Genomic DNA, 122,377 nt, shown 5'->3' with positions numbered 1-122,377 from the left:
CGCTCCGTCTTCCTGTCACCAATCAGTGGATTATTCAGCGGCGCTCTGACGCGTCCGCGATCGCTCGGGCGCGGACAGCCGCTCCCGTGGTGACCTGGGGCGGTCCTGGCCGGAAGGGACGGGTTAGAGGGGAGGTTAGTGGTTGAGCTGTGGGAACCTCGGTAGGAGCAACGAACGGGAGGGGACAGTGAATTCGTATAGGTGTGGAACTTCAATCGAGACAGGATGGAGAGAAGAGAATGTTTGGTGGTACCGCCCGGCCGCCCACGTCGTGCGCTGAACGCTATGGAAACCACATCGGAAGGCCGTTTCACATCCGGTCTCGGTAGCCAATGTCGGTTTATTGCCGGGGTCACCAGGCGGGGCCACCGCCGGGTCACGCTTCGGGTCACCTCTGGGTCAGCGCCTCGGGGAACCTGTCGTTACTGGGCGGGCGTGGCGCGTGAGTGAGAGTGCTATCAAAGGCTGGGCGGGGTTGAACCCGCGTTCGCTCCTCTGTGCTACAAACAGTGGGGAGGAATGCAGGGAGAGTTTTCTGTGTGCTACAGTTTAGAGGAACACAAGAATAGACTGAAGGTTGTAAAACGATCGACGAGAAGAGACCTCTTTTGGCGTTCGGCGCTGGGAAGCTGCCTGTTTTCCGGATAACGGCCGCGTTTCGTCTGTGTCCGTGGCGGAGTCGATTGGTGGCGGCGCGGCGAGCCGCTCCAGTTCCCAGCCGCGGGTCGGCGCTCTCCTGGGAGCTACCCCACGCCGGAACGATGTCCGCCAGGAGCGCGACCCACTCTCCGAGTCTGCCCGACTCTCCCGGGCCGCACGGAAATGAAGAATTCAATGAGACCGGCGGCGGCGCGGCTGGTTTATGACGTCTACCCGGCCGGAGTCGCGCCGCCGTGCCGTTTCGGCATGAGAGGTCGCAGATTGGCGGCGCGCCCCGGCGACATATGACAGAGTTCCGCTGACGGCTCGGGTGCTGCTGCACAAGCGGCCCACTGGCGCTCAGTTGAATTACGAGCTATGCAGCAGATGGATCTAACTGCCTCAGTCATCTCGAGCAAGTTATGAACTAGATATGACGCGTCAGCCGGCCGCGCCCGCCACATTCTGCTGTGCTGCCGGCCGCCCACCGCGCGCGCGACAAAAAGCGAGCCGGCGGGGGACAACAGATGGACGGCGCGTCATCAGCCGAATGAAAGTGGGCCCGCTGCGGCTGCTGTGTGCGAGCCGTGCCAGACCGGAACGAACGCGGCGCGCCTGTTCCGCCGGAGGACGCCGCCAAGGCAGCCGCCGCGCCGTCTCTCCTGGACGCGCCAGCAGCGGTGCGGACTGGGTCGTACAAATAAATCACCATTACTGTCACTTGGCGTCTTGCGGCGGCCAGGAAATGGGAGGAAGTGTATGTATTCTGGGCATGTGCCGCAATCATGAACAGAGCATTGTCCTGGCCTTTCTGCCGCCTGATTGTGTGCGCCGAAATCACCGACCAGTTGGCGGCCGACCACCGGTACCGAGCAAGCGTCTGTGAAACCAAAGCAGCCCGTGGAGATAGGCAGACACCATCTCATCGGAGCCTCCTGATCGGGGTGCGGGCATTCCCCCGCTCAGGTTACCCTCTCGGTGTTTCGTTTCATCCGAGCTGTCTGCACTTGTCAGACGTTGTGCTTACGGCGGGGCGGCGGGCCGGAGCTCTTTATGGGCAGTGGACCGGAGCCCCTGCGAGGGCGGCTGATGGGGGCGATCGGGCCACCGCTCCTTTTACTTTTCACTCGGCCTCCCCTCGGCTGGCTGCGGGCACTTCTGCAGCGGAGCGTGCACGGCGGCCGGCACGGTCTCGCGAAAATCGTGGCCCGCTACGGACGGACGACGGACGGCCGCGCTGCCGGGCTGGGCTGGCGCAGCTTTCGCCGCCAGCTGCGACAGCGCAGCGCCCGCGGACAGACGGCCTGTGGAGTGTGGACGGAGGAACAGAAGGCCTGCGGACAGACGCCTGTGGGCAGACGGAGGGCAGACGACCTGTGGTGTGGGCAGAGGAGGGACAGACGCCTGTGGGCAGTTGGAGGGACAGAAGGCCTGTGGAGTGTGGACCAAGTGTGGACAGCGGCTGGATGCATGCCACCGGGCCGCGAGCTCACGGCAGACGGCTTTATGTCTGGAGGAGGATGTGGTCTTCTTGACCAAGACCGATGGCTAGGGATGTGTATACTTTTGACAGGTCTCTGTATTGTAGATGTCTTCCTTCTCAGCAAATATGGGCCAGTTGTTATCCACATAAGGAACCTGCCTTTGAAGTGAGGGCCTTCCGTTTGGCTTGTGGACATAAAGCTCCATTCACGTTCGTGCTCTAAAGCGCACTCAGTCATGATTGATTCGATGCGGCTTTTCACTGCATGACAATCGATTCAAGCAAGTCAAGGCTACTCTTTTATCCACCGGACATACCGAACGGGAAAACCCAGCGAAACCAGCCTCAGCTACTCGAACCAAAACATTCTGCCGTTTCTTCATCACACTCTCTCCCTCGCACTCAAGTTGTCGTGCGTCTGGCCGCGCTGGAGGAGTTTCATTTCGTGAACCGTCGAGCCTGTGTCGCGCGCTGACAGGTGTGAGACCGCGGAGTTGGGAGCGGCTCCTCCATCCGGTGATGGCTAAGATACCGACACGTCGAGGCTTTCTGCAGCGCTATCGGCAGCTGCGGCATCGATTTCCATTGGGACTGGATGACGGCGGAGATTCGCACAGTGCGCGGTTGGATAGCTAGATGATCAGTCTGTCTTTCTGCAGATGACGACTGGTCTTATGGTCTTTCATTTCCGCTTAGATTGCTGGAGATCAGGGCTACTGTAAACCACTTGCGATTGATAGGCTATTTTTGAGCGTGTTTCATGTGACTCGGTGTGCGGTTTGTTTCTGTATATTGCGTTACTCTCCTTCCGTCTAGCGTGTCTATTGTCTTATGTGTGTGCCATTACGGCGACATTCTCGCCGACTAACCCGTTGTCGTATCTGCCTTTCCAGTACATTAACGGCGGCAGTCTGGAGCAGCTAGTGCAGTCGCCGGAGCCACTGACGTGGTGTGCGCGCACCCGACTGGGCCTGGACATGGCGCAGGCGCTCAGCTACCTTCACAGCCAGCAGGTCTTCCACCGAGACCTCACCAGCAAGGTGAGGAGTGGAGACCTTAACAGCAGGATGGGGGTTAGAGACCTCTCTGCCAAGTAAGGAATGGGTGCTTAGCAGGCGCCTTTATCAACAAGGGAAGGGCTTAGTAGGCGGCTTATCAGGAAGGTATGACCTGACATCCTGGTAGAACTTGACAAGGTGACAAATGTAGGTAGGATTCCAGCTACCGATTTGACAAGCGGCGCAAAACCTGACGTATCGCCCTGCCAACCGAGTACAGACATCCGAGAAAGATCACATCACCTGAACGGAAGGAGCCCTGACACCTCCCTGGCACGAGGAGCGTGGAACCTGACATGGCGACCTAGCGTTACCTGACTGTCGAGTCACCACCTCTGACCCTTACCCCGTCGTCGGCTGACATCTGTCGGAGCTCTCGGTCGTCGCGGCGACCTCACAAATACACAGGGCTGTGACGCAACCGGCGCCATCCCCGGCCCTCCCCACGGTTTCTGGTTTCTCCTCGGGGTTTACCGGCGATATCGAACGGTTCAGTGCACACGGTCCGTTATACATAGAACAGTTTGGAATTCATGACATGTCGCCAGCGCAGGTCAAACCTATTTCGTAATTTAGCGGCATTCGTTCAATGCCGACACCATTGGGCTGCTCAGTTCGGTCGCCCTCATGAAAGCAATGTAAAAATAGACCCAATCAGCGACTGGTTCAAAATGTGAAAGTGAACGCACCCCTCGTTGAGAAATGGTGTCGTTTTTAATGGCGGACCACTTTGTCCCTCGCCCGTTAGGTGCCCTGGTGACGATAATGTAACGCCGGCCCGCTGTGTCGGCGCCGAGATGGTGCTATCTTCGGTGCTCTGTGACCGGTCGATGGGCCGATAAGGCGGCCTCGCCAATCGGGAAGGTCGAGATTAGTGGTGCCAGACTCGGGCAATATCGGCCCAGTTCCATCCCAACTGTGATATGAATGTTCGTTAGAAATCGTCCGAACTCCGAAGCCATCGGTTTGCCCCGTTTGCCGAAATTGTTCTAGAATAACTCTGCTTGACGATTTTTTGACGATTGATTACGCCGAAGGTATGAAATTGGCTAGGACGTGGTAACTTAATTCTAATTTTACATGGCATCATTCGACACATACTGCATCAAGACGGATATTTGTTCGACTTTGTTCCTGACGCTTATTAATTATTGCTTACGATCCCCGGTTCAAAACTAACATGAGCTGTGGGTAAACTACCTATAATAGGTACCCATAGTCGGGACGTCGAGCTGCCACAGAGGGAGCTCCGGACCCGTCTGTGACGTGTACGTCCCGTTACTTCCGCCGCGTGACGTCAGAGGTCGTCGCGTCACGTTACGTCTCCGGGAGTCACGTCGTGTGGTCCGCCGACCGCGACGCTCGGGGGCGGCGGGTTGGCGGAGCGCCCGGCTGGGTACGCCGTTGGCCGGGTGCTGAGTGTGAGCTGGCGTTGGCAGCGCCGCCGCCTCCTCCGCCTCCGCGCCGGTCTCAGAACTGGAGGAGCTCCCGGAGACCGGGCGGGGGGAGGGCGCTGGTCAGCGCTGAGGCTGAGCTGAGCTGCTGACGCGGAATGCTGACTGCGCTGAGGTGGTGTGAGGCCTGAGGAGGATTACGACGGCGGAGATTGCCCCGATCAATGGAAGATGGCGGGATAAGGGATGGAAGTAATATGGAGAGAGGCGTTAGCTTTCTCACCGACAGATGGGGAGATGATTGGAGAATGCTGATATGGGTTTCACCATTCTGCGTTAGCTGGTGTCCAGAATACGACAGCTGTGGAAGAGCAAGGATGAATAACTGCAAAACACATTCCAACGTCTTGGCTATCGTCCTTTCTGTGATATGCGTCCAGTCAACGTACCATGTCGCCGTCGTCATGAGGATAATGTCCTGGGTATCGCACTTCGCGTCCTAGCCTGCGCCACTATCTATCGGCCGGCCGCGTCAGTGCACGTGCGTGGGTGTTGCCCAATGCGGCGGACAATGAGAGCGGGCGCCGGTCGCTCACCTCGCTCTGACCGTGCCACTCGAAAGGAGGAGGCTCGCGTGCGGCGCCCATTGTGTCTGATGCGGCCAATGCGGCGCTGGGCGCGTGCCGTTATTGTCGCACTGCTCCGTGACGGAGACGAGCAGCGGCGCAGCCCGCGGTGAGGATGGCCTGGCGGATGGAGAGAGGAGACATAGACGGAGACTGGGGCGGGCTAGGTGCTATGAAGGGTGTGATGGATCGGTGAACGCCGACCGACAGCCGGCGAACGAAAATGGCGCCGACGGCTGGCGCCAAAATAGCTCTCGGGCCGCTCAAAATAGCCAGCGGTATACGGATTCCGCTGATGTTAAGTAAATTTTGACACAGCTGTTATTTACGATCTCGTTGATGGTTCTGAATTTAGGTCACAATTATTTTAGGCATGCCGCCTGCATATTCGCTCCGCCTGACCGGCCGGCTCGGCCAGTATCCGGTTCGGTCCTGTTCTAATCACGAGGTGCGGCCACTTCGGTCGGATTACACGGCTGTCCAGCCATAAACGTCGCCTCCGTACACCGACCGGCGCGCCCGGTCGGAACGGAGTGCGCTGGCGCCCGCAGTTAGCCTGGATGACCGGCATTAGCACTGATCCGGCGCCGCGCCCACCGCCCGCAGCGCTGGCCGCTTATCGTCCCATCAGCCGTCAGATACTGTCCCATCAGCCGTCCCGGACTGTCCCGTTGGCCATCTCGCTGTCCCATCAGTCCTCCCACATTGTCCCACCACATGTTAATCCAGAAGTTCCCACCCAGTAACGAACCATACAGTCCCACCGGCCGACCCACTATGTCTACCTGCCATCGTCACACGGTCCCAACAGTTGTGACTGGAAGACCGTGTTCACTCTATTCAGGACGTGCGCTGTTTACAGTCCGTGAAAAGTTGGTCATTCCCACCCACTCCTCCTTTTCATTTGTCCTGAGTGCTTCTAAGTCTTACCAGTGTGTACAACTACTTTCATGTTGGTCTTTGAATGGTTGGCTAATTGTTCTTCGGCCGTGACCGGGTACCCGTCTCGCCTTGTTTCAGAACGTGCTGGTACGGCGGAACGACGACCTGACGCTGACTGCCGTGGTGGGCGACTTTGGCTTGGCCGCGCGCATCCCCGACCCACGGTAAGGGAGCCCCGCCGTCCCACAGCACAGCATAGTTAGAGCATAATCTTAATCAGACCCGCCGCCAACAGGCGTGGTTTTGAATACGGACCGAGCCATATGTAAAGTGCCGGTAGTTCACCAGCTGTGAGCAGTTTTCTGAGCGAATTACATCCAGTTCTGGTTGTGAAATGAAAATAGGGCTGAGTATAGCGGCGGCCAATTTAATTAAAACACATATGTTGCGCTCCAAATGACTCCTATCGGCGGAGTTCACGATAATCTAGCTCCTCATAAATTGTACCGGCCATGACACCTAACATATCGGGCGCATTTCATCAGCGCATATCTCACCCGTCACGCAGCGTACCATCGAGCCGGCGAACCCGGAGCCGAGTTTGGTCCGCTCTCTTCGGGCCGCCCTCCTCCCTCCCTTAGAGTATAGAGTCAGTGAAACCAGCGCCGAGTTTTGTTCGTTCCCTGACCAGCCTGTCTCGGCCCCTGCTCTCCTCTCCCTCACAGCGCCCCGAGACTGGCTTCCTTTCTGTCCAGCCGTCCTCTCCCCCCACAGTTTATCGAACCGTCTGCCTGGTATCTATGTGGTACGAGTATGGCCCTCATTCTGACTACCCTCTACTCTTTCCGCAGCGTACCGAGCCGTCTGGGCACGGCATCTAATCTCACTCCCTTCTGACCACCCCACAGCGTACCGAGCCGTCTCAGCACGGTTGGCTCGTTCTGGTGGATGGCGCCCGAGTGTATCTCCAACCTGCCGTACGACCAGCGAGCGGACGTGTTCAGCTTCGGCGTCATCCTGCTGGAGATGGTGGGACGCGTCTCGGCCGACCCGGACGTCCTGCTGCGCACACCCTCGTTCGGGGTCGACTACGTGGCGTTCGCGTCTCTGTGTCCACCCGACTGCGACCTGGAGCTGCTGCTGCTCGCCTTTACCTGCTGCCTGGTCAGTGGAGACACATGTACTCTGATGTCTGATGTGAACAGTTGTCTGTGTCTGCCTGGTCAGTGGAGGGGTATACGAGCTGTCTGTATCTGCCTGGTCAGTGGAGGGAGATGCAATGTGTCTGTGTCTGGCTAGTCACTGAAAGGTTATGTCCTGTCCAATCGGCGTGCCTCGCTGTGCCTGCAAGCATAATATTTATGCGCTGTCTGGTCAGCGGGAGAAATATGTGTGTATTCTTTCTGTCTCTGTATGTGCGCCTGCCAGCATATTCACCTGTTGTATGATCCGTAGAGGCTGGTGTGCTGTTTCGTATCTGGCGAGTCAGTGTAGGGCGATGTGCAGTATGCCAGTCTCTGTACGTTTGTCGATCGGCGTGCGAGCTGTCTGCTACGCCTGTCCGTCTGTCAACCTGTCTATGCTCATTGTGCAATCTATCTGCCTTTGTATGTTTGTAGTTGTATGTCGGTCTGTCTGTCCGCCCGCCTGTTTGTGTCTGTATGTCTCAGTGGATGACAATGTGAAGGATTTCATTATTTATTGGACGCCACAGCATCTGCACCTAATGCCCTTCGCTTCTATTTATATCCGATAAAGCTGGTGCCTAGCCTTGTCCTCATAAGCCTCAGTGAAGATAATACGGCGTGCCCTGAGCATGGCAATAATGTTCTTATGACAAATACCGCCCAGTGTCTCTATGGTGCCCACTTCAGATAAAAAAATACGGCGCAGTTTCTCTGCCTGAACACAAGGCCCACGCTCTCCCGTTCAAGTGACAGCTCGTGACCGTTGTAACTAGTCAACAGCCTTGCATCTCTCATCTCTCTTCGACAATGAAGTTTCAGATAGTCTGCTGCACTCAGCGAGTAGTTTATATCAGCCAGAGCACTATCTGGATGGCTGGATTAGTCGTCTCAGGCCCAGTGACTCACCCCTCTCGTCTCAGTGTGTTAGTCAGAGGGAGGGCTTGTTGTTGCCTTGCCAGGCGTCTTTCGGCGCCCGCTGGCGCCCCAGCCCGGCGCCCCAACCCGGCGCCCCAGCCCGGCGCCCCAGCTCGGCGCCCCCGCCCGGCGCCCCGCCCGGCGCCCCCGCCTGGCGCCTCTGCCAGCGAGCGGCTCACACTGTTTGGTCTGTGAGGAAAATAAGCGGGAATCGCGGTGATAGGAAGGCGGATCGCGGCTGTGCAGCGGGTTGATGCTGGTCCAAGGCAAACAAGCCGGCCGGGGCGGCGGCCGGGGGCCCTCCGGGAAGTAGACGTCACTGGTGTGATAGGTACAGACCAACGCGCGATAGTCAGGCGCAGGCGGGGTGTCGGCTACACGGGGGGGGGGGAGGTGACTGACCGATCAGCGGGGTGGGGTAGGCTCGTGTTACAGAGCAATGTGGGACGGTCCCCGGGTTTTATGACATGCATCATAGCGTCATGCTAAGTCACGCATAGATAGTGATCGTGACAAAATCAGTTATGATTGGGGGGTATTGGTAATGATTTCGTGATTGGTCAGTATTATGGCGATTTTACAGTCTTATTTATGGATCCAGCAAGAAAAGTGGTCCAGTTTCCTCATTGCACTTATGATTGTTATGGATCACGTTTTATTGAATGGGTGTGCCAAGGAAGTCACGAAGGACAGCAATTAAATCCAATAATGGTTTTACTTGTAGATAACGAAGCATGTCTTTCGGTTCCTCGCCATGCCTCACCTACATTCCCTTTGTCCGTTCTGCGTGCCCCCACGATCGCCTCGTCTGGACCTGTCTCTGTACACCTGTGTAATTCCCTGACCCACTGTGACGCAGCTGTGCGGCGCGACCCCCTGTGTCCGTGTGGTGTGTCCGCCGTCTGCTGACTGTGTCTGCCCCTCTCTGTCCACAGCACGCCGCCAGCAGCCGGCCGTCCTTTGCCGAGCTGGTGCGGAGGCTGGAGGTGCTACTGGCGATACTGAGACCCCAGGCGGACGCAGCACGCCGGCCCATCCCCGCAGCCGCACCCACTACCCGTACGTTCTCAAATGGTTTCACACTGTCACCTATCGTAGAGAGGATTAGGCACTACGAGAGTTTGAGTTGGGATTTTCTGCAGTACTGTGTGCTGACATTGTTGGATCTCGGAGTCGGAGTAGTCGGTAAATGCTGAATGATCCTGCAGATCTCGGTGTCATGCTCCGCGAAGTGTTTGTTCGATGCTCAGAGCGCTCACTCACGGTTATCTAACGAGTGGGACGATACGTGAGACGACCCTGGGTCGTGTTTTTGCACTCTGATGATCACTGTGACACTCAGAAAACGCTGACCTATCGTTTCTTATACCTATCGCTCATCGATAAGCTCATTAAGGTGCTGGTTCTTTCTCCTTGTCTTTTTATGCGATTTTGAACGAGCATATCACGCATCACGGAACAACAAACGTTGGCCAATCCCCGAATGGGTAGCGTTAATTTCTGGCCAGAAATATTTACAATGATTTTCGGCATTACCTGACGGTGCAGTCTTCTTTGTTGTTGCTTTTGTAACCGCAGCTCGAAGAATATCAAGCCTCGTGTGCTATCGTGATCTTGAGCATTGAGCAACCCACTATTGCTTTATTACCCCTGAACCCACTAGCTCACCACGCCATAAGTGTCGTTTTGCACCACCCTCATGTGCCACGGGTCCATGAACCACTAGTTCCCCGTGTCCCCGCTGACGGCTGGTGGCGCTGCTGTCTCCGCAGACTGGCGCTGCTCGCGGGAGGACCGGCTGGCTCACCAGCTGCTGAGCGAGGCCTGCTCTCCGAGTGACAAGGCGCGCCTCCACCGGCGGCCGTGGCGGCGCCAGGAGACCCTGCGGCGCCGGCCGGCCACCGGTCCGCTGGCCGTCGCCCGGAAGATGGCGGCACGCGACCCCGCCTACCGGCCCGGCGACACCACCAGTCCGTTCGCCACGCTGCAGCGTTACCGGCAGAGCCGCCGCGCGCCGCCGCCCGTCTGCGCCGACATCTACAGCTCGTGTCTGGAGCTGGCGTGGCCCGGTGGCGCGGCGGCGGCCCCGGAGCCGGTCCTGGCGCCCCGCGTCGGCTGCCACAGCCTGCCGGCCAGTCCGGTGTGCGGCCGCCGGGCCGACTGCGACCGGCCGCCGCCCGCCCTCACCCTCACCGAGGCGCCGGCGCTGCGCCGACTGGCCTCCTGCGAGTCGGGCTTCTACAGCAGCGTCGGCGAGGGCGAGCGGGCGTCAGTGTCCGACCTGTCTCCGGCCTCGCTGCGGTCGGCCTGTAGCCACGACGACGCCTCGCTGGCCACGCTGGCCTCCTCCGTGTACACGGGCTCCTCGGACGACGTCAGCAGTCTGGGCTGCGACTCCGAGGGCCGCCCGGAGCGCTCCAGCGAGCGCTCCGCCACCGACTTCCGCCGCATCCTGGCCTACTTCGAGCGCAGCGGCGCCAGCGGCCGGACGCTGCGGCTGAGTTTGGGCTGCCGGCAGCGGACCGCCGATCGGCTGAGCCTGGAGCGGGCCCGGCTGCGGCTGCAGCGTGCCGAGCGCGCCCTGGTGCCCGACCGGCTGGTGGCCGACTGCCGGCGCCTCTTCGACAGCAGCGCCGAGGACCCCGCGCCGGCCGCAGGACAGAGGGCCAGGCCGCTGCCGCGCGTCCCCGTCTCCGAGGGGATCGTGCGCGACAAGCGGACGGTTTTTGAGAAGAGCACGGGCGCGCCGCGGGCGCCCGTGTGAGCCGGCCGGGGCGAGGTGGTGTGGTACTGGTGACTCCCGTTTGGTCTGTGATGGTACGAGTGAGTACAAACGGCGCCGGGAAACCGTCAGTCCGGCGGTGTGTGCTCTGCAAGTTACCAATGGTGAGCTTTTTGGTCGCCCAAGACAGGAATGTGACTTAATTAATCGTATTGTAAGTTGTGCACGATAACCCGAGCTTACTTATCGTGTGAGACTATTGTGGCCATGATAGACGTCCGTCCCTTGTTATTTATCTCCGGGTTTGGCGCTGTTCATCAGTGAGGTGTCAGTTCTTCCTGCCAGTGTCGTGCTGTTAGTGCTTGTAACCTTTGTCTGACCCACTATCAGCTAGTCTAATGTCGGCAGTAGCCTTGAGACCGGCCTCGATGGCCTCTGAAAGGCCGTCGTGGTGAAGGGGGCGACACCTATAGGAACGTTTGGCCGGCCAGCAGCGCCATCTGTTCCGAGTAGTGAGCCAGTTTCGCGTTGGCAAGGCTGTCTGTTCCGCGGTAATCGTTATTTGAACGGACAGAGTAAGTAGATGGGCTTTCATGTGACTTAGTGCTCAACGAACGCGGGGTTTGCGCCCCCCCCTTCAGGTGCCTCGATTGACGACCTATCGGAGCGGGTGTTCGGTCCGATCGCAGGTCCGGATAATATCAGTACTTATAAGTGCTCGGTCCCCATGCCAAAGCTGCGATTAATATTGTGTGAGAGTTGTGTGAGTGATGTCCTCGAGCATAAGAGATGCTTGTTTTGATCTTCCTGACAGAATGCGAGTATGTTAACCGATTGAGTCACCCAAGAGTGTAAACGTGGCTAATATGTAGTTACCATGTTGTGATAGAAGCAAATGAACTACATGAAATAGAAGATGGGATATTATTTTTGCGTGGTCAGTTGTTGATGACTCGATTTATAAAGACTGTGTTGATGGTGGTTTTGTGTTTACTTTGAAGATGCATCGTAAATACACGTGAAAACTTCGCTATGGTTTTAAGGGATTTTAAGGACGGCTCAGCTATAGGGATGATCTGCCGCAGTTATTTAATTCGTTCTATTTCGATTGTATCTGACCGAATGCCACACATACCTGGCACTTGCCGAAGATACATGAACAAAGAAAACAAGCATTTTAAACAGATGACAACACAAAACACTACAAAATTCATTAGTGACGCTAAATTGTTTGCTTACGGAAGTGCGGTAAAGACCGGGGTGATTGTGCGAAATGGTAGTTTGGTCGTTATCCTGTTTACGATGCTTGGCGCTAAGGCACCACACAAGCGTTCTGGAAAGGACGTTACATCATACTATGGACATGAGCCAAGGTTTACAACCTCAATGCGCTATATTAATTTCACTGACCCTCTATTCCTTTGCATTAAGTATACTTGGCCTATAGAATAGTAACCAACTGTGAGACTGGCAGACGAGCGGAAGGAACCAACAAAGTGTATAAGTTTCATTTATTTACCAACAGACCACAAGCGACATAAATATAATCTGATGAATAAACGTGCAAGTAGTTAATAAACACGGGCCTGTTGCTAACGAGCATGTCCTCAAATGATAACGCTAACAGTTCGAAATCCGGGCTTATTGTATACCGTTTCTCGGTTGTTACTGAATGCATCGTCAACACCTGTAAACATGAACACCATTCTCACTTTTTCTTCGGCGGCAGTGAAGTTTCCACGCTTGAGGCCTGAGGGGCAGTGTGGACGTGGATATCGGGCCGAGGTCAGATCCTTCTGCCGTTCATCTCCGCGCCACCTCTCGATACCTATGCGAGTATGCGGCGGTCGCCGATGAGGGGACGGGCCGTGTCGATGCGCCGTGGTCACTGACCGCTCTCATCAGGTGGACGGACCGTCGTCGCCAGAGGCGGCGGCGGCGGCGGCGGCGCGCGAGCGGCCGGTGCGTCGACATGTTTTTATTGACGCCACGACAAAAACGCGACCGGGCACAAAACACGGCCGACGCGGCGCACAGACAAAAACGGCGCAGCTGACGGCGCGCGGCGGCGGCGGCGCAGTATGTTCATCTACTGACAGGTCAGGTCTGGTTGCAGTCGGACCGGGCCCGAGGAAAAGTAGGTCTCGGTGTGACGGACAAAAAGACACGGCCGTCAGCGGTGAGCCGCGCCGGATGACCTCGATTGCCAACGGCCCAGTTGCAATCGGTGACTGCGTTGCACGGAGCAAACAAAAACAACAGAAAATGGTTTTGATGAGCATCGAAAGAATATGACCGATAAAATAAGTTCTGGAAATCAAGCTACTGATGCTCGAAGTTATCCAGGTAACTATAAATAGCAACTAACGAAAATCACTGAAGCAGTGATGAATCAAATCAGAGAAGCACCTACAAGCGCACCAGATGATAATCTTTCCTAATGAGCATGCGGACGGTGATGGCCTCGCTATAAGAAAGCAATCGATGATAGAACACACGGCATCTCGTATTTATTGATGCGAGCGAGTGGGCTTCTGAGACCGAGCAAATCGAAACGGAACAAACAGAAGTAGGCATACGGAGTCGCACCACGGCTGATGACACGGTAGGCATTCGACAATAACTGAGGATATTTACTGGCAAATGGCAATGTCATCATTCTTCTTTCTGGAGACCTATGGCAGACGTAAGATACCGAGTAATAACCCCATCGATCTTATGGACCGTGCGAGCGAGGGAGAGGGTGCCTGAGAGGGCGAGAAAGAGGGAGTAAGAAAGAGAGACACTGAGACAGAGATGCAAGTCTAGCAGGAAGGTATGTTTTTTGTAAGGGTTGGGGGTTGGGGGGTGAAGAGGATAACTGTACCCACCTCAAGACATGGCTACCGGTCGGCCGGTCGGTGTCCGCCCGCGGTCACCGGCCGGTGACCTGCAGAGATCGGTCGGAGCGGTAGGAGCTGTCCCTAGCCCGGGGGCACTGACCGGGCGGGCCGCCAGAGGAGCAGGAACGGGACGGCCGCAGACCGGCCTTGACCCGCGCGGGGTGTGTGTCGCGGCGATGCGTTGTGAATTGCAAGTGTTCGGTGCCGTATAATTGCTTTAGATTCATGTTATTTATCAATCCTTGCATCATATTCATTTATGTCTAAATTTCTGTCTGCATAAAGGAATCTGAAATCATCCCAGTGTGTATAACAATAATACCTATATCAGTTAAATGTCGATCAAGACGTTTATTTAAACGTCTGCGTAAGTGTCCGTTGTAAACGTCTATTGAACCGATTGAACCGTATATTGAACCGTATGTTGAACCGTCTATTGAACCTCTATTGAAGAGGCTATTAAACGGGCTATTGAACATGTTATTGAACCGTCTATTTGACCGTCTACTTAACGTCTATTAACTGGCGATTAACATGCCTATAGAAACGGTCAATTAAATCACCTATTGAACCGCCTATTAAGAGGTCTATTATAACGTTTATTAGAACGCTTATAAGAGCGTTTATGAGGACGTCCATAAGAACGCCTATAGAAACGTCCATAAGAACATTTATTAGAACGTTTATTAAAACGTTTATTAAAACGTTTATTAAAACGTTTATTAAAACGTTTATTAAAACGTTTATTAAAACGTTTATTAAAACGTTTATTAAAACGTTTATTAAAACGTTTATTAAAACGTTTATTAAAACGTTTATTAAAACGTTTATTAAAACGTTTATTAAAACGTTTATTGAAACGTTTATTGAAACGTTTATTGAAACGTTTATTAAAACGTTTATTGAAACGTTTGGTAGGACGGTTATTAGAACGCTTATTTCGACGCTTATTAATGAGTGTACTGTCACATCAATGAAAGCTTGATTAGCCATAATGACTATCAAAAATATTCAAACGTCCTGCTTAGGCGTTGAGCCTGTTTATGCGCTAGTACGAAACATTTTTTAAACGTCTGTTTAAAGGGACCCTCCCACCTTCAAAAAAGTTAATGAATTGGCATGAAAGTGATGTCGCTCGGTTCAGAAAGAGCAAAAACGAATATCTACCAAATTTCATCGAAAAATATTCACCGGTTTTCAAGATATTAGACTTTTACTTTTGTTTACTTTTTGGGATCTCCGCTGTTCCTAGCGACTTTATTTGAAAGTGCGGCATTTGTTGCGCGCAAAGCAGCATATACCACCGCGTGCTACAAAACGTTTTAGTCAAACATTTAACGGACGTTCGAAAGCCTGATGACGTCATCAGATTCCCGTAATGGTTAAGAGATAGGGACCACGCTGGTCCCACCCTGCAAGTAAAGGGAAGAAATTTCTTGAACACCATGAAGCTGCGGGGGTTGCGACCAGGATAAATGGTGGTTTCTGAGCCTGGCCGCAAACTTGGCTATCTCAACTCAAAACTAATGTTAAGGTGGGAGGGTCCCTTTAAGCACTTATCAAAACATCTTAAACGTCTATTGAAAGTTATCGAAACACTTCTATCAAAGCACGATATCAAAGTAAATCGATAGTCTTGTATAACTCATTACGTCAGGTAAATGCGTAACCGTTCATTGCGCTACAATGCCAATGCGTTCTTCCGTTACAACTTTTTCCGTTTCACTGCTTCCCTTTTACTGTAACATTTGTTTTGCCGTCCGGGGCGTGTTAATAAGTTGAATCCCCAGACACTGCTTAGGTAGTGACTAGCAAATAACAATAACAGATTGAGATTATCGGTTTCTCCTCCAAGAGTTTATCCGAAGTCCGAACAACCCCTCTCTTATGCGATATCACCGGCCTACTGTCATGCAAGGTTGGCGGTTCACCCCGCTTGCTACAGGGAACGGCACTCGTTCCAGCCCTCGTCCCAGAGAGGACCACACCGCGCCCTACCCTCGTTCTGTCCGCTGTCCTGTCACTTCCCGTCCGTGTCCCAGCCCGCCGGTCTCCGCGCTCCATCCCGCTGCTCCCATGTCTCATCCCGTTGGCCCCTCATTCCAGTCCGCCGTCCCAAGATTCGCCGGGCCCCGTCCCAGCCTCCCGTTCCAGCTGCTTGGTGACTTGCTGAAGACATCAAAAGTCAAAACCACATTCGGCGCCCACCGAGACAGGTCATTCCTTGATAGGATTAGTTGAAGGATCGCTGTCTCGGTATATCTAGTTGGGTTGGCCCGCTATCTCAACCGTTTGGTGTGGGAAAGGCATTTTAGAGAATTACGGAAAAAATACCTTCAAGAAATAACTTCATATGGCAGCACTCTCATTGATTGTGCTGCCACCTGTATGTTGTCTTCCGGGCTCATTTACAACACGAACAGCGGTGGTGGAGGTTGTGTTGGGTTCGTGCTTGCTTTTGAGGAATTGTGCGGGTTCTGTGCCTGTGTTTGGTGTCTCATAGTCAGTTACCTAATTCGAGGAGTGAACTATCAGAGGTAACGTATTCCAGAGTGAGAAACGCAATTTGAATTAGAGGAATGTTTGAATGGGTCAGGTTCAGTTTTAGTTTCCTGAATTCAGAAATTCCCTGAGTATCTTTTTTCTGTTGATCAATGTAAGGACGGTAAGGACTTTTGTACCGATCATCATTTGAAAAATGTCTTCAATTCTTAACCCTTAAGCTGACTCACAATTTGAGTTAAGAGATACCACAGTTTGAGTTCCATTCACATTTTGTTTTTTTCATGTTTTTACATTAAATGTTTTCTTGAATATTTGTGTGTTTCAGGAAGATGATAACTCTAATTAACTAATGCACATTGTTTTATGATTTTCAGACATCTCAACTTCACGCAATGGCAATGGAGAGTCCGGAGCGGCAGAAGATCAAAGCAATTCTTCCTCCTGCAAAGGAATGCACACACACCTTACACTATTGGTAAGATTGCAATCAGGCACCCATGTCCTTCCATGTTTCAATGCCAATTATTGGATGAGCATTTTATTTTGAAGTTAACTGTAAGTCATACTTGACGTTAGCTTCAAGCTTGGTGACATTAGGTATATGACAGAACCTTTAAGCTTGTGACTATTCTGGATGCTTGCAAAAAAGTACTATACTAATTTGGTGTGAGTATCAGCCATACTGTATTTGTATTTCCAGATTGAAACTCTGGGCATGTTTTTACTCCCCCAAATGAATGATTGCCAGCCTTGTCTCTGGGCCTCTGAGGTGTCTACTAATTATCTGTAAGGTTCATCACAAGCATATTTAATCATGGTGATGTTTCGTAATTTCCTACTTTTAATCAACTGTGCCATGGGCAGACCATGGTGTCTGATGTGTATGAACTACGACACAATTAGATTTAACACGCCGGACACCGTCGGTGACAGGCACACACAGCAACCTCTGACCCCCCACCCCTTTCCTGTTTCCCGCACAGTGAGGAGAACGTGTGGCTGCTGTGCCAACACGTGCAGGACAAGTACCCGCAGGAGCTGCCCTACTGCTACGCGGTGTTCATCTCCAACCAGAACCAGACGGTGCCGCTGTGGAGGCAGCGCGCCGGACGCACAGAGGACCGCGTCGTCATCTGGGTAGGTCACGACGATAACATCACGGGACGGGTCGCCACGGGTCGTCATCGGGGGAGGTCACGAGACTACACCGACAGCATCACGGGTCGCCACCTGGGTAGGTCGCTGCCGGTAGCGACAGCACCACGGGTCGGGCCGTCTTTTGTCGTAATTGAGAGAGGTTTTGGTGAATTTTTGGAAACTGCTGAACACCGTATGCATACTACTGTTCGCCTCCTTGCTTAGGCCGCAGCAATACACATTCCTAATAGGTATCTGGGATATTATCTGTGTAGGTGTTGGTGGCCACCGAACACCACAGTTAGGGTCGCGGCCGTTTGGGTAGGTCATGGCCGTTCGTCCAGACGATCCATTATACAAACGGAGGAGGAAAACGGAGGGGAATGAGGATTTGTGAATAGAAAACGGTACTCATTGATTTACAAATTCGCGGATGTCTGGTATCTTGGTGGGATGCTATTTATGTTGATTTCCCAGAACCGCTGAGAACAGGCTCACCAAGCTCTTGTTCCCGGTTCTTTAGGGTCTAGTAGGGCCGGTGGTTATCGCTTATACACTACCACGGTTGACAGTGGCACCGAATGGTGTCCGTTTTATTCAAAATTCGGCCATGGACTTTGCCTTCGTTCTGAGCCAGCATAAAAAATTCGCAGAGAATTGAGAAGATTTTGCTCATTTTCTGTCCTTGTTCCTGTCGCCCCGGTTTTGTGATCAGTGAGACCCTCTCTAATCATCGCCAGGTAATATTTTCCGCCAGGTTCTGGCATATTTTCTTTGTTTATTTTGCTATTTTGTATCATCATCATCATCATCATCATTTATTCTTATGTCCATCCATGGTAAATGGCTTTTCGGGACAAGTGTCAAAGTACATACAAAGATAAAATACACATACGAAAGCTAAAAGTAACACTAAAATGCACAACACCCATACGGAAGCACAAAGTATATGTTTGAAGACACATTAGTGACACATTCATATCAGTCGCGTTCCCTCAGCCAGTCTCTCGCTCTTTTGCGACACAGCGCTGCTGAGCGAGCCCCTGTCACACCGGCAGGGGCGCGATTCCATTGGGCGGGCGCGCGGGAAAAGAAAAACTTCCGCGCATGTTCACTGTTTACCCTGGGAATCTGCAGGGCACCAGCCACAGCGGCTCTGGTGTCCCGGGTGGAGACATCGGATCGGTGCACAATGCCCTGGGTTACGTTGGACGGCGCTTGAGGGTGATAAAGCAAATAATGCACCTGTGCAACATCACGCTCAGTGATCATTGAGTCAATGGATGGCCAGTTCAGGTCTGCCATCAGTGGTGATACATGGGCAGACCGTCTGGTGCCCTTCACCACCTGCGCACAGTGGTTGATAACCTTTTGTAAACGGTGGCGCTGGATCTTGGTACACCCGGCCCACACCGTGGAACAATACGAAATGTGTGGAAAGATCAGCGTTTCTACTATCATTTTTTTCACCATCTCGGGCAATTTGCCGGTCATTTTTGAGAGACCACCGAGTGTGGCATAGCAGCGCCGCACCACGCTTGAGACGTGAGCTTCGAATGTGAGTCCTCCGTCTACTGTCATCCCCAACACTTTGACTGTTGGAGAAGGTTTGATAGTTGCATTGCCAAAACGAACAGATAATTGAGACGGAGATCGTCTTCTGGTAGATTTGATAAGAGTTAGATCAGTTTTGTTGGGATTGATTTTCAAACAATTTTCATCAAACCAACTATGCGCAGTGGCCACGGTGCTCTCAACAGTCGCTTGGAGTTCCGTCAAATTATTGGACAATCCCTGGTGCAAGAACTGCACATCATCGGCGTACATCACAATTTTTGAGCCATCCATATAAGACACCAAGTCATTTGTAAATACTAAAAATAAAATTGGTCCTAACAATGACCCCTGAACCACCCCATGAGTAATGGGTAGCGTACCTCCAGTTCCACCTCTCACAGACTGCCTGCGACCGCCCAGCCAATTTTCAAACCAATGAGTGTCAATCCCGTACCAGCCGAGCTTCTCCAGGAGCCGGCGATGCTGGACGCTGTCGAAGGCCTTGGATGTGTACACAGCTAATGTCATTCTTGCTGACTCATAATGTTCTCTGCGATGAACAGCATGGTTTCCGGCCGGGACGATCCACGGAGTCGGCGATGCTGGATGCTGTTGGCTATCTAATGGATGGTATGGACCGTGGGTTCATTGGTTGCCTTACCACAGCTGATACATCCATGTACATGTACAGACCTGATGTACATACATTGTAGTATTTGTCATACGAAATGCTCCTAGGTGTTTCTTGTTTGTGCCTGCTGGTGCTGAGTGCTTTTCATTGTGAACTTCGTTATTATTTTTATTGCTCATTGCTTTCCATTGCGAGCCATTGACTACCGTATAGGAAGCGTTTCATTCGCCGTATCACTTTATTTACGGTAGTTGTGCGAACCTTCCGTACTTTCTCGAACCGCCTGGGACCCATTGCCGGTGTTTACCTCCATTGCACTCCACTCCGGTGCCCCCGCGGTGTCCGGTCGCTGGCGCGGGGTCAGCTGCGGCGGCGGTGCGTCGTTCGTCCGTCGGCGGGTCGATGGCTCGGTGCGCGGCACTGGCCCACCTCCCCACCGCCGCCGCCGCCGTTGGCGAGTGGAGGGAGCGGAGTGACCTCCGGCTGTGGTGGTTCCCGGAAGCGGCCACCGCGGGTCACCGGCTACCTGTCGGCCACTGCGGCTCCGCGGCGTGGCGTGCCGTCGCCAGCTGGCAGTGCCGCGGCGCTGATGAGCGGGGAGGGGGCAATCAGGCTGCCTGCTTGCCGCCGTCTGCGGCCGGACGGCCGATCGGCCATGGCCGGCGCTGGGGCGGGCCGGACGGCGGCGGAGGGTGTTGACCGAGAGAGGCGGAGGTGCGGCCGCGCCTGTATCGACCCGTGTCATCCATGACATTGTTGACAGAGGCCTGATAGGGGCGCGGGTGGCGGGCGCTCGCGGCGACCAGCGCTGCCTGCCCATTGCTGTAAGTGCCAGTTGTCAACGTAATCGACTGTGGACATAATGGCTCACCCGAGGATGGCTTTATGGCTCAACTTCGCTGCCAAACACGCTTAATGCGAACTCAACGATCAAAAAACTACCGGCTCTATAAACTAGGGATTTGTGTCGTCCGCTGAAATAAGTGCAACAAGACGCCTACGAACCACTTCCAGTAATTTGTAGCGACAGTGATTGGTGAATGAGCTTTTAGCGATCGATTACTCATGGAATATCTTTAAGGAAAATCTGAGTTCCATTGAAGGTCGCCATTTTTGGTTGAATATTGTCGCAGGTACAGGAAGAGCTTTGAACTTTCTGACATCAGTCTCTCTGTGCTCTACGACCATTACCCCGAACTCCTCGACTGACCGACTTTCCTATTCCGAGTCAATCTGCGAACTGTTCGGTCTCCTGAGATAATTTCCGCCTTCCGCGTCCCAGACGGTCTGGAGTACTCTGTGGAGTGCGCCCACTGAAACCGGCGGAGGACGGTGCGAATACCTTCCCGATGCCGCGCTGTGGTGGCGTGAATAACAGCCGCCGGTCCATTTTCTAGACGTTTTCAAAAGATTGATTGTTGAACGCTCCTTCTCCCATCTATACTTCAGTGCGCCGTCCGCCTCACTGACGGTTTGAAAGGTATGGGCGAACTGAGTGATAAATTACGTCTTAGTGTAGGTACAGCTTTGAGTTCGGAGTTATGGGGTAATGCCAGACATACAACCAAGGAAGCCTGTAGTATCGACGTAGGCACGTAAAGTGGAGTGACTCGTCCAGTTTGATTCAGATCAGCGTTTGGGTGTGTGTTCGAGGGGGGGGGGGGGGGCATGCTAAGTCAGAGAGCTTCTTTGAGGAGGGACGAGTGCAGCGGACACGCAGAGCCAGTTTGACTGCATGTCAGGCCAGTCATGGGCGGACGCTGGTCGGGGTCAAGGACGGGTCAAGCTGGCTGGCTCCATTTCGCTCATCCATGTCGAGTAAAGGGCGAAGTAATATAGCATGAATTTTTGGCCGGGTTTGGGTTGGGCCATGGGTTGGGCTAGTGGGAGTCTCAGTCCCAGTCCCTGGTCAGTTCTGGAGCGGGTAGGTGCGGTGCGGTGTCGGTGGCCGCGCCGGTATCCTCCAGCCGTCTGTTCGTTGTCCCAGTGACCGAGCGGCCGACGCGCCATGGCCGATGCAGCTCCCGTTTACGGCCGTGCACCGCCGTTCCCGCAGCGCCGTTTACGACGTTGCACCGTCGTTCGCACACAGCCTGTTTATGTGTCTGTGCAAACGGCCCCCGTCGGCGCCGGCCGCGGCGAGTTGCAGCGAATAAATCAGCCCGGCCGGGCCGGCGGGACGCGCGCGGCCGGCCGGACACTGTGCCCCCGGGGAGGGCGGGGCCGGGGGAGGTACGGCACTCGACGGTAAACGGCCGACGACGCCTCCTGCCGCTGTGGATTGTCCAAGACGTGTTTGTACTGGGACGGTCGACAGAGGCGGCTGTTAGAGCAAATTTCGATGTTTTTGACCTGCGAATCGATAGGTAAAGATATGACTGACAGGGGGAACAGGGCTAAGCAGCATGAGCTGGCTCAGAGCCCTATACTGTAAATAAAAGCAGGAGCTAGAGGCATCAGAGAATGCATTTTTGGGTGGAATGTAGAATTCATAAGTGTAACCGATATTGCTCGTCACATGTTGGGTAGGTGTGGTGCTGTAGGCCGCAGGCACGCGGTCGCATCGTGATGGGACAAAGTTCACGAACAGACACGTCCTGGGCCGCCCCCCAGCGCCGGGGCGGGGTAGCGACGTCACAAGTTGGCGCGCGAATCGGTCTGCGCCGGGAACTCCCGTGCCGGCCGGCGACACACGTGGTTACCACATAGGTACTGGCGTGCAGAAACTACCGACTTTGTTTACACTCTCTTATTTACACTTCCTATACATTTGCCTTCACCCCTACACATCTTTGCATCGCACAACACTCAGTCGTGTGATTTTTGGACACATACTTGTTGTGTCTTCACTGCGCTGTGGGATTTACCGTGACCTGCCTCTCATAACAGGACTACCACGTGATCGTCGTCTGACTGTCTTATGGAACTGACCGCGGTCTATATGTCGTTACAGGACTACCACGTGATCTTCATGTACCAGCCGGACTCTCGGTGTCTGGTGTACGACATGGACTCTGAACTGCCGTTCCCCACCTACTTCCACAAATACGTCACGGAGACTTTCCGCACCGACCAGATCCTACATCCGGAACACCACAGGTGGGTCACCGACCGGCGCGGTGGATCACTGCTGGTGACCAGGGGAGGTCAGGTCACAGGTCACAGATCGGAGGTCACGGGCACGACTGGTCACGGGCACGACGATGGGTTGTGGGGGCAGGTCACGGATCATAGATCGGAGGTCACGGTTACGACAGGTAGCCGGCGGTGAGATGGCCGAGGTCAGGTCAAGGGTCCTCAGGTCACTTATATTTCACAACGAAGGCTATTTGTGGAAGAGACCACAATATCAAGCTGCCATATAGTTTCATTACCCGCGACCTGAGGCTGAAGGTCGTGGATGCTACAGGTTAGCGGTAGTGATGGGTCAAATACACGTAATGGTGTTTGCTATTGGTCAGGTCATTGGTTTGGATCACTGAGATCATGTTTCTGGGGTGTTACCACCCACCACTGATTAGGTCGTCAGGAACCCCTCCGATAGGCGGTATTACCAGAGCAATTGGAAGTCAAACAACAGCTATGTTTGGATAAGTATTGCAGGTGACGGCTGTGCTGTGGAATGAGAGGCGTAGATGATGAAGGCAAGCCAGGATGTAATATATGTGGGGTTCAACCATTGATTTTTGTTAAATCCGGACTCTTCTTCACAAAGCGCTCGTGAGTTTTGTGCTGTTTGTCAGGGGCTTCGTGTTCCACGTCATTTGCTTTCCGATTTCCTTTGTTCCACTTTCTGGCTAAATGAGCGGCTTTTCAAGGAACCTCTGTCGTGCCGTACCGTCGTGTTCCAAAGGCCCTGTCTATATTCCGGCGGCCGCACGTTTTTATGCTGCAGTTAAGATAAACGGCATAGATAGCTGCCGTCATTAGCCGGACGGCGATAGAGTCGCTGGTGATGCACTTTGCATGAAGTGGACCGTAGTATGCAAACAGGGCAGCATTAACCCGATAGCTTGATCCAGCCAGCAGGCCAGGCAGCGGGGCTCTGCACTATGTTCGGACACACGTCTGCCACAACCTACTTAACTTACGAGTATACCTACTGCCGCGCTTCTGGTCGACTCATCCGCAGGAGGGGTTGCGTAAAACAGTATATTTTTAGCGAGAACATCTCTCTTCAGTCACAGATGGGTATGCACGGATGTATGTATAATGCAAACGCTCAGAGTGACGTGCTTTCTGGATCCTTGCGAATTATGATCTAGCCTTGTCTACATGCAGACTGCAGAGTATTCCAGCTTCCAGATTCAAAGGAGCTTTATGCATGCTGACCTAGTACGACTCGTAAAACAAAGACCAGATTGGAATCGGCAGTGGTTGCCAGCCGCGGGTTTTCGATAGACCATGGGTCGTAGCGGTACTGAGAATCCGACAGATTTCGTCGATTTAGTAATATCCTCAGCTGGGCTGTCAAGCTTCGTAGCGCTCGGAAGCTCTGGTGATTTTATGCATTGTTTGGGACGTCTATTGGGGCGTTCGGAGGCTTTTCTGAAGAATCCGCCACAGTGCCGGCGCTGGCCGACCGCCCAGCGGCCTGCAAATCGCTCTGCCAGTGTGACTGCAGTGCAGATACATCGCACAGTGGGCAGCCTGCAAGAGAACTGGGCTACTGGACGTGGATGAAATGGGTCAGGATACGGCTGTGAATAGTTTGCAGAATACAGAAAACGTTGCGATTCTCGCACGGTTCTATAATCAAAGCGTTCTTAGCGATTTGCCATCTTGATGCTATTCGCTGACAACTGTAATGTCTTTTTCGGTTCTCCGCTTCTTCGGCCCTATTTTTGCCTTTCGAACCACTCCTCCCGTAGGTGGGCTACCTATTAATTAGCTGGTTTCCGTGCCCGCTGACCGGTTGGCTTCCATTTGCCGCTCGGACGGTGGCCGGCCTCGGGGGGCCGCGCTGCCGCAGGTGAGCTGCTGCGGCCGACCGGCCACCGACTACCGGGTGGCTGGGACAGCCGCCGAGCGCCACTGACGTATTGCGGCCGCCGACCCGATGTTGTTTTGCCTGCAGCAGTGCCCCCCCCCCCCCTCCTCCGTGCCCCCTCGGCGGATGGTGCCCCGCGGAGAGTGCCGCCGGCAGAGGCCCTGTGATGACTTCCTCACTGCAGCGTATGGTGCCTCAGGAAACGACAACAAACCGACTGCCGAGCTTGTTATTTGGAGAGAATAGACACACGAATTTCCGGCACGGTATAATTCAAGCCGTTCAAGCTGAAGCTCAAAACATCGCCGTTGGTCGGTATTTACTGCCGAGTTGGTTGTTTTGTTCATGTGTGTCCTGCGACGTTGGCTGTTTCCCGTGTCTAACGACCGCTGCGCCATGGCCGCGCCCCCCCCCCCGTCCCCCTCCCGGCGCCCCCTCCTGAGGTCATTAGCAGTGCGGCGTGGCGAGTGGGGCCGGCGCCTTCAGGGACGGCTGGGTCGACATGACCGGCTGCAGGACCGCAGGCTACCGCCTACCGGTTCCGCTGCGGTGGGCGCAGGCGATCGCCATTCGCTGGTTTTATTATCGATTCCTTATTCTGAAATATATTACCAAACTTATCTTCACTGTAGCGCTATTTTATCGGCCATTTACTAATCTCACTTCCAGTGCTGAGATGAATACGCGATATCGTCTTTAATGTGGAGGAAAAATATCGTCTTTAATGTGGAGGAAATTTATTTAGGTTTGAGCCTGGAGGCGTGTAGGTATGGATTGGATATGCTGTATTCATATATACTTATTACCTACCGCATACTGACGTCTTTGATTATGCATGAATCACTTCGTACAACTGTCGCCTGCCCATTCCTTTGACAACGGTCCTAAATGCGTGTACTCCGCACCAGCACCCCAGAACAATCCACTGGGACTGGGACACTGACTGAACCAGAGCTGCGGAGTCGATGGATATTAGGGTGACTCCGAGACTCCGACTCCGACTCCGGCTTCCATAGGTGGAGAATTGTGACCAGCTGGGGGTGCTCGGGCGCAGCAAATCCGCCGCCGCCTAGCGGTGACCTTGACCCGCGCCGCCCGGCCGCGGCTCCAAAGCCAAGCCGGCGTGGCCGGCGTGGAATTGGGAGAGCTCGAGCACCCCCAGTCCAGCACAATTCTCCACCCGTGCCGGCTTCAAAAATTGACTCCGACTCAGACTCTAACTCCGACTCCGACTCCGGACGGTTCTATTGATACCCTTATCATGATATTGAAGTTCATAATGGAGATGTTTTTATCTTGCCTGAAACGATTCCTTGTGCGTTCCAAAGGCGTTGCGTTGCGTTGCAAATATGCATTAAAAATAACATGCAGATTTAAAAAGCAGGTTCTGGGACATTCACCCTCTTCTGCTTCTTTCTCTGAAAACGTTCCTCAAAACAGAATTTTTTTTTCGACAAAATTCAATTTCGAGTGCAGTATCGTCAAGTAAACAGATGCAGTGCATGACGTTGAGCCATGCAGCGTTAACTGCGACTCCGGAATCGGAGTCAGTAAGATTTTGGCCGGGCAGAACTGTCGACCCCGACCGACTCCGACTCCGACTCCGACTCAGACTCCGCAGCCCTGGACTGAATAGCTGTTCGCTTGTTTCCTGGTCACCTGACTGCGCGGTCCGCTCGCATTCACACGGGTCTCGGCGACCAACAAACAGCCAGCGGCTATTTCTTGCCGGCGGCGGCCAGGCAGTGGGCCATTCAATGAGCCATTAGTAGTAGTCATACGCCACGCGTGCTGATGATCATCTTAATAATCCACAAACATTGAGTGAGGGAAACGGTACTGTCGCCCTCGGCGTGCAAACTCGGTTAGTGATGCATAGCTGGTCTTGTCGCATGACCTAGTGGGCGCTGTATCTTCTGTTGTTTCTTGAAATCCTATGTTATGATAGACGATTTACGTGTAACTGGAATTCGCGTTGCAAGGATTGTGGCGCCATTCACTGGCCAAATATTTAGACAGCAATGCTTGTTGGTATTTTGTTAGTGTAGGTAGTGGTCGAGATTCCTAGAAAGCTGGATGACATCCACTCTCGACAGTTTTTTTTCGTTCTATTTTTCTTACATTTTAGGCAGAAGTACCTAAGATATTTGTCACGGTAGCGATCAGTGTATCAGTGTATAATTCACCGATTAAGTTATAGGCTCGTGCCAAAGAGCGATCTGGCGCATGATACCGCTACCATTGAATTCGCACTTCACAGTCCGTGTACTTGCGTCCTATATATAATGTTTATGTATATATGTAGTTAATATGTATGTGTTACAGGGAGTTTGAGAAATCTGTGAGTTTGCAAACTCCCTAGGGAGTTTGCAAACTCCCTGACCCATCAGTGAGTTTGCAAATTTACTAGGGAGTTTGCAAACTCACTGACCCGTCAGGGAGTTTGAGAAATTCCAGAGCGATTGGGACGAATAAAAACAAGTGTGCAGCATGTGGGTGTCATACGTGCCGTCCGTGAGGTTAAAACAAAGGTTGCTAGTTGTAAGGCCTATTTAACAGTCACACGCTAACAAAAAGCCTGCAGATCATATGCACTTCATAAATACCTGCTTAACATTTTAAACTGTTCAGTGATCTAGCCCAAACATGTACCGCCGCTTCATTTAGTCATACTTAGTTCACGTCCCAATTATAGATCCGTTCCACACAAGTATTCCACACGTATGCCTTATATGCTTTAGCATAAATGACCAACTGAGCTGTTTCTACTTTGATATATTGAGCCTGACTCTTGAATAGCCACACTTTTGTGGAACGGATACAATTGGGCCGTGAACTAAATAAATGTATGACTAAATAAAGCGGCGCTGCATGTTTGGGCTAGATCACTGAACAATTTAAAATCAAAAGTATGGTGTGCATATGATCTGTAGGCTTTTTGTCAGCGTGCGACTGTTAAATAGGCCATACAACTAGCCGCCTTTGTTTTAACATCACGAACGGCACGTGTGCCACCCACATTCTGCACACTTGTTTTTATTTGTCCCAATCGCTCTAGAATTTCTCAAACTCCCTGACCGGTCAGTGAGTTTGCAAACTCCCTAGTGAATTTGCAAACTCACTGATGGGTCAGGGAGTTTGCAAACTCCCTAGGGAGTTTGCAAACTCACAGATTTCTCAAACTCCCTGTAACATATGAATGCATGCATGAGATGTGATTGTGGGGACAGTAGGTACTGCGCGCGCTCTAAGAGGAAAATCTCTCCGTGCCGTGCAGTGAGCGTGGTGTTTGCACGCCCAGTGTTTTGCACGTGCGCTTTGTCTGCGGTCGGCGTGTGCGCCCCGCACGTGTGCGCTGTCGGGTCCCCATGTGCTGTCCGTGTGTGCTCTGTGCGGTCCCTGTGTGCTGTCCGTGTGTGCGGTGGCTGTCGTGTGCTGTCGGTAGTGTGCGCCCCGCACGTGTACGCCGTCGGGTCGATGGGACGGACGGCCGCCGTGGGCGCCGTTTATGTCGACTCGGAATAATTACAAGTAGCCATACCACCACGCGATGCTGCCTGTGGCCGCCGCGGCGGGGCTGTGGCAGCGGGGGGGGGGGGGGGGGGCGTGACGGGGCTGCGGGTGGGGGCAGGGCTGGGTACCGTCAGGGGGCTGCGAGTCCCGGCGGGGTCCTGGATGTCGATAGGGAGAGGGCTGTTGTAGGCGTCAGCCTTGATCTCTAACCTTGCCGCAGGCGTGGGCTGGCGCTGAAGGCCATGGGTCGCATGAGCTTAGAGAATACCGATGACTTCCTCAGTAGCTCTGTCGGGATAACGTTGTATCTTTCACCTGGCAGACGGGAGAGCTGGTAGGAAGCTCTTGGCGTCCCTGCTGAATCCTGGCAGAGACTGATAGTGGCAGTGGTCGCATAGCAATAGCATGCTACGGACAAAAGGCTTTCAGCTGGGTGATCAATGATCAATAATCACGTTCAACGTTTGGAGGATTTTACTATGGCAGATGACTGTTCCTCAATGTGAATATTAAGAACTATCGCAAGGCAAAAAAAAAAATGAAAGGCCCTCTGAGACGCCAATGGATTTGTACGCTTAGTGCGTAGTTAAACTGCGCTATTTGCTGCAGCTGTATTATTGATCCTAGCTGATTTTCCCCACCATTAGCTGCTTCTCTGGTCTACCGCCGTGCACGAACGTTGTTATCCATTTAGCTGAGGTACTTAGCCAAAACTGCCACATTTTCGCCCTGGCTACCGTAAATTCAGCCATTAGCTCCAGAGTGACCGTGTATTTTGGTCCAGCGGTAAGTGAGTGTCGGCGGCACCCCGCTGGTCGTCGCTGGGCCGAGCGCGGCGGTGGCGTCATCGGACACAGGCTGGCGTCATCGCCTGCCGCTGCCGCCGGCGAATGACGCCCCGTCACGGCCTTCACTTGACAGGCATACTCGCTGCAAAGTCGCGTGGATTTGTGGCGTGGTAAGACAGCTTACTTACCGTTCCGTAAAGCTGTGGTCGTCACTGACACGCGCCATTTAGTGATTTGACCGGCGGCGACGTGCAGGGGAGCGGGGACGCGGGGGCGAGGTGCAGGTCTCTTGTCCGGCTTCAGTAGCTTATGTCGGTGGGATGATGCCTCTGTGGTACGAGAAGCAGTCGCGGAGGTGCAACTGCAAAAGCAAGCAGTAGCACCTCGTTCGTAGTTGCTGTATTAAACGGTAGCAATCATGGCAGTTGTTACATATTTAAAAGGCCTAAATGTGTGGTGGGTGACGCATTGTATAGGCGCCAACGAAACCAAGCGATGGTGGAAAGCCTATGAATCTTTGCGATGAACGTGTTTTGTTTCATGGACTAAAAGGTAGCTGAGCAGTGATCGTTGATAGGAGGCTGGTATCGTCAATTAATGATAACAAAAACCGGTACCGAACGAGCTCGCATACGGCAGGAGCGGATAGTCTTACTTTGCTATCACGACAGAACAAAGGGAGACTGAAACGGGTTAGACGGAAGGACCGACGTCTCTGGTAGCGCCGGGTGGCCTGTTTGCCAACCGGCGACGGCTGTTTTCGCTACGCCCCCGGAGTTTCAAAGACGGCTCGGTCTGTTGTTGGTACAAGTTGGCGCTGAACGCCCCAGCCGTGCTGAATGTTACATGATGAAAACATCACTCAATGGGAGACACCTTTGGCGTGCACAACCAACACAGGAGTTTGTGTGGAAGTTGAGTTGAATTCTGAGTAAAGTGAGGGAAGTGCTTGGACAGAAGAGCCCAGTAATTAGTGCTGTACAAGCGGAAAGGTAAACAAATGACTCAACCAAGTCACCGAGCGCTGCTTTAGCGTTAATGCTGGACAGACGTCAGTGCTAGGACTCCACGGAGACACCCTCAATGAAAAACGACACTTTTCCTACAGACGAAATACCCCTACTTCCAACAGCTCGAGCTCGGTGTCCAGGGCGCCAGCTGGGGCCGCTCAGTGTTATGCTGACCCAGTTTGTCGGGCGCCCCGCTGCACTGGCTGACCGGACTGTGCCCACCGGTCACCGGAGGGAGGCCGCCCCGCCGCCCGCTCTGTTTGGCCAGCGGCGTGCAAAATTGATGCGTCTGTTCCGGACGTCGCGGCCAGTCGCCTCGGACGGACGGGGCCGGGTGGACGGCTGAAGGGGGTACCGGGGGGGGGGGGGTGAAGGTCACGGACTGACCGCCGACGGCCGGCGAGAGTGGTCCACGTCGAAATGGCCGTCACCGCGGGGCGCCCCGCCGCACACTGGTCGGAAACGCTCCAGCGAGAGGCCAGCGGCCTTTCCGCAAAAGTCTTTTTGCTTGTTATTCCACAACTAGTGAAGCAAATTTCATAAAACTTTGCATACCTTCTCTGTCATATGTAAGCTATCATTTGGATGTCAAGCACTAAATATATGACGTGAATCTGTTAAGTTATGACGTCATAATTGAGTATAATACAGGATCTAGCACCACTTTAAGTCAACAAGGGAAATTGGGAGCTGCTATTCGGGCACCGGGAATGGTTTCATGCAGTCCTTGCAAGGTCCAGTGCTTCACTTAAGCATTGTTGACTTTGCGTGACGTCATTTATGACGTCACTAAGGCCATATAAGTTTTTCGTCAATAACTCCTGATCAGATGGAGCTAGAGAGTCGGGAAAACCACCATTGGACTCAAGAAGACCTGCCGAATCGAATGATATGCGATTTGACCTCCTTCAACCATTTTCGTGACCTGAGGGGCTCCGACCTGACCTTGACCCGAGGTTAACACCTTGACCCGGCCGGGCCCGGGGGGGGGGGGGTAATCCCAACCACCGCAGCCCGGGGGGGGGCGTTTTTCGCCCCCCCTGTCTAACTCCGTAAATAAGGGAGGTACGGAAACAAAAGCGATACCAAACGAAAGGTCCTTACGAGACGATTCTAAAGCACCTAAAATTTTTGACCTCAGGTCAATTTTCAAGGTCAGAGGTCAAGGTCAAAGGCAAAAACCGGCACATGTGAAGTGATCTTGAAGTAAGCCTTCTAGAGGACGGCAGGCTGCATCAAACGGGCAAAATTGGGTGTCAAACGAAAGAAGAGAATCTGAGGATTCCGAAACTGTGCTCAAAATCAAAGGTCAAGGTCAGGGTCACGCTCAAAATTGACCTCAAACTTGGCACTTTTTCGCACATCTTGCGTGCTAACTTCCAAGATGTTTTGAAATGTTTTGAGGCTTATCAGTTCCCTATTTGTGGTTCATCTAACGAAACAAGGCTGCTCAAAGGTCAAGGTCACAGAAGAGTATCCCTGCTAGAGGCTATTTCACTAATTCAAGTTAGTTATAATAAATAAGACAATTTTGCCATCCGGAAGCTCTAAATGAAGGCTGAGAGGAAAATAGATGCCAGATTCGTGATCAGCGGATACAAATCCATCATAAACGACCTTTCATGTGTCAAGGTCAACCAGAGGTCATTCGAGGTCACATGGGGTCAGCATAAAATTTGACCTTTTCCGAACAAAATATATATCATTCGACGCGGCTTGACAAGGCGAATGCGATGGTACCACTGCCGTAGCTCTAGGACCATTTTTGTCGAAGTTATTTGCGAAAAACTAAAACCACATTTCGGGGTCGTTGACCTGACCTCTGACCTCAGGTCACCAAAACTATTTTTCTATTTTTCTCTAGGTCAAACGCTATACACAACCGTGCTCGTAATTTGTCTTTATCTCTAAAACTCTATTTTTAGCAGCTATTTCAAGTTTGCGTCTGTGACGCCGAAGTTTGCCGTGCAGGGGTCTAAGAAAATGGACCTTGTGACGTCATCAAGGGGATAGGTCCAAATTTTTTTGCTTCAGAAGATGTCAAATTGATGGGAGAAAAGGTACTGAAAGTTTCGCTTTCCTATCCCTAAGCATTCGGGAGCTATCGCAAATATTCGCCAGGGGGGGGGGGGCGAAAAACGCCCCCCCCCCGGGCCCGCGAGGGTTAAGTTGACTTCACCCGAACACCAAGTATAGCATTCAACGCGCCTGAGCTAGACAAACACGATGATGCCAAAATCGCGGCAGTGCGGCCATTTTTGGCAAATTAATTAACCTAAAACTGAGCCCGTGCCTTGTGGCACTTACCTGACCTAAGATGTCACTGGCTAGTGGCTGACCTATAAAGACCTTAAAATCGGGGAGTACCTAATTGTTGCGTCTTATAACGGCACACAAGCTCTTTTTTCCGCGAGGCTCTAGCTCAATTAGAGGCGAAACGGCGAGGGAGTTGTACCAACCCTCCCCGGTCAATATAGAAAACCAATCGGTCCGGCCAGGGTTAAATACCGGAATTGTGATCTAATGTAAAAAGACGGCCCAAGGTAACCCGACGTCAGTGACAGGTGTCCTATATTTGCAGCGTCTTATATTCACGAAGGTTTCAATTTCCACTTTCTTCAGCCGAGTGATGGTTGCCAATAGCAAGGCTCTCTAAATGCAAGCCGTAATCGCCACGCAATACGTGGAAGGCTTTTGATGTCAATACATACATAAATGCATACATAAAACGCGCTTTTCACAAAATTCATAAACTCAAACGCATCTGCTCTTAATGACCAGTCAACTACGCATGGATGCGTGCCGGCCACACAGGTCAGCGTAAGCCGGGCGCGGCGGCCGAGCCGAAACTGGGGCGGGGCGGGCGGTAGTTGGGTAGGAATAGCGGCTCCTGCAAATTTTGCGCAAATATGCGCAGTTAGCTTTTATGTTGCCCTGGTGTAAATTTAAATCCTGCTTCATCTCACAAAAAATCAGAGTGGAACTAGATGGGACTACCTGTTGTTTCCTTACCTAAACTTTGCAGTTATATTCCAGAATCACTGTAGGAGAGCCTTCATAAAAAAGCTACAGTAAATCTTAGTTAGGGAAAAAGTATACAAAAAAATTTGCACTGACCAGTCGGCAGCTTCATAAGGAACATTTTGATGCATAATATGTCGGAATTCAATTTGGTATCTATCAGCAATAAGACTCTGAATATCCGGCTCAAGAAACCTCTTGCTCCGCGTCAGTTTCCGAGTTCTGGGATACCCCATCTTCGGGGGCTGATTACAGTTAATTTTGGTCACCCGGATTAGTTTTTTTGGCCGAAGTATAATAATTTGATCAATTTCAAATCGATCTATATAAAAAATAATCCGAAACTCCGGAATCGCCCGTGGCCTCTCGTGAGGGCGTTTCCGACCAGTGTGCGCCGGGACGACCGGACGCTGGGCCGTCGAGTCGCGACTCACTTTGGAACGGAAAACGAGGCCGGATAGTGACTGTGGACGAGGGACGAAACGAAAGACGAAAGACGACCCAGAAGACGGGCGAAAGACAACTCAGATGACGAACGAGCGATGACTGACAATTGACTACTGCCTCGACGGTTTTCTGCTTATGATGAACGGATGTTTACTGGTGACTGGTCTCTGAACTCGTTATGTGATTGGAGATCGTCATCGTTGGTGATAAACCTCATGTTTGTTTTACCTGTGTGACTGTTAGGTTTCGCGTGGGCAAAACAGTTTGGTTGTTACTTTATGTTTATGGCCCTTTCGTTTCCAATTCTTTTATAGTTGTTCGTCGCCACCCACATTTGTCATAGTGTAGTGCTGACATATAAACATGTCAAGGGTCACAAACATTACATGGCTGTATGCCCGTTAAACCAGTTATATGTGTGTCACGCTATTGCGCTTGTCACGTTACTTTCAGCGATTATGCGCCCTTCAGCACCCACACCTGTACCTCGCCTTCCAGCGTAACCCTACTGTGTCTCCGTGTGTCTGCTACCGTGTCATAAGTGCAGCCTCTGACCTTGCCGCGCTCTGTCCGACAACTTGGTATCCGTCAGTCCTCAGTGTGTGTGTGTGATATTGTGTCATGTGTGCAGCTCTGACCGCGCGACGCCCTGTCCGTGTCCCACAAGCCCTTCCGGGTGGTGCCGGTCAAGCACTGTGTGACTTATGCCCTGTCATATGTGCAATGTGCATAACTCTGACCGGCGCCCTCGCCCTGTCCGTCAGGTTCTTCCGGGTGGTGCCGGTGGCAGAGTTCCTCCGCCGTCAGTACTGTGTGCTCTCTGTGTCTACTCCTTATGTCTGCAGCTCTGACGGCGCCCCGCCCTGTCCGCAGGTTCTTCCGGGTGGTGCCGGCCACGGAGTTCCTCAGTACGTTCGCCTCGGACCGGTCACACATGAAGCGAGAGGGCGGCGTCTGGGCGTCGCCGCCGCCTCCGTACCCGCCCATCAGCACCCCCGGTGAGCACGTCAGTCAGCGTCAGTCAGCGTCAGTGAACGTCACCTGACGTTAGAGATTTTCAGCCAGCGCTGCTGTACAGCCTACATCACCAGACGGATCGTAACAACGGGTCATAACGCTTCTCAACATAAGCTACTATTTTCCATCGTCACTCGCATCACTCTACACCCTACAAAGTTCTACAGAGCCTTGCATCGCCCTGCAACACCCAAACCTCATCAAACTAAACATCACCCCACCATCACCTGCGTCACGTACATCATTCACCGTCATCAACTGCACCCCACATCACCCTGAACCGACGTTCACCTGACGTGTGGCGTCTAACAGCCCCGCCATGCACCGTAACACTTCCGCCGATATCGTGCCCGCTGACCCTGTCGATAGCAATAGCGTCGCCACACACCAGGGAGCCGCCGCCGCCGAACCCATTGACTCCGCTTCAGCCAGTCAGTCATGGCCACAGGGGTATGTTTCGTCATGGTTCGTCGGAGTCATAGTCACAGACATAACGATATTCATTATTTAGTGATTGCCCTGCCTTTGTTAAAGTTGAGGTCGCGGTTGCATTGTACCCGCAACTGTCGGTAACGTTGGTATGCTGTGTTGTGCTTCCCTGTCCCGTTTTCCCTGACCTGACCCTGGCCAAATTACGACCCACATGATTTACCAACCACGACCTCGGATCACCCGCAGGGGACACGGGGAGGGGGAGGGAGGGAGGAACTGATGAGCAAAGAAACACCGTGAACTTTAGAATTTGCGCCCTGATGCAAGCATCGAAAATAGCGCTTAATCGGAAGTCTGGGCGGAATTAGCAAAGTCTTCGGGGATCGCCGACGGGAATTTATTGCACTGCAATCCCCCGCTATAAAAGAACGTTCGAGTATCAGCTTCCTCTTAACGGCTCATGTGGGATGCACTTCACCTTTAGCTTGTGTTGGATATGCCGAAAATATTTAAATTGAACCTTTGAAAGCTAGGTCAACATTTCTGATAGGTCGTCCCTGGTGATCAACTAAATAAGCTGTGTTGATGTTCATTTAGACAGTACCAGTTGTTGCCAGCTACAGCAATATCTACCTAAAAAGTGACCTCTTCCATCACTGAAGCTGTCTGCGGGCTATGATGTATGCTGCGGAGCTCGGCATCCATTTCCCACCTGTTCCCGCACTGCCGCCAGGCTCGTCTGGCTCAGGGCGCGTACATACAGCGCTGCTGTTGCTACCCCGTGCAGTGTCGAACATGACGGATGGCTGTGGCACCGTGGCGTGTCGCCTGTTGCCTGACCTATGGCGTGAGGGCGGCGGGCGCGCCCGTCCGGGATGGCAGTGTATCAAACTGGACACACGGCCCGCTGCCGCCGGCCACCGGGTATTGACCGACTGGTGAGCGGGCGCACACCGACACCGACCGAGCCGGTGCGCGGGTGGAGCCACCGACACCGCGGCGGCGACACGTGACTGAGGCACGCGGCGCTTAATTGAATGATTAAGGACCTTGTAAAGGGCCGAGTGAAGTATGTGGAAGGCTGGATGTGAGCGGTCCGTGCCTGGTCTTGGCAGCGTGGCCCCACTTATCGCGTGAATGAAGGCTCGGGAACGTTCCAAGGAGTTTGACTTCAAAACTGATATGCGTTGAGCACTAATATTTAATATGATCAAAGTGGCAGTGCAAGTACGCGGATAATATACACCCGGGATCACTTCAAAGTCTAGCTCATTTCATACCATTGCTTCATTTCATAACACACCGGGCCTCTAGGGGCTGGCAGTGTGTTGCAATGCACTCCTCACTGTAACGATGGTTTGACTGCAGCATTGCTTCACAGTTGAGTTCAGTGAACGTGGGGAGAGAAACTCTGTCACAGCGGCAGGCAGCTCACCATCGAACCATGTCATTGTATATCAAGCTGTCAAACGGCTGACGCTCACCTCCCATAGCCCCTGTGAGCGGGTTCTGCCCCCCCCCCCCCATTCCCCCTTCGCGACGCCCCGCCTCAGTCCTTTCAGCTCGCCACCCGCCTCTTTGCGCGTCGCCGCCCGTGCGCGGGGCTCATCGGCAGGCCAGAAGGGCTGGCTCACATGACCGCCTAATGCCGGCTAATTAACGCCTATAACGCTGGCGCCGCGGACGGCACGCGGCGCGGTGAAGACGGCTGTTAGTGCCGTGTGCCGCTCTGCACGAGACGTTATGTAAAGCCGCCGCGCGCTACCCCGTTTGCGGTCCCGGAAAGAAGCTGTACCAGATTGTAATAGTTGGATAAACTAAACAAAGGATTGGCTGGGCATGACATCTTGTTCTTGCGTCAGCGTTCCTTTTTATTTTCTTTACAAGAAGCTGTATTAAATAATTTCATTCTGCAGCCTAAGGACATCCGCTCCTCGTTTTCGCCGCTAATGTGTCGTCAGCCGTGTGGGCCCGACTGCGCGGCGCCGGCCTGGCACTCATGTTGACGCGCGGGCTGCCACCGCAGCTCATGTTTAAATTGACGCCGTCACGACTCGCCAGCTTTGTTACGCTACCAATTGCCAAGACTTACGGCCAGTGGGAGCTCTAAATCAAAATGCCTTTGTGGCGTGCCGGACGTTCGGAATGAAATGTTTGCCGTCGTTGTCGCTCTATGCCGGGCGGTGGGCCGGTGGGGTCGGACGGGGGCCGCGGTGCCGGTCATCTAATCAGGGCAGGAGGCGGGACACGGCGCGGGGGCACGCCACCCCACGCAGACTGCTGGGCTGACGGTCACCGACGGAGACAGGATAGGACAGGGCAGCGGACAGGACACGACTGGACAGGGAATGAGGGCAGGTGGAGCAGGGCAGTAAGCGGGGAGGAGGGAAGGCAGGGCGGGACTAACGGAAATTGGTCGAAATGCGACACCTGATCAAGAACGCAGGACAGAGTTCTGGGAGTATGTGTTGAGTTGAGGCACAATAAGAATTGAAAGGTAGTCCTAGGTAGAATATTTTGGATACTTTAGCCGCTTCCGTGCCATCCTATGTCCTCAATCTCCTAAGCTGTCTGAGTGCTGCGGCCGTGACCTGAGCCGTCTGGCCGCCCGTCCCATCCGTTTGCTATGTTTTGTGGTATTTGTCGGCTCAGTCCGTGACTGCAGCGTGTCTTCCCGTGCTGTCTGGAGCTGCTGGCTATCCCCTGTCGGGACCGCCGGTCACGGCACGCCCCCCCCCCCCTGGAGACGGTGTGACACCCCTCCCCCCTTCTGACGGACCCGTGCCGCAGTGCGGCCTACTTGTGTGTCACGGTGGTGGTCCGGTCGGAGTCAGCCCTGCGGCTCACGGGCGGCACTGTAATGGTGTCTGAGTTCCGGACCGGGGACACACGGCGCGTCTGGGAGGCATGAATGCGTGTCAGGGGTCACAGACAACATGGTGATTTCTGATTTTCGTTTAAGGTTTAACTATCGAGGCATAAATCGCCTTCAGTGATCACTCGGGACCGATTTTAGAGTCCTTGGTACTGAATGATAGACATCGCGTCGCAGTTCAGTTTATCAGCAGAGCAATCGACTGTGGACTGGGTGAGAACTGTGCGATGTATGGATGCCGTATATCAGGACCGTTGCGCAGTCACCTCTTGTTGACCGCCACCTTCCATTTACAGGGTGACACAAAAAAAAAACGGTCATCACCAAAATTCGAATAACTTCGGAAGTTTTATTCAGATCATCACCAAACTTCGGCCACTTTAGGTCACACCTATGTAGCAGACATCCACCAAGTTTCAAGTTTTCACTACGAATACTTTTAGTACAGTGTGTGTTTTACGGACGCTCCACAATGTGCTCCAGGTGAGCGCCCCGGCGCTGCAGGGCGTAGGCACACCTGCATCCGGCGGGCAAAGTTGCCGATAACCCGATAAGAATAACGTTTCAGGGGTAGCACACCCCCTGAGCACTGTCTCCAGAGGCCATTGCATTCTGTAAAATGCACAGCCATCGGGTTATCGACAACTTTGCCAGCCGGATGCAAGTGTGCCTACGCCCTGCAGCGCCGTGGCGCTCACCTGGAGCACATTGTGGAACGTCAGTAAAACACACACTGTACTAAAAGTATTCGTAGTGAAGACTTGAAACTTGGTGGATGCATGCTACATAGGTGTGACCTTAAGTGGCCGAAGTTTGGTGATGATCTGAATAAAACTTCCGAAGTTATTCGAAATTTGGTGATGACCGTTTTTTTTTTGTGTCACCCTGTATCTGCCTGCTCCTGTCCAACTCCGCCTGCCAGACTTGCCTATCCGATTTTTCTGACATTTCGTCGAGTCCTGTCGCCACTGCGCTGCCGGCCGGCAGCTACCATGCAGTTCGGATGGTGCCCTTAGAGGCTAGAGCCGTGCCGGCCGTGTAACACCGCCGCCGATCGACAGCTCCACTGTCACTGGCGCCGAACGAGCCCGTGAATAGTTGATGTGCCGACTCTAACAGGTGTGCAGGTGTGCACTGGTGGCGTCCAACACGCGGACAGAATGGCACCGTAACGGCGGTCGGGGCCCGACGACAGGTGGCTGATGGCGCGGGAATGGCAGTTTGATGGTGTAATCAGGCTCAAGGATGGTTCATGATTACACTGCTTCAGTGGATCAGTGGATTGTGCAATGTGCATGCATGCACTTTGGACATTAAATCAGACATACCCAGCCAACTATAGACACGATAGCCTGACGTCGCGGTCGTGGTGGCGGTCGTTTTTACGAACACCCTATGGCGATGTGCTCGGTGTTGTCCCCGGGGCCCAACACTGTCACCGGGGGGGGGGGGGGGCAACACTGTCACCAACACTGTCACCGGCGGCGTCAAGTGTCCGATGTGACGGGGAGGTCACGGGTTGTTACAAATAGCTGTGAAATTTCGCTCATGACTGGTTCATAACTACGCAGCTGCAATGCAATAACATATTCAACACTAACATTAAATATTCAGACAAAATATGCCAGCAGTGGATACTGGATATACGAACCATGATGACCGGATGTCGCAGTCGCGGCTGCGGACCCCGATAGCGGTGACCGCAGTGCTGTCCCTGGGGAACGGTTGACCTGGTTCCTGATGTTGATCGACCGCGGTGACCCACCGGCTGGGCGCCAGGGCCCAGTGCGTGGTGGGACACATCAGCTATCTGTCCACCGCACCTGACCTTCCCCTATCTTAGTGACACAACGCTCGCATCGTACACGCTGATTGCTGTTTTCAGACGGTATTTTGGGTTCGGTGATAGTGGTTATGCGATAAGCTTTGTTTAAAATTTGAAGAGATGTTTTCTTGATTGTTGCGTTTTTTATCAACACGGTGGTGTTTTATGGCACCGTCATTCTTACTTCTTAGTGAAGCAGCTATTCCGCTGGCGAATAGGCTTTCATGCACCCATTGTCTACCATCTGATTTGTACCGACTCTCTTAGGCATCCCAAGGACTCCTCCAGGCTGCATATTCTGGCGATTAGCAAAGTTAGCCCCATCTGACCGCCTTACCCCTATTGTCCACGTGGGCTTTGTTTCAGTAGCTGACAGGCTAGTTTATGCTAATTCAAGGGGGTGTTCCTCGCCATCGCGACCCCGACATTTTGATGGTACCTACTGCGGACGACTGTTAATTGAGCGCTGACCTTTCGAGACGCTCGTCGCGAGGCATTCAAGTGGTGCCAGGTCACCCAGGTCGTCACCGTCAGCTGTTATTTTACGGTCCACTGTTTCCGTTACTGTTATTGTTTTTCCTGCTTTCCAGGTGGGTCGACGAACAACCTGCAGACCTTCATCTCGATGGACGGCCGGGTCGGTGTCGGCGAGGTGCTCAACCTGTCCGGCTTCGTCGACAAGTTCTACCGAAACCTGGTCAACATATGAACGCGCGCGTCATCTTTCGGCGGTGAGGTGAAGCTTAGCTTCTCTTCTGACCGCTAGGCGGCGCTGTGGTCGATGCGGCGTCGCCCCAGGACGCTCGGGCAGCCTCCCTGGCGGCACCTCTCTGCATACATATATTCATCGTTGATAAGCGCCTTACGGTTGGCCTTATTTTTGGTGCTAGGCTAGAGTGTTGGCGCTGGTCGGGCGCGGCGGCCGGACCGCCGCTGGACGGCGGACGGCGCCGGCCACTGATCTACTCTCCTGTGTGTCGCGTGTACGGCTTCAGTTATTCGGCGCACTTGGCGGTCTGCGGCGCGGCGCGGCGACGAGTCGGGTCGCCGACCGGCCCGGCCCGGCGTGCTGGGGACTCCGGTACCCTGGCGTCCCTGGCTGCTGGGAATCTGGGCCCGGTCAGCGGCGGCACGCGCTGGCGTCCCTCACCCAGCGGCATAGGTCTGGGCCGCTGGTCGCGTCCTCAGGAGGGCAGCACCCCTGAGGCGTCAGTCGGTATCTGCTCGCTGCGGGTGGCCTCAGTTCGCTCGAGGTACTTATTTGGCCAGTTTGTTTTGGAGTAAGTCTCGGCTCAATGACGATACATCGAAGGAAGCTAGTCGGCAGCTGTGGCTGTGCCGGGAGTCGGACTGTCTGTCGCAAAACAGGCGGAGTCCGGCTCAGCAGCGGAACTATCTGGCTAGTCGGGGAACACGGGGTTACGGCAGGTGCGCCAAAATCAGGCACGGCAGGGAGCAAGGAGCATTTTTAGTAGATATTAACAATCATAACTTTATGGCGATGCATGAAAATGTTCATTGTCAAGCTTTTATTTGCTCGTCGAGAATTTACTTGGTTTAACAATTCGATGATTCAACTTGATGACATTGTGCTCGCAGTGAACCATTGCTGATGTAATGGCTATATGCCGACAGGGGGTGGCGTTCTGTGCAGATATGTGAGAGGAGAAATGCCCCGAGCATAGCAGACTTACTTCGGGTTTATTGGGAGGTGTGCAATACATTGCACCGTGTGCTACTTGTGGGAACGGAGACCAAGCTAACGGCGATCATAACACGCGCTCGGTGCGGGGCGGCCCTCTGGTGCCCAGTCGGTGCGGTTGATTAGAGTTAGTTGGTTTGGTGTTGGGCCAGTGGAGTCGGTCGCCTTCTTTGCTAGTCTGGTGGTACCCTCGTGGTGAGTGTTTGGTCTTTGCTCCCGAGTCCTGGTGCGTGCTTCGTCATTGATCCCGAGTAGCTTTTCTAAACTGCCTCATCGGTGTTCACATTCAGTTTGTGTTCGTTTGGTGTATTTCGGTGTTTTATTGTTCCCGTTTGTATGTGCCGCGTAGTGGGTTCTAGGGTCAGCTTCGGGGCCGACTTTTCCGCTTTTCAACGAATTGGCGTGTACATACGGCGTGGTTACTCTTCTCCTTAGCTATGCGAGGGTCTGTGGCAGGGAGCCAGCTCGGCTGAGCTCGGCCTCGGCCTGTCTCCCTCACCAGTCCGCAGTGCTAGCGCTAGTCCGTGCTTATTTTGTTTCAAAGAACAGGGTTTCGATGTTGCTATGGCGGTCCCGCTGTGCCGTTCTATCAAGGAGTGTGAATCCGAGTGTTACCGAGTGCCGGAGGGTGTCATTTCTGAGGCGGTGTGATTTGTTACACGCGACAACGCGGTGCCGCAGAGCACTTTCTGGATGTGCGTTTCATTTCTAGTTCTCGATACGATGTGAAATTAGTTAGCTAAGCTCAATCGGTGGTATGTTTTGGTGTGTAGAAATTGCTACACTTTTACATCCTTCACTTTATCGTGGCGTAGGTAGCAATCATCAACAATTCTAAATATGCAATTGTGATAATTAAACTGTGCTGACAACGACTTGCCACAAAGTATGTTCAGTCAAGGCTATTGCTCCATCTTACATTTGGACCACTCACAAGTGTCCTGAATTCGATGTGGATTGTATACATTTTGCATCATTGATTGCCCTGACTTAGTTAGAGTTAGCCGTGGTTATGTGGGGTGGCGCGCTGTGCTGACCGGGTCTGTAGTTCATCAGATGGAAGGGGTGTGAGAGTGAGCGGCGGAACCTACCGTAGATCTCCCTAGTTCGGGTGAAATGGAACAGCACAGTCACGCTCGAGTGGTATGTGATGACGAGGCTTTGGCTGCATTTCACACGTATGTTGTGTTTGCAGCGTATATTGCTGCATACGCTGCAACTTTGATTTCATAGTACCTCCTAGCTGATATGGGTGCTTTCCTTTTCCTCTGTTTCTCATAGACCAATGCAATCATTACAATGTTGATCCAGTTGCATCCAATCATGACCCTGTAACGCTTTTTGCCAATCCAGCCACTCTATGCTTGTCCTTGGGCTGTGTAAGTAACTAATTTAATTACTAAGCCCATGATAGGTAAATAGACCAGGGATTCATTTTCTATTAGGTTTTCTTCAAAAGTTAAGCTCTTTATGCGCTGACTATCCCGCCCGGTCAGTGGGCCAATGGCCATCTGACACTGCCTTGTAGCTACTGCTTCTACCGTAAACCTGCATTCGGTAGTGATACACGAAGAATGGTAGCAGTCGGAACACAGCAATCCGATTGCTCAAAATTGGCGTTGCTGAGTTGATCACAAATACTGCAAACTCCCCTTAGTCCTTCCTGCAAATCTGAGCTTCAACATTAAATTAAAGTGATTTTTAGCTACTGCCTTACAGCAGCAAACCAAAAGCTACCCCGGTATGCGTCGGTTAGGACGCAGAGCCGCAGCACAAGCAGCCGGTTCAGCCCGCTCCACTCCAGTCCAGTTACCTCCTCTCCTGATCCCACACCATGGCGGAGACTATCCGTACGCACACATGACGTCTTTCCTATGTTTGTGTATGTACAAACGGCGTATACTGGTGGTGCGAGAGTCGCGGACATCAGCTCTAGTCCTGCGAAGAACAGACGAGACAGTGATGAGAAGGACGTACGGACGGACGGATAGACGGACGGGCGGACTTACAAACGGACAGACGGGCGGACTTACAAACGGACAGACGGGCGTACGTGCGAACGAGCAAACGTGCGAACGGACAGACGGGCGGACATATGAACGGACGGACGGGCATGCGAGCAAATGGTTGGAGAGGCGAACGGACAAACTGACTGGACATTCGGTGGAGCAGCTTTACTGGTGTGGTGCTCTCTCTTTGCATGTGGGCTATCCGGCCTTCTCGCTCGCGTCCTTCGTGGTATACGCTCGCGTCCTGCGTGGTATACGCTCGCGTCCTGCGTAGTATACGCTCGCGTCCTGCGTGGTATATCTGTGGGGCCGCTCTACCTTTCTACCGTCTACTCGGCCGCGGCCGTGACCGCGGCCGGTTTCACTTGGGATCGACGTGCTTGGTTAGCTCTTACGATATTCTTGGAGTGGTGATGATGTGCATTGTGCGATGGTGCTACGACCCATACATTTCAATATATCTACTGTATATGACACCGGCTGTGTGTTGATCCGTGGATGAGTCGAAGGGGATTAGAGGTGGGGATTTCCCTGTGTTATTGGTCAAACAAAATTCCATGAAGCCGATCAGCTTGGAAAAACAATCATTTCATTTTTAGAAACATGGAAGAGGCCTGCTGGGGAATCTTCAGCTGCAAATGACGTTTTGAACCTCTGGATTATATATAACTAATGCTCTTAAAATTCCTGTATACCTGGCACTATGTAACTTACGTGATCCTGTAACCCTTTCAATACCATAATCCACACAAGCCGCGCATCACCTGCTCGCTTTACGAGAACAAGGTTTTATTCCGTGCAATGTCGCATATCAATGTCTGTAGAGCAGCAATGAGGCCCTGTCTGTATGTACAGTGTCAAAACCGGTATGCCTGGGTGACGTATGGTTAACGTAATGGTTATTTGGGTGACGTATGGGTGACGTCGGCTGACAATACCTGCCGGCCGGGCGGTGAGCGGGGATTTCCAGCTACGATCTGAACTGGGCGACGTTTATGTCCGGTATGCACCGCCGGCGGCGTCTGGAAAGCCCCATTCGCTTGTACGCTACTGCTAAAGACGTTCAATGTGACGTTCATAAGTCGTCAGAGGGCAGTGGGGAGGATTTGAAGAGCCCCTGCTCTCTCGGCGGCGTCAGTCGTGCCACCGCGGCCGCCGCAGCAACATGGAGAACCGTGTCTTTCTTCTCGTGGCCTTTGCGACAGTGGCCGTACAGGTCGGGCCCACGGCGGCACAATCGTCTGCTGACGCATTGATAGTTGATCTCTCGGACGCCGATCTGTCCGCCCTTCTGTCGCCTGTGGAGCAGCCAGCGTCCTTCGTCAGACCGTCGGTGGGTCAACTTCCCAGTCTCGTCAGACCATCACCAGGCTTCTTTCCAGACCTCTTCAAGCCTTCAGTGGGCAACCTTCCTGACATTGCCCCCGGCCGTCGCCCGGCACCTGGTGTAGGATCATCATCATTCTTTCAGCCTTTCAACTTTGGTTCCCGATGCTCGGGAACTCAGCAGTGCGTCAGCATCCGTGACTGTGCCACCATCAGGACCCGGGAGGACATTCTGCGGAAGAGGCCGGCGCTCTGCGGTTTCTCCGGTAGGCTTCCGCTCATTTGCTGCGACGGTGAAGGTCAGGTCACCGAAAGGCCGCCCTCCGTGCTGCCGCAGCAATGCGGCGAACAAAGGACCAGACGGGAACCAGCCGAAAATCGCCGCGTGCGCCTGGCTAGCCGCAGAGGAACCGTGACAAAGTTTGAGGCGGAAGCAGTCCGACCTGGTCAGTCTCATACACTGGTGGTCGGCGGGGACCCGGTGGAGCTGATCGAACTGCAGCCGGGCGGCCGGCCGGTCCACCGCTGGCCCTGGATGGTGCTGTTCGGCCGCTGGACGGACGCCGGGCTGGGCGACTGGTTCTGCGGCGGCACCCTCATCACCGACCGGCACGTGCTCACGGCCGCCCACTGCCTGCAACCTGAGGAGGCCGGCACCGTGGGCGCGCGCATCGCCGACCACGACCTGACGCTGCCGGACGAGGTGCAGCACCAGCAGCGGAACGTCTCCCGCATCGTGCGCCACCCGCAGTACGCGGGCGCGCAGAACGACCTGGCCGTGGTGCGGCTGGCGGCGCCGGTGGAGCTGACGGACTCGGTGCAGCCCATCTGCCTGCCGCCGGCCGGCACCGACCACCTGGGACAGGACGCGGCCGTGGCCGGCTGGGGCCTGCTCGAGTTCAACGGCGACTCACCGGACGTGCTGCAGGAGGCGCCGCTGCGCGTCACCGACCCGGCCGTCTGTGAGACCGCCTACCGGCGCGTGCCGCAGTTCGAGCGCCGCTTCCCGGGCGGCTTCCAGGGCACCAAGGTGTGCGCCGAGAGCCGGGACGGTGAGCCGCGCGACGCGTGCCGCGGCGACTCGGGCGGCCCGCTGATGGTACTGAGCGCTCCGCAGGATGAGGGGAGCGGTACCTACCAGCTAGTGGGTGTGGTCTCCACCGGCGTGGGCTGTGGCAACCCCGAGTTTCCCGGCCTCTACACCAAGGTGTCGGCCTACATCGACTGGATCGTCAGTCAGCTCACCTGAATTATGGGTCACATACGCTTAGATATACTCTTACGCCTATACGAGGGTACGGTACGGCCTTGCTCTTACGTGAGTTACGGGTAATTGGCTACGGGCAGCGCGTGGAATTATTTTTGTGAATTGGCTTCTGTTGAAGAGGGTAATTGCCTTTGTTGTTTCAATTGAAAGCGTTCAAGAGCGTGTTTGGCTCTATGTGTTGGACACTTACCTACTTATTTTTGCGATTCATCTCTTGGCTGGTTTGCAACGGTGCGTTTTGTGCTTACTTGCTTGATGTGTGATGTGATTGCTTAGTGAGATGGGTTCCAACAAATGCATTAATAAATGCATGGAGACGGATGATGATTTTCATTGTGGAATGTGCACAATAAATGCAGCCCTGCTGAAGGATATTCTGAATTATCTTTTATGTATTTTGTTTTCTGCGAAGCCGAGGAGATTTGCATTAACTACTGAATGCTGTCAAACTATTACACATCACACAAAAACATAGAACTTTGCTCAGCAGTTTTTGATACCGGACCCCTACCCCATTGTGGAGCGAGACAATGCAATTCTCTGACCCGTGACTGAGCTCGTCACTCTGATTGGTCGGCGTCGGGCGAGGCCCCGCCCCCTCTGACACAGCTGCTCGTCAAAATACGGCTGCCGTGGCTTCCTGGGCGATTCGGTCGGACGCTCTGGTGACCTCTCGCTCGGTGTTCGTCGTTAGTCTGAGCACCGTAGCTGCCGGTGCCGATCCGGTGGACACCTGATCGACGGTGACCCGAGCGAGGCAATCGAGTTAGCACTCGGAACGACTGGCATCCCTAACATCGAGGGTAAGTGGATTCTTTGGAGACGATTTGTTCTTATTTCAGGCGTCGGCATGTTTGATGTTTCATCCATTCGATTATGGGTGGTTGATTTTCGCATACCGTTCTGTTCTACGTGATGCACCTGGGGCGGCTTCTTCGTTTTAACAATAATAAACATTACACACCACTTCGAAAGCTTGAAAAAACTTTTTACGTTCATTTTCTGCCGGCTTAACCCGCGCCCTGGTGGGGTCTGTTTATAACGCGACCTGGTGGGGGGGGGGGGGGCTATTTTTTGCCCCCCCTCGTATCTCCGAAACTACTGGACGGATCCGCAAAATTCAAACGGCGTTCGATAGCCCTGTCAAATTTGTCGAGGGAAACCAAATTTTATTGACCTCGGGGTCACCGATGACGTCACAGGTCAGGTCAAAGATAAAATGTTTCACCGTTCACGGGGCTTCTAGGGAAAGCGCTATAACACCGAGTAAAACGCATTTTGTCGAAAATCAGCGATAAGACGTCAGTTGTCTAGTACATATGTTGCTATTAGAGGTCACTGGTCATACCAGGTCAGGTCACAGGTCAGGTCACCAAAGGTCACCAAGGGTCACCACATGAACCCAACTTTACTAAGGTTGTGCGATGCATGTTTTATGGCCAGTTTTTCATTTCCAACCCAATGGTGTTGGTTATAAGACCATCAGGTACGGTTTAGGTCACTTTCTGGTGGAGGTCAGGTCAAGGTCAGGTCAAAAAAGGTCAAATTTCAAAGTTGATATTTTTGCATAAAATGGGTATCGATTCGATGCAGCTCGTCACGGGGAGTCTAATGGTGGTCTTTGTTTTGCACTACGAGTCCTAGAATTGCTAAAAATTGAGTTTGAAAATTTGACGTCATCAATTTTGAACAGTTTTTTTCGCTATAACTTCGCCAAAAAAAGAGGTATCAATCTAAAATTTGGTATGTGGATGGAAGGTGGTAAGGACTATCACATATATTCCGGTTTTTGCGAAATTCAAAAAACTTTTTGGATTTTTTGACTATTATATCCAAAAAATCTATTTTTTGATTTTTGGGGGTCAAAATCAAAAAAATTCAAAAATACGAGATAGCAGTTTTGTAGTTCTGTCAATTCTACAGCTTTTATGTCCTAAACATTTTTCTGTATTTGCAAAGCTATAGGCCTGACAGCTCTTCCCGCGAAACCCTTTTTTGGGTCGAAAACGGCAGAATATGACGTCACTCTGACGTCATTTCCGGCCAACCTATCATAGCTTTTGGAAAAATTTTGGTCACAATGTGTAAAATTGATGTCCAGGAGGGTACTGAAAGTTTGGTGACGATCGGCGCAGCGGTTCTGGAGATATATCGAAAAGTCTGGAGGGGGGGGGGGCAAAAAATAGCCCCCCCCCCCACCAGGTCGCGGGTTAATTTACATTGAGCTATATAAGCGACAAATTTTATTAATTTTGAATGTTTTGAATCTTTTACTGCGGAGAAATGTTTGTATTCCTACGCCTGTTATCCGGGTGGGACGATCGTTACTGGTCAGCGGCACTGGCGGATCTGGAAAGGTGGTCTTGGACGCTGCGGGGGGGGGGCATACCCCCAAAAGTCTCTCCAAATTTCCAAAACTCCTCGGATTTCTATTCCGCTCTGCAATTTAAAACAAACTTTCCCCAATAAAAGATGTTAAGTTTTCTTTTCAGGTTATCTCGAAAAAAAAACGTGAAATTTCGTCAATATCGGGCGCTGCGGGGGAGGGCAATTGCCTCAAAGACCCCCTCCCCTAGATCCGCCAGTGGTCAGTGGCCTGTGTACGGTAGGTGCCTACTGCCTACCGCTCAAAAGTCACATCACTAGTGACGAGACTTCATCAAGTCAGATTATCCCTTTTGCACTTTTTTAATCGGCCCAGAACTTGTGAGCTGAGGTAGAGGCTAGAGCAGTATGGTATCTCATCGTCAGAGAAATATTCGGGTTATCTTTTGAAACTATTTAGTATTCAGCCTTCTTGGTTACGGAGCGAGCGAAGCGAGCGGAGTCTTTCCTTAGATTAACGGAAATTTCTGAGTATGAGCGGCCGGCCGGCCGGCCGTGGTCACGATTTTGCAACGCTTATATCTCAGCAACCACTTGACCGATTTACACGCGGTAATTTTTGTAGGGTAGCTTCATTCCTTCTGCCAAGTATTGGACTATTCCCGATGCATGTGGGTGACCCCTTATGCACGTGCCACGTGCAAAACGAAGAGGTGTCACTTTTGTAATTGTTGCAATATCTCGGTAACTACTTGGCCGATTGCGCTGAAAGTTGGCATGTAGGTAGGCACCCACTAGGCAATGCACATCCATGTGCCAGAATTGGGGTGCTGCTGCACGTGCAGGGGTCGATTCCAGATCTCGAGAACGGCTGGACCGATGGCGCTCAAATTTGGCACATGGCTAGGGACTGGTTAGTAGGGTGCCGTGCAAAACTCAGTTGGGACCCATTTTGCACGTGCGCACGTGCAGGGTGCCGCTTCCAGATCTCGAGAACGGCTGGGCCGATTGTGCTCAAATTTGGCACATCGCTAGAGACCAGTTAGTAGGGTGCCGTGCACAAGTCAGCTGGAGGTACCTCGTCGAAATTTCGCACGTGCAAGGCTCACCCTCTCGCTCGCTCCGTTAGTCGCCCCAAAAGGCGTTATACTGGTAGTTTATCTACAGGCATCCAGAAAGCAAATAGGTGCAGTCAAAAATACACTTTATGAAACCGGTTATTTGCAGTGCTCGATGCTCAAAAGTCTTGTGTGATATTAACTCTACGTGTCAGTCGATTCGTATTGCCAAGAATGCATTCAGGGCGTGTTTGTCGCTGTAACATCTCTTGCGAAAGGCATTGCCGAATAACCTATTGGTGACCTGAGTCAGTGGCGGATCCAGGGGGGGGGGCTGCGGGGGCTGGCAGCCCCCACCCAAGGAAAACTGGCGCCACTGCGCCGAAGGCGCAGTGGCGCCAATTTTCAATTCGCAACTCATCGGAGTGCCGCATACTAGGACTAGGATGCAAAAATCAGTCGAATAACGTCGTTTCAGTACGCTCCGCACCGATATTTCCAATCGTGTGGTGTCACTGTACATACTGATCCTGGGCGCCTCTTGTCAGGGCCACTGGGCGCCAATATTTCAGCGCCAATACGATGCGACTATGGCGCCCATCCGGGGCGTGGCGCCCAATTATGACCTGCAGCCCCTCCCCAGTGAAAATCCTGGATCCGCCACTGACCTGAGTTTTGTTCAGCATTGACCGTGAAAGTGAAATAGCTTCTATCCTGCTTCTCCGTTCCTACCCGTATAACTAATCCCCAGGGGTCGGTCCTCGGACCCCTTTTAGCCCTTATTTACCTTAATGATCTATCTAATTTAACTGAAAACCAAATTTTATTCTTTGCTAACGACACCTCTCTTTATTCCTCTCACCCGCGAAATTCACTCGAACACCAGCAGTCTCTCCAGCGCGACCTCGATGTCATCAAACAGTTCGGCGATAAATGGGGAATTCATTTTAGCCCACAGAAGACACAGCAGCAGACATTCACCACAAGACAAGACACACAGACACTACAGCTGACTTTTGGAGGTGAACGGATCCCAACTTCATCTAGCCACACACATCTAGGACTGACGTTCTCGACTGACTTACGCTTCCACGAACATGTGAACAAAGTAGTAACTAAAGTAAATAGAGCACTTAGCCCTATCTATCCTGTCGCTAAATACTTGCCAAGACAAGTATTGAATGACATTTATTTTACTTACATTCGACCACTTTTCGACTACTGCGACATAGTGTACGACGGACACCTGACGACTTCAGACATCTTCAGACTCCAAAAACTACAGAACAGAGCGGCGAGACTAGTGACTGGTGCCCTTTACAGATCTCCAACTGACAAGTTGCATAAGGACCTGGGGTGGGAAACACTGACGACAAGACGACTGACTCACAGACTGACATTTTTCCATCAACTCCGCCATCCACCGCCATCAACTCCTGCCTATGTAACAGACCTAATCACGCCGACGCGCCAGGACTCGACTCAACGCAACCTCCGCACCTCATCACTGCTCACGCTCCCGAAAAACCGCCTATCCTGTTTCCAGCGATCCTTCATCCCTGAAACTACCAGATCCTGGAATTCCCTCCCCGAACATATCCGTCAGATCCGATCACGCTCTAAGTTTTCCAATGAAGTAAGACAGCACTTCTGTCCCCAGCCCAACCCTTTCTTCTCCTCAGGATCCAAGCTAGGCAACACTCTCCACACTAGACTTCGTTTGCACATGTCCACCCTAAAAGCACACCTCTTCACAGTTTTATCTAAGGACACCCAAGATGCGGCCTGTCAGTGCGGTCATCCTTGGGAGGACTCACGTCACTTTATGCTGCACTGCCCTCTTTACGCTGACGAACGGACGCTTCTTTTTAACTCTGTCTCCACTGTATTCCACGACTTTGACGCTTTTTCTTTTAGAAGACAACTCGAAATTCTCCTAGAGGGTCAAGGTATTGGCAGCGGCGGCGGCGGGGAGCTGGTCAGGGCCATTCAAAATTATATCATTGGCACTGGAAGGTTCATATAAAAAGCACGCTTTTGGAAGTAATTTCTCTAAGCATAAAATAGGCGGACTGGCGACGGGCGGCTCTGCTTCTGGTCTGCTGGCTGGGCGGTCGGGGGCGGTGGTCGTGCCTCCTACCTTGTAGGGAACTGGGAGAGGTGCTTAGAGATAAGCGCTTGTCGCTTCTGCACCAATCCGTGTAAATGTATGACTGTGAAAATGCTTCTATAAATAAAATATGAATCAATCAATCAATCAATCAAATCCATTTTATTTGACATTGTAGTGACAGAGCTATAGGTAGGTGATAAATCCTTTTCCTTGAGTTACAGTTTTCTAACTTCCGTAATACTTTATGCGACTAATACCTAACCTTAATTAATATATCTCCTACCAAACAGGAATGACGGTGTCGATAGAGTTCTGCCTGGTCAACGGGGATGATTTTCTTTTTGATAAAGAAACAGTTTCCTCCTTCCGTCAGCTCAGAAACACTTGCATATGCGATGAGATTGCTTTGATTGGCTAATGAGCTGCCATATAGGTAAACATTTACCGAGAGCATAGCGGCAGTACCGATAATACAAAGCTGTATGTAAACCGCCTTCGCATGGTGATCTAATTCACATCATGTTAGATGACAAATTCACTAATTGACAACTTTCGCAAGACTGAAACCCCTTGGCAACCGCTGAGGTTCCTCCTGTCATGTATGTAGGTACCAATCGGTAGCACGGTGGCTAAGTTCGTATGAAATTGTAATGAAGATTTTTAAAATTAATTGTTTTTTAATCTTTTTAGATGCGGCCTCGTATTTAACCCGCGCCCCGTTGGGCTCTGCCGAGCAACGCGCCCCGTTGGGGGGTGGGGGCCATTTTGGCCCCCCCCCTAAGATCTTGAGAACCACGCAACCTAGCGACAAGCGGCAAACGGTGTTGGATAGCCCTATCAGGGAACTACCTTGTGACCCAATTTTATTGACCTAGGTCAAACCGATGACGTCACAGGTCAGGTCAAAGGTCCAATTTTCACCGTTTACAGGCATTTCAAGAAATGCGTTGTAAAATCGAGTAAAATGCATTTCATTGAAAATCATCGATGGGGAAATGTTCTTCAAACATATATTTTGCTATTTGAGGTCACTGATACCAGGTCAGGTCACAGAGGTCAGGTCACGGGGGGTCACAATATGAATGTGTCGTGTGATACATGTTTTATTGTCCATTTTACATGACAAATGTGATTATGTGGGTCAGGCAGCCTTTGGGGCCAGCTTAGGTCACGTTTTAGTCAAGGTCAGGTCAAGGTCAGGTCAAGGTCAGGTCAAATTAGGTCAAATTTCAAAGTTAATATTTTTGCATAAAATGGGTATTGAATCAAATTGTCAAATGTCAAATTGATGCCCGGGAAGGTACTGAAAATTTGGCGGCGCTGCGCGCCGCCGTTTTCTTGCTATTCAGGAAAAACCACAGGGGGGGGGGGGCAATTTGGCCCCCCTGTGGTTTTTCCTCAATAGCAAGAAAACGGCGGCGCCAAATTTTCAGTACCTTCCCGGGCATCAATTTGACACCTTCACACCAAATTTGAAGTCTTAGGTCATCTTAGGTCAGGAGTTATTGAGGTCAAACTGAGGTCATGTTCGAGCAAAAATGAGCAAAAAACATGCAATCTTAAAACGCTCACCAAATCTACAGTTACGAAGCAATTTCAAAGTTCTTTATATGGTCTAGTAGACAAAAAGTGGCGCTACAAAACTGTTATCTCGGATTTTCAAAATTTTGGGTTTTGACCCCCAAAAATAAAAAAAATGTTTTTTTTAGAAAATAAAAAAAAATAAAAATAAAATCCGAATTTCGAAAAAACGGAATATATGTGATAGTCCCTGCGCTCTTCTATATACATACCAAATTTCAGATCGATATCTCGTTTTTTGGCCAAGTTATAGCGAAAAAAATTCAAAAATGATGACGTCAAATTTTTTAACTCAATTTTTAGCGATTCTAGACCACGTAGGGCAAAACAAAGACCACCATTGAACTCCCCGTGACGAGCTGCATCGAATCGATACCCATTTTATGCAAAAATATCAACTTTGAAATTTGACCTAATTTGACCTGACCTTGACCTGACCTTTGACCTGACCTTGACCAAAACGTGACCTTAGCTGGCCCCAAAGGCTGCCTGACCCACATAATCGCATTTGTCATGTAAAATGGACCATAAAACATGTATTACACGATACTTTCATATTGTGACCCCCCAGTGACCTGACCTCTGTGACCTGACCTGGTATCAGTTACCTCAAATAGCAAAATATGTGTTTGAAGAACATTTCCCCATCGATGATTTTCAATGAAATGCATTTTACTCGATTTTACAACGCATTTCTTGAAATGCCTGTAAACGGTGAAAATTCGACCTTTGACCTGACCTGTGACGTCATCGGTTTGACCTAGGCCAATAGAATTGGGTCACAAGGTAGTTCCCTGATAGGGCTATCCAACACCGTTTGCCACTTGTCGCTAGGTTGCGTGGTTCTCGAGATCTTAGGGGGGGGGGGGCAAATTGCCCCCCCCCCAACAGAGCGCGTTGCTCGGCAGAGCCCAACGGGGCGCGGGTTAAAAGGAATTATTTTGTTTAACTTGTTTTAAGAAAATTGTATGCATATTTTTTGTACTCAAGCCTTCGATCTTTCTGGCTTTTTTTTTGGCTCGAACTGGCTTTCTAGCTGAAAGTTAGCTGTAGATCTTTCTTTCAACCCTTAGGAAGTTGATTTCTTTCTCCTTGCTTATAGTGCTTGTAGTTGGGCTGGTGTAAACCGGATGCCCCAACCATGCCCCAACTACATATCTTGATTTCAATAATTATTGATAGGCGCATCGTGGAACGTGACTCCTTCCTTGTGGCGAGGGTTTTTACTGTGTAATGACTATTACCAAAGCCCCTCCATGCCTCCTATGTCTGTCCCTTTCCCGTGCCGCCGCCGCTGCCGTCTCGGTCGGTCACGGATAGTCCACCGTTCGGACGGCCGCAGTCTTGATACGCTAGTTCTGGATTCTGGAATGTTGTGGTAGTGCTGCAGCTGGGCACCTGTTCGGCTGAAAAGTTAAACGTCAAATGTGACACAAGTTTTTAGCCCTCGAAATCAAAGATTCAAATGTTTCTTACTAGGTTATCGAGAAGACGTTTTCAGACGAATTCGAGGAAGGCTAACTTTCAGAGGGATCGGTAAAAGCATTATAAAGTTACAGATCCCGAAATATAGGTCGGCCCAAGGCCCGGTGGGCCCACATGGCTACCATACTTGGTGAATAACTAAGTGCATCTTATTAAAATACGTGCAGCGTGCCGATTCTTGTTGAATATAGTCCAAGATTATAAAATATAAAGGTACCTATGCTTATTTCATTGAAACTCATTGCCTTTGCTAAATCCTGTTTTTTCCTATGAATGATGAATCCCTTTTATCGTCAACTTTCCGGTAACGAGAATTACCGGTTAAATTATAAACTGAGTCCTTGGCCCTTGCTATTATTCGCGAATAATAAATACCTGTATATCGATATATCTGGAATATCTTACTCTTATAAACTATGTTATTGCTTATATAATAATGCCTCCATGCGTTGCACTTACGTAATACCCTTTCCTGTTGCTGCCCCCTCATTTTTCCTTCTGCTCCGTCTGGGTCGGCTGTGGCGACTGACAAAGCCGCCCATCTGGGGAGTGTGTCGGCTGAATGGCCACCGCGGTCCTCGGAGACCCCACCGCCCTCGGGGGGAGCGCGGCCGGCGTCAACAGGGCGGCCCGATAGCCGGCCCCGCGCGAGGTGCGTCCCCCAGGGTCGGGGCTGCGCCGCCGCCCAATGCCGCCGGCAGCGGGCCATCAGCCGTCGGCGGCCAACTGGTGGCGATAGCACAATTACCAGCTGTGATGGATACACGGCGGCTCCGCTGTCCGGTCGGCTGTAGCTGTCTTCAGACAGGGCTGTCGGGACTGGTCTGTGGGGGGGGGGGGAGGCGGGACTGACGGCCGAGTGAATGAACGCCAGCGGATGTCAGACGCAGCGAGCTTTGACGATGGACCTGTGTGGGTATGCTGGAATATATGATGCATTAGTGCCGCATTCGATATTTCCTGACGTTAAAACCGACCTGCGTCAATGGTGAAGTTGAAATAATTCCGTCGCTGAATACAATTGCCTTACTCCTCTAAATCTTCTCGTTTGACCGAGAAATAAGTCCCTCTAAGAATGCTGCGCCGCCCAGCCTATGTGCGTTGCGGCACAGCATGTTTCAGGCGGTCGATGACTGGCATCTAGCGAGCGTTGTAGGAAGTGCTGAGCAATGCGGCACAGCATGTATCAGGCGGTATAAACTAGAGACATCTAGCGGCGATAATTTTGTAACTGCGTACGCCACCCACCTGGTTCACAGAACAAAACTTTGAAACAAGTGATCCTCTCCTCGCCTCATCTGTAGGTACGTATAAACACGGTCTATCCATATTTGGATTTAAGGTAGATCTATTTATTTCAGAAAATTAAGCACATTGAAATCGTCGCAGCTCCAGCCGAGTCGGGATCATCTAAAGGCCAGCGATATGGACTACGACGAATACCGCAAACGGGGTAAGTTTCCGTGTCGCTGCTAGACACCGATCAGTAACGGACCTGTCATTTTCATATTATTATAGCGTGTGCTACCTGCACAGTGCACATTATTAACTTTTTGGTCTGATTTTGTTAGTCTAGTTGCCTGTTTGTCAACACATTTCAATTCACTCCAGTTCCACATTTTCTTGCTGTTCAGTGAAGTACATTTTCTTATGGTGCAAACTGCAAACCGTCCTACACTTCAACAATCCATTCGCAGTCGCTCTCCCCTCCGCCGTCCACCTTTGGCCCTACTCGGCCATCACCCGGCCCCTGTTTCACAACCCTCTCTCTCGCTAGGCAAGGAGATGGTCGACTACATCGCCGACTACCTGGAGGGGATCCGCGACCGGCGCGTCTTCCCGGACGTCAAGCCCGGCTATATGTGTGACCTGGTGCCCAAGCAGGCGCCTCAGCAGGGCGAGCAGTGGGTCGACGTCATGGCGGACGTGGAGCGCGTCATCATGCCGGGGGTGAGACCGCCGAGCGGGGAACGGTGGCGGCATCGGGGAACAAGGCATCACTCTTAATTTTCTGTATAACTTTAGAAAATTCGAATAGTGCTGTATATTCCTGATTCATTTGTACAGTCTGTCTTAACCCTCGCCCCGTTGGGGGGGCCATTTTGGCCCCCCCCTGTGGTTTTTCCTGAATAGCAAGAAAACGGCGGCGCGCAGCGCCGCCAAATTTTCAGTACCTTCCCGGGCATCAATTTGACACCTTCACACCAAATTTCAAGTCTTAGGTCACCTTAGGTCAGGAGTTATTGAGGTCAAACTGAGGTCATGTTCGAGCAAAAATGAGCAAAAAACATGCAATCTTGAAACGCTCACCAAATCTACAGTTATCAAGCAATTTCAAAGTTCTTTATATGGTCTAGTAGACAAAAGGCGGCGCTACAAAACTGCTATCTCGAATTTTCAAAATTTTTGGTTTTTGACCCAAAAAAATCAAAAATTGATTTTTTTAGAAAAACTTTGAAAAAATCCAAAAATTTTCCGAATTTCGAAAAAACCGGAATATATGTGATAGTCCCAGCGCTCTTCTATATACATACCAAATTTCAGATCGATATCTCGTTTTTTGGCCAAGTTATAGCGAAAAAACTGTTCAAAAATGATGACGTCAAATTTTTGAACTCAATTTTTAGCAATTCTAGACCTCGTACGGCAAAACAAAGACCACCATTGAACTCCCCGTGACGAGCTGCATCGATTCGATACCCATTTTATGCAAAAATATTAACTTTGGAATTTGACCTAATTTGACCTGACCTTGACCTGACCTTGACCTGACCTTGACCAAAACGTGATCTAAGCTGGCCCCAAAGGCTGCCTGACCCATATAATCGCATTTGTCATGTAAAATGAACCATAAAACATGTATCACACGACACTTTCATATTGTGACCCCCCCGTGACCTGACCTCTGTGACCTGACCTGGTATCAGTGACCTCAAATAGCAAAATATGTGTTTGAAGAACATTTCCCCATCGATGATTTTCAATGAAATGCATTTTACTCGATTTTACAACGCATTTCTTGAAGTGCCTGTAAACGGTGAAAATTGGACCTTTGACCTGACCTGTGACGTCATCGGTTTGACCTAGGTCAATAAAATTGGGTCACAAGGTAGTTCCCCGTTGGGGCTATCCAACGCCGTTTACCGCTTGTCGCTATGTTGCGTGGTTCTCGAGATCTTAGGGGGGGGCCAAAATGGCCCCCCCCCCAACCGGGCGCGTTGCTCGGCAGAGCCCAACGGGGCGCGGGTTAAAAGTACCGCGCAAAGTGACGGTGGATCCATCGAGCCTGACTGAAGAAGGGCCTACTAAATTTGGGTCACCGAAGCAATTAACATCCTCGTCCATTTCCTAGGTCAATTGGTCGGTGACTTTCAAATTAAAGCAGGCCCTTTCTCCGTCAGGCTTGGTGGATCCACCGTCACTTTGCGCGGTACTTTTAAGACAGACTGTACAATTAGCAGAATCGAAATCATGGACGGAGGTGGTCTGAAAACACCTAAAAGCTTATCTTCTTGCATTTAGTTCAAAAACCTTAAGCTATGAGTACTCGATCAACTCGTGCGGTAAAATTAATTTCATCGACTTAAAATCTTAGTGGTTAAATATCATATGCTGATTTCTCTCCTCACGTATTGTAAGCATCTATATTTGAGATGCTCTGGTGGTGTTTTGCCCAGGTGACCCACTGGCAGAGTCCGCACATGCACGCGTACTTCCCTGCTTTGAGCTCTTTATGACATATATCCCGGCATTTTTTTTCGTCCAGGTTACCCATTGGCAGAGTCCACACATGCACGCCTACTTTCCGGCGCTGACGTCTCCGCCCTCTATGCTCGGCGATATGCTGGCCAACGCCATGGGTAAGGGCGGACTCTCGCTGTGTTATTTGGGGGCGTTATTTGTTAACTATAAGGGGCGTTGTTTGTTGACACCGAGATCAGTCATTTCTATCAGGAAACGTTAGATAATAATCGCTTTTGTAGGCTGCACTGTATCGATATGTGTAAACTGATGTTTTGTCATTAATATTTGCTTTTGTATGATTCCATTAACGCTGCTGAATGCCGAAATTCTCGAGCCATATTCTAGTGATTCGCCGGGTGACACTTGCTGGATGTTACAGGTTGCCTGGGCTTCACGTGGGTGAGTAATATGTCGATAAGCGAAAATAGGTACTTTTTAGGTCTTTGAATGTTTTACTCCGCTTTCATCCATTCTATATATTATTCCGCACGACCATCGCCGATATGCAGTGCGCAGTATTCGAGAAGTCGATCCGCAAACTTTACCATTACTCCTTGCATTTACGTTAAAAATGTTCTAATAATTCCATTACTCTGAGCTTTGGCCTGCTCTGATGAAAGCCAGCAAGTCTTTGGAGAAAGCTTTTAGCCGTCACGTAGCGTATATAAAGTAACCCTATGTCTGCGCTTCCGTCGGCAAAACACAATGACACGGACCGAGTCGAATAACGGCAGCGTCGTTCGGCCATAAAGGGAGGTTCATACGGCGGCGCACATCATCCGCGGGGATCAGCTGAGCCGTGATCGGCCGGCCAAACTCCCGTGTAAACACCGTCTGCGCGCTTTACGCGGCAATCTATCCTCCTACGCCGCAACTAAAACTGCCCGTCTCTGCCGACCACTGGCCACCCCCCCCCCTCCGGGGGGGGGGTCCGTCTGGTGGGGGTAGGGGTGGTGGAATGATCCGAAGCTGACGGCATGGTGGTGCACTGAGCAGTCAATGTTGAACGCAAGCCTTCCGACCTTCTTCCTGGTAATTTGCAGGGTTTCGTGATTAATTTTCAGCGCAGCTTCCCCATAGGTTTCACCATATCCTTGTAAACAGCCAGGTCCGTTGTCAAGGCACGCTCGCCGTTTGCAGACGAAAATGCTGTCCGATATGTGCCTTACATAACGCTCTTGCTCATGCATGCAATTTTTAAGTTCTTCAAGACGTAGAAACAACGACTTAGGTACCATTCTGCTTCAAGCATTGTAAAAAGTTTGGAATCAAATGTTTTTTTTCAGGGAATAGTTAGAAACCTTTACTTCCTTTATTAACTGTTGACACTCAACACTAAGCAGGCATTCATTTGCACATTTCCTGTGTGACCGGCCAGGCGTCGAGTCCGGCGTGTACCGAGCTGGAGATGATTGTCATGGACTGGCTGGGTCAGATGATCGGACTGCCGGCCGAGTTTCTGCACAGCTCCAAAGACAGCCACGGCGGCGGCGTCATACAGGTTAGTCCGTGTGTGCGTGCTTGCGGTTCTGCAGCCTAGAGAACGCGATGATCTATTCTAGATGGTATTGTTTAGTGGTGTCAATTTCAGAAAACCTATGTCTTAAGTCCGTCCAATGTCCAATGCTTACGTCGATTGTCCGTCCAAAAATGTCCAAGCCAGCCATTTGTCCAAAGTTGTCCGACACCTACGCAATAGTTAACACTCAACACTGTTATTTAATTTGCTTTTAATGTACCGTTACCAGCTCAAAAGTGTTAATCATATGGAAAGCTGAGCGTTTTATTAGCCAATCAATGTTAACCACGATTACTTTTTAAAAATGTTGAGGTGTAGCAAGCGATTGTCCAAAGTTGTCCAAAGCCTGCTGCCATTGTCCAACCGAATTCCGAATTGGACATCGGACAAAATCGGAATTCCGAAGATTTAAGTTCCGATTGACACCACTAGTATTGTTCGAGATAAGGCTAGTATTTTAAGGCTAGTACAGGTATCATATTTCCTTAAGAGTGTTGCACCAGTCGTCGAATAAATGCTACATACATTCCCCCTACTTTTATCCGATTCCTTTAGCCGACGCTCGAGCGATTGTCGACTCTTTTATGCCCTCCCTTAGACCACGGCGTCGGAGGCGACGTTTGTGTGCCTGCTGGCCGGCCGGACCGAGGCCATCAGCCGGTACAAGAAGACGTGTCCGGACCTAGACGACGCAGAGATCAACAGCCGACTGGTGGCCTACTGCTCCGACCAGGTGACATTCACCCAATCACTCACACCCTAAAAACATTACAAAGAACTGCAGGAGAGCTCTGATAGGAGACGGATGAGATTGGAAACTGAGAGTAGAATACGTGAACGCTGGCTTGTTTCAATGGATAACTCCACAGATAAAATACTGGCCAAAATATAGCGCTGAATCGTCATCGATCCGCGACATAGCCCAGCTATCGTAGACGTCATACACTACATGATATTCCGATCTGTCTGAGCAGCCTGACGTTACCGATTCCCCCCGCTAGGCTCACTCGTCTGTGGAGAAGGCCGGCCTGATCGGGCTGGTCAAGATGCGCTACATCGAGACGGACTCTCAGCTGAGTCTGCGGGGTGACAAACTGGTGGAGGCCATCCGACGCGACCGACAGAAGGGACTCATACCCTTCTTTGTGAGTTTGGAGAGTTGTGCTTACAAAGACGTCATTTACACATGCGAGAAGTCACACGGATTTTAAACGTTTGATTGAATACGAACTCAACGATCCCACACCGCTCTCACAGCAAGCGATCATGCTGTTTTTATACTAATTTATGAAAAGTTTGATAATAAACAAATCACCTTGTTCTTCATTTCAGTTATGTGCGACGCTTGGAACCACAGGAGCCTGCTCATTTGACAACTTGAGCGAGATCGGACCGATTTGTGAGTAAAACATCGATCTCAATCCTTATCGTTTTCTTGTATTAATTTTAGATATTTTTGCTGAAATTCAATATAACCGAAAAGGCATCTTTACACCCAGTCGTAATCAGATTTTCCGTTCCACCTCCACTCTCGCCCCCGTGTCCTCGTCACAGGTCGTGAGGAGGAGATCTGGATGCACGTGGATGCCGCGTACGCCGGCACCGCCTTCATTTGCCCAGAGTTCCGTCACTGGCTCAAGGGCGTCGAGTTCGCGGACTCGCTGGCCTTCAACCCCAGCAAGTGGATGATGGTGCACTTTGACTGCACGGCTATGTGGTGGGTGGACGAAAAGGAGAGGGGAGGGCAGGGAGGACATATCGGGAAAGAAAGGGCAGAGGGACTGGGTAAGTGGGGGGTAGATGAAACCTTGGAAAATAATGAGGATTTAACGGTTTTCTTTACGCCTTCACGACTTCTGTCATCGATTCGTCATATGTCGAATGATATCCGCTGTGAGAAGCGGATACTTGCAGTTCATCCAAAATATCACTTTCAAAATCGTCCATACGTATTGCTCGTGTGTCTAGCTCGTATTGCGCCGACCGTGATGGCCGCGCTGTGACCGTCCTGGGCTGTGAACGGGGGGGGGGGGCAGGAAGGAGAGGGAGAGGTGGTGATCCTGTTTACTCTACCGTCGGAGACAGTGGCAGACCGAGGGACCAATAACGACCGGGTCCTCTGATAGCCACCCGAGGACTCTTCACTGGTGATCCGAGCCGCGCCCGGCGGCCACCGGCGGCGCACAGACCGATAGACAGACACAGACAGTCAGGCGGACTGGCACAGCCAGCCAGACAGACAGACAGACAGACAGACAGACAGACAGACAGACAGACAGGCGCAGACAGACAGACAGACAGACAGACAGGCGCAGACAGACAGACACATTACACGTATGCTGAGGCGTTTCTATGTATGGATACTTTGACGAATATTCAGCGAAGGCTATTTTTGGCTGATTTCAGTTAAGCCTCCAGCTCAGCCCGCTTATGAATTGCGTTCGTTCACACGGCCGCTGTGTCTCCTTTCTCAGGGTGAAGAACAGTCAGACCCTACACCGCACCTTCAACGTGGACCCGCTGTACCTGCAGCACGAGAACTCGGGTCAGTCGGACCACGGGTCAAACCTTGCCAGCGAGGGCGGTAGTTACGGGGGAAACGGCGCGTACTTTATCTGATACGGTGTGAGGCAAAACGTACACAGTCATTGCAGGAAATTGTGGCATGTGATAGCGTCCTTATGACAGCGCAAGAACCTCATACGCTGGGTATGTCTGAAGTAGACTACCCCCGTGACCAGTGAAGCCTTATCTCAGCATCATATACTCAAATAAGAAATAAAATAATAAAAAGGCAATAATAAACAATAATTCCGAGGGAGAGCGATAAACACCCGATTTTACCGAAATTCATGTGTGATAGTACAAAGTTTATGAACCGGTGACAATTTATTGTTACCTTAGTGGCTGCATAAGCCATGGAAATTGGAAATCGATGAAAATTATTTTTGTCATGACCGCACATATCCAGCCGATGCTTTGCACCTATTTTTATCAGCCAATTCCTCCCAGACACCTGTGCTTGAGCACGCTCTGACCAGTCATGGTCGGTGTTTCAGGGTACGCCATCGATTTTATGGTGAGTGTCGCGGCGGGCCGATCGGCGACTTGTCCCTCCTGCTGTCCGACGGGCGCTGCTGCGGCTTCCCCGACAGGTTTTTGTGGCGTCAGCGGCCGCGAAGGGCAGACGAATCGGTCGACGGGGAAACGTCGCGACGTGCAGAGTCGGGGCCGACGAAACAGATGAATTAGTCATCCTATTATAGGGGGAGGGGTTTCTGGTGTCTGGTGGCGCGAAACGGTCACGTCACGGGATTTTTGCTTTACATTCCTGCGAAACTAGACAGTCTATCGACTGTCTTTGCAAAAGGTATAATTTTATAATTTCTTTAAGGCATAATTTTGGCAAATGTTTCAACGCCTCTTGGTCAAAAATCAAATATTACTGATAGTCAATATGCTTCATTCGCCTACGAGAATCATTGTGCTCTTTGCGATATAATGCTACACCGTACGGTATTGTTCTTTCAGCACTGGCAGATTCCGCTGAGTAAGCGGTTCCGGGCGCTGAAGCTGTGGTTTGTCCTGAGGAGTTACGGAGTGGAAGGGCTACAGGCCCACGTCAGAGAGGTGGGTCTGAAGCTCACAGAGACACGGTTATGTAACGTTATAGCGGCGTGGGCCACAACACGTTACGTAAGACTCAACATAGGATGCATGCCAACTGCCATCCATTATAAGGGCGTTAAAAGATGTCAATGTCTGTACCGAACGGAGTTCACATTTGTAGATATCGCTCTCGCCCAGCGTAGCCGTATACAGAGGTATACTTTTAAAACATGCGACATACAGGCAAAGTGGTTGATCGTTCCAATAAAGTCAATGATAATATTGTTTTCGTTGTTTTGTATTCAATTGGCACATTTTTTGTACAATCTTCGGATCAAGATTTCGCTGACGTCGCCTATCGTCCACGCCAGGGTGTGCGGCTGGCCTCCAAGTTCGAGGAGATGGTCCACTCGGACCCGCGGTTTGAGGTGGCCGCCCCCCGTCACCTGGGGCTCATCTGTTTCCGCCTGCGGGGCGACAATCAGCTGACCGAGAAACTGCTGAAGCGACTCAACTCCAATGGCAGGATACACTGCGTGCCGGCCTCGCTGAAGGTGGGTGATAGACATAGGACATATTTTACGGTTTGTAAAGTTTATCGGTGGTACAGAATGATGGGACCAGTCTGGCTCTGGTGGTTTGTTGTATAGAAAAGCCGTTATTTTAGTTTGATTTTCTTTACACAATGCTGGCCGCATGGTGAGAATATACCGGGAAGGACGTAAACCGTTTTCATTTTACCTCTTCCATATACAGCACGGTGTTCATCTTTCCATGTTTACATTATGCGAGCGGCTTACTCCGTCATGTTACTGACTCCCGCACCCCTTCATCACTCGATCGCTATATGTGATATAAACTTGATCTCGATGATACTTAGTTACCCTTGATCGCTATATCTCTTCATCCCGGCGTGTCCGGCCTTATCTCACCTACTGCCTCCTACCGCCAGGGCAACTACGTGATCCGCTTCACGGTGACGTCGACCCACACCCGTCTGGACGACCTGACGCGCGACTGGGCCGTCATCAAGGAGACTGCCTCGGAGGTGCTGGCGGAGAGCCACGCGCCCATCCAGCAGCAGCTCAAAAAGACCATGCTGGCCGGTAAGTCATCCAGCGGGTTGGCGAGGGCGAGGGGGTCGACCTGCTGGAAGGACGGTGTTTTGAAAAAAAAACTCTGCCTGTATTATACCTATGCATGAAGGTCAAACAAGCATGAAACCAAACTTTCAATGCCATCAGCTTCCGCCATTACATCCAAAGGTAACTGACACGACTTGCGCTTTATCCCCAATGGTTTATCCCCGTGACCCGTTGTCGTTTTCAGAGACGCGCCGTAACCCGGTGTTCGGCACCTCGCTGCTGCTGGCCAACAGCCCCATGTCGCCCAAAGTCGTGGACGGCAGCTACGTGGCCATATTCGACAACAAAGACATCATCACCGACTTTGCCAAGAAGCTGGCGCACTTCCGGGCCGATCTGGTCCGAAACAGTCCAGGTGAGCCCACCGGAGGATGATCTACTGTGATAGGGTAACACTCAACACCGATAGCTTTCCCAATCTCCGGTTCCCTTTCGTGTTTCAATGGAGTTAATAAGTGAAATGAATTTGGTAAATGATTCGATCAGCTGATGATCGATTTACATATGCAAGCCCACTATTGCTTTATATCGGGTCTAGTCATGATATTTGACCAAAAGGATACCGAAATATCGAAGCCTACAACCACTACAAAACAGGACTGAGCCTCATGCTCACCCAGTGATGGCCCTAAGGGAAAGCTAGCTCATTTCGCCAGCATATCACCGCACACTCTTATCTTGTCCAGAGATGGCGATAGCTGTCATTTACCTGAAGTTAGGCTGTACCGCCGAACACTGAAACTTCCCCCAGAGATGGCGCTAGTGGTATACGCCTGAAGTTAGGCTGTGCCGCTGGACACTTATATCTGTACCGTCTCTCCAGAGATGGCGCTAGTGGTACTCCGCCTGCGGGTAGGCTGCACCGCTGAACACTGCTCCTTGAATTGAGGTGGATAAGTGATACTCTGACGTAGCATGCTGCTTTTTAGGTATGGGACATGGTTTGACTTATCAGGCTGTGATAGCATGCTTTAAGCAGACAGTTTTATGGGCGATCTCTCCGTTCCGTCGCTTCCATCCTCAGGATACTGAAATTCTTCTCCTCCATGCCGCATCCCCCCCTCCGGGCTGGACAGGCAACTTTATCTCATGCGGGCTGCTCCCTTAGAGCGGCACCGCTGCTCCCGAGGGAGCGCACCCCGTAGCCGGGTGCAGAGAGTGCTTGGGGAGCTGGTCGGCCTGTCCAATCGGACGGGCTCAGCCCCGGCGACTCTCTAGGGTGCCTGCCCAGACCTATGTCTCCCCCTAATTCCTATCATCCTTCCGGTTCTGAAATGGTATTCTCAGACCGAAAGGGCCTAACCCAACAAAACAAAAACAAAAAGCAGTTTCATGGACGGTGGAAGAGCTCCCACCATTTCAGCCTTTTCTCAATGCCTAGCTCGGCGCTAGCTGGGATCCCATTCCCTGACCCACCAGTCAGACCACAGCGCCCCCAGCAGACTGACTTGTACTCTCACCCGCCGCCAGCGCTGCGTCGCCGTGTGCGCGGGATGCTGATGTCGGGGAAACAGTACTCGCTCGACTCCCGAATGGACATCGTCTCGACCATGGCCAACAGCGCTGAGGGAGAAGCCGAAGACCACGAGACCTCAGAGAACGGTGGGAAGGGTGGATGGGTGGGATGGGTGGATCGTGGATCTGGGCGTGGGATGAGAGTGGGAGAGAGATGACTTGGGAGAGGAAACCGAAACTACAGGGGGGGGGGGGGGGGAGGTGGAAGCGTTGGTGGCCGATGGGCATTTTGGTGGAATTGTAGACCATCAACCGTAGTGGTATTGACGTACGACGAGTAAATTGGCGACATAACAAATAGAAAGCTTGTATATGTATAATTGCCCGGAATTTTGAATAAAAACTTCACTGATTAAAGCCGTTCACAGCACTCCCGGATGCAGCATCAATAGAGTGAACATCAGCTTAAAACGTTTGAAATGACTTCTGAGAGGAACGGTTGCATTTAAACTATGAACAAAAGACAAACCATTCACAGCGATGCATATCACTGGCCTTTGACCTCCCCTCCTCTACACCACCCTCAGGCTGTCAGACGCCGAGCCGGTGGAAGCGCTCCGCCTCCATGGTTCCCACTGGGCCCGATGACGCCAACGTGGCCCACCTGATGATCGACGACGTCATCCAGGAGGACGACGACGAGAGCGACGGTACGTCATCAGCCGGCGGCGCGTAGCAGGGTAGCAAAAACTGTCCAGCTGGAGCTATTACAGGACAGAGGAGTGAAAGGAAGGTGGCCTCTCAATTTTCATATGATGTTTGAAAGGGTGAATAGCGACATTATGGCTAACAAGAGAATGAATTGAAAGCATTGCTTTTTCAACGTTTCTCAAGAGCTACCTGAGAGCCATAGATTTTTGAATCGCTAGTTATGCTTTATACTTTTCTTATGGATATTTACGCTGTTTTTATCCGTTATGTTGTTTGTTTTCAGACTCTGACGAGCGTTACCACCAGCGTATCCGTGAGACGGTGGCCCGAAACGCCTGCAGAAAGTGCGGCAACATCGTCTGGGTCAAATAGGCCGATCGACTCCCGCTACCATTTCCGACCAGACTCCACCACAGGCCAGCGAGAGGCTGAAGATGGGAGAGAAGACAGGGCGGAGATGGCTGGAATCCAGAGCTTCCTGGATCAGCGCGAGGCGCTTGATGTAGTAACATGAGTCCTGTTTTGTTCGGACTTGACCACCTCGCTAGGTTTCTACATCACTTGCTTATATATCAGTAGGTGGTACGCTGGTAGAATAAGGCTGATTTGCTCCTTATGCCTATGCTATGCGCTTATGATGTGAAACGCGTTACGAACTGACGTAGAGTCCTCATTTTTGGTCAATGTTGCGCTCTATTTAGCAGCACATTTGCCATTTTTGGCGTCCCTCGGTCACGTTTACCCCTTGCTTCTAGTACTCTCTGCCCTGATGACCAACTTCATCACCAGCATTACCCACAACATTGTCATTCTTTGCTTACGAGTGTAAGTGTGGCACTGTACATATTTGATGCAATTAATTAGCTATTTTGCGCTTTAATCAGCCACTTAACTTGGCACCAGTTTATTTAACCGTAGTCCTCCCATTGACGAGGCTCGGGGAGGGCCTGCTCCCTCGTTTTCTTCTGCATGGAAGGAACAATGCGTGTGAATATGCAATATGCAGTATATAGAATATGCAATTAGTATTAAAGTAAATAGTTCACTTTCACGAAATTATTTTTTTTGCAATGGATTTATGATTTTTTATGTTCAAAATGATCAGCAAAGAAAATAAAACCTATTTATAACAAAAGATTATTTTCTATATTTTGATAATAAGAAGAACTTTTCAGTTTCTGTAAGGCACAGGCGATCCAGTATGAAAAGAGCATGGGTCCCGAAAATTCTTCAGAAACTAGAGAAATGATCGCGGCCACCGGCATTTGGGCGATCTGCTGCTGCTGAATGTCCTTATTGATCAGTACGAGAATTTCTCTAGAGTTCTCGTAGATAATTTCTCTAGTTTCTGAAGAATTTTCGGTACCCATGCTCTTTTCATACTGGATGCGAATATATGCAAGGCACACATCCTCTACGCAAGACACCTTTTTCGGGACGAGAAATAGAATATCTTTGCCTAGGGTGATCGTTGGGCTGTAAAAGCTCCTGATTTATGCTCGTCTCAGCCCAGGCTACGGAACTGCTATTCCAGTTCAAAACCCATGTTAAAAAGTGAACTATTTCCTTTAAGACCTCGCGCGTGCATGGACACGCCTCCGTGTATATTCGTTTGAGGAAGGATAACCGCTTCATCGCGTTACGCGATATGCACACACAAATCTCATGGATACCCAGACACGTAGAAGGCGCTGATGCCATGAATGGTGTACAAATAACCGCTAAAATTGGTAGTGGCGTCACCAATCCCGTACATATTGCGGGCGTCATTGTGCTCTATGTAACCCTAGCCTTCTCGCTAAGCTCTGTAAATATTGCCACGATTCTCACGCAAGTTCCTCGCACACACCCGCTCCTAGTTCAGTGGCTCTCACCTTCAGCTTAACTTATGGGGACTTCGCTACGCTTCTGACCATGTTTAGCTGCTCTTGCTCTGTGCTTCCGGTGTCCACATACGGGCCCGGACCCCTGGTCGTGTCGACCCCGTGCGTGTCGCTTCTGCGCTCTCATCGATGTTGTCTTGTGGAGCTATCGATGGAAACATTTGCTTTCCAAGAGGTTTGGAAATCATAAGCGCTTTACATGTGCTTCGTGGAGAAAATAAACATCCGTACTCTGTAGGATTGCTTCAACCGCCGTCGTTGATCGTTGATTCGAAGTGCGGCGCAAATGCTAGAGGGCCGTAGATTCAGGGGGGGGGGGGATGAATATGCGTTTGACATGAACGGAGACCAGTGGTTGTGATAACACGACATACCTAATATTATGTCGTAACGGACTTTTATGCGGGCATTTAAAATCCTATTTAGAAATCTATCGGGCTATTGACGTAGAGATCCAGAACGCGATTTGTGCCTCGTCGTCTTGTCAGTCCCTCCCACGTGGAGACTAGACTGGTCTGGGGGTAAGGTCTTAGACCTCTAGATACAGCCATCCAGGTTCGATTCCTGGGCAATGCACGTGAAATTGCCGTACCTAGTCGATTGGAACAGCGTGAGAGTTGCGATTTACGGCCTATCGGCACAATGCTGATTTCAAATTACATTACTCCCTGATAAGATCTTTGTAACACAGGAAAACAAATCATTGTATTCGTACGAGCGAACAGACGACACGCACACAGACGGAAGCTAGCCATCAAGAACACCGCCACAGCTGCCGAGCTGGCCTGCTGAAAGTTCGCCTCTCGGCAGCGGAAAGAGCAGACACCACACTCGCTTCAAAGCTGCCACAGCGCTACACGGAGAGATTCAGCTGCACAGGAGAAACAAAACAGAACTGACTCCATCAACAATGCCCGAGCGCACAGAAGCTGCGCTTAGCTAACGCGGGGAAACATCTCCTTATCAAACGTACCAAACGCACGCACTTCCCGCAACCTTTCCATCCTGTGGGCACACCTGGCCATCATAGCATCTGAGGGACAGAGCTGACCGAACGGACAGGTTTCAGATCAGATCGCAACCATCACAATTCGTTTGTCAATGGGGTCGGATTCACTCCAATCACTGGATTCAAACCATCATCTTCTGTCTTCACAAGTAACATTGCTGCTAGTTTAGATGCATACGGTACCCCTCCCCCCTGTTCAGCACTCAGAATACAACCAAATCAGCACTGAGAACGAAGGTACGCTGACTGGGGTAGCGCTGTCAGCGGGGCCGCTGTCGGGCGGGGGAGCGGGCGGGTCGGACCGGGGGCCGCCGCAGTCCGGCGCCCGGCGGCAGCAGCAGGCCGGCGGGCACGCACAGGTCGGACAGCCAGTCTGCAGACACAGGCGGGCGCGACGGTCAGCCGGGGCTCTCAGTGACCGGCGGCGGACGACATTCAGCTGAGAACCAGCGCCAGCCAGACCTCCGAGCGGTCGTCCAGAAACCTCGGCCGGCCGGGAGGAGCACCTACACACCACCGAAACGGTATCAGATCGAGAGGAAAGCAGGGACGACGCTTCAGTAGCACGCCAGGGAAACGAGGGTTGCGGTTTGTTAGCAGCCACCAGCGTCGCGTTTTGGCAGCAGCGAGAAGCGAGGATCAGTCCGACTACCAGCGGGAAGGGCGGGCGTTAGAAAGCGTAGTCCACTGTGAGTCGGCAGTGTCGGAATCCTCCCACCAGCTCTGGAGCTCAACCCCAATCGGTTAGCCATTGCCGGGTTAGGCAGGCGCACACGCAGCCTTTCACCTTCAGCGGGCGCCGGCCGGCGTTAGACGTTCGGTTGCCATGGTTACCAGAAGCTGCCCGCCGACTTTCCGCCGGGCGGGGCGTGGACCTTAACCCCGGTTCGTTTGGGAGTCTTGTCGTCGATCTGGGCACCTGTAAGGGCAGACAGTGTTACAGCGCACGGAACAGGCCGGAGCACAGAGCCAGGAGACCCGAGAGCTCTGTACAAAGCAGTAGCACCGCGGCTCCGTTGCCATATTCCGAGTATTAAAAGTTCCCGTACATGAGCAGAGCATATTATAGCGTTAGTAGCATCACAGTGTTAGTAGGTTAGCATCGCAACAGTATCCCTTAGCCCAGTTTCATAAATATCGTAAGATGCCACCGACGTTAGTGCAGACTGTAGATGAAACAATGCACGATTCTCCCAGGTTTGCTGACCGCACAAAGCCAAGATAGAATAAGTCAAACCTTAGCACAGCCAGCCCCAAAGCACGAATTACTTGTCCACCCCGACAGCCAAAAGCTCTCTTTCCCTCTCCCTTCCTCTAACCCTGTCTGTTTCACCCACCTGAGACGGCGAATCCCGAGTTTTGCTGGTTGCGCACGCCCTCTGCCGGCTCGCTGCGGTTGTGGAACTCGTCCGAGGGCGGCGCCGGCGCCGGGCGCGGCGGCCGGCCCGCCATCGTCTCGCTGACGCGTTTGACGCCGTTCAGCTCACGCACCAGCACCGGCTCCTGGTCGGCCTCGTCGCCGCCGTCTCTATTGACGGGCGCCGGCAGGCCGGCCAGGTCGCGCTGCTGCACGCGCCGGTACAGGAACGGCGGGAAGGCGGCGCGGCTGAGCCGGCGGCCGGCGCCCTGCACCACCCGCAGCTGGCCCTCCTCCAAACACAGCCGGCCGCGGGAGAGCACCCAGGCCGGCGCGCCGCGGCACTGCAGGCCCTCGAACACGCTGAAGTCACAGCGCTGCTGGTGGGTCTTGGCCGAGAGCCGCTGCACCACGGTCGGGTCCCAGATGACAATGTCGGCGTCCGAACCGACCGCGATCACACCCTGACGGCGGGGAGAGGCAGATAATTAAGAGCGGCACCGATCTTCCTGGCGGTAGATCACGAGCGGGAGAGCGATTATTACACCGTATGGAAGCTGCCCAAATGAAACAAATGGGAAGTATAATACTTAATAGCAAAACTAAAACCTCTGTGAATGTAGGCTTCCAGCCATCCACAGCACGCTCAGTTACCTTCTGCGGGTAGATGTTGAACAGTTTGGCCGCGTTGGTGCTGGTGGCAGCCACGAACTGGCAGAGGTCCATCTTGCCGGAGGCGACCCCCTTCTCCCAAAGAACGGCCATGCGGTCCTCGACCCCGTTGACGCCCTGCGGGATCTTGGTGAAGTCGTCCTGGCCCGCCTCCTTCTGCTGCACCGTGAACGAGCAGTGGTTGCTGCTGGCGCACTGCAGGTCGTTACTGAAAACAGAAAAAGGAAGGGTAGAATGTAAGCAACACTTTATCCATGGTGAAGATAGTGTCATCATTGTTATCAGTATCCTTCTACCCCTCATCCCTGCCTCCCACAACGCACTCTAAGTTCCGTACTCACTTGGCCAGCATGCCGGCGAGGTGTTGGGGTGTGGCCGGGTCGGGCCGCAGCGGCGGACAGGTGACGTGGGCGGCCGCGTGCCGCCAGCACCGGTTCCACTGGTGCGTGCCGTCGGTGGCCAGCGCGGCGGCCGTGGCCTCGCCGCTGACCAACTGACCGCGCCGCCGGTGGGCGGCCACTACCTCTGCCGCCGAGCGCGACATGACCGGCGCGATGTGCAGCGGACAGCCCACCTGGTGGGCCAGCAGACAGGCGCGCTGGGTGGCCTCCGCCTCGACCTCCTCGGGCCGCGAGAGCTCGTGGCCCTCCGGTCCGGTGACGCCGACTGCCAGCAGACGCTGCGTCATCTGACGGAGAGAAGGGAGGACGGGGTTAGATCCCGGACGGCAGAGGGGTAAGACGAGACAAAATCGGCCAGACAAATGTCAGCACCTTCTCTGATGGGCACAGAAATGACGCTACGCAATTCATAGCATGTCAGACAACAACTTGACCCGCATCCCCATCCTCCCACATCGTTTTCCGCACCTCCTTGATGGCGTCTCCGTTCTCGGCGTGCACCTGCGCCACGGCACCCAGCTGCTTGCAGTGGTTGAAGGCCTTCAGCAGCTCTGCGTCGGACAGCTGGTACTGGTCCTTGAAGGCCATGAACATCTTGAACGAGTTGACGCCGTGCTCGCTGACCAGCTCGGCCATCTCCAGCTTCACCTGAGGACGGAGACGGTGGTGTAATGGTACTTCGCTTTCGGGTAACTTGAAGGTATACGCTCTCTTCGAGCATACATCCAGGCAATAAGATAAGACATATTTTCCGATCTGTAGACAAAACGAACTCTGATAGTCTACGATATCTGTAGACGAAGACAGGGGAGGCATGTGCGACTTGAAAGGTAAACACTGAATAATGTAACGTTTCATCACGCTGACTTTCGCTATGAACCACGAGAGTCAAGCGTATTCGCACCACCCCCATCTCTCCACTCTCCCAATTGCAGACGGCAGTACCTTTTCGGACCACCAAGTGACGCCGACATGCAGGCCGTAGTCGCAGCAGGCCTTCTGCTCGGCCCAGCCGGCCCACTTGTCGTGCGCGTCCACCAGCGACTCGCCTCGCTCGGGCATCACCACGTCGAGCACGGTGGTGGTGCCGCCGGCCAGCGCGGCGCGCGTGCCCGTGTAGAAGTCGTCACAGGACACGGTGCCGGCCACCGGCTGCTGGAAGTGCGTCTGCGTGTCCACACCGCCTGGGGACAGAAGGGGAGATGAATGAGTGAGGCACTCATGTGAGGACTGGGGAAGAGACGAGATGTGGCCAAAATAAACATGAGATGTGAGCTTCTATTATAATTATTGTGAAAACGCTTTGTTATCTTTTTTCTGCGCACACATTCAGCGCAATTAGTACTTTCCGTTGGCCATAGTGACCATAGCATACGGGCAAACTAAGTCCCGCCCAGTATGAATTTGAAGGCCGGAAATACTCAACTAACAAAAACGGCTAACGGTGTCCCTAACGAGGAACAGCGGAAATGATGACGTGCAAAGTGCAAATTGTGTCACATGTCGCACAGCCACCTGGCAAAACTCCACCTTTATCCAAGCTAAGGCTTTTGTTAAAATAACAGCAGCTTAGTAGGCCAGCTAAATAGCTTATTTAGGGTTTTTAGGTATAATGTAGAGGAAAGTTCAGAAAACTTTCACGGCTACCACAAGTTGTCTCATTTCTTAAAGTCGCACGTTCAATGACAAGGGTTAGTTGACATTCGCAAAGCATCTGTCGTTGACGTCGGAACTCATTATCCGTTATGGATGCTAAGGCGCCACAACAAAGCCCGAGTCAACGTCACGCCTCGCCGCCACAGCGGTAGAGCGCATATCTCCAGGGATCAGCTGTTGTCACTTATCACTGTAGCGGCACCTGGCGTCCGCCCCGGCCCCTCCTGTACCGACGGACAGAGCTGAGCACCTGCCGCCGTTCCACTCAGCAGTCGGCATCGCCTCCCCGCCCTCCGCTGCTCCACGAATCGCCGCAGCCCGACGGTTTGTGAAATGTGTACTCAGCATTTAGCTAACGCAGCTACTGTTCCTAGCCGGTGTACCAGCAACTGCCTCTACCAGCCGTACGCTTTGCAGCAGCCGCAGCCAGCCACACTAACTGCAGCCGTCAGTCGGCCGTGGCAGGCAGCAGCTGCTCTCCTGTCCGCAGCTGGACAGCATTTGTCGACAGAATGACGGAGCGGTGAGGGCATTTGGAGCGCCGCTGCTCCCGTTCACATTCCACCGTGACTTGACAATGCCATGTTCCAGCTTGTGAACACTTGATGGCATGAGGACGAACTGTACGTTGGAAGCTCAGAAATAGCCGACTCTCCACGTCAGCGAGGATTAATTATAAATGTAAAAAACCCAAGCTGAACCAAACAGCCCTACAGGATACAAAGCTCGTGCCTATACTCTGGACGACTAAGAAATCTCACGATCCTGTCATCAACACCTAGTGAAAGTCCTACCAGCCGATACGGATTGTTTATCGGTTCCTCCGGAAACTGACGACGCAATCCCCTCGGCACGCTACAGACGGGCGCGGCAAACAAATAATTCACGGCCTCGGGGCCGGGCGGCGCCGAACTCAATAACAGACGTTTGTTGATTCTGACGTGACTAAGGCGGGCTCAGGTTCGAGACAAGTCCAACTTTGGAGACATGCGATGCGGGCAAAGATAACGGAAAATGCAAAAAAAGGAAAGCAAAGCAAATAAAATAAGATGCCTTAGCATTAAGCATTTCACGGAAGTCTCGAAGCTGATGTGTAAGAGGTACTTTATACATTGTCACGAACCGTCGGGTGGTTCAAACGTTAGGGACTGCGTCGGTCCAATGCAGTGCCGAGGGAAGTCGGAGTCGTGTCTCTGCATTAATTGTTCCCCCAGTTGTGACCCTCCCTTTGACCGAACCACACCCTCCCCCAGTCACAAATAGAGGGGCGTCAACGCCCACACCCCTCGGGCCCAGCACGCTCCCTAAACGACTGCGTCGGGGGTCCCAACTAAGCCACGCCGCAGCTGGACAAGCCCTTTGTGTGGCGACAGGCACAAAAAGACCGTGAAATACGACGCCATAGAGCGAGGTGGTTCACTGCACGGTTAGCGAATAAATCATCGGAGTTATTGATCGGTCAGGGTTAATATTTTCAAATATGATTCAGACTACCTCCCTCGAGTAAATTACAATTTCAATATCGGAACATTTCCAGGAGATGATGAAGCGGATCTCAAAGTTTCATATTAATTCCATATATCAAAATGACTGTGAAGGCTGAACGATTTCGACCGCGATCCAATCCAGACAGCAGGCTGATGGCTCAGATAACTACGATTCTCACCTGGAATGACATATTTGCCCTTGGCTTCGATGATGCGAGCTCCGCCGGGTGTGATGAGGTTCAGTCCCACCTGCCTGGGAACAAAGCGAAATGGTATTACCGAACAGAAAACCAAGACGGTGCCACTCAGAAAGGAAGTCGGTGCCGGTAAGAACGGAAGACAGTGCACTAAATCAGGTATAAACGGCTCAAAACGAAACTCGATCGAGCTGTTTTAGAGGAAGTTGGAAGCAGCGAGCACAACTCGTAATCCAGATGATGAGAGATCTGTTTGGTTTGTAGGTTTGGTTTGTGTAAGTGAATCAGCTGTGATTTATTACCACCAACTCTTATCAAATCATAGCTTACGGATTGTTTATGGCTCCTCCATTCACCATAAACTGTGAAAAAGGTACTCAACTGGTCCAAAAGGGCGTCAACAGCGGACGATGAATATTTTGCTCAGCCTTCAGGTTGACAATACCTACATGCAGTAAAAGCAGGCAAATGCCCGAGCTGTGGTGAATAATAAAGTGCAAACTTCATATTTAAAGAAAACGGCTCTAAAGCGCCCGAACGAGCCAAAAGCAGTGTAAGAGTAAGTCTGAGTAACAGCACACTCACTTGATAATGCCCTCCTCAATGTAGACATCAGCGTGAATGACCTGGTCCTCATTCACCACCTGTCCTCCCTTGATGAGTAGTCGGTTCTGGGCGCTCTGAAACACAGACACATTCGCTCGTTACTGAGACGTGACAGTGCACTCTGGGTACGGTGTTACTGGAACCGCGGGTGTGACAGCACATCTCGCCACATTTGCGGGACGCTGAGCTCGTAAATAGAGACAGCGGAGACGGATAGAGACATCCTGTGAGCCCCTGTCCTGGCCGGCTTTACTGTGAGCTCCTGTCCCGGCGGGGATTTCGGCTGCTGGTGGATGGGCGCAATAAGACCGTGGGCTGAAAATATGAGTGCGGTAAAGGCGGCGCGGAAAGTTGTAAATGTGTAACAAAGCCCTGCGAGCCGATGCTAGCGGAATTCCTGGCTAAATTGCTCCAGCAGGAAGCTTTTGTCGACATTATTACAGTGCCTTCGGCACAAAAGAAGTATCAAGAATTAAGATCAGTATCGAAACGATATGAGCAACATTGGGCACAGAGAGACGTAACATCCTACATTTCTATCGCTCTCCAGACCTGACTAACAGCTCGCGCATTAGCGAGTGGAAGCAGTTTTCCATCCATCTTAATGCATCCAGCAGCCTCCCCCGGAACGGAAGCCAGGCGTCATGTCGCGTGCCGCGGGCATTCCATCTCTCCCCTCTGCTCGATCCCTCCCATCTCTCCCTCCACGCAGAGCTCACACTCTGCACGCGACGCGCCCCAGCCGCCGCCACCGCCAGAAACCGCTTCCCCATCGCCAGAAGTGGCGATCTGCATCTTCCATTCCGCCTCCCCGACACCCCAGTCCTCCCCTCGTACACCAGTCACAGGACCCTCTCTGTACGCCGCCCGCCTGTCCGTCCGTCCGACCCTCGTCTGCAGTCTGTACCGGGACGACACGCGCCTCCCTGTCTGTCTGTCTGTCTGCGCCCCGGGACACAAATAGGCCCCGCTCCACGCCAGTGCGGGATCCCCGGTGGGCGGCAGCAAAAAGCCCGGCGATGACGAGCCGGTGGAGCGGTTTGTCCCGGCCGCTGACGGCACAGCGCCGAAATAAAGCCGCCAAAAGACGGCCGGTGTTAGGAGAGATACTGGTTGGTACGGGGAGTTTAGGCTAGAACTCCTCCACAAAAAGGGAGAGTGGATTTAACAGGAAAACTTTGAAGACGAGGGGCTTCCTCTAGCAATTAGTAGACATAAAATGCCGTCATAAAAACGCTCGCTTCGCATTATCAGCACCAGCCAGGCTAACGACCTACGAAAAAAAGGCAGATAGCCATCTTCATCGGGCGCCATGCGTTCGGCGGTGATGGCCCGCTTCCGTTGTTTATTACATCTCGACCCGTATAAGCGTGGCCAAAGTTTGCACGCTAGTAAATGTCTTTATCGCGTGACGTGGCTGTCCCTGGCGTGACTCCCCAAACTAGCACAAAAGATGCGCTCACGAACCCCGATGACTGACACGCACACATCTTACGGCGCACGCACATAAACATCCGCCGACCCTAACCAGGAACAGCCCCTCGGTGTCAGGTGCCATCGTCTCTATCACGCAGAGATAGACGACGTCACAGACGCCGCCATCCGTCAAATACGCGGCATACCCCGGAAATATCTGGGCTCCTCAATGTTTTCCCACCGCGCTCTCTACCCCTGCCGTGCAGGTCGTTAGCAAATGCCAGGTGGTTCCGTTAGGTCGGGTCAGGTCAGACCAAGCTAGGATGTCAGGGGGTTACATAAAATCGGTCAAAAAAGAGTATCGTTTGATTAAGCCCGGTATGATCGGATTCTCAATTATGGTTGGTACACAGACTTCGATCGATACGTCGGGTTGAGTTGTATTGCTCCCCTTATTGCCGGGACATTGACGTAGCAGGGAGGGTCTGTCGACATAGGATCGACGACGTTCTATATTCTCTGGGATCGATCTCCACAGCTGCGACTACTGACAGGTCAATGGGCCCGCCGACCGATCCATCCCAGTAACACAAAAGTCGACCGCGCCGCCCGCCCCATGACCACAGACTGGCACTGTTCGGGTATTGATCGGACTGGGGTTCACACCTGAGTCTCAGAGGTCACGGAACGGTCGCAGAGGTGTAAGTAGGTGCTAGCCAGATGTTGTCCCGGTCAAACAAAGGCCTTGATGGCTCGGCAACGAGCCTAGTCCGAGCGGCTCCGAGATTGCTGAGTGTTTGGAGTAGAACCTTACTTCATGGACCATTTATTGGTTGTCTACGATGCTCCACAATGGATTTATATCCAATTTACCGTCATCGTCTTCAGATTAATGGAGGGGTAATTTTGATTAATGACTCCACTCCCAGCGCCACGAAAAGTTCCAATAAAGTCCTATTAAATCCCGGTATAGCAACAACGAACATGGGAGCCGGGACGTAAGATCTCATGTAGCCACTAGCCAAAGCCCCCAAGTCGTCACCAAGGGAAAGTGGCCAAACGCATGCGAGCAGTATACCCATTACCCACGCACCCATGCAGGCGGCAGGGACCGAGCCACAAAGGTCGCAGGAACAAACACCTAGCCGGAATATTGGGAAACCGCCGCCGGAGTCAACACACGCCACTCAAACGTCCCGGTCCTGGGGTCAGGTGGCGGTCCGTGTGTTCATGTGTTGTGTTATATGAGGGAGGGGCGGTGACCTTCACCAGCGGCCTGCGACACGGGCAGCACACGGGTCCGGGTCGTTGAACTCCATTGACCGGCGGTCATTATGTTGAAAACAGGGCTGCCATAAATCAGAACAATGGCGACTAAATGCCAAGGAAGTTCAGCGACGTATGACATGAATGCTAATAATAAAGGTGGAAGACAACGACCTGCCGCACAGGCCGTGTGCCTCTTTCAGGACCGAGACAGATCCACCGTCCACGGTTGTCACAACCCACAGGCATCGGCTAGGAAAGCTCGAATACATTTTACAGTGATTCCGATCGGTGAACGAAAAAAAGCAGATTCATCTAATTTTTGTAATCTGAGTACAGTGGGTCTATTTAAGATCTCCAGAGCCACCACGTGGCGCTACGGTCGGAGTAGGGCGAGTCCAAATCCCGAGGGAAGTGAGGTCACCGGTCATTGTGGGGGAAGGAGGGAGGGGGAGTGACGCGGTATTACGGCGCATGGGGCGTGCGTAGCGCCGGGAGTGGGCCGCCCAGGGCCGCCCGCCACTGCGCCGAGGCTGAGGGGAGGGGATGATGGTAGCGGGTGCGTTCACTACGGTATGGTGGTGTCCTGTTCATGTAGAACCAGCAAGAATGCGACTGAAGGGAATAATTATCTCAAACAAACGGGCAAGCCAGAGGCAGCGTCAGTTCCAGCCAAAATGTTGAACAATGATAGGTAATTGAAATCTAGGACGCATTCATAGCATGCAACTATTCAGTCGATAGTTGCATGATGCTTTTCATGATGCATGATGAGGCTATTCTAAACTGTTATTTGAGATAGATATTTTTCATTTGGCACGTTCAGTTTTGGTGGGTTTTATCGGGCCGAAAAGAATCAGAAAAGAAAAGAAAATTGAAATGGCTACTTTTCCTCATCTTCTCTTAGCGACTTGATTTGACCTTAAAGGCCCATCTTACCAGTAAAAAAATCACCTGCGTGATAATTATTTGCCAAAGGGCGCTCTACGCAAGAAACGCCAGCCGGTCAAAAAACTGGCGAACGATACGATCTTTCTATTGCTTAAATTATATTCAATGAAAATTTCAGGAGACATAAATAATATTAATGCTACTGGGCGCCCGGAGCATTCGCTAGCATTGCATTGCCAGCTGCATTACCAACATCACATTTGCATTACTTTGGGTTCATCATAGTTGACAGTAGATGAACCGGCCACAGCAAACCCATGCCTCATTATCCTTTCCTTCCAAGCAGCCAACTGCCAAGCTAACCGGCCACCCGGCCCACCACCGCGATATGGAACAACGCTGGACTGCGCCATTTGCCTGCGGCAGTGCCCCACCGCGCCGGGGCTGTTTGACAGGTCACCCGTACCGTGCCCTCGCCGCCCATCCCTCCCCGCCCCGCCCCCTCCCCACCTCCCCACCGGGCTCACTGCTCAGCTCGGTAGTGACCTCTCCTTGAATCTCACATGGACTCGACTAAGGCTCAACGCCATCTAGTTTCGTCTGGAGATCCTTACTAGATCCACTGTACATCTACTGCAGTCATTCCTTTAGCCCGTTCACATCAATCATCACCCCAATGTCTCCACCCTTCCCCCAAGAAATGACGTCACCACTGCATTGTCCCGTCTCCTCCAGACATGACTCATACTCCCAACCGCCCCTCAGCCCTCCCCTGTGGCAGACAGGGGAGGTCTGAGCTCCACCCCGCCCCGGTCTCCGCCCTACTGCAGCGGATGCAGTGGCCGTCCTAACTTGGTGTCGCTAACCCCGTCGCAGCGGATGCAGCCCAGCCGCCGGTCTTAACTCCGTGTCGCTAATGTCGGTCCCACTGCATGGCGGATGCAGCCTTCGCCCTAACTCTGTGTCGCTAGCCGTCGCAGCGGATGCAGCCCAGCCGCCGCTCTAACTCCGTGTCGCTAACGTCGGCTCCGACGGCGCTAACGTCGGCTCCGACGGGGCGTGTCCGGCGCCGAGCCGTCGGCCCCAACACCCGGGCGTGGTCGGTCGGTCGGGACTGCGGCTGCGGCAGCTCTCTAGGAATGGTGTCTGACCGAGCAGCTGTGCCACAGGCTGTGCTACAACAGACCGGCTGGGTTACCGCCGTATGTACGGGGTAGGGTCAATACGGCCACAGGGACTATCACCATATGGCGGTAACAAAACAACGGCTGGTTGCACCGTATGTTACCAGGCAATGACGCGCATTTACTCATGCCTTTGAAGTTTGACACAACTTTACTCATCGTTGCCGTTTAACAGCATCTTAAAAAGTTGAATTTCCTTCTCTTGAGTCTCAACCCCACAAAACTATTTTGGAAAGAGCCATAAACAATAAACGTCCCAATCGGACAATAACTGCCCATGACAGGATGACAGGCCCGCGTGCCACATATATCGCTCCGGGTGCCCGCGGTGGTCCGACCTAATGACCGGGTGACACGCAGCCCGCTGCCCGCCGACCCTCACTAACGTGTCGCTGTCGTGAGCGCACCCCGTCCCCATCAGAGGCTCCGTCCCGCTCATCAAACCCAGCCACACCTCTGAGGCTCCCGAGCGGCCGTTAGATTCAGCCGGCCTGTGGTTTGGGGCTGTTGGTTGAAAACGATGTGAGGGGGAGCGCATCGGATAGTGAGCTGTTGCGAGTGATCACGCATGGTGCATGCCATGATGGAATGGACTCGAAATGTAGAAGTGCGTTTTTCTTTGGATCTTAGGATGCTAACATTTGATTACCAGAAGTACCAGCAAGCACCGTAAGCAACTGCGCGCACTCACAACCTATACAGATGTGCCTTTTATAAAAAATCAACCATATATAGTGATTCGTAGCCGCAAATATCGCGTGGAGAATGAATGTGTCACATTGGCATTTGAATGTGAATCTAAATTCTAAACAAACCAACTACGATGCAGAGCAAAACAAGCGTGACAAAAGGCTGCATTAAAACCGTATTCCATACGTTGGCTTAGAATCCCTCAAAACGCTTATGCCAGTCCCAAAAATAGTCAGGAGTGCGAATAGTCAGTATCATTCAAAACCAAGCCAACGAAGAACAAACTATTCACATTTCAGACCGATCTACAAGAGCACTTCTAAATGAAATCAGAGCCGACGACTCACCATCGCGCCCAGCAGTTTCCGCCAGCGGGCCACCAGCACAAAGACCAGTCCCAGAGCCCATCCAGCGCACATCACCGGCGGCCGGCCTCCGGTACCGCAGTCCCAGCCCGTCAGTCAGTCCGGCCCCGCACTCCGTACCTGCAGGTGGATGGGCAGCCGCTTTCCGGGGGCGCCCTTCTCGGCCATGGTTGCCGCCGCTGCTCGGTCGCTGTCTCTGGCTAGACGGACACGGCTCCGCGGCTCTGCAGCTCCGGTCGATATGTCCGGCGGAGAGTGTCGGCCGCGCAGACTCCGCGTCCGCCGCCTCCGCCCTCTGTCCCGGGCTGAGGCTTCACTGGAGAGGGAGCCACCGCAGGGGAGGCCGCCGCAGCGCCGGACCGAGACGGCGGCGGGACGGGGAACTAGGCGTTCAGGGTCTGCCCGCCAGAGCCGCAGCGGCGGGCCATGGCAGGACGAGCGAGTGAGCTGCTTTATTGGTTGAATCAGCTGGGTCCGCTCACAGCATTGAGCTATGATCTCCCTTGAGACCCAAAGAACTCTTGCGTCCGTCTTCCAGCCCGGGCTTAAACAGCTTCACGTCATACGAAAATCGGCAATTCTCAACGGCTCAACACAGTCGTCCGCTGACGTCCTCTCGGGCATTCGTAATTCAGACCACTGTAGCCTTCCGGTTCGCAGCAATCCTCGGCCACCGGCGCCGTTCTGAGCAACGTCTTTATCCTCAGCTGCGCGGTCTTCAAAAGGCATGCCATTCTGGTCCTATATTTCTCCTCCTCCTGTTCTCTGACGCTGACGACATGGCTGGTGCTCTTTTGCTACCTGAGGCTGGTATCTGGCAAGAAGGTGACATGGTGCAGCCGGTACAGGAGCTCCCAGAGGAATAGGACTGTCCCTAGAAAGAAGCCGCTTGTCGGACGGAAACAAGGCTTTCTATGGATTCATCCTCCTCTGCACTAGCGCTGCACGGTGAAAGAGTGTCTCACACCGAGATAACAGAAGGCTCGCCTTTTCTATAGGCCCGCACACAGCACACAATATATTTTCAAACCACATTCACCAAGCCCGTACAGTATATGTTTGGGTGCTCCGCACACGCCGCCTTCAACAGCTGCAGCTCGGCCGGTCGGAGAAACTCCAGACGTACACGGGCTCACATTACCCAATAATAATCACCGGCCGTCGCGTCGGCGTGGTCGGTTTATTTACCGCGGTCCGCAGACGGCGGCGCTTCCGTCTGGCCCCTGACGAACGGCGGCGGCGACCTGTCATGTGTATGGTGTGTACGCCGCGGCTCGTGTGCTGGTTACGGACTGGAGTAAACTAGCTTGGCGGCAATGACTCAGACGGCAAAAGGAAACACTGAATAATCCGGAAGTAGGGAGAAAGTATGCTCTTGCGGGTGAACTTGTAGTACTCGTAGACGCAGAATTTAGATGGAGTGATGGAAAATGACAATAACGGCAATCATACCATTGCTCCTGAGGGATTACTCACAAGTCACTAGTCAGCGTTACGAATCAAGCCTCCACATGTTTGATTTCCGTCGTACTGCAGAGCTTTAGGAAGGTAGGTACTAACAACTAGTACATAAAAAGTAATGCGATAATAATAGCGAAAAGGAAATTCCATGCCACGAACAGGTCGGCAGGTGCATTGATTTAATCATTCGTCTGCAAAATGCCGTTATTCCTATCATCGACATTCGTGGTAAATCGTGCTTCTTTACCGAAAGGGCAAAGAAAATAGCTTATTACTCGGGCAATATCAGGTGTCGCACGCGTTGCACAGGCACCGTTTTAGGCAAATATCACGAGTAAGAATGTGTCAAAACATCCCAGCGAAACTTGTGCTAGCAAAGCTGGATGAAAACAGCCACGAATTATATAAAACTACGGATACATTTAGGAAATACAGTACAGTGAAACATTTACTGGGTATGCAATATGCCAATTATCGAGCCCTCCCCCCCATGATGCCCAGTCCGCCCCGATCGACGGGGAGCGGGCCGCGCCCACCCCACCGGAAGGCAGCGTCCGTCCGCCCCGCCGCTGAGCATCGATCGCGACGAGTCGGACCAAACCGGGGCGGACCGGCGAGCGTCCCCGTCCCGCGTGACGGCCATAGGGGAGCGAGGCCGCGACACAGACCAATAATCAGGATTCTGCAGGGCCATGCCGAGGGGAATATTTAAATAAAAGACTCTGCACAGCCCGAGTCCAAAGTTGGGTGATTTGGCAGAACAGAGCCATCACTGCCGACCCCGCTCGGTGGTAGATGATAGACGAAACGCGGATATTTTTTTTCTAATTGTTCAGAAGAGGAAGAACAACCTTTCAGCATAGAACGTAAGACTAACGGGCTAAAGAGACAACCTTTAGACGCATACGTCAGGCTGGGACTCCAAGGCACACATACGGACCGTTAGCTCACAATGAAGAAATTACGTCGGGGAATGTCACAGTTCTCACGCAGCCAGCGCGAAATTCCCGGCCCCGCTGCTTACAGCGCGTTCTAGCCAATAAACCTGTCTGATACGCAAAATTCCCCGGACTTTGGTGCGGACAGCAGCCAGCGCATCCTGGGCACTAAGCCCGTTCGTGACATGACCATAAAGACCACAGGGATCGACTTGCCGACTGTTAAATGCTGGAAGCCCTGAGACTCTCCAGTCCAGCCCGCCGGGCAGTAGCTGTGTTCAACTGAGCACTGCAGTGCGTATGTATGTCCGCCGGCGGGCGGCAGTGCCGTGAGACAAGTAGCCGAGGCTGGAGCCGCAGCTCGGTCACGGCCGCACGGCCACGAGCCCCGTGCCGTCTAATGACCACAATGAGTGGGTCGTACCGTCTAACGATCACAGCGAGTGGTCGAGCTGCGGCCGGAGAACGGTTACTGCCGCCGTCACCCGGCTGTACCGAGGCGCAGTCGTCACCGGTCACCGTGACGGGACGGACCGCCGTGACGTGACGTGACGGTACAGACGTCACGACTGTCACGGTCAAACGGCAGACCGGGTCCGGTTCAGAGCTTCTAACTCCAGACGCTGAAATGACCCTCTTAACGACCGGCGTGAGGCCTCATGACCAGGCGAATGTGACTCTCCTCTACAAACTCCTCATCACCACAGGGGCGGAGTCTGGTATCGTAGCCACTCCCTCTAGTCTCGCCACGCCCACTGTGCACTGACGTAGCCACCTCAGGCCACTACCACGTGACGTCGACGTCACACTCACCCCATCGTGCACCGTGGCGGGGGACCATCAAAGCGTCCAAAACCGCAGCATCCAAAGTACGCAACATCCAAAACCGCAGCGTCCAAGGTACGCAACGTCCAAAATACGTCCAAAATCCGGTATATAGGGAGCATTCACAACGTCCAAAACCGAAACATCCAAAACCGCAACATCCAAAAAGTATCATCCAAAAACGCAACATCCAAGGACGCATCATCCAAAGTACGTAACATCCAAAGTACGCAACATCCAAAGTACGCAACATCCAAAACCGTTAGGTTAGGTTAGGTTAGGCTAGGTTAGGTTAGGTTTCCTTATCCACGGTAGGCATAAATCAGTAGGTTAAGTTAGGTTAGGCTAGGTTAGGTTAGGTTGGGGGACCATCAAAGCGTCCAAAACCGCAGCATCCAAAGTACGCAACATCCAAAACCGCAGCGTCCAAAGTACGCAACGTCCAAAATACGTCCAAAATCGGGTATATAGGGAGCATTCACAACGTCCAAAACCGAAACATCCAAAACCGCAACATCCAAAACGTATCATCCAAAAACGCAACATCCAAGAACGCATCATCCAAAGTACGCAACATCCAAAGTACGCAACATCCAAAACCGTTAGGTTAGGTTAGGTTAGGTTAGGCTAGGTTAGGTTAGGTTAGGTTTCCTTATCCCCGGTAGGCATAAATCAGTACCTAGATTAGGTTAGGTTAGGTTAGGTTAGGTTAGGTTAAGTTAGGTTAGGTTAGATTAGGTTAGGTTAGGTTAGGTTAGGTTAGGTTTCCTTATCCCCGGTAGGCAAAAATCAGTAGGTTAGGTTAGGTTAGGTTGGGTTAGGGATAGGCAAAAATCAGTAGGTTAGGTTAGGTTAGGTTAGGTTAGGTTAGGTTAGGTTGGTTTTGGTTGTTACGTGCCTTGGATGTCGTGGTCTTGGACGTTGTGGTTTTGGAGGTTACGTACTTTGGATGTTGCGTCTTTGGATGTTGCGTTTTTTGGATACGTTTTTGGACGTTGCGGTTTTGGATGTTTCGGTTTTGGACTTTGTGAATGCCCCCTATAAACCCGATTTTGGACGTATTTTGGACGTTGCGTACTTTGGACGCTGCGGTTTTGGATGTTGCGTACTTTGGGTGCTGCGGTTTTGGACGCTTTGATACGGACCCGTTAGGTTAGGTTAGGTTAGGTTAGGTTTCCTTATCCCCGGTAGGCAAAAATCAGTAGGTTAGGTTAGGTTAGGTCAGGTTGGGTTAGGGATTGGCAAAAATCAGTAGGTTAGGTTAGGTTCGGTTAGGTTAGGTTAGGTTAGGTTAGGTTGGTTTTGGATGTTGCGTGCCTTGGATGTCGTGGTCTTGGACGTTGTGGTTTTGGAGATTACGTACCTTGGATGTTGCGTCTTTGGATGTTGCGTTTTCTGGATGATACGTTTTTGGACGTTGCGGTTTTGGATGTTTCGGTTTTGGACTTTGTGAATGCCCCCTATAAACCCGATTTTGGACGTATTTTGGACGTTGCGTACTTTGGACGCTGCGGTTTTGGATGTTGCGTACTTTGGGTGCTGCGGTCTTGGACGCTTTGATACGGACCCACCGTGGCACCGCGGCGGTTTGAGTGACTGGGATAGGATAGCGTTGAGCCGCGGGCGTGAGGCGATCACGATCTGCCCGGTATCTGACTGCCACTGACAGATGCCGACGACAGGCTGATAGGTGGGTGCAAACAGTGTATACAGACGGACTGCAGCCGTGAGAGGTGCCACTGCACAGCCGTGAGTCGTGAGTGAGGCGATATCACGACTTAACGGGACAGTAAACAGGTGTATAAACAGCAGGGAATGCTGCGAATGAGGCAGGAAGCAGTGTTTGAAAGCGGAGGGGGTGCACGTTCCAAAAATGTTTAACTTATTTGTTTTGTTTTGAATGACGCTCACCAGTCAAATAAAAAAAAAACTTTACACCGTTTCTGACCATCCCGCCCAAATCACTAAATCGGTCAAGCGCTGTGCTGCTAAGTCAAAAGCTGTGGTTCTTGAGTCAATTCGAAGCTCACTTTTTACTCCTAAAGGGGTGCCCAGCGGTCATTGGGAGCGGTCGTGTCAGGTCAGCCGGGATGAAATCTGCGAGCTGGCCTCTTGCACCAAACTACCTAGCTAGGTAAAATCGAAAAACCGGTTTCAGAATAAGCTAATCTAAAGGTGGTAAATTTGTTTGCAATAGCCCAATACATAATCCTACATGTGCTTGCTAAATTTTGCACGCAAATTGTTACATTTGAGACTTGGACTGGGTATACAATGCAAAATAATCCAAGCATTGGTGCAAGAGGATTTCGGTGCAAGAGGCCTCTGAACAACCACACTCTAAGTTCGACCTTCAACCTTTCCGTGCCTATGCTTCTGTTTCACCCAAGCCCGCCAGTCAGGACGCTGCAACTGCCCACAACCCTTCCACCAGACACCTCGATCATTACTTCTCGGCGTCTCACCCAGCTAAATGACGTCACTGGTGGCCAGTGCTGACGTCACTGGGGTCGACCCCACACGGCGTCGTAGTTATACATCTTTAACCCTCGCCGGACCTATTGGTTTTCTACATACGCGCCGGCCGAGGGGGGGGGGGTACGACCCCCCCTCGCCGTTTCGCCCCTGGTGGAGCTAGCGCGTCGCGGAAAAAACGAGCGTGTGCGCCGTTACCAGACGCAGAGATTGGTACCCGGTTTTAAGGTCCTAGGTCAACCGGTGACCTCTGAGGTCAGGTCAAGTGCCCCAAGGTACGGTTCAGTTTTTGGTGAATAACTTCGCAAAAAAACGGCCGCAGAGCGCCGATTTTGGCAGCATCGTGTTCGTCTCGCTCAGGCGCGTCGAATGATATACTTTTTGTCCGGGTCAGGTCAACTTGGGGTGTTGACCTCAGGTCAAGGTCAGGTCAGCACCCCCAGGTCACGAAGTTGGTTGAAAGAGGTCATGTCGCATATCATTCGATTCGGTAGGTCTTCCTGAGTCCATTGGTGGCTTTCCCGACTCGCTAGCTCAATTTGATCAAGAGTTATTGACGACAAACTAATATGACCTTGATGACGTCATAAATGACGTCACGCAAGGTCAACATTGCAAAAGTGACGCATCTAACCTTGCAAGGAGTGCATCAAATCACGATTCTGTGTGCTTGAGATAGTTGGAGATCGTTCCCGGCGCCAGAATAGCAGTTTGAATTTTTCCCCATTGACTTATAATGGTGAGGTCACGAAAATGACCTGACCTCATATGACCTTTAGGAAAAATCCGAGATATACAAGTTGTGGGACTCATAATGGATACTAGATCCTGCAAGTTTCATTACCCTATGACATCTCCTCTGGCAGTGAGGGCGTTGCGAAGTTGCGACATCTGAAGACCGTGCAGAGGTTCACTTATGACGTCATAGGTCAGTGACCTGACCTGACCCAAAATGCGGTTGGTTTCAAAAGATCCGGCTTGGATCGAAGGTCAGGTATGCCAAGTTTCAGCTCTCTATCCCCAGCGTGTTCGGAGCTATCGCGAAAAAACCCTATGGGGGGGGGGGGGGCGGCACCCGCCCCCCCCCCCCGCCGCCGGCGAGGGTTAAGCCCGGTTCTGACTGCCGTTTTTCGATCGTTTGGTGGATCGTATGGTGATCGTATCGTGATCGTATGGTGATGGGATGGGGATCGGCACGCTCGTTTCCCGATCGCCGCGATGGTAATCGTATGTGTGCAGTGAGAACCGGGAAAAACGTGACTGTGCGCGTCGTTCGGTAGCGGCAGATCGTACGTCGTATTGCGTTCCGTCGAAAGATGGATTGAGTTTATCTTTTGTCTTGATCGTATCGTACAGTTGACATCGTGTGGAGAACTCACTGTGCTGCTGCTTTTCTTGCTGCTGTCTTGTGGAAGGTTTGTGCTAACATATTTGATATAACTTATCTTATCAGTACAGTAGCATACTCTAAATAAATAAGCTTGATTGACATACTTATAATCAAAGTAGGTACTTCCACTTTGAAGATACCATACGAAAAATCATTGTTTCGTTCAGATGCGTCAATTACATCTGTTATTTTATTGCACGAAAAAGCCTCACCCGATAATGTTAATTTGATACTTAAATTAAAGAAATGTTTTAACTACATTTAACCTCTTTTTAAGGCTGAAAAGTGTTAATTACCCTCTTTATAGATCTCGTCCCGTTCACGGCGGCCAATCAACGCGCTTCCCCCAGATGACGTCATCTGTGCGCCTGCGCTCTGCCGAGCCGGCAAGCCTCGTGGTGACCGGCGATTTACCGGCGACACCGGAGGTGGCAGGAGGTGGTACATAGATATCTTACCAATGAATTTCTGTCAATTTCAACGAACCGATTTTCAAGAAAACCGATGCACAGCATTCACAATACTCACTTTTAGGTTGTAGGTTACTTTCCAGGACAATTTGACATGATTTTCTATTTTTCCACGCATTTTCAAAATCGCGTACCTTCCACGGCCGAGAATGGTTTCCACCGCCATGCCAAGCCATGCTGCTCCAATCAAGCCGAAATGTTGATTAACTTCACGGAACAGTCAGACCCGACTATTCAAACTAAATTATTGAATTAGAGAGATGTTTTAAACTACATTTAACGTCTCTTTAAGCGTAAAAAGTATTTATTTCGTTCTTATCTATCACCGCCGGCAGTAATGGCGGACGCAGACTCCCACACGATACGCATTGGATACGCACGATCCGCACGATACGATCTACCAGTTACCAGATCGTATCGGGCCTAGAGATTTTCATCTTTTTCCGCCAGCCACGCTCACCATACGATCACCATACGCTTACCATCCGCTCCGATCGATTTCGGCAGTCAGAACCGGGCTTTAAGTGTCGCCGGTGGTCACTGTATGTCCTACAGCGCAGTGTCATCAGCAGGGTGTCTGCAGTCAATGTCCATCATCGTGAAGACCGTAGGGGCAGAGGGCGGTCAGTCAGCCGCGGCCAAGAGGGTCTCAATTGTAAATAGACGTGTAACGGACCAGGGTGGACAGCAGGGGTATGAGGAGCCCGCCTAGGTCGGATGGTAGGGAACTTTTTGATCCTGAGGCCGCCTTGTGATTATGTCGAAACTGTGGTCAGATAAACTTGGTCTGACACGCCTCGATGAGCGAGTCTCCTGTCACGTGATTGGACGGGGCGAGCAGATAGATGACGGCCTCTGTCAGTCCGTCCGATGGCTGACAAGTGACAGGATCATGACTTTTAGCAGACACAAAATCAAGAGCCGGGGAAGGACAGAGGAGCCAAATAAATCTGGCCACTGCGCGGCGCGCGCTGTGAACGATTCCGGCTGCTACCCATGTGAAACTGTGACCGCATGGCGCATAGCTCACAAACACATGACGTCGTTCTCTAAGAAAACCGCGATACACTGGTAAAATAGTCACTGCCGAGGCCTCTTGCACCAAGCTACCTAGCTAGGTAAAATCGAAAAACCGGTTTCAGAATAAGCTAATCAAACGGTGGTAAATTTGTTTGCAATGGCCCAATACATAATCCTACAGGTGCTCGGTAAATTTTACACGCAAATTGTCACATTTGAGTCTTGGATTGGGTATACGATGCAAAATAATCCAAGCATTGGTGCAAGAGGATTTTGGTGCAAGAGGCCTCCGCATAGACTCCATCTGTCTACACACCTAACCACACGGACTTCCATCAGGAAACCATGTCATTTCTGCAATCCGTTACCGGGAAATATGCCACCCACCTACACTTTTCCACTGGAACACAGACTCGTCCCTAGCTGTTATTGAGCAGTGAGCACGCCACACGGCCTAGGTTTCTAGGAAACGTTCATGTTCAATAGCGCAGCTCGGACCGATGCGCCTTGTCAAAAACTGCGTTATTTAAGTTCGGCGGGGTAGACGGAACCAGCGCATTGCTGGATGATTGTTGTTAAACTTTGGATTCCAACTGCTCAGTATGACGTCAGCGGCCCATAAGTGATCACTGATCACCCGCCTCCCTACACGGTTTGAATATTCATCGGAAGGGTGCTGTCATGGTCAGCTCGTGTCCGTGTCTCGCCGTGAAACAATAAACAGGGCTCACTGGGACACGGGCAGGGTCTCCTCATGTCCATCAGAGCTGGCTTCTGATAACGGCCAAGCAGCCTTGGGCTGAGCGCCGCATAAGTGTCGGACGTGCCAACTCTATACGGACTTGACACCTGTGCGGCTTATGTGGACAGGTGCCGACCCAACACTTTTCCTCCGATGTCCACCGTTATCACAGTACACCTGTCACATTAGCTAACACAGCCGCTCAGGGTGAGGCCGGTCTCGGTACTCACGTCTCCTTCGTCCTTCCAGGGCTCGGCGTCCAGGATCTGGACCTGCTTCACTTCGATCACCTCCGTCACCTGCGTGTCCGACTGTGGACAGAAGGGGAGGCAGGAGGTCAGACTGTGAGAACAGTGTTATTCTGTCCGACTGTGGACAGAAGGGGAGGCAGGAGGTCAGACTGTGAGAACAGTGTTATTTTGCCCAACTGTGCTGCCGTGCAAAGGCAAAACCAATTACGTCGGTCAGAGGCCATTACCTCCGGCCAGAGGTCACCCAATGGGTAGAAGGATGTTAGAAAAAAGACTTCAGTCAGAAGGATCGCTTAGTTTCAATCAATTGAGCTTTTTCCATTTGTAGGTAAAAGGGACGTCACGGAGCATACTTTCAGCTTTTAAAGCTTGCACTTCCTACATAAATTCAATCAGTTGACTCAACAGCATGGGTAAAAAGTAAAGAGCTTTTCAGAGGCTCATTGAAAAATGAATCGAGCTTTTGAGCAGCAAGGAAGTCTCGGCCACGTCACCAGTAAGGTATCCCGGACATTGTTACGGCAGTAAGAACACGTTTTCGTGTCAAATGTGCATTCGACGTCCCGCACAAACAATCCAGCGCGTCGTGGAGTGACACGCCTGCGGTCAGCTGACGTCAACAGTTTCATCTGATAGGCATTACTGTTCCATTACCGGGTGCATGATCGCCCCCTTCTGGGGCACACGGCTGAGCGAGTCTGACCGCTATCTGACCAGATCTGACCACTTCTGAAACACTAACCTAACCGGAGTTGACCGCGACACACGCCGTCCGTTTTCACGAGGGTGTTTTTAACTGTGTAGCAAGTCGTGATAGCAGGCACGGAAGGCAGCAGAGATACGTTGCAACAACATATCAGTGGCGACGGGTACAACACTAATAGAGCAATAGCTAACACTAATATCATTGTGCTAACACTGACCTGAAACCTAAGGGCATGGACACAAGAAGGGTCGGCTCGTGACCTTGTCCCTATCCCAATCCCGACTGGGCAAAACCTCGAGTACTATGCACATAGCTGATGCACTGATGTCACCGGTAACTTCATTACCTTTGAACGATCCGTCGGTCACTGTGATGTATGAGACGACTTATACATCAGCCATATGCTAGAGCCGGAATTTGAACATCAGAGTTCAGTACAAGCCGCTCGACCCAGCTGGCAGTACTTATTTACATAAATAATGCATGCATACGAGCATGCCCAGTGACCTTGTGACGTATTCTGAGAGAAGGTCAACACACCCGGACTGCGTGTCAGACTACGTTCTCTCCGAATTTGTAAGCACTTCGAAGAAGACTTCCGTAAGTAGCACACGATATGGAAAGCACTTAAATGTAATTACATCATGACTTTGATAAAATGATGCATCCGTAGGTAAACGTTTTTTTCCGGACAAGTAAAACTGAATGATCAGAGGAGCCCGGAGGCCTCAGCACGGCCTCAACTACCGTTATTGGGCTGCTGAGCACCTGTGGCTATCACCATCATGAGTTGGTCTTACTGACGTCATGCAAGGTCAGGCAGCTCGGCTGACACAGCCTTGGGCAGCCCTAAACAACGGAGATCAGTTGCGTGTCACGACCAAGGCGGCCCGGACACCGGCCGCCCATCCCTGTCTATCACGTGATCGCTGACGTCACCGGTACACGAGTTGTAATCACCAGCGGGCCCGTGTAGCCAGTGCCACCCCCGTCCGACCGGTCCGACCCGCACTGATCAACGATACAGATACATCCTGTACAGGTGACTCATCCGCCCGGCGGCTGAGGAGGATTTAGTACGGTCACGAGCCCGCCGAGGAAGGTCGTGTTCGGCTATGCGGACACGGCTCACGCTCGGTTCTAAACATCGTCGTCTACCCGGAATTTCCAGTCGAGGATCGATGGAGAACAGAATTTGCGCAGAGATGTTTGTTTAGCGTGTGTGCTGGCCTCGGAAATCCGTACGTTCGAACTGTTTTAAAAGGGTAGAACGGGGGAGGATGATATGCATGTTGTGGAGGACCCGGAACGGGATGTGGCGGCTTGTGCTGCGGCCCAGCATGCAACTACAATGGACGGTGCACGGATGAATCACCAGCTGCGCATCAGACCTGTATCAGTGTTTGTATAACACGGCCCGATTGGCCAGTGGCGATGGACCGGCGACTGACGAGCAATGATACACTGCCACTGTATCTGACACCCAAGAGTTAGCGTTGATGGACATATGACTTTGGACCTTCGACAAAGCGCATAGGTAAGGTGATGTGTTATTGAGTGCTCAGCTCTACCGTACAGTCGTGGGCTCGAGGAGGTGACAGCCATTTGAGTCTCCAGCCCGTAGTGCCAAGGAGAAGTGTGGTGCACAACTGCGCACCCGGAAAAGACGCGACATTTTACGCGCGGTGATGTCACCTGAGTGATGAACCGATGTAGAAGACTGCTTACCTATAGGCGTAGCGTCGTTAACTGGGCATGGATGACGTAGGTTCACCCAATAAGGATTTTGATTAAAGTAGGATTAAGAAGTGATCACTGATTAATGATCACGACACGGAGTGGCCGACTTAGTGCTCAGGTGCTAACCGCAGAGCCGGCCGGCGGCTCATCGCTTCGCATCAATGCAGAAAGCCCCAATAAACAAACTTCCTCAGCCAGCGAGCAGCCTAGCTGGTATTTCCAGGGCGCAAATAGCCCATTGCATCATATTCCGCTACCTTAGACAAACGTTGCTCCTCTTGGAATATCACTCTAAACATGTCACATCCACGTGCAACATTAACACCACTCGATACCAGTGCCCAAGGTAAACCCCAGTGTCTTACCTTCAAGCAATAAATCGCAGAGTGATCACCGCTAGATCTGTGTCATTACCATCAGAAACACCCCAATGTTTAACCAGTCACGGAATATGCCGATTACCAGTCCTGCGTCGCATGACACATACACATAAACCGAGATGTGGCAATCGAACACGGGCCTTATTGGCAATTAGCGTGTGCAATGAAAGCCAACAGCCGCGCGGCTTCCCATTACCCCGCCGTGGTGACGACAGAATAAGGTCGGACAGAGCTCGCTCGTTTGAAATGAGCAGGGTGGTGCGCTAATTTCCATAACAAGACGAAACCTTAGCCGGCGATTAAAAGCCGACATTAATTCGGCCACGGAAACCCTTCGTGATTCGTATGTAGCTCTTACCTTAAGTACGCTGATGCCTGATTTAGCATAGCTTAATTTCCATCTTAAAACCAAGGATATATAGAAAGGAAGCAATGGAACCGATGTGCGGGCTTAAGCGAATTACAAAACATGCGATAAATATGACACAAAGGGAAACAAATAGCGACCACTCATCGAACGCAATTTGTCCAACGAAAAAATGTCACCTTTCGAGGCCACCTATAAGAAAATCGTGTTCATTGGTCATAGACGGCCATCTACCAGCTACCTTTATCCCTCACGGTACCAAGTCACGGGACCGGTTCGTGAACCAACGTGTGTGACTTCCGTGACTGCCGAATCACGGTCGTTACCGTCTGTTACACACCGGCCAGCGTCAAGGAATCGGCGTCTCGGGCGTCACGATCCGGATACAACAGTAATAGAAGTGACTATAAGCCGAGCCACGGGAAATGGTTTCGTGACAGCTGATATCGGTAGCTAACTTTGTTATGCATCCAACACCAGCCTCAACAGGTTGATAACTCTACCAGGTCGAATTATCTTTCAGATACGAGGTCAGGTCACCACTGTACATACCTCACCAGTCACCACTGTCAGCTCAGTACAAGGTGACCTGAATCGCCGGTCATACCCAGCTGGACTCCGGGGAAATACCCCCCCCCCCCCTCCCCGAACCAAAATGTCACCACGGTCCCAGCGGCACCACACCTAACGGCTAACACCAAGGACACGACCTCCTGCCAATTGCCCACGTCAAACAGCTCATACCACGGCGACAGCCAGGCTGCAATCAATCTACATCTGTGATGCAATAGACGGCTGGTGTATATTCACGGGAAGACGACACCTATGGAAAACCCGATACCGGCAGAAACCATGTTTTGATTCGATTGTGATATCCCCACCAGCCGTGTTAGTGTCACAAGCACTAGCCGTCACGGCGGCACCAAGACCCGTCACACTACCTGTGGTAGTGTCACCAGCACCAGCCGTCACGGCCGTGTCACAGTTCGTCACGTCACGGTATGGCTCCCGCACCGGTCTGAGGTGAGCTTGGAGCGTCACCTCCACCGACTCAGTTACTTGTGACGCCACGCCCGTGTCGGAACAGTGGCCGTGGAGCGCAGTGACTGACAGTGTTGCGGTCTGACAGACAGCTATATAGTTTGTCTGACATGCTTCTTCGCCATTGTGCACCTCGTTTCTTAAATTTTTTTTGTTTAATTTCAGAAGCCCAAGTTGCGATCCGTTCTATGTCTAGCTCGCTAATGTCTGGTGCTCCACATTTCAGTCATCTGGCAAGTTGCACCGCAATGCGTATTCTGCAATGCACGACGCCCCCGTTGTACCACGATTCAGCGGTCAGCATCATTGTCATACCAGTCTTCCATGCCCCCACATGCCCCGGCCCTCTCACGGTCAGTCAGCCGACTCTCGGTCAGACAATTGGCCGGTGCAGTGGGCCACCGCCCGCCGCCCTGCCGCCGTGGGCGGGGAGTGGGGAGGGGAGTCTGGACCGGACCCGCACTGAGGGGCAGCCGGTGGGCACGGCGCCCGGTCGTGCCGGGCCGTGCTGGCCACGCCGCGGCTCAGAGGGGCACTACACCGCGAGAACGCTGCAACACGACTCGCGCGGCTACAAACAATACGGCGCAGTAAACAGATCCGTAGGGAGGCTTTGAAATGTGGATACCGGCTTCATAGCCACAGCCCACAGAAACACTACGGATGAAGAATGGGTAACTTAGGGCTAATGTAGGTAATGTTGATCGAATATATGCTTGAACTTACTCTTTTCCTACTGATAAGAACCACGACTGTCTTGCGCTGCCAGTAACTAAATCCCGACAGAAAAGGGCGTGGCTGCCACGCCCCCAATCCCAGCGAATCCTGACAAACGCTGGTAAACCATCCGACATTAGAGAGCCCCAGCCGCCGGAGAGCAGGCTGAGTGCAGTGGGCCACTCCCATAATTTCCTGGGAGGGCTCGCTCTCAACAAAAAATACCCGGGATCCCAGACAGATCAATGCTGGGAGTTGGCACTCCGCCAAGTGAAATTCCAGGAGACGACAGCTGCGGCATTATGGGCGACGAGGGAATACCGGGTATGGGCCCAGTTTTGCAACCGTTACGGCGAGGAAAACTCCCAGCAATCCGGAACGAATTTTGTAGATTGTAGTAGGTAACGGTGGATCATAAAGAGTCCGTTCACAGTGGTAGTGAAGAACAGCCTGTCCATTCAACTGAACTCATGGCCAGCTTCAGACAATAGCCCAACACGAACCGAAGAAATACAATGCCGCCGCTGCCCGCCATTCGTCCGCGCCGGGCCGTGCCTCGACAGCACGTACCGTAGCTTACGGCCGCTGTCGGTCCGGCGTGGCCGCGTGACCGTGATCGGGGGTGGGGAGGGGGAGGGGAGGGGGCGGCCCAGCCAGCCGGCCGGCCAGCCGGCGCGGCGGGGTTTCACAACTGAGACAGAGGCAGGAACGACGCGCTGCGGCGGGACACGGCGACGGGAACAGGTGCGGCGGTTTTTTGGAGGGGAGGAGGGAGGGAGGTGTGAGGGGGAGGAGTGTGTACTGGGAGTGGTGTGGGAGGGATGCAGACTGCAGAGTGGTAATGCTCTGATGTAATGCGAGTTGCAGTGAGCGCCTCCGAAGGTCAGCGCGGCGAGCATCACGTGGAGCCGCTCAGCGCAAAACACGTGCACCAGTAACGAACAACCGCGCGCCACTCACAGACATCAAGGCCAGTTTGTTTACCCGCGTCATAACAAAGCGTGAGCTCGTCAATCTTGTCCGCCAGCCTATTCCCACCCCAGGTCCCACACTCCGTCCCACGAGTGTAAATCCCCTCCCACACGGGTGCAGAAATAGCCAGACTAGGTGTAAAAATAACCCGCGTCGCAGTCGCGCCGGCGCGGCCAGGTCAAGGTGCAACACGGGTGGCCGTGGCAGCTGACCGCCAGCATTCTCACCTTGAACATGGTGCTGCCCTGGGTGTGCGGGCCTGTCCTCGAGCTGGGAGTGTCGGTCACCGCCGGGTCTCGGTCGCCGGTCGACTCCCCTCGCCCGGATCGATCTGCGTCCGGCGCCGGCCGCCGCTCGTTCCGCGTCTGGAGGCACACGGCCCGGTCAGAGCCGCCGCTACAGTCGCCCGCCCGCACGGAACTGGCGCCACCTAGCCGCCCGGGCCGGCGGAGCTCCAAACTGCCGCAGCGCGGCGCCCGGCAGCAAGCAGCTAGGGGGGGGGGGAGGGGCGCCCCTGAAAGGACTCTGCCGGGGGCGGGGCTCAGGGGAAGTGGCGGCAGTGATGCGGTCACGGCGGAGGGTGTCAAAAAGTGGAGAAGTAGGTGATATTAATAGGAACTGTCTGTCTGAGCAGACCACCGTTCCAATCCTCTGCTCCGAGCTGGGCGGACAACTTTATCCCATGCGGGATAGCCCGTAAGAGCACGCCCGTAGCCGGGTGCCGTGAGTGCTTGGAGGCTGGTCGGCCTGTCCTCTGGACCAGCTCAGCCCCGGCGACTCACCAGGGTGCTTGCCCAGACCAATGTCTCCCCCTAATGCCTTTCATCCTTGCGGCCCTGAAATGGTCTCGTCAGACCGAAAGGGCCTAACCCAACAAAACAAAACAAACAATTCAGCACACGACCGGAAAACTGGATGAGTCTGACATAGAAGTTAAAATACCTCATTAAACAAGTCAGGACATCTCAACCTCAAAGTGCGGCAAAATAAGATGTAGATGGATGACCGTCGGTCAGTTCGATTTATTGCCTAGGCCTGTCCGTGAGGTCATGCAAAAGACAATTTTAGCCAAACCAACGTCCAACAATCTGGAAACGGATCAGAGCTTTTGATGGTCAATGACGGAGGTGAGTAACACAGGATACGGATGTGGCTTTGACCGATGCAGTGACACGCCAATAGCCGTAAAAACGTCTTGTGGCCTAACATGCAATCCTAACGTGACGCCCACGGCTCAGTAGGCAGCCCAGCCCCTAAAACGTTTATCGCTAAAAGGGTCAGGATTTCGCTATGACAATGCTTCATTGCCCATAACGTGTTGAGATGCAATACCGAACACAGAACACACAACCATAGTGCTAGCAAAAACTTTCAGTTAGCGATGAAAATTTTTCAACTTTCAATTTTAAACACCACCTTTTAGATCACTCGTAAGCTCATATTTCAGGTTCATGTAGGTGTTTCTGAATTCTGGCCGTCCTGTTCCTTCGCTCTGAAGGAAGAAGATATTAATTTTTAATGTAAATTATCTCTGGATGTGTTTGATTGACCACAATAATACCGATGCCAAGCCACAATTCATCCAAGCCGAATAAAATTCGAAAATTCCCTGCATGGCTCCTTCGCCGTTGGCTTAAATAAATGACGAAACGAGTGGCTCAAATTCCGCGAGCACAATCAATAACTATGTCTGCCGTGATAAATGTAAGCTTCAAGGCATGCTGCACGCTTCAGTTGACTCTGATGAAAGACTAATGAATAGATGCCAAAGTACATCCATTTGTAGAAGATACCACCGCAACTGGTAAATTGGTGCAATCACTTACAATTACCGTCCAAAGCGTTTCCACGCGACTGCTGATGATCAAGATGTTATGAGAGGCACCGGAAACAGAACCGTCTCCAGGCGAGAATCACGTGGAAGTTGAACGACCCTATAAGAAGAGTCCCCTGTATTGCTTAGTGCTTGTATCTCCACAGTTCCCAGTAACGTGGGAGGGAACATTCCGACTCTATCACACGGTGTTTTTGTTTGTGACAGACACACTTGGCGGTCGATATCAATTAGTAGTAGGTATGCCTTATTACAAGGCCCTATATACCTTATTAGTTGGTCGTTATCACCGTCCTAAAATTGACTCATTTTCTGTCGACAATCCATCACTGAGTAAATCCCCAGACACACAGCCGGTCGCACCGGGCTATTTACACGCACCAGAGCAGCCGTGGGACTGTCGGCACCATCACCAGTCTGAGAGGTAGTAGTTAGCACACGCTCTGCGGCACCAGTGGTGCATGGAGCCGTCACCATCACCATCTGAGGGTGAAATCACCGCTCCGGGATTACAGGCCGGCCGGAGAGACGGCCGGTCAGCCGTGAGCCATCGGTCGGCGGCGCCTCTGACCGGGCACCGTGTCCGACAAATGGAGCTGTTGGCCCGGCAAACGGCGCCGATACACGGAAAACTACACGGAAGGGTAGATATATGACTTCTGTCTGTGAGGGATGTGCAGCATTTGGGAGGGCGACTTGTTTTTGACAATAACTAAGTGCTTATTGGGAAGGACTAGTCCGTACCAGCATTCTGGATGATGAAACCTTGCAAGGTGTGCAAACACCTCGCCCCTCCATAGGAATCCATTGTCATGACCTAGCACATGCATGACACTCCAACACACATGACCGACTGTCCTGACGTTCTGGGACGTGCAATGTGTGCAAACTGCAAACACATCGCTCTTGCGCAGGAATTCTCTACGGTACTATACTGACACATTGCATGATACTTATAAGCCGGGGCAAGGTCTGACTCCCAGGTATCGGATCCGTCCCAGAGACTGTTCCTCACCTGCTGGGAGCGTCCGATGGCTCTCGTCTCGCCCCGCTCACAGGGCAGCTCCGCTGAGTGCTGACCTGACCCAGTCCTCTGACTCGGTACCTACCTGCTGGGAGCGTCCGATGGCTCTCGTCTCGCCCCTCTCACAGGGCAGCTCCGGAGTCCGCTGAGAGAACGCGTCATCCACGTAGCCGAAGAAGCCTCCGCTGAGCACGCGCGGCACCTGCTTGTTCTCCCCCATACCGGGGATGAAGCCGCCGCCGCCGTCCGTGACGTCATGGCGCCCGTTCAACGCCGTGCGACGTGGTGACGTCATACCTGGAGGGATGACGTCAAGGATGCAGTCAGAGGAGTGGCGGAGCGTTGTTGATGGTGCATTTTAATGAGCAGATTTGTTAGTGATAATGGGTACTGCGTCTGGACAGCGTGACGAAGGAGAACTATGATAGCGCTTCAACAAAGCACGCAGGAGGGACAATGACATTCCGTTTCACTGAGATAATTTCACAACTGCCATGAATAGGGTATCATTCATGGATTTCTGTATTTCTGTATTTGCGCAAATCACCAACAGGCTTGGCCCAATGACAGGTGAAGTCATATAAGTATATCACACCAAACACACTGTAAAAATAATGATCTGTTCTAAGTACAGAAGACTATAGAAGTAAAAGTAAAAGTGCCTATAGTGTAAAAAAAAGACTATAAAGGCAGGATGCGATACTCATTCAATAAACACCAGACAACTAAACAGCCATGCAGCAATTGTCAGCTCAACCACTTCTAATGGGTGTTAAACGCGAAATAGCTCGCAACTAGGGTGACCCGCGTGCTCCGCAACGCGAAAAGGGGTATTTTCGATTGACGGGTGATTGGTTGTTCTTGTGTCGGTTTGGTTATCTATCCATTTCGGTCGATTGCTTTTTGATGGCTAAACGTTTTGGTTTGTGGAAAAAATATCCACCGCATCGAGGTGCCCGTGTCTGATAAGCATGCTTTCCACTTCAGAATCTGTCAAATGTGCTTTATAATTTAGGCGCGTAGTTTTATGACAAATTAAAGGCGTAGATAATTTTCACTAAAAATCGTTTTGCAGAGGTTTGAAACATTTATATTTTTAAGAATACTGTTGCTTGTCATGCAAACGTGATGATTGGATCTTGGAGAGAATTGAATGCTCTTTCCAATGATAGCATTTTCAATTGTCAAACGTATCAGGTTAAGCAGCAAAATCCGTGTAATTATTTAGTGGCACATTTTGGACAAATACCATTTAATTCAGCGATTTTTTCCACATTGTTTTTGATCAATTAGCTTTTCACAATTTTTCCATGAGAGACGGTACATTTTTATTGCTAATAGGCGCTGTTTCAACTCATTCCGTCTGACGATCACCTGAAATTAATATAAATTCCAAAATCCGTCCAAAACGTCCATTTATCAAAAGAAAGTGTCCTCCCCGGTGCACGTGGCACGTGCCAACCCCTGCACCGCACACCATTCGATAGCCCGTTCGATTCTCTACACGATGCTGTTTTCCCCGTACCGGTCGGGCCCACGGTTACCGAGATATTGCACCGGGACCGGACCTGTGTCGGGCAAATTTAGCCATTTTCGCCCGTTTTTGCCAGCCGATTAATACATGTAAAGTCTATGACGCGAATTTGCACTTTTTGGGCACGCGCCACGCGCTCGCTATCGATCCGATCGAGCTGAGACCCATCAAAGGCACGTTGTCCATCCTTGTTCTATGAGTTGCGCAAACTTCAGCGCGGTAGGTGCAACGGTGTGACCTGTAACCCGCGCTACGTAGCACCATGTCGCGACCTATGTAACAGACAGAAACTACGTCTAATGGGTGTTAAACGCGAAATAGCTCGCAATACTGCATTCAGATATCAGACGATCCACATTGAAAAGAATCATCGGCAAAAACATTTACGGCGAACCTACCAGATCGATTGAGCTTCCAACCAAACAAACCATTGACCCAAGTCCGAATCCAGATGATTACGTCCCCATCGAGCTCTACTCCATGTCCCTTCCCAATTCCCATACAGTCCAGTGTCCCCGCTGCTTCAGCCGCCTATCGCTCTATCTTCCCCGCTCCCGGACCCAATCAGTGATGCCATCCACATTTTTGCTCCATCCCAAGATCTCGACCAGAATTTCCCAAGATTCTCGTCTCGAATCCCAAGACTACCCATCGCATATCCTTAGGAGTACCCCAAGTAAATCCATAGCTTATTTTGGACATATTAGTGTGTTAAGTATTCAACTTTCTCTTCTTCGGGTCCACCCTTGTCCTTATTGGCGTCTTTACAGCAGCTAATGTACCTAGAGGCCGGGGGGAGGGGAGGGGGAGGGGGTCGATCGAACTCCTACAGCTGATCGGTTCCTGACCGAGTATAAGAGCTTCACGAAAAATGAAGATGCTGGCCTAGACAACATGAAGCCGGTGGTATCTGCTATTATGGTCAGGTCATTCGTCGACCGTCAATGGTGGGTCAAGGACCCAAAACACAAAGTTCGAATCTGTTAGAACTTCTTGGAAACGAAGTCTGTGGCATTTTGGATTTATTTCGAAATTTGTCTCGTGACACATTTGGAGAAGCTAGGGTCAGGTGAGGTCAGGCTGATTTTTAGTGTTTTCCACCACTGAGTTTTGAAATATGGGCTCCAAAACAAGCTCTTAAAAGCTTATGTGAATCCCGAAATCGAAAAGCCTATGCTGTGAATCTGCGCGTAAGCCAGTGCCCGCTGGGGCCCATGAATTTTCAAGCCGACGATGGCGAGCGGGTCTAAACGAGGACCTAACTCGTCCCCTGGACTATATAATTACAAGACGTCAGCAGTGTTGTGAAGGTCGCAAGGTTACGTTTTGATTATTTTTGGTCCAGCAGAGCCCAGAGGTCAGGTGACCAGACACTTTTCCGAGGTCAAAGACAAATTGCTCTTATTTTGGTTCGCGGTCAACGGATAAGCCTCCATAGATCAAAACCGTAAAATGAAACGCTTTGTGCGGGAGCCGCTTTCTGAAATATTTTTTAGGCATAATGTTTGTAAAAGCTTTTCATAGCCATCCAACATCATGCCGCCAAACCACCCATCCCCGTTGATCGGTAGTTGGAAATTAAACAAATGAGGGCCAGTTGCGAACAGCGACTGAAAGCTGCTACTATACCCATAACAAGTAATGGTACAAAAATAATCCTGCGACCTCGGGAAGATAATGCCTGCAAGAAACATCGCAAGCTTCGTCCGTTACTTCAATATGTTTGAATGCTATTAACCGTCCGTGAGGCAAATCCATCCTAAATTTATTATCGACCAACTGGAAAAAAGCATTCGACAGCATGATAAGACAAAGTGAAATCAGCTTCTGCCAGATCCCAAGATATGCAGCGCAAATCACAAGATCCCAATGTTAATGTTCAAATCCCAAGATCTTGGGACAAATCCCAAGGAATGGCATCGCTGGACCCAATCTTCCCACTATATCCAGCTCATTTCTACCTATCGTCTCATCTCCCCGCTATTGGTCGTCCGATACAGAGCCCAATTCCGCCGCTGAGTCCATCCACCGTGTCACAGTGCGGTCTGTGCTCTGCGCTTGATCCCAGCCGGAGGGCAGATTCGGCTTCCGGTACCAAGACAGCGTTAGTTTGATTGGCTCCTCCGGAACTGTATGGAATAGAACTCGCACGAATCTATTCACCGCTTCCCACGGGTTATAAAATGAATGTGCTCATACACTGGAAGTGTGTCATGTTGATAATTTATAATAAATAAAAAATGTACGAAGATTCCAAATCATTAAAGGTAGTGTGCCACCTTTGAAAGTTTTCCCATTTTATTTTTCCTAGGATAAGAAGCTTCTGTTTTTATCTAATATCGCAAAAAAAATCAAAAATGGGCCTGGAATAGTGCCTTTTTCGCCTAAAAGTTTATCGGTTTTTAGATATGTATAACAACTGTAGTGGGCTCACCTGCAAACAGGCGTCGGGCAACAATCGCGAAGGCGGCGCACTTGTGACAATAAGCAAAGGTCATTATAGTGTTACAACATACGACGTACGGGAATGAGTTATCAGCTGTCTAATCGTAGACAACACAATGTCGAGCCTTAAACTGTAAGCCCGTATTGGTATTGTTTCTTTTATTTGGCTGTCGAACATTATTTATGGTTTGAAATATGATTTTATGTAAAATAATTGATATGAAAAAGCCGTCTTATAAGTTATGACCCCATTTCACCACACGCAAGTGGCAGAAATGACAATGATCAGCTGACGCATTTTTCTTGGCCGAAGTCAGAGCGCGCAGCCCGACGCACCACCACCGCACCACAAAGCCCCGGGCTATCACATGACACCGGGAGGACGCGCGGCTCCGGCTTGGGTCAGCGCACGCTGCCCTGACTCGGCTACCTCACGTTACCGGGGCCCTGGCTTTGGGCGTGGTCTACCGCACCACCTAACAGGCGTGTTCGAAACCGCAGGAGCTGATGATGAACGGGTTTATCGAAACTTGATTGGATGAGCATATCGGTAATAGCGATTTCAGTGTGTGCATTTCTTGTTCATAGTGGTGTGAAATGTGGTTGGGGTACGACCGACAACCCGTCGGGGCGAATTTCGCACTGGGGTACTCAAAATTTGAAGAATTTAAGACGTTTCCATGAGTTTTGAAGGTATGGATAAGTTCTAAAAATCCGGTTCTCCTTATCTGGGCCATTAACTCCATACGGTCCAGGAAAGCTGGCACACTACCTTTAAACTGTTTGAAGTGCTCAAGCCTGGCCCGAGTTATCATAAAAGGCGTGGTTTTAAGGCTGTTTTTATGGGTGTGGCGGCTTGTCAAAACCAGCGTGAGAACACAACACATTTAAGGAAGGCTCGATCAGACCTTTGAAGCCTCCATTGCATCCCAGAGATGTTCTGGCAAAATATGATGGGCATGAAAAGTAGTTTATAAAACTGAACAGCTACGCAGTGTCATGAGATGTTATTACAGATCACTTCGAAACTGATAAGCCACCGTTTAATAAAAATATTATTTGCTAATTTTCTCAACTTTCGCCACTGCTAAGCGCTATGATAAGTCACCTTGATGCGTGCGGATACGAAAATATCTGCAGGCGTAACACGTAATACCGTCCGAATTACGTAAGCTCACGATGCAAAAAACGTCCGACAATTTTCTTTTTAATGCATAACCTGAAATATAAAAACCAGCTCTGTCTGGACATTCACCCACACAGTCCGCCCGATTCCCGATGCCGTTCTCACCTTGTTACGTGGTGTCCTCGGTGTCGTCCGTCCAGCTCTCCTCGGTCCGTCTCCGTCCCGTCCAGCTCCGAGACCGTGCAGGAAGTGCCGTCCGTCCGTCCACCGGGTCTCCGCACTCCCCACCGCCGTGGGAGAGCCGCGCGTCACGTGACGTCACGCTGTGTGTGACGCCGTGACGCGCCGTGACACGGCCGCCGGGGATCGGTCCCACGGCACGCGCTCAGCGCTGACCGATGGTGACGGGGACTGGCGCGGTTTGGCGACACTGCGGAGATGATTTTGTCACCGCTGACTGACTCGACAGCGCGAATTCTGGGGACACTGGCCGTGCTGAATTGGTTCCAGTGAAGACACGGAGCTGCCGCCGCCGATGCGTTGCTGAGGGTTGATGACCGCCGTGTAGAGACATGACCAGTGTCAATGGCGGTTGAAACTGCTGGATCACAAAGGTTTGTCGGTGATGCTTAGAATCGAGAGGACAGGTTCTCACGGCTGTTACCGATAGCCGTGACCGGAGACGCGAGGAACGACCATCACTCACAGACGAGACGAGACGAGACAGAGGAACGGAGCTCTATCGCACAGACGGGGATGACAGATGTCGTTGGCCGAACAGACCTGAAAGCAAGTAGCCACGCGCACCGGCAACACAGTTAAATGCTGTATAAAATGTCAGAGAGAATGCTAACCAGTGGAGAGAAATGGCATCTAAAGGCATAAGAAGATTCACATACCTACTCGTATGCTAAGTGTCAACATTGTTTACATGCTCATTTTAAGCTTATGACAAGTCACATGTGACTACCATCAACGCCCACCACGGGGCACAATAGCAAGTCATCTTTAGAAGTACGATGCACAATTGGCAGTTGCATATACATACTCACCACTGTCGGCGCCGTTTCTCACGGCCGTCGGCGCCGCCGCCTCCGTCGTCCATCTCACCGCTGACTGGATATTGTTACGCCAGGCGTCGGTCTCACCGACTCATCCCTGCCCCGCCGGCCGGTCGCACAATATGCACGATGTCGCTATTTATGGCCATGACAGCGCCGATAATCTGTCAGCATGAGCTCCGCCGACCGCCGGTCAGTTCCCGTGTCGGATCGTGCCGTGAGATTCAGTGCTTTGCACGACACGGTCATAAGCGACGAGTGCAGGCTTGGGCCTGATTGCGGCAGACCATGTCTGAAGCTGCGACAAACCACAGAAAATGACGACTGACTGCTGAAGAAGCTCAACACGGGACAAACTGATTGGTGAAGAAGATGAACAAAAAACTTCTACTTGATGATGGTAGTTGCTAAGCGTCCCACACACAGACCTTGCGTCGGCTCGGTGTATTGACATTTCAGAGTCGACAATTTGCAACACTGACACATATTGGGAGAGCGAGGGAATGCGACTGGGGAGCCGACCGAGGAATCGAGCCGGTGGCGCCGAATCCACTACCCTTCCTGGCTAGCTCGGGCGGACGGGTAACATGCAACTTGCAGGCGGCACGGTGCTCACTGAGACGGTTAACATCGACAAAACACACGTACACGGGAGCAAGGACGGAAATAAAATGCTTGGATTAAAATTGAGATCAAAAGCAGCATAGGATACCGCGAAGTGAACGAAAAATTAGTGAGATCGACTGTTTATCACTTCATCAACTGAAAGCAGCAAATGTACACCGAATATCACAACAAAGTATGATGCTTACAATCGAAGCAGACACCAGTTTCCGTTCATCACGACGTTTGACTAGGCATGGAATGGAAACACAGCAAGATGGATATACTGTTCAGCCGACATGGACGGAATTCCTTACGTGAGCACGCCTGACGAAAAGGCAGTCATTTCTGGACGGATTACTTTCTGCAGACCACCGGGCGATCACCTTTCTGCTTCGTGAGATCACGACATTACCAAACCAGCACAGGAACCAGCTGTAACACCACCCGCTTTTCCACCCCACCTCTATAACGTAGAGCAGCCACCCACCGCAGACACGCATTTAAATACCACACGGAGTGCAGACCGGCACACACAGACTACAACTCCAACATGGAGACATCGGGGGAGACGGCGAAGGCACGTGTCGATAAGGGCGGCGGGCCTGTGATAGACCGGATGACTGGTGACATCAGCTACATGACCCGGTTAGTACAGCTGGTTTCGAGCGAAATATATCATAAATACACAAGAGTTGGAAGCTAGAACAATGTGGAACAAATCACGAACAACGCGAAACAGTGAAATAAAACACACAGCTCGGGCATGCAATCTTGTTATGTAGCTGATATTACAAAAGCAGCCGCATCGAAACTCATGATAAAAACTCATGATGGGTACACAGCGTCTCGCGAGCTGAAACTATGGCCGTCCTGCAATCAGCTTCGTTCATTTTTCTCCGGAGGAGTACATGATGTGACTAGCGTATGTGCAGTGGCACCCCAAACGAACACAACCACCACAGACAGGTCCATATTCCAGTGATGTTCCAAAACAGTGCAAGCTGTGAAACATGGAAACACCAACCGAAGTGCACAGGGCAGCGCAGTGCGTACATTCACTGGAGAACGGCTGACATCTTACGATAACCACTTCCAACCAGCATCGCACGACGAGGCACGGTCACACGGAGCGGAGCGGGTGCTTCACGGAGGCTGGAGGAGCTGGACGGAGGCCTCAAATCGCCGTAGAGACCCTGGACACTAGACAGGCTGGTGATGGGTAGCCTTCGAGGACATGATAGCCGAGACTCAGCGATGGTTGGAATCCATGAAGAGAAACCGCAGCAGGTTGGTCGCGGAGGCGAAGGAAATTAAGCCGCCGAGCGGTCGGCAGGGATGGGAAATAGCGGCATCAGAGCGGACTGTAGACGATGGAAGGAGCAAAGTCAGTGCCAACGGATACAACCAGCGGAGACGGCAGTGACGGAGAGAGACGGCTGAGAGGCGGAGACCGCAGTGACGGAGACGACTGGGGGCGGAGACGGCTGAGAGGCGGAGACGGCTGAGGGGCGAAGGCGGACGGTGGACGGAGACGATTCGTGACGGAGCCGAGGCGGCAACCGTCCCGCTACTTCTGCTTTATGCTCTTGCACACCCACTCCATGCCCTCCTGAAAAACAGCCGGGCAGAGCGATGAGCCCGCGGACGGACGGGCGGTCGGTCACATGAGTAATTACCCTAAAACGGTGGACAGACAGCGGCACGACACTCGGGAACACACACCGTGGGTAAGCGGAAGTGGCGAAATTGGAGACGGGACCAATTAAAATCGGATCGTCTCCGACACCCCCGGGTGGGCCCGTAAACGTCATGGGACAGGAAGCGTGGATGAGGCGTTATTGATGGTCTACGCGGAAAACTGGCCACAGCGAATTACATACCAATAGCGTTTTGCTAAGTCCATCATAGTGAAATGCTAAGATAAAGTTTAAGTTGAGATTAGCTATGAGAAGTCAAGAAAACACAAACAGACTAGCAGCGTCAACCGTCGAGGCGTTGCTGATTGACAGCCAAAGTACAGACTGTGGAGCAGTGTGATCGTTCGCAAAGCGATGAACTGTAAAAATGGTCCTATTGACACGCTAGCAATGAAATCGCTCATACATATACAATTATATCACCAATTACCATGACACCTAGATCACCAGTTATATCACCAATTACCACAGCAATGTTCTTGACATTTTAATTAAAACAGCACCACAAATCAGAGTTATGGTGCCGAAGTAGACCGATTGCTCTCCCCAACCCACTCCACCATCATCCTCATCTCACCTTGACGCCCTCATTGGTGGCGGCCGAGCAGCCCTGGATCTGCCACTCGCGGTCCCTGATCACGTGCAGACCGAGCGACTCGGCGATCTCCGAGGCCGGCGCCGAGTTGAACAGGTCCTGCTTGTTGGCGAATATCAGCACCGGCACGCCGACCAGCTTGTCCTCGGCGAGCAGCTCCGCCAGCTCCTGGCCCGTCTCGTCGAACCGCTTACGGTCGGCGCTGTCGATCACGTATATCTGCGGGGACGGGCGGGGTAGTGTTAAGTCGGCAGAGAGATACAAATCACCGAGAGGAAAGACGGCGGGCGTTAACACCGCGAAATATAAGGGACATACAGGCGGTGAGCTTCAAAACGATGAAAACCATACACGCCTACGGTGGTGATTGATTATGAACTGAAAAAAAATATTGGGATAACTAAGAGCAAAGCAGACGATGGAAGGTGGTATATGAGATGAACACTGAAAATATGATTACAAGCCACAAGCCACTACTCTTAATAGGGTCGTCGACAGGTAAAATCAGCGGTCTAGCCAAGAATGCATTCAGTGGTGCTGCCAAAACGTTTCCCGCGATTGTCCACAAAACAGCAGTCAGCAAATGCTCATAATTCATCGAAAAGACCGACAAGAAGTTGGAAACCGTCGGCGTTCCGTGGGCCACCACCCTTATTATCCACACCGAGTCCAATTATCATAATCTGCACGCAGCCACCGGCCGCAGTCCGGCCCGAGCGAGCCGTTTAGCCGCCGTTCCGGAGAGAATGCGCGGCCAACTCAGCGCCTGATCATACCACAAACGGTACCGACCGTGGGTGAAACACTACTCGCGCCCGACCAACGGCCATAATAGAGGAATAATAAGCCCAAACGGCTAATGCCACACGCCCCGAGCTCACTCTGACGCCGGGGGCGGGACGCGCATGCTCCGGTGGTCGAGAGAATCCTCACGGCCGGTCAGACGGGATCTAGACCGGGACGTTCTCGCCCATAGCGTGTCTGTTGTTATGGGCTATTACTGGTTTGGCTAGAAAATGATATGGATTTGCAAGTCAACGGCGCTTTTGGTGTGAATGACTTTTATGAGATTCTAATGACCTTTTCCACGTTGCACCGAAATTGTGTGGCAGCCCAGTCTGGCCTCTTTCCCGAGAAATTAGAGCAGGCATTTCGATGGAATGAACAACTAAAACTGAAGGGAATCGACGGCCCAGAAGCTCAAGCAATGTCACTTGAAATTTGACAAAAGAAAAAAAATGACTGCAACACTTAAAACGGTGTTGTTAACATAAGATAAAAACTGTAGCCTGTATATAGCTGCTTTGCTTTTTAGGATCGACGATAGTAAACATGTCAACATTGCTACAATTTTGTCGTAAAATTCGATGCAATCGCGACTGAAGGCCAACATCCTCCCTGGAGGCCTAGGCGTGAAAAAAAAACATGTCAGGTACGGTCAGTGTTTGCTGGATGTCACAAGGCCAGCATAATTATCAACATGCATAAAGCTAATTGTCAACAGCAAAACATCACTGCAACGCGCAAACTATAACACTCATAGCTAGCAAACCAGCCACAACGCCCTAAACTATGAGAGCACTACAGTAATACTCACCAGGACATCAGTGTTATCGAAATAGTTTCGCCAGTAGGGTCGGATCTTGCGCTGGCCGCCGATGTCCCATACGTTCAGCTTGAAGCCGTCCGACAGCACCGACTTGATGTTGAAGCCCTGCGTCGGAGTGATCTGGGTGATGTCCTCCGAGGCCAGCGCCTTCAGCAGCGTGGTCTTTCCAGCGTTATCGAGCCCGAGCAGCAGCAGACGGACCTCGCGCTCCTGGGCGGGCCGCAGCTTCCTCAGCAGTGAGAGCAGACCCTGCCGACGGCCGCAGTGAGTCAGCGGTTGAATCAGCGGAGCTGGCCGGGATAGGCCAAGGGAACTGCAGCCGGTTCGCGTTGGCACACTTAGGCCCTAGTGACACTTGATTTCAAGTGTCACTAGTCGATTTTGGTTCGCGCTGAGACACTAGCCGATTGGTGTAAAATACCGCTTAGTGTCAGCTATCTTCAAACTTGTCACTTGGCCGCCTAGTCTTACTAGCTTCCTAGTGCGCCATCTCGAACCTGCCCCTGGCCGGCCCTGCAGAAGTCTGCACGATAAACGAACAGCTGCTGAGCAGGAGGTATACATTCATACAATGAAAAACTAAGCATTGAACAGGTAGTTAGTTCAAGTCACAGTAGCATGTCTGTCTATGGTAATGCAATTAACGCTACGATACAGCTGCTCGCATAACGCGACATTTGCAGGCATACAGCGACATTAGTACATCCGTCTATGTTACCAGTTGATGGATACGAAACAATTCATATGGATGAGCGCATGTGTATCAAAAGCGATTAAAACATCCCTCTTCAGCTTTCGTGGCTTATCAACGACGTCAAACAATGACCATTTAAAGCGATCGATTCGGGAGCCCGGCAATATAGCAAAAGTCGCAGAGTGCGGTATCGCAACGGGCCCTGCAGCGGGGAACAGAGCCCCGATCATCGAATGCATTTAATTGATCCGTATTACGGGTGGGTGCTTTGACATGTGACATCGACGCCGTGCGGAATATTTAATGGCAACTGGACTCATTCCCCCGCAAAATTTACATGGAAGGCATAATCAATAGGCTGCCCTATCGATTTCAGGCAGCGACCGTTCGCTGCCCGTGACCAGGAACGTACGTGGAGTGAAATGAGTTTCAGACAGTAGTACTCTGTGATGCCGCACACAGGCGTACCACAAAGGGAGAATGTACATTGTACATACACGTACTCCATCCACACTCTCTCATGCATTCCTTCAGGGTGACGATTCAGGAAGGGCGACGCTTGTCATAATGGATGCAGTGCCTTAGTTCCGTTGATATCGATCAATGCTCATGACACGGAACGGCGCCGAATGAATAACTTGTCCGCGCACACGAGTGGCAGGATCGTTGTATTAACTGTAATGGAAGCAGGTCCGAGCTTTGAACCGATGATCGGTGGAAATGGTCAATGGTCCTGAGGTGTATAGAAGATAGAAGTTTGCAGGAATTCCGAGCCTGAAGTAATTTGATAGCTGAGCGTCGAGCGATACAATTAACGATACAAGTATTGTGAATGTACGTTTATCTTCTGTATTTCAGCAATTATAGTTAGTCCTCATCAAGTCATATCGCTATGTCCAAATCATAAACTGATATCACTGGGTTGCGGAGTCAAGACGGCTTCCCAGGACCCAGTGACTCAAACAAAGCCTTTGGAAATCGACTCCGGCTCACGAATTGTCCATCCTTAGACCATATCTTGGACCATATCACGATAAACTAACTCATGCCCCAGATGTGTGTGCCTTTTTTGCCTTCCCAGAACAATTCTGATCCACAATCCTCTTACATAGGCTTTTTGACCATGATTTCAAGCTGTGCTGAATGCTGAAACAATGTCGAATTCTACTCCCAAGTTGAACCCCGGAACCCATACTTTTTAAACTCGGACTCAGACTCCGGGCCAGAATTGTTGACTCCACCGACCAACTCCGACTCTGACTCGACGCAGCTCATGGGGCAAGGGAAAGATGAGCGAGGTGAATGGCAATCATTCGGGACAAAAAGCATCTTTCCCTCAGGTTTCATCATTTAAAGGAAAAGGGCCACCTTTAACATGGGGATTGAAACTGAGATAGCCATCTTGTAGCCCGTGTCCGAAAACCTATCTGTCTCCCACCTTACGGCCGATTTCGGCCTCCATTCGTAGTTATCGGCAATTTTAAAAGAAAATACGCCAGGAATGCGTCCTTATCCCAGGAATGCGTTCTTATCCGACAATACAGCCACCCGCGGCGAGGCTTTGGTTTTTTACCAATCAGCTCCAACCAGCTCAGCTTTAACCAATCAGCTTATCTGACACAATCCGACGAGTCTGTCTTCTGAACGCTGATTGGCTTGAGTGTGACGTCATCGCTATGCCATCATACAGTAGGTGCCGTAGAGAGTATCAACATAGTACCAATATGTTAAATAGTTTTAAATACTTTTTAGCGAATTGTGCACTTCTGGCACCAGTTTTAAAAAGAAAATGAAAAATAATAATGTCAAAATGAAAAACAACGATATCTTCATATTTCACGAAGGTGGCCCTTTTCCTTTAATCCCCGTGTTTACCCTACAAATTTTAATATTTTGATTTATTCGGATGGATAAGGTTACATACCTACCAACACTTCAACTTTATCCAATTCTGAATCGCAAATTGAAATGAAGCAAGAAGCAAATGACAATTGAATTGAATTGAATGATAGACAATGGAAGCTTGTAGGAGCGATATACTTTAAATCCCACGACACCGTAATAGCCAAAAAAAGTAAGACGATGAAGCAGCAAAGAACAAATTAGACGGAAATTGAAATAAATTTCACTTTCACTTACCATTGTGATTGCGACCCTACGAATGGATCAAAATCGTCAACTGTTGTAGCAGCACTGGGCGAAATCAATAAAGCTAATACAGATACCAGAGAAAAATGTCTTGACTTATCGAATAACTATATTAGAGTCGTTTTTCACCCTATACAACACTGCAAAGGCGGGAAATCACCCAACCGCCACCACCCGGTCGTCTGCTGCTAACAATGATACAAAATAGACGCGGATGCGGCGTGTATGGATTGATAGTAGTGAAGAATGCGTATTACTTATTGTTTATTTAATTCATTTGGGATCAGATTGATGCAAAAATAATTTTTTGAGTTATTTTGATGATTTAATTGGTTTGTGGGAAAATACATAAATAAAAATGCAATAAAAATTGATAGTAGTGAGAATTCGCCATTTCTGACGCAATAAATACATAACAAAAGTTTCACATTCGGGGCGGGGCCGCCATTCATTTCAGTCATTTCTGAGTCAAACAGGTTGGATTTCCTATCAGGGGTCTTGGAATTTCCGTTGTTTTTCGATTTAGGATGAAATATTGAAACAAGTAATTTGAAGAAGCCACGAAGGAGTTCAAGGGTAAGATGCAATGTTATAGAACTCCATAGGAGGTTACAAGCTAGAAAAATGCTCTTCTTGATTTTTGTGAACAAGAATATCAATGTTGGAATATAATGTAAATTAATTTAATAGATTCTTGTCACCAAGGAATTGAAAAACTAGCATGCATGATGCAGGCATGTCATCAGCTCACCTGTTGACTTCACCGGCTCATTATACGCATGTCTATCAGAGTAGGTAAGGTGAAGTGAGAGGGAATCCATGTTTCAGTGTGGTGGTTGGTGGATGTTGATAAATCAACCCTGAACACCCCAATGAAACCATTAGCTGGTGTATTGTTGCAGGGAAATTGGTTGTAATGCTGACCTCCCACTTCTTATCATATGTGCAAATTGATAGTTACAAAACATGCTGGATGCATTCTGTATATTGATATGTGCATGCCACTTGGATGACACCTAGTTCTCATTTCTTTCTTTTTATTCACTGAAATTGCACATTACATGTTTTCATCTGTGAATTCAGGGTTTGAAACTATCGATATGCCTACTTCTGAAGTTAAACACTCAGCTGACAGCAATGTGTAATGCTGTGTTGTGTGTTACTTATGTTTAAGAACAAAATAACAAAAAAGTGAAACAGTATTAATAGAAATAACATGTATTGTTCTATCACAAAATGCCAAGCTGGTGAAGACCCGACAGTCAAATGTCATGCTACACCATTTTAGCCAGACACATCAATTGTGAATCCACTGTGGTCATGGAAACATACCTAATCAGTGGTAAATCACACTGATGTACAAAGCATAATCCTCATCAATGTTATTCATAAGCAGTGAGCACAGTCAAAAACACAAACATTACAAAACTATGTTTAAAAGCAAATAACATGCCTGCTTTTAGCACTATCTACAGGGAAAAACCAACCTCAAGGCTCCTCTACACAATGCTGCACATTCAATAACAAACAAGAAATTTCAGCAACTCGCAACACATTCTTTCATGATCATCACAGTAGTGCGCACATGTATCACTTCGCCAACCCGCACTGCGCCTGCTTGAAGACTTCACTGGCACTGAGAGCTGCTGGTTCTCCTGCTCACTTTGGCACGTACTTCAGTAGTTTACACTCGTGCGTCATCCAGACAGCCAGCGAGAGGAGGGTGAGCGCGCCCGTCTGGTGGGACGCCGCCACCGGGGTGGGCACGTACAGCAGCAGCGTGGCGATACCCAGCGTCAGCTGCCGGAGCACAGAGGGACCGGAGGTCAGACAGTGAATACTGGTCAGGGGTCACACGGAACGGACGCCGGTCAGGGGTCAGACGGCGGTTAGAAGTCATATACGTGTGGTAAGAGGTTACATAAGCTAAAGGAGGTATAAACTGAATCTGTCGATCAAGCATCGTTACGTCCAAAGTGGTAACAGTTTTTATCGACTTCGAATGACCAGCGGGCCTGCCAAAACACACAAACAAATGAGGCAAAAGGTCGCATGAACGCCTGGATGCTACAGAAAGCTACGTCCTACGCAAGTTTTATATTATAAACATCCAATGTTCATCGTCAGCGATAAGAGTGCACATTATAGCCAGCAACACTACCGCAAAACCTGTCATTATCCACCATAGTATCTAGTCTCACCTGTAAGTACGTCATGGCGAGCATGGCGTTGGCGGCAGTGTAGGCCCTCGGTGGCAGCTTGGCCTTACGAGTCGCGAACCAGAGACCGTGGACCAGCGCAAATACAGTCATACCCTGCAATAAAACGGGGATGTTCACCGTCAGACGGGAAGACAAAACATACGGTACAGTGTTACCAGGCACACAATCATATGCACTTCTAAGAATCTTAGATAGTCGATACGAGACCTAAACTGTACTGTCGATACCCATTTTGCTGTTGTACCAAAAAAACTTGTGTAAAACGCAGCTCTCGTTTCCCAGACCCCCCACTCGCTGAGGACCGCCTGTGACCAGTCAGCCGCCGGTGCCGGTCAGGATGGGCGGGGTGTACCGCCGACAGGCCGGGCTCGCCGATGACGTGCTGTGCGCGCTGGTGCTGCCGGCGGCGGTCTACGTCAGCTCGTCGGGCGCCGAGGCTGCCACTGCCGGCGTGCTGGCCGCCGTGGCGCTGTTCGCCTGCCTCTCCGAGTTCCACTGCGAGTCGGCGCTGAGCCTGGGCGGCGGCGCGGCGGCGGTGCTGACCGCCGGCTGGGCGCTGGCGCTGCCGTTCGGCCAGGTGGCGCGGCTGGCGCTGCTGGCTGCCGCCGAGCTGCTGACGGCCGGCACGCTGCTGGCGCGCGGCGGCGGCAGCGCCACCGGCGGCGAGGCGCTGCTGCTGGGCCAGGCGGCCGCTCTGCTGTGTGCCGCATCGGCCGGCCAGCTGCCGGAGCTGCTGCTGTTCGGGTCGCCGCTGTACGTCAGCGAGCGGGCGGCCGTCATCCACCTGCTGCAGACCGCCTTCTGCCTGCTGCTGGGGCTGCTGCTGCTGCTCTCCTACCTGCCGTCCGCGAGGCAGTCAGCCCGGCTGCACCTGCTCCTGGCGCTGCTGGCCGCCGCCATCATCGTCACCACCTCGGTCATCATCAACACCAACTGCCTGCTGTGGATGGTGGAGTTCGCCACCGGCAGCGCGCCGCGGCTGCGCCTCCTCACCATCTGGGCGTCGCTGCTCGGCGGCGCGGTGCTGTTCGCCGCCGCGCTGGGCGCCTCCGGCTCCGGCGGCGGCCTGTCGCGCGCCGTGCTCAGGAAGCTGTTCCACCTGCTTATCTGCGCGGTGTTCGTGCCGGGCCTCCTGTACGACCCGCTGCTGCTGCTGGCCGCTTCCGGAGGCATCACCTTCCTCTTTATCATCGCCGAGATCGCGCGGGCGTGCCGGCTGCAGCCGTGGGCGGACATCATCCAGCGCTGGTTCCGACCGTTCCTCGACTCCAAAGACGGCGGCTTCCTGGTGCTCTCCAACATCTTCCTGGTGGCGGCGTGCTCGGGCGTGCTGTGGTACCACGCTGGCGAGGTGACGGCGGCCGGGCACCGTCAGGACCTCAGTCTGTTCGCCGGGGTCATCACTGTGGGTATCGGAGACACGGTGGCGGCGGTGGTCGGCTCTCGGTACGGCCGGACCCGGTGGCCGCAGTCTTCAAAAACCATAGAGGGAAGCCTGGCCGCCATCGCCGCCCAGCTGCTGTTCTGCTATGCACTGGACCATAGCGGGTACCTGTACATCGGTCAGGAGATGTGGCGCGCGCTGTGTGTCGCCGTCGGGGTCACCACCCTGGCGGAGGCGTTCACGGCGCAGGCTGATAACCTGCTGCTGCCGCCGCTGTTCGTCATAGCGCTCCGGCTGGCACAGCGGTACTGGTGAGGGGTTGGCATGGCAACGAGTCGTCGGTTGACATGGCGACGATTCGACAGTTGTTATGGCGACGGGTCTATGTGGTCAGTAGTGCCTCAGAGCAAGCCAAACTGGTTCCCTTTACTCAATGCTCGTACCTTACCTTAGTGCTCAATGATCGAACCTTATATGAACAGTTTTGCTACTCTCTGCTCAGGAACCTCCACAGCAAAGTTATATGCCATGCAACAGCATGAAGTGCATTGGGTCTGTGCTTTTGGGCATTATGTATTATGGCTAGTTGACGGGTAGTTCAGTAGTTAGATCGTCGATTTGCTACGGTAGGACATGGGTTTATACTTTTGTACAACAGGTGATGAATACGTCAATGGTGCTTTGATTCGTGCATGACTCGCTCGCTTCTCTCGAACCTAATTCGAATCAATCGAGCATCCAACGGTGACTCGAATAAGACCAAAAGTGTGACTCGAATAAGACCACAAGTGTTATAATAGTCTGTGATTAACGGTGATTCCACATACATGACAAGAACTTTGTTACGAACTTCGTTACGTATGTCGTTTTCTAAATAAATATTTATTGGTGCCGGGCTACCCCTTGTTTCCCTCCCGGCGGTTGGTGAGTTGGTGGGATACCTACCAGCATACGGTGGTTGAACTGGACGGTGGTCGGGTTCTCTGTCACGTTGGAGAGTTTGGGCTCGTAGGCCAGCAGGTCGGTCGGCACCAGGCGGCCGCCCATCAGCGGGAACTCGTTGTACGTCAGACCGGCGTCCAGACCGGCCACGAACGCGCCTGGCGGGCACAGGGGGCGGCGGTCAGTGCCAGTGGGGGAGGTCACAGGGGTCGTCAGCTGTTAAAGACGAGTGACATAAAATACAATTTGTCAATCTTTCACAACCAGGCTTCGGGAAACTGACATAATTTTATCACAACAAAATGACACTTTACCACAAGAAACGCAACATTTCAAACATGAGAGGGTACAAATCCTCAAGTGGCATATCCTCAAATCTTCAACAGGAAGTAAGATAAAAGTCCCCAGTGCTGACTGTCTCACTCTCAATACAAATCATTTCATTATTAGATCATTCCGCTTTTTGAGTCCAAGCTCTCTTATCCCTGACCTTCCTCCCTGAGATCATTCCCAGTCCCCACCGTACCTGAGAAGGCGGCCAGGAAGATGAACCCCTTGCAGACGTGCGCCATGATGCGCACGCGGCGCACGGACGAGGTCACCTTGACCACCTGGGCTGGTATCAGGTGGTCCAGGCCGTTATAGAGGAACAGCGTGGCGAGCACCAGCGCCGCGCCCAGGTGCGCCGCCAGCCTGACGGACACGGGGACAGGGGATGTAAATGAGAGGCTCACGAAGTCGAAGACGTAACGAGTGCAATACTTTCTGGAGCAAAAGAGTGCATTTATTCGATCGAAATTAGTGCATTTACGGTCGTCAACATTCGCCGATTCAAGGACAATGAGTCATAGCTTTTGAAAAAAAACAGTGAATTTTATCAGCAAAATGCAATCTTTAAACCATGTGTAGTATAAAATACGTCTTCTGCGGGCCACAGTGGTACACTTGCCAGTTGCTAATTACCAATCTATAGAGGGCACACAAAAAAGACGCACTTCACTCGGTGGCGGAACGCTACGTCATTTAGCGTACATGATCGAATGTCTCACCTGTACTGAGAGACCCGGGGGACGTCGGATGGTCCTTCGAAGTTCTTATGGTCCAGACCTGACTTCACCATGTACCAGCCCATCAGGCCCTGTGGATCCAACGTAATCGATACATCAAGACATACAGACTGAATAATAATGCAAGAGTAAAAAGCAGGCAAGCGAAACTCAAATCCCCAAAAGAGTTACTGATAAAGTAGCACGAGAAATTCCGTCCTGATTTCGACGCATCCGCAAATAAGCAAGACGACACCTGAAACACATTCAATGGTACAGAAATAACTACTGCAAGGACAATTACGCGCATGAGCTAATATCACGTTGTGAAATAGTTTGCACGTCCCAAAAATCTTCCGAAACCACGATATCCCAACCCAACCATCAGAACAGCAGAGGTCCGTTAACTCACCTGCAGAAGAATCAGCGAGCCGAAGATGGGCACGCGCCGCCTCATACTCTTGGTGAAGTAGCCCTTTGTCCAGAAGTAGACAGCCGGCAGGGCGAAGGTAGCGCCGATCAGCCGGCCCCACATCCGGTGACCGTACTCCATCAGCCAGATGAACTTGAAGTCCGACATAGTAATGTCCTTGTTCTTACTGAAGACAAAAGAAAGTCGTTTGTGAGGAAAACAGAAGATGTGGCTTGATATTTTTATACAAAACTAGAATATTTTGTTCATTTTCCTTTTCATACACATTCTACAAACTCTATGAACTGTTTCCGGGGAAAGAGAAACATAAGCTCGGCGATGCGCCGAACTGATGCTTCACGAGCCGTCACCCGCACGCACTTGGCTGAGGCTGCGGCTGCAAGACAAAGTAATACACTTAGCTTAGACAGACAAAGACGGCTCGAGTTGGTTACCTGGTTAGTGGTTACCTAATTAACCCCACGCCACCGTGAAGCAGCCCTCGCTATCGACTTCGGCCATCGCTCCGCCGTCCGGTACTCACAGCTGAAACTCGGGGTAGTGCCGGTACTTTTCCAGCTCTGCCTGCCACTCGATCTCCGACTGCGGCCACGACCTGCCCAGCAGCTTCCAGTCGACCATCGACAGGCCCGACTCGGTCAGACGGGTCACACCGCCTACGGGCATGGCGGGGTCACCGGTCAGAACGATCGTAGCACATACAGGCGTCGGAGAGCAAGACAATCAGTCACTCCAAGGACACAACGCGGAGATGAGAACAGTTTGACTGGCTATAGTACAAATAGAAAACGATATAGGCAATCCAAACACACCTCAGTTGACTTGAATATATATGATAGAATTATGTGTAGAAACTGCCTATTTATGAGCGAGCACGTCCGTCCTCCATTGCACTGTACACAACGGAATCCACCTTACACTTGACTGAATAACGCTGCTTGGGTTTTAACCCGCGCCCTGCTGGGGGGGGGGGGGGTGTTTGAACACCCCCCCTTGTGGTTTTTCGCGAATATCTCAAAAACGGCGGCGCGGAGCGCCGCCGTTTTTGGTACACCTTATCATACATCAATTCTACACATGTTGTGAAAATTTCAGACCAAGGTCATTCAAGGTCAGGTCACCAGGTCACTTGAAGTGACCTCACCTCATAAAAAGTTTCAATGTCTGTCATAGCTACACCGAGTGACCGATCGCTTTGAAACTTTCAGCGATTGCTAAGAGCAATAGCATGTATAAAATGTATATCTCAGAATTTTTATATCGATGACCTAAGGTCAGGTCAATTTTGCGACCTCCCCATTATAAGTCAATGGGAGAAAATTGAAATGCGCCTCTTTTGGACGAAAGACATTATAAACACTCCCAAACACCGAATTACAAGTGGTTTAGACACACAGAACATAAAAATGGTGTCCGTGACCCTTGTTTATGCCCTGAGGTCATCTTAGGTCACGAATGGTATCTAACAGTTTTTCGCAAATAACTTTTGATAGAGGCATGCTAGAGCGATGAAAACGCCTTAGATGTGTTCATCTCGACGATACGGATCGACTGATATGCAACATGACCCTTTCCGGTCAGGTCATGACCTTGACCTGAGGTCAAATTTTCAAGTTGACCTTTCAAGGTCAAGTTATAGTTCATTCGATGCGTCTTGACGAGAGGAGCACGATGCCGGTAAAAGTAAGCTCGTACAAGGCTTGGGTCAAAAGTTATTGCAGAAAAACTGTTTCCGAAAAAATCGGCTATTTTTGCAGTTTTTGCCCCCTGCAGGCAAAACCGTTGACGTTAGGTCAAATCTGAGAGAATTACTCAGAAAGGGCGTTAATAGGGCTATCGAATGCGCTTTTCCGCGGCGCTGTAGCTCTATTGGTTCCTGAGTTATGCGTTGGCTTCTTGACAATTTTCGACATTCGACCTGGAAATCGGCGAAATTTTGCCTTCAATGACCTCTGGTGACCTGACCTTTGACCTGACCAAAAAATTGACCGAAGTGATTTCCTCATTATTTTTGACGCTCTTTCGAACGCCGCCTTCCGCGTATCGCTACGTGGCCCAGGAGCCGAGTTACAAGGGGGGGTGCTCAAACACCCCCCCCCAGCAGGGCGTGGAAATCCAGGACCCCCAGCCGGGCGCGGGTTAAGGACGCCCGGATTTAGGGTCACCGGCGTCTTCTGTCTCTATCCCGCGGGCACTGACCAAGCATGACGGCTCCGAAGACCATGCCGGTGCAGCCCATCAGCCAATAGCCCACGGCCTTCCTGGCCGACGGCGCCAGCTCGGTGGTGGTGCTGGCGGCGCTGCTGGAGGCCTGACGAAGTGCGCGCGCCACACCGCCCTGCGGGAAATGGGGCAGTGGCTATCAAATGGAAACAGTTCACCCAGTGGACACAGATAAGGTGTCATCATCAGGCAGTGATGAAATGAAAGCAAAGATACACTCAATGCAGTTGTGATTTTGAGATGATTACTGAAGTGGACATTCACCTGAGTGGAACAATAAGCCTTGAAACTTGTGCAACCACCAATTATATCAGAATGTGCACAGTGGAAATTGATCTGGAATTTAATGAAAATATAAAAATTAAAAAAGAGTTTTACTCACATTAAATACATTCTTCAGAGTTGACTCCTGCACCTTTGTAGTTCTTGCAAATGAGAGCTTTGCAGAGCTTTGGAGCCCACTCTGAAACACACAAATTAAATCAACATGGCTATTGACACATGCATTCAGAAAGGCAAAAATAGTACTAGAGTAACCATCTGTCTGAAACTGAAATATGGCATCAGTGCCTTTTACCATCTCCAGTAACTGAC

General features: G+C 51.6%; 7 protein-coding genes across 31 annotated transcripts in view; 4 read left to right on the top strand and 3 right to left on the bottom strand.

The window, feature by feature from the left end:
• Positions 1-3,015: 3,015 nt before the first annotated feature.
• On the top strand, positions 3,016-11,935 carry LOC122380131 (dual specificity testis-specific protein kinase 1-like; the record flags this gene model as incomplete). The annotated part of the gene is made up of 5 exons (XM_043362971.1): positions 3,016-3,162; positions 6,221-6,306; positions 6,991-7,246; positions 9,120-9,243; positions 9,957-11,935. Coding segments are annotated over 5 exons (1,605 nt in total), but the record flags the coding sequence as incomplete, so codon positions are not given.
• Positions 11,936-13,846: 1,911 nt separating this feature from the next.
• On the top strand, positions 13,847-46,212 carry LOC122380133 (protein N-terminal glutamine amidohydrolase-like). Of its 6 annotated transcripts, none has more exons than XM_043362975.1 (6): positions 13,847-13,949; positions 16,668-16,768; positions 17,277-17,430; positions 22,572-22,717; positions 34,261-34,385; positions 40,127-43,723. In XM_043362975.1, the coding sequence occupies exons 2-6, from the start codon at positions 16,686-16,688 to the stop codon at positions 40,243-40,245; spliced, it is 627 nt and encodes a 208-aa protein (XP_043218910.1). In that variant the 5' UTR covers positions 13,847-13,949; positions 16,668-16,685; the 3' UTR covers positions 40,246-43,723. The 6 variants fall into 6 exon arrangements, with proteins under 6 accessions (XP_043218910.1, XP_043218909.1, XP_043218914.1 ...); XM_043362974.1 differs by having other exon boundaries at positions 13,925-13,949; positions 40,127-46,212; XM_043362979.1 differs by having other exon boundaries at positions 13,925-13,978.
• Positions 46,213-46,307: 95 nt separating this feature from the next.
• LOC122380132 (histidine decarboxylase-like) lies at positions 46,308-67,635 on the top strand. Its single transcript, XM_043362973.1, has 19 exons — positions 46,308-46,643; positions 55,764-55,855; positions 56,180-56,352; positions 58,169-58,262; positions 58,526-58,545; positions 59,525-59,647; positions 60,264-60,398; positions 60,667-60,810; positions 60,998-61,064; positions 61,220-61,382; positions 62,140-62,210; positions 62,725-62,744; positions 63,197-63,295; positions 63,646-63,828; positions 64,227-64,380; positions 64,604-64,774; positions 65,890-66,021; positions 66,462-66,584; positions 66,869-67,635. Exons 2-19 carry the CDS (start codon positions 55,828-55,830, stop codon positions 66,955-66,957), a joined length of 1,989 nt encoding a protein of 662 aa, XP_043218908.1. The 5' UTR covers positions 46,308-46,643; positions 55,764-55,827; the 3' UTR covers positions 66,958-67,635.
• Positions 67,636-69,154: 1,519 nt separating this feature from the next.
• On the bottom strand, positions 69,155-100,315 carry LOC122380187 (dihydropyrimidinase-like). 11 transcript variants are annotated; one of them, XM_043363135.1, is made up of 12 exons: positions 100,104-100,315; positions 97,388-97,525; positions 91,217-91,297; positions 75,833-75,927; positions 75,230-75,303; positions 72,853-73,091; positions 72,376-72,555; positions 71,848-72,194; positions 71,489-71,714; positions 70,815-71,298; positions 70,265-70,396; positions 69,155-69,850 (listed from the first exon to the last, which is right to left on the bottom strand). In XM_043363135.1, the coding sequence occupies exons 1-11, from the start codon at positions 100,311-100,313 to the stop codon at positions 70,308-70,310; spliced, it is 2,163 nt and encodes a 720-aa protein (XP_043219070.1). In that variant the 5' UTR covers positions 100,314-100,315; the 3' UTR covers positions 69,155-69,850; positions 70,265-70,307. The 11 variants fall into 11 exon arrangements, with proteins under 11 accessions (XP_043219070.1, XP_043219069.1, XP_043219072.1 ...); XM_043363136.1 differs by having other exon boundaries at positions 69,713-69,983; XM_043363134.1 differs by having other exon boundaries at positions 69,155-70,396.
• Positions 100,316-106,362: 6,047 nt separating this feature from the next.
• LOC122380186 (ADP-ribosylation factor-like protein 3) lies at positions 106,363-113,745 on the bottom strand. Of its 2 annotated transcripts, none has more exons than XM_043363130.1 (4): positions 113,525-113,734; positions 110,680-110,940; positions 109,065-109,301; positions 106,363-106,482 (listed from the first exon to the last, which is right to left on the bottom strand). In XM_043363130.1, exons 1-4 carry the CDS (start codon positions 113,525-113,527, stop codon positions 106,378-106,380), a joined length of 606 nt encoding a protein of 201 aa, XP_043219065.1. In that variant the 5' UTR covers positions 113,528-113,734; the 3' UTR covers positions 106,363-106,377. The 2 variants fall into 2 exon arrangements, with proteins under 2 accessions (XP_043219065.1, XP_043219066.1); XM_043363131.1 differs by lacking the exon at positions 106,363-106,482 and adding an exon at positions 106,614-108,399 and having other exon boundaries at positions 113,525-113,745.
• Positions 113,746-113,961: 216 nt separating this feature from the next.
• On the top strand, positions 113,962-118,036 carry LOC122380183 (dolichol kinase-like). Its single transcript, XM_043363119.1, has 2 exons — positions 113,962-114,109; positions 116,038-118,036. Exon 2 carries the CDS (start codon positions 116,093-116,095, stop codon positions 117,452-117,454), a length of 1,362 nt encoding a protein of 453 aa, XP_043219054.1. The 5' UTR covers positions 113,962-114,109; positions 116,038-116,092; the 3' UTR covers positions 117,455-118,036.
• Positions 114,736-122,377, bottom strand: part of LOC122380184 (cytochrome c oxidase assembly protein COX15 homolog) — a 9,042-nt gene continuing 1,400 nt past the window's right edge. For all 9 annotated transcript variants that reach the window (XM_043363122.1, XM_043363125.1, XM_043363126.1 and 6 more), the window contains exons 3-11: positions 122,166-122,246; positions 121,760-121,898; positions 120,084-120,216; positions 119,540-119,726; positions 119,131-119,219; positions 118,608-118,774; positions 118,085-118,239; positions 115,735-115,848; positions 114,736-115,333 (exon numbers count right to left, since the gene is read on the bottom strand). In XM_043363122.1, the coding sequence (XP_043219057.1) occupies positions 115,193-115,333; positions 115,735-115,848; positions 118,085-118,239; positions 118,608-118,774; positions 119,131-119,219; positions 119,540-119,726; positions 120,084-120,216; positions 121,760-121,898; positions 122,166-122,246 (1,206 nt within the window). In that variant the 3' untranslated portion in view covers positions 114,736-115,192. The remainder of the gene's footprint in view (positions 115,334-115,734; positions 115,849-118,084; positions 118,240-118,607; positions 118,775-119,130; positions 119,220-119,539; positions 119,727-120,083; positions 120,217-121,759; positions 121,899-122,165; positions 122,247-122,377) is intronic.

Source organism: Amphibalanus amphitrite, unplaced genomic scaffold (genome assembly GCF_019059575.1).
Source record: "Amphibalanus amphitrite isolate SeventyFive unplaced genomic scaffold, NRLGWU_Aamphi_draft 000092F_arrow, whole genome shotgun sequence".
Lineage (NCBI taxonomy): Eukaryota > Metazoa > Arthropoda > Thecostraca > Balanomorpha > Balanidae > Amphibalanus > Amphibalanus amphitrite.
The sequence above is the reverse complement of the archived record's forward strand: the minus strand, read 5'-3'. Positions and strand labels throughout refer to the sequence as shown.

Coding starts and splice junctions, on each gene's coding strand:
- LOC122380133 (XM_043362974.1), top strand. CDS start 44,413: ATGGAGAACCGTGTCTTTCTTCTCGTGGCCTTTGCGACAGTGGCCGTA.
- LOC122380132 (XM_043362973.1), top strand. CDS start 55,828: ATGGACTACGACGAATACCGCAAACGGG. Junction 58,263..58,525: donor TATGCTGGCCAACGCCATGG/GTAAGGGCGGAC, acceptor TGGATGTTACAG/GTTGCCTGGGCTTCACGTGG. Junction 59,648..60,263: donor ACGGCGGCGGCGTCATACAG/GTTAGTCCGTGT, acceptor GCCCTCCCTTAG/ACCACGGCGTCGGAGGCGAC.
- LOC122380187 (XM_043363132.1), bottom strand. CDS start 100,313: ATGACGTCACCACGTCGCACGGCGTTGAACGGGCGCCATGACGTCACG. Junction 72,195..72,375: donor ACGGAGACGCCATCAAGGAG/GTGCGGAAAACG, acceptor TCTCTCCGTCAG/ATGACGCAGCGTCTGCTGGC. Junction 69,851..70,814: donor CTCGGGATTCGCCGTCTCAG/GTGGGTGAAACA, acceptor CTGTGTCTGCAG/ACTGGCTGTCCGACCTGTGC.
- LOC122380186 (XM_043363130.1), bottom strand. Junction 109,302..110,679: donor TCGATAACACTGATGTCCTG/GTGAGTATTACT, acceptor CCGTCCCCGCAG/ATATACGTGATCGACAGCGC. Junction 106,483..109,064: donor CCACCAATGAGGGCGTCAAG/GTGAGATGAGGA, acceptor GGTTTGTCGCAG/CTTCAGACATGGTCTGCCGC.
- LOC122380183 (XM_043363119.1), top strand. CDS start 116,093: ATGGGCGGGGTGTACCGCCGACAGGCCGGGCTCGCCGATGACGTGCTG.